The 141,918-nt window shown below is 39.1% G+C and overlaps 10 protein-coding genes and 1 pseudogene across 27 annotated transcripts in view; 2 read left to right on the forward strand and 9 right to left on the reverse strand.

The window, feature by feature from the left end:
- LOC143889185 (uncharacterized) overlaps window positions 1-12,117 on the reverse strand; it is a 20,014-nt gene extending 7,897 nt beyond the window's left edge. For all 3 annotated transcript variants that reach the window (XR_013254779.1, XR_013254778.1, XM_077393382.1), the window contains exon 1: window positions 11,498-12,117. Coding sequence is in view for 1 of the 3 variants with exons in the window: in XM_077393382.1 (XP_077249497.1) it covers window positions 11,498-11,733 (236 nt within the window). In the remaining 2 variants the exon portion in view is untranslated. The remainder of the gene's footprint in view (window positions 1-11,497) is intronic.
- A 7,427-nt stretch (window positions 12,118-19,544) lies between these two features.
- On the reverse strand, window positions 19,545-29,191 carry ARPC2B (actin-related protein C2B). 2 transcript variants are annotated; one of them, XM_077394702.1, is made up of 10 exons: window positions 29,058-29,191; window positions 28,007-28,073; window positions 26,672-26,879; window positions 22,413-22,582; window positions 21,896-21,964; window positions 21,634-21,766; window positions 21,025-21,116; window positions 20,887-20,943; window positions 20,501-20,552; window positions 19,545-20,110 (listed from the first exon to the last, which is right to left on the reverse strand). In XM_077394702.1, the coding sequence occupies exons 1-10, from the start codon at window positions 29,114-29,116 to the stop codon at window positions 19,914-19,916; spliced, it is 1,104 nt and encodes a 367-aa protein (XP_077250817.1). In that variant the 5' UTR covers window positions 29,117-29,191; the 3' UTR covers window positions 19,545-19,913. The 2 variants fall into 2 exon arrangements, with proteins under 2 accessions (XP_077250817.1, XP_077250816.1); XM_077394701.1 differs by having other exon boundaries at window positions 21,896-21,973.
- Window positions 29,192-32,194: 3,003 nt separating this feature from the next.
- On the forward strand, window positions 32,195-35,030 carry PGR5 (proton gradient regulation 5). The gene is made up of 2 exons (XM_077393383.1): window positions 32,195-32,560; window positions 34,821-35,030. The coding sequence occupies exons 1-2, from the start codon at window positions 32,294-32,296 to the stop codon at window positions 34,923-34,925; spliced, it is 372 nt and encodes a 123-aa protein (XP_077249498.1). The 5' UTR covers window positions 32,195-32,293; the 3' UTR covers window positions 34,926-35,030.
- A 1,972-nt stretch (window positions 35,031-37,002) lies between these two features.
- Window positions 37,003-55,205, reverse strand: LSP1 (Eukaryotic initiation factor 4E protein). Its single transcript, XM_077394704.1, has 5 exons — window positions 54,947-55,205; window positions 53,161-53,329; window positions 52,923-53,048; window positions 37,310-37,375; window positions 37,003-37,222 (listed from the first exon to the last, which is right to left on the reverse strand). The coding sequence occupies exons 1-5, from the start codon at window positions 55,147-55,149 to the stop codon at window positions 37,175-37,177; spliced, it is 612 nt and encodes a 203-aa protein (XP_077250819.1). The 5' UTR covers window positions 55,150-55,205; the 3' UTR covers window positions 37,003-37,174.
- A 1,405-nt stretch (window positions 55,206-56,610) lies between these two features.
- Window positions 56,611-68,394, forward strand: LOC143890141 (cytochrome c1-2, heme protein, mitochondrial). 2 transcript variants are annotated; one of them, XM_077394706.1, is made up of 7 exons: window positions 56,611-56,770; window positions 65,468-65,655; window positions 66,223-66,502; window positions 66,584-66,655; window positions 67,435-67,551; window positions 67,667-67,732; window positions 67,842-68,394. In XM_077394706.1, exons 1-7 carry the CDS (start codon window positions 56,708-56,710, stop codon window positions 67,956-67,958), a joined length of 903 nt encoding a protein of 300 aa, XP_077250821.1. In that variant the 5' UTR covers window positions 56,611-56,707; the 3' UTR covers window positions 67,959-68,394. The 2 variants fall into 2 exon arrangements, with proteins under 2 accessions (XP_077250821.1, XP_077250820.1); XM_077394705.1 differs by having other exon boundaries at window positions 56,613-56,770; window positions 65,432-65,655.
- A 1,063-nt stretch (window positions 68,395-69,457) lies between these two features.
- Window positions 69,458-85,182, reverse strand: LOC143890142 (protein PHOSPHATE STARVATION RESPONSE 1-like). Of its 3 annotated transcripts, none has more exons than XM_077394708.1 (9): window positions 85,001-85,182; window positions 80,040-80,136; window positions 79,163-79,835; window positions 78,543-78,753; window positions 78,223-78,299; window positions 78,090-78,129; window positions 77,855-77,912; window positions 70,927-70,996; window positions 69,458-70,204 (listed from the first exon to the last, which is right to left on the reverse strand). In XM_077394708.1, the coding sequence occupies exons 3-9, from the start codon at window positions 79,772-79,774 to the stop codon at window positions 69,821-69,823; spliced, it is 1,452 nt and encodes a 483-aa protein (XP_077250823.1). In that variant the 5' UTR covers window positions 79,775-79,835; window positions 80,040-80,136; window positions 85,001-85,182; the 3' UTR covers window positions 69,458-69,820. The 3 variants fall into 3 exon arrangements, with proteins under 3 accessions (XP_077250823.1, XP_077250824.1, XP_077250822.1); XM_077394709.1 differs by having other exon boundaries at window positions 80,040-80,235; XM_077394707.1 differs by lacking the exon at window positions 80,040-80,136.
- A 1,502-nt stretch (window positions 85,183-86,684) lies between these two features.
- Window positions 86,685-92,611, reverse strand: LOC143890143 (Ribosomal protein L14p/L23e family protein). Its single transcript, XM_077394710.1, has 4 exons — window positions 92,454-92,611; window positions 91,758-92,042; window positions 87,383-87,424; window positions 86,685-86,980 (listed from the first exon to the last, which is right to left on the reverse strand). Exons 1-4 carry the CDS (start codon window positions 92,464-92,466, stop codon window positions 86,898-86,900), a joined length of 423 nt encoding a protein of 140 aa, XP_077250825.1. The 5' UTR covers window positions 92,467-92,611; the 3' UTR covers window positions 86,685-86,897.
- Window positions 92,612-96,633: 4,022 nt separating this feature from the next.
- RD20 (Caleosin-related family protein) lies at window positions 96,634-100,158 on the reverse strand. The gene is made up of 6 exons (XM_077394711.1): window positions 100,002-100,158; window positions 97,947-98,096; window positions 97,756-97,841; window positions 97,234-97,328; window positions 96,992-97,117; window positions 96,634-96,926 (listed from the first exon to the last, which is right to left on the reverse strand). The coding sequence occupies exons 1-6, from the start codon at window positions 100,114-100,116 to the stop codon at window positions 96,776-96,778; spliced, it is 723 nt and encodes a 240-aa protein (XP_077250826.1). The 5' UTR covers window positions 100,117-100,158; the 3' UTR covers window positions 96,634-96,775.
- Window positions 100,159-102,054: 1,896 nt separating this feature from the next.
- On the reverse strand, window positions 102,055-116,829 carry LOC143890145 (putative inactive histone-lysine N-methyltransferase SUVR2). 3 transcript variants are annotated; one of them, XM_077394713.1, is made up of 11 exons: window positions 116,520-116,829; window positions 116,114-116,189; window positions 112,255-112,503; window positions 112,088-112,129; window positions 111,453-111,993; window positions 109,258-110,531; window positions 108,672-108,937; window positions 108,150-108,216; window positions 107,978-108,028; window positions 102,674-102,770; window positions 102,055-102,430 (listed from the first exon to the last, which is right to left on the reverse strand). In XM_077394713.1, the coding sequence occupies exons 3-11, from the start codon at window positions 112,432-112,434 to the stop codon at window positions 102,399-102,401; spliced, it is 2,550 nt and encodes an 849-aa protein (XP_077250828.1). In that variant the 5' UTR covers window positions 112,435-112,503; window positions 116,114-116,189; window positions 116,520-116,829; the 3' UTR covers window positions 102,055-102,398. The 3 variants fall into 3 exon arrangements, with proteins under 3 accessions (XP_077250828.1, XP_077250829.1, XP_077250827.1); XM_077394714.1 differs by lacking the exon at window positions 116,520-116,829 and adding an exon at window positions 116,306-116,507 and having other exon boundaries at window positions 111,453-111,990; XM_077394712.1 differs by lacking the exon at window positions 116,520-116,829 and adding an exon at window positions 116,306-116,507.
- A 3,150-nt stretch (window positions 116,830-119,979) lies between these two features.
- LOC143890146 (cadherin EGF LAG seven-pass G-type receptor, putative (DUF3527)) lies at window positions 119,980-128,295 on the reverse strand. 10 transcript variants are annotated; one of them, XM_077394718.1, is made up of 8 exons: window positions 128,006-128,295; window positions 124,042-125,900; window positions 123,051-123,200; window positions 122,548-122,632; window positions 122,285-122,407; window positions 120,718-120,777; window positions 120,290-120,344; window positions 119,980-120,176 (listed from the first exon to the last, which is right to left on the reverse strand). In XM_077394718.1, the coding sequence occupies exons 2-5, from the start codon at window positions 125,818-125,820 to the stop codon at window positions 122,364-122,366; spliced, it is 2,058 nt and encodes a 685-aa protein (XP_077250833.1). In that variant the 5' UTR covers window positions 125,821-125,900; window positions 128,006-128,295; the 3' UTR covers window positions 119,980-120,176; window positions 120,290-120,344; window positions 120,718-120,777; window positions 122,285-122,363. The 10 variants fall into 10 exon arrangements, with proteins under 10 accessions (XP_077250833.1, XP_077250831.1, XP_077250832.1 ...); XM_077394716.1 differs by having other exon boundaries at window positions 120,290-120,449; XM_077394717.1 differs by having other exon boundaries at window positions 119,980-120,045; window positions 120,122-120,176; window positions 120,290-120,777.
- Window positions 128,296-138,403: 10,108 nt separating this feature from the next.
- Window positions 138,404-140,993, reverse strand: LOC143890147 (uncharacterized; annotated as a pseudogene).
- Between the last annotated feature and the right edge of the window lie 925 nt (window positions 140,994-141,918).

Genomic DNA, 141,918 nt, shown 5'->3' on the forward strand with positions numbered 1-141,918 from the left:
AACTTCTGCACCCTCAATTGAGGCAATAAACCCAAGAAATATATCTTGATTAGTGAAGAACGTGCATTTCTTCAGGTTTACGTATAGTTTCTCTCTTGAGTGTCTCAAATACTTGTCGAAGATGAGACAAGTGGGCAGTTTTGATTTTACTATAAATTAAGATATCATCAAAGTAAACAACCAAAAACTTGCCAATGAATGGTCTAAGCACTTGTGTCATTATTCTCATGAATGTGCTTGGTGCATTTGTTAAGCCAAAGGCATAACTAACCATTCATATAAACCATCATTTGTCTTAAAGGCGGTCTTCCACTCGTCACCAACTCGAACTCTAATTTGGTGATACCCACTTTTAAGATCTATCTTTGAAAAGATGGCAGAGCCAGCCATCATGTCAAGCATATCATCAAGTCTAGGAATTGGAAATCGATACTTGACAGTGATCTTATTTATGGCTCGACTATCGACGCACATGTGCCAACTTCCATCCTTTTTTGGCGTAAGCAATGCGGGTACCGCACATGGACTCATGCTTTCTCGAATCAAGCCTTTGCTCAAAAGTTCATCTATTTCCCTCTTTAACTCGGCATGTTCTTTGGGGTTCATGCGATAGTGGGGCAAGTTCGGCAAAGAGGATCCAAGAACTAGATCAATGGCATGCTGAATGTCTCGCATAGGAGGTAGTTCATCTGGTAGTTCCTCAGAAAATAATTCCTCATTCTTTCATTAACGGTTTCACCTTAGGAGGAATTTCAATAACGGCCTCATTCTGGAGGCCATAATCCTCTTTTGCCACTAGAGCGTAAATCTTTTCAGACTCTTTACACTCTCTTTCAAAATCCTTTTGATTAAGAATACCTAAGGATTTCTTGGAGTTGCTGGTGGAAGCAATGTCCTTCTTTTTAGCCACCTTGAATGGTTGCGATGGGCATGGCTGTAAGGTAATTTTCTTCCCTTTTATGCTCAAACGAATATGTGTTGGATTTCCCATAGTGCACAACATCTCTGTCATACAACCACGGTCGTCCTAGTAAAATGTGAGCAACATTCATCTCAAAGACATCGCACCAAATTGTGTCGGTGTATGATAAAAATAGAGGAGGCACAAGACATCTCTGGGTAACCGGAATGGTTGACTGATCAACCCAGGCAGCTTTATAGGGATTTGGATGTGGCTCGGGTTTAAGTCCCATTCGGCTAACTCCACTGGGAGAAACCACATTCATGCAACTTCCACTATCAATAATAACGCGGCAGTTCTTGCCTTGATGTTTAGTGAAAGTGAAAAAAATGCTGTTCCTTCTCCAGTCTTCATCTACTTTCGGTTGCGCGATCATACATCTCATCACGCTAAACTTGTTTGGATTTTCTTCCTCCTCTAATTCTTCTTCCTCAGTAATATAGCCATCAGCCACATAATTTTCCTCATCATTCTTGACTTCATTGCCTTGATCATCATAGTCCTCTCCTTCATCTTGTCGGAGCTCTACAAATGCAACACGGTTCGGACAATCACGTGCATAATGTCCATAACCCTTACATTTAAAGCACTGCCCTTTCTTAGGACCTTCTCCCAAAACTCAGTTACCCTTAAAGTCCTTTGGAGGTTGGTAGTTGTTGTTGGACTTAGGATAATTGGGATTTGATTGTTCAAGTTTCTTGTAAGAAGCCTCCCCAGCTTGGTTGCTAAACTTTTTGGGGAAGAACATCTTTTGGTGCTTCTCAATTTCGCTAGCCTCTTGAAAAGCTTGATCAACATCACCCAAAAGATGCGCTCTCATTTCCCTTCTGATTTCTGGTTTAAGTCCATCCAAGAATCTGGTGAGAGTTTGCTCAGGTTCTTCTCGGACTCCGCTACGTATTTTGGCCTCATCGAATTGATTCATGTATTCGCCAACAGATAAGTTGTTTTGTTTAAGCCTATGCATGTGGCTTATCAACTATTGTTTATAGGTGATTGGCAAATACTTTTCTTTAAGCTTGGCCTTCATCTCATCCCATGTCTGGATGCTATCCTCACCTCTCCTAGTAAGTTGATGTTCAAAATCAATCCAATAAGTTCGAGCTGGACCTGTCAACTTTATTTTAGCAAACCTAACTCTTCGGGATTGGGACATGTTATACCAATCGAAATATTGTTCGATGGCCACTCGCCAATCAGAAAATACTTGAGGGTTGTATTTTCCATCAAAGTCTGGAACATCAATTTTAACCTTCTTGATAATGTCTCCAGCATAATCGGGTCCATCAATCTCAGGATCATACTCTTGATCATCATCATAATCGTCGCCATGCTGCTGGCGATAGGGAGCCCTATATCCCTGATGACCCCCTCGGGATTTTCCTCGGCCACCTCGAGCATTCCAGTTCCCAATCCTATAATGACCAAATTGCCGGTCATTCTCGAAGTTGTCCCTTATACTATTCCGATCCTGGCCACCTTGATTTTGATTGACTGCAATTTCAGGATTAGGTGGTGGATTCTAGAATCCTTGATTCCCTTGCCTAGGCTGATTATTCTGGACAGTTGGTTGTTCAGGATAAGTTTGCCTAAGGCCTTCTAACGCAGCAAGCCTTACTTGCACAGCTTGGATTTGAGTGCTAATGGCTTGTAATTCCTGACTGCGAGCTTCACGGTCCACTTTACTAAGCCGTATCTCTTCACGGTTGTCTTTAACAAGTTGGGCCAACTCCTCATTTGACATTTGACCACCGGATGTCATTGTGTGGTAATCCTTACCACTCCTTGTGGGCATGCAAAGAGGAACTAAACACAAATTTGGACTCGTAACACCCTAAAAGGTTTCCTACGACTAACTCTAGGCTCTGATACCAAGTTGATGCAGGACAATACCTAATTTAGGGAAAATCCTACACTCCTAATGGGATTAAGGATTTAGGACAATTTAGGGCTTACGCGGAAAATTAAAAAGAACACTTAACAACTTACCTAGGGCCGACTTAACTCCTAATTAATCTATGGGCAGCAGCAATAATGAAACTTAAATAACATAAATAATTGTAAAGATTGTAACTAAGCATGAACTAAACCTTATACAAATCAATCAAAGCGATAAAGACTCGTTACATGAATTGATAATAGAAAGATTAGTCTGAAACTAACCCTACGCCAATTAAAAGAACTAAAAGCTAATGCAAGTACCAATGAAATAGATGTCACACAAGCATGGAAATAATAATATCCAATGAAGAAAACCAGAAAAAATGTCCAGCAGCAGTAAAAAGCTCAAAACGGTCCAATTTTGGGTTGTAGGGGTATTTTGGTAATTTTGCAGATCTGGAATTTTGGTTTAATACTGTTGTCCAAATCTTAGGTTAAGGTTTAGAAGTTAAAAGAAAGGTAAATCTAGGGTTTAGGCTCTGATTTGATGGTATGTTTAGGCTGTAGATCTTTAAAAAGGGTTTTCGGGCTTGAAAAGGGTGCGAATTTTCAATTGGCTGCAAAAGGAATTTAAAGCTATGGTTCTTGGGTATTTAGGCTGAGGTTTAATCATAAAAACAATCCTTCAAAGTCTTGAAATGAGATCTTGAAGAACAAGAGAGATCTATGGATTTTGGATTTTTGTATTTTAGGGTTCAAGAACAAAGAAAAAAAACAAAATTTGATTTACTAACATTCTTTGTGCTGATTTGATTGAAGAAATAGAAGATAATAGAGGAGAAGAGATGAGAGAAGATGGTTTCAAACCACCTAGAAGAGAAGAGAAGAAGAAGTCCAAGCCACAATAACTCTCAGTCTCTCACAAAAGAAAATCTCAATTCTATTCAATATTCAAAAGTCCCTTACATTGTTTTCATAAGATATATATATATAAGAAAAGAAACCCTAGAAGATAACATAAAGTTAAGAACTGATCTCAACCATTTATCTTATCTAAAGCAAAGCTAAATAAAGATATAAACTTACCAAAAATAGTAATCTTGTAATTGACCTATACCCCTTCCTAAAAATACTCATAACTTGCTCAAATCACATCAAAATCATGTGATCTTGGGCCCATTAGATAGGTAATTGAAAAACCTTTCTAATAATACTAAAAACACACCAAGCGGGTGAGATTTGATGCCTAAAAAGTAGGCTACAAATAAAATGACGAAAATAGAAAGTAAATAAAAAAAACGGCAATGTCCGTGGCCCATGCTAGAGTCTACACCATAATTCTCGTCCACATCTGCGCTTGTAAACTTTGAATCCACGCCCGTTGTTGATGTCCCCATCAGAGAGGCATCAGAATCAACCTCGAGCATCTTCTCAAAGTTCAGCAAAGCAAGCACTAGAGCGGTGGACAACTTGTCTTTTACAAGTTGAAAACACTTTTCGGCCTCCATTGTCCTCTTGAATCCATCTTTCTTCATGCAATCCGTCAAGGGGGCTGATATAGTGCTGAAATTTCTTATGAATCAGCGATAGAATGAACCCAGTCCATGGAAATTACCCACTTCTTGCAAGCTTTTTGGTATAGGTCATTCTTGGAGAACTTTGGTCCTCTTATCATCCACTTCAATCCTTGTGGAAGTCAGCACAAAGCCTAGGAAAGCTAGGCTAGTTATCATGAAAGAATATTTGTTGAGGTTTATACAGAGATTTTCACCTCTCAAAGTGGTTAGAACAACCCTCAAATGATCTACTTGCTTACATTTATCATGACTATAAACAAGAATATCATCAAAATAAACAACAACAAACTTTCCAATGAAAGGATGAAGGACTTGATTCATTACCCTTATGAAGGTACTTGGAGCACTGGTGAGGCTAAATGGCATAACAAGTCACTCATGCAAGCCTTCACAAGTCTTGAAAGCAGTCTTCCATTCATCATCCAGCTTTATTCGAATTCAATGGTTGCCACTTCTAAGATCAATTTTGAAAAACATCTTTACACCGGCAATCATGTCAAATATATGATCAATTTTTGGAATGGGAAACAACATTTGATAGTGATCCGGTTAATGGCACGACTGTCACACACATATGCTATGTTCCATCTGTCATTGGAGTTAATTAGGCTAGCACCACACAAGAGCGCATGCTTTCTTTGATGTTACCTTTCTTCAACAACTCCATGACTTGCCTATTCAAATCTCCATATTCTTTAGGGCCCATACAGTCGTGTGCTTTGTTAGGAAGATAAGAACTAGGATCAAATCAATTTAATATTGAATGTCTCTTAGAGGAGGAAGTCCACTGGGTAACTAATCGGGTGTGACATCCTTGAATTCCTCTAAGAGAGGTTCTAACTCACTAGGTTCTAATCCTTCAGCAAGTAGCATGCACACAATTACCACCACTCTCACTTTCTTTTGCAAACTTTGAGGAAGTGAGAAAATTGCTACCCTCCTCTTGTAATGATTAGAGTGTCTTTTCCTCTTTACTTGGCAAAAGAACAATTTCTGATTTTCTCATTCTAAAAGTGTACATATTTTTACGGCCATCATAGGGACATGTGTATCATATTGTCGTGGCCTTGGCCGAAATCTGAAATTTTAGCTGAAATGTTTCAGTTTAGTTTCTTCGTAATTCATACTTTGATGAATTATGTTGGTCCACATTATGATGACACTAACGGAGTGATGTGATGGATCATGATTAAACTATTATACTTTGTACTTTGAACTAATGGGGATCCAATATCTAACTAGTTCTTAATCAATTTTATTCTTAGATCATAGAATTGTAGAAGTGCCTCGATGCTCACCAAAGTAAATCATATTAGGAGACTTTCAATATATTGAGGTTATCTCAAAAATATATATATTGAGGTTATGAAAAAATAAATAGAAGCAGAAAAGTTACATAATTCAAAGGATTCTCATGTAAGAATAAAGCTGTCAGGACTTTGCCTTTTGTCAAGACAATTAAATATATAATACAGGTGTTATTTATTAGCTTCATTGTCAATTATTCTTATTTTCAATTATTTTATATTTCTTCTGATTTTTCATGGGCATATCAGAGGTGTGTGTGGACCCCGATCCCGAAGACGAATGGCGAGGGACACAAGATCCCACGCCGATCCTCTAAGATCTCCACAATGTGAAGGAGAGCTCTACCAAAGAACTCTCAAAATGGTGCCACTCACAGCATGGGTGGCGATATAAATGAGATACCTCACGATTCAAGGACTAGCCCGGAACTAAGATGTACCTATAACAAAGAAGAGTCGCCATCCAAGGAAGTAGGCCCTGGATCCTATGAAATACTCTGTTACAACGAATAACCAGAGATACAAAAGTCCGTGCCTGATGACGAATGGGGAAGGTGTTAAGCGCCCCCAATTCGCCCAAGTGCAAGCACCTGGTCTCTTATGCCATTTTTAATTAATTTTGAAGAGTTTTGGGCTAAAATCATGTGAAATGGGAACGAGTATCCCCGAGAAAACGTCTATCTAAGCATGCATAACCCAGGGATGGGCAAAAGAAAATAAACATCCAAATCCTAACTCACCGCATCTAATCCTAACCCATGACATCTAGGAAAGCAGCAACATCCGCACGCACAGCTATAGCTAAGCAGATAATCAAGATAAGATGAATAAATGATACAACTAAGCAAGTGAGAGGACAGATAAGCACAACAGTAAACTACCAAAGCAATAGAATAGACACACTAGCATGCGAGCCTATGTAAGAGATAATGCTAAGAAAATAATAATCAATCTCATGCTAGGAAAGTAAGCAAGCTAACAGTAGCACATAAGAAGTCAAAGATAAACACACAATGAGCTAAAAGATACAGGGAAAGAAATGAATCAGAAAATCAACGGTACATGAGGACCAAGAATGCCAGGGAAAAGAAAAGGGAGCGTACGATAGGCTCAGGGAGCGATTCTAATGAATCAAGCTCAGCGATCCTGATCCGCTAAAGATCGGATAAGTCTCACGATCGTCATAGCCTATCGTTGGGCTCAGCGAGGACAATCCCTGTGAAGGGGCCACGCTACGTCGTCGCCCGTCTCAAAACCCGATAAAACGTTGAAAAACCACGATCAAAATCGGAAATGAAATGAAAGGAAGGCTCTGAGTGACCTGGTAATCATTCATCCTTGCCCAATTTGCTTTTTGGTGTGAAAGGTTTAAAAGATTTTTTAGAAAATGTTTGAATGATTTTTTGAAGGGTTTAAATGATTTTATTGAAAAGTTTGAATGATTTTTTGAAGGGTTTAAATGATTTTATTGAAAAGTTTGAATGATTTTTTGAAGGGTTTAAATAATTTTATTGAAAAGTTTGACTGAACTTGGGACGAGAATCCCAAGCTGCCTACGTACCCTGTGAAAAGGGATCAAGCCAACGTAGTTCGAAACAGCTTTTCGAAAAACGCTTTTGTTGCTTTTTTATGTTTTTGTTGTTTTTGGATTTTTATGTATTTTTTATCCCTTTTGATTGAAAGGGGGTTTTGACTCAAGAGGTTGCCGTCCGTCATCGCCTACCCCGACGAAACGTTCCCATGATCAATGGAATCTCGAAACACAAAGAGTATCCCAGGGAACGTAAGGAGAATGACTCTGAATGGAGAAGAAACCCAAGGAAATGTTCCTATAATCGAAGGAATCCCGAAGCCCGAGTAGGATCCCTAAGAACGTGAGGAGAGTGAACCCGAAGAAGAAGAAACCCCGAACCCTGTAAGCAATAATGATCGCGGAGAAGAGGGAATCCCTAAGCCCTATGAGAAGTGACAAGATAAGAAAGGAGACATGAAGGGCAAAGGGGTGGCTCAAGAAACATTCCGTCATCGCCCGAAAGTCTCATATCTATGCAATCCCTAGAGTAGATGAGAGTTCCGAAAATGCGAAAAGAATAATCTCAAAATTGAAGTAGATCACAAGAGAAGGGAAATTTCGAAAGATTGATAGAGATCACAAATGTATATAAGGACTCCGAAACCCTATTTGAACCCCCAAAAAAAAAAAATGTCATCATTTCCCAAGAAGCATTTGGAAAGGAGTCAATTCATGGGTGAAGTTGAGATATTTAAACCATACAGCTCATGAGTGAAGACAAGGTTGAAATGGAATGGTCTTTTGGAGGCTTGGTCTTGTATAGAAAGATACTAGAGTTATTACTCATAAGACACCCGGAATGAATTGAACATACTAGGTTAAATATGTCCTTTACTTGTCTGTCCATCTGATTAATTAGGGATTCCCTATTTAAGCAACCTTAATTCCCTTTTGAATGGCAGAAAAAGAGGATCAAATGGCACTGAACACCCATGAATTTAAAATATAAACATCTTTTCCATAACCAACTAAAGTCAATGTTTTGGGAATTCAACTAGCAAATACACAGGGTTGGGTTAACAAGCATGCAAATGAGGTAGGGAGCATTTCTAAAGTGACTTATGGAGTTTTAATAAGTCCCATTAGTCGTTCAAACTTTATTTACACCCAAACAGCACCCCTATAAGGTAAACTGTCTGAACATGCCTTCAAGCAGATTTCTCCTTGTCATGTACATGCATGACTTAGCAAGGCTCTCATTTCCAAATTAGAGCATATAAGGAATCACAGACAACACCCAAAATGATTTCAATCATAAACCCAAATACTTCTTAACTCATCTACCATACATGCCCAAGAGTATAACCAAAAGCAAGGTTATACTACTTTCAGACCGAGGTAAACAAAGAGATTGCAGATTTGCAAGCCCAAAACATGCAACTAAATATTGAAGACCAGCTGAGATTATACATTGACCAAACATAGTTGTACTGATAATATTCTCAAGAGAATGATGGAAAATAATAAAGGGTATCCCTAACCATGAAATCCTTTAACACATAGCAATTCCACATACCTGTGCTGGATGAAATCGCAATCACCAAACGCTCATTGGAGTATCGGTGCCGGTACCCGAAATGCCGGAAGAGAAGCTGATGGTGAAGCTTGAATTAAGAGGTCGGAGATGAAAGCTGAAATAATGGGAATTGAAATGGGTTTTGATGGGGTATTTGATGTGGGTATTAACGAGGCCAAAATGGGACCAATTGGGATCAAGAAATTGAAATTGAAGAGGGGAATTAGTGGGATAGAGGTGATGGCCGGAAATGGTGGCGTGACACAGCCGGATTCCGGCAAGATTGCCGGAATCAATAGTGTTAGAAATGGGGATGGGTTTTGGGTTTTGGGTTTTGGTAGATGAAGGGAGGAGTGGCTGCAAATGGAAGAAAACCCAAGTGGGTTTGATGGGTAAAAGAAAATGGTGGTAGGGTCGGTGGCCGGAGCAAATGGTCGGCAAGAACGAGGTCGGAGAAGACGACCCCAAACCTCTCTCTCTCTCTCTCTCTCTCTCTCTCTCTCTCTCTCTCTCTCTCTCTCTCTCTTTTCTTTTTTCAAAAATGGGGATAGTGGTGGTGGAGGGAGTGATGGATGGTTGGAGGTTGAAGAAGATGATGGGGGTTTGTAAATAAAAAAACAAAAATGGGTTTGATGGTGGTTGGATGGAGGAGAAGAGATGGTGGCGGCAATGGAGGGGTCGGCTGGAGGAGGAGTGACCGGAGAAGAGGGGTTGGTCGGAGATGGTGGACGGAGGTGGAGAATCTAGATGGGTTTTGAAGAAGGGTTTGGGGTGGATTTGATCGGAGGTTGCAGATGTGGGTTATGGGTTGTGGCTGTGAAGGAAGGGATAGAAATGGGGATGGTGGCCGATGGAGTGGTAGGTGGCCGGCCGGAGCTGAGTTTCAATGGGGTTAAGAGAACAGGGGTTTGGAGGTAGAAGAAGGTGGCTGTGGAAGAGGGTTTTTAATAAAATCTGCAAAAGGGGTGAGAAGGATAGTGAATAGAGGCGATGGTGGTGGTGGTTGTCGGAGTTGCAGAGGTGGTGGTGGGATGGTAGTTGGTGGCCGTGGAATGGGTGGAGAAGGAGGTTGGAGTGAGTGATGGAGATGGTGAAGGATGGTGGTGGTGGAGTTCGTTTGGCCAGTCTCTTTCTCCCTCTTTCTCAGTTTTGCCCCTTTTTCTCTTCCTCCCTCTCTCTCTGTTACTCTTCTCCTATACCCACGAGACTCCTTGAGATTTTATAGCTAGGGTTGAAGCCCTCATGCTAATCTCAGCCATCCATTTCATTCCCTTCTTGATCCTATGGCCCTTGCTTCGCTATGCCTCTTGCCCTAATTCTATCCTAGAAACCCTAAAAACCTAGAGTGTCTAGCTGATCTAAGACCTACACCTCACCTCCTTAATCCAATGGCCCATGCATGTTGCTTGAAAAGAAAATAATGTCCATTTTACTAAATATCCCAAGGAGAAGGCAATTTTACCCTCTTGCCACTATACCCTATTTGGCTTTTCATCTCTTAAAGGGAATGGTATATTATTCCCTCTCTCTTCTCCAAGCAGCCCCAAGCTGGCTAATTCACTCCCCTCCTGCTTAACATGGGAAAGTGATTTAACACACGCACGCTTTGATAAATGCACTCCTAGCGATATTAGCAGCCTCTTAGGAATTTTGCACTGCAGTGGGTGGGTACCATTTTGAGTTTTCTCTGCACTTGGGGCCCACCTCTTCAGGAATTTCGGGGGAATTTACTCGATTTCATAAATTTATTCGATTTTGGGAAAAATGGTCCGGTCAAAATGGGGTGTCTACAGTGTGTGTCGGGTGTATCAGTGAGACACAGCACATATCAGCAATACATTTTGGTTTTGAAGCAACTGAGACAATTTCAATACCTAAAACATTGAACAATGGTTTCTGCAGCATCAATGGCAGCTGAAATGAAAAGCCTACGTGGTTAATATGAAGAAGCACATAAAGAAATATAGCAAAAGAAATTGCAGCAATGAACTCTTACACAGAGGACAAGACTTTACTCACTCTTTTTAAGGGTTATAGCCATTTGACACCATCACATTATAATTATTTTGACCTTTATTCTTTCAAGACTTCAATCAAGTTAACCACACTATCTCAAACCGTTCAACATGTGAATGCTTTCAATATGCATCCTGCTTTAGTAATCAGTTTTAAGGACCTCTTTGGATGCCATCATAATCAGTCCTTATTTGCAAATAAGATTATCCTAAGTTAATCTTATTTGCGAATGGGACATTAAAACCTCTGTGGAAGCCATTAAATATATCATTTACCAAACCATTTTAGCCATTATTTTGCAAATAACCATATTTAACTTCAAACCCATGTCTATATAATAAGATAATATGCAAATAATTTCCAAGGCATCCAAAGCGTCCCCAAATCCTAGATTCGAAAAGGGTGAAACCCATTTTCCACATTGTTTAGCTGTTCAACCAAATGCTTTCTTCAATGCCAAAGAATGAAATCCACATTAAACCATTAAAATAGGGGGGAAAATGATAATCTTCAGACTTAAAACCAACAAACTGAGCAAACTAGCAGGAATCCAATGCGAGAAAAAGCAGAAACATCAAAATTCCAAAACCTAACCTTAGGCATTCAAATAGATGAAAAGTTGTAAAGAAAAACAAGCCATTGAATTAAATTAAACATAAAGATTACCTAGGTTGGAATTCCAAAACTTCCACGAGCCTGTTACCATTCTTATCATTCCACTGTACTTTCCGTCGTGAATTGCTCGGCCTTTTCGCAATTTCGCCATTTTGAAACAATAACAGAGAATTCAACTCCTCTTCTTCTTCTCTATCAACACCTAATTCCTCATTTGGAGGAATAATGTCAACATCCTCATCGTGGATGCAATTATTAGGGTTAGGGTTAGTAATGTCTGAATCCATTTATAGCTAAAAATCAGACGGTTCAGAACCTATTCGATCCATCAAAACGAGTTAAAATCTAATCGAACAGCTAAATTTGTAAGATAATTCATCAAGAAATGCATCCCCTTCATTATACAGCTTCTCGAAAGGGGATTGGAAATTTTGAAACCCTAACCCTAAATCCAATTTAGGACCCAATTAATGGGCTTAGGTCCTTCTTTTACGACGATAAATCCAATCCGAGCACTGGTAGGAAAACGGGATTCAATCATTAGAGCCACGTCCACTAAAAGACAAATGGAGAAGATCAAATCCGATTAAAGCATAATCTACTGTCATTTCAGTCCCGTTTTTATTTTCCAAACGGATTCCTGTTTTCAAAGTGTTTTCCAATCCAATATAAGGATGGGTCATCCTTTTATAATTAAAGGAGCTCGCTCTTGCTAAAGTGCGCTGTAAGTTTCCGTTAGTCTTAGGAGAGCAGGCGGAAGTACGATCTCGAGATTCTGATCCAACGGCTGAAAAATTGGCAGGTTCTGCAGCGACTCTTTTACCAGTTTTTATAGTCTAGAAAAACGGTGGGGCTCTTTTATTTAATGGAAATTTGATCCCTCCAAATAAAAGGGCTCGTAAAACAATATTTTCTCTCAAGCAAGTCAACCTCGAACTGCCTTTCCGTGAAATTTCCTGGCAACTCACATGTCTTATCTTATGCATGTAAAATTGCTACTTTAGGTACCTGTATCTGTATCTGTTGGAAAGAAAAAGCAGTAACCAGTTTGCTTCAAGGCGCGAAATCGCTTTCCTTAAGACAGATTTCGCCCCCACTAGAAGTGTGCAAAGGGGATCCGCGAACTGCCTCCAAGATACAATGAAGCCAGTAGGAATGTCCTACTAATTTGACGACGCTATGCACAAGCGGAGTCAAATCCGAAATGCCCTTAGAATCTTACAAGCCTGAGAGAATCAGTCTAATTTCTGTTACTGCAGTATAACAGTAATTAGATAAACAATAAGAAAATAGTTTAGTAAAACGAATTTTGGTGGGAGCAAGAAAGAGAGTATAATGCACTAGAAGTCTTAAGAATTTATCCAGAAATGGGTAAATTCGATTGTCCTTTGAAATGGTTGGGTTCTGCAACTTTTATAGAGCCTCTGGTGTCTTTTCAGTGTGAAAAGCACGGCGTGCGAAGTGCAAAGTGCGCCTAAAAAAGCGCCAATAAAGCGCCACTATGCGCCCTATAGCCCATTGCCCACGCCGCGCGTGCGCGTGCGCGAACGGTGCGTTGCACCGTCCCGCGGGTCCAACCATGAGTTCAACCCAATGTGCAATCAAACAAGTAATAGAAAAGTGTAGTGCTTTATAAGCCCTTCTCTTTCTTTTCTCTCATCCGATTTGGGACTATCTTTTCAACTACATTACACTATTCTCTTTCTCTTGCAAAAAGCAACTATTTCCAAAGAAAAGTTTTTCTTTTTCCAAAACACACTTAAAGAAAATATTTTCCAAAAATTGTTTTGACCAAAAACACTTGATTTTGAAAAATCTTTAACAAATTTCTTTAGAAAGCTGCTTGGCAGAGGTAATAGGAGTGCAAACTAGGTCGGGTCGGGTCAGGTTTAGCGTTTGCTAAAAAATGAATAGGAATCAATCCGAACCCGACCCAATTTTAAGGTAAAAGCTCAACTCGAATTCCCAAAAATCGACCCGAGTTGCACCCCTAGTAGGTAAGCTCGTTTGAACCTTTGGAGAACAGAGTATTAACCAACTGAGCTAGAGACTTGGCCTCTTTTGTTCCTAGGTAAGCTGGGATCGAACATTATATTCTCTAGGCGGAGAGACTATTGGTGGGATTCGATCACTGTGGGACTCTAGGGACGGTGGCATTTGCTTGAAAATCCAACCTTTAAACAAGGGTATTTTTATAATTATCAACATCATTTTAATTAGAGAAATGATATCAACACTGCAATGTTTTTATAAGATTCTTGTCGGGTAGCATTTAAAGGGCTGTTAGAAGAATATTACAGCTCTTAAAAAGCTCTTACAACCCCTCTAAGTCAGAAGAATATTACAGTTCTTAAAAAACTCCTACAAGCCCTCTAAAATTCTAAATGCTATACGACAAGATCTATATTCTTATGAAAACAGTGGAGTGCTGAAATCATTTCCCTTTATTTATGGGACTCCCCTTCAGGAGTGTTATTCATTTCTCCGGGCTATTAATATTGGCACTACTATCTTTTGACAATGGGTTGGACTCATCCTTGTGGTTCCCTTTTTAATTAGCCGTTGAGAGCTTTTTGGGGAATTGTATTAGCTTTTGATAGCTTGTTAAATAATAAAAGACAAGGTAAGTTTAACCCATTATCAAAACACGGTGCAAATACCAGTAACCTTTCTTTAGGGCGATGATATTTTCACCCCCAACATTACGCATGCGCTCCCCCTTAATGTAGGGGGGTGAAAATATCATCGTCCTTTCTTTATTGATGTGAATAAAGAAGAATGCCAAATTGAAGGGCACCCTTGGCAAAATTCGGCTGCAAGGGCACCACCTACTCTAGATCCACATCTCTAATTTTGTATTTTTCACCTCTAGAAGAATGCGCGAAAATCAGCCATCAGAATTTTGTTAAGGACTGAGATTAAAAAACGTGTTTTAAGATAGATTAATCTCAGCCCTTCACTGTGAAAGGCTGATTTTCGGGCGTCGCACTTTAGCCGCGACTGAGGCTTGAAAGCATCTTCTCCTCATAACATGTTAATAACGACTCCTAATTTTTAATTAAATAAAAAAGGGAGACAATAAATTCACATCCCCTGTTGGATAAATTCGCACCACTTGTAACGTGAAAGGCGCGAATTAGCCTACAGCGGGCGCGAATTTATCATTATCGAATAAAAAAACGTGGACTTCTTCTTCCACCTTCTCAGTCTGCAATTCAACATCCCCTCCTCAAAATTTCTCACCCCAATCTCAAATTCCCCCAAAACATTTCAATCCCATCTCCCTCAAACCTGCATTTGAATCCCCCCAAACATGGGATCATTAGCAACCCATTTCTCAGCTTTTCTCTTTCTTCTCCCAATTGGAATCCATCGCCTCATCTCCTCCTTCTCTCTCTATCTCAACTCCCCATCTCTCTATAGATCCAAAACATGGTATCTATCAGAACCCAAATGGAAAAACCTTGATCTCTACATCCTCCTAATAGCCCTCCCAATTGCCTCATTCTCTGAATTTTTCTGGTACTTAACTTTCTCAGGCCACCCCACTTATCAATTCGCCTTCTTTCAACAATCAGCAATCATTTTTCTCTTCTGGGTCGTTATCATTTTAGTAGTAATCCGAGAGAATTTCGATTTTTTCATCATTCATGAAAATCTCATGTTCATGTTTGCTGGAATTGCATTTCTAATGGAGTTTTCTGTTATGGGCGAGGGAATTACGGGGCTCGGAGGGCGAATGTATGAATTGTTAGGTGTTTTAACACTAATTTGTGTTGGGTCTTGTCTTATTCTCTCAATCAAGCCAATGGCGTTTTTCGCTGATGTGGTATTATCTTTGGGGATTATTTTTAAAGGTACTTGGATTTTGCAAATTGGGTTGTCATTGTTCTCGAATTCGTTTTCGCCTAAAGGGTGTCATAAGATTGATTATGAGAAGAGTGATGTACAATGTGAACTTGAGGAGGATAAAATGAGGGGCTTGGCTTTGATTGATCTTTTGTTTGTTTTGCACGCGGTTGGGATATTAGTTCTGAATTTTGTGTTGTTTGGGGGTTTGTCTCATAATCGGAATGTGAGATGTGGTAGTGGAATTGGTTCGTCGATGTCTGAGATTGAATCAGAGCTAATGCACCCGCTTCCGGATTTTGAGATTGAGTGAGAATTTTTTGTCTGTTATGGAAGTTTTTGAATGGGATGATTGATTCAATGTGAAAGGATTTGCATTTTTTGACAGGTAGTCTTGCACTTTCCTTTAGTTAATGTTGATTACAAAATGTTTGGCTTGTATGTTTTGTGATGATGTAGTAATATGGATTTTAAGTTTGCAGTTCAGTTAACTGGACTGGTTGAATTTGCTGACCTTACTTTCAAGAATATTATCGAAGCAAACAAAGTAGATATAGTACTATTGCATTTTTACTCTTTGGGTGATCTTAATTAATCGTGTATTAGAACCCTCAAAAAAAATTTGTCTGACATAAAATTATATAATTTGTAGATACACCTAATGCGGGAAACTTTAACAAATTTGATGGAAACAATTCTGCAACTTACCTATATTGTTTGAAATTAGCTGTAGTCAGACTCAGATCTTATTACATGCCCACATTTGCTACTTGAAAGTTGAAAGTTTGTAATGCTACTATAATGCTTGCATTGTAACACACTCCCTATCATGCTAAGTGCCTGAAACAGCTAAGCGTTTCCCCATTACCTCCAGGGTGATGCCCTTCTATTTTTTTAAAGCTCGTCTCTATTGCAAGAGTTTCATCATGAAAATTTTCTAAAGGATTCATTAGCCGACCCCAACTGGTTTGGGACAAAGGCTTAGTTGAGTTGAGTTGAGTTGAGTTGAGTATCTCTATTGCAAGAGGGTTGCTGACTTCACATAGTTCACAGAATTTAAAAGTTTTCCCTTCAGCTTATCTGTAATTGTGATTTCTATTACTCATTTCCTCATCTTCTGATGCACTATGAGGCATCCTTTTCATAATGCACTCTAACAGATTATCTGTGTCTCTTACCTCTTTAAGAGATTCCTTCTCAGAAATCAAAGCCTAACCCTGTTATTGTGGTTTGGGTGTGTAAACTAAAACTTCTATATTTTGTGGATAAAGACATTTTTGGAATTTAGTGTGACATGCATAATTTATGTTTTCTCTGACTAATTTTATCCACTGTGCTCAGCTTGGAGCATTTATGATGGGTATGTATTCTGTTTTAGTGCGACATGCGCATAATTTATGTTTGCTTAGACTGGTTGTATCCATTTTTGACATGGCCACTACTTTTGGCTACAAAGGTAAAAATTAGAAAGTGTCCCAAGAATCCAATAAGTACATGTAGTGGGTATAAATAGAGTTTCTTTATTTAGTTATTTGTTTCCTTCTAGCTATTAGGTAGTTTTAGACGAATATGGCTTGTTGCCTTTTCTTATAATTTGAGTCTATGTAGATTTAGAAATTTAGTCATTTAGGAATAGAAGTTAAATCTAACTTAGGAATTGGCTTCAAATAATTTTATAAAGTAGAGATTTACTTGGAGAAGAAGTTAGTGATTTTATAAAAGCCTATGTGCAAGGGTTGTTGCACAGTTCATATTTGTTTTTGAAATCAAGAAATTTTCTTCTTTCTTGTTAGAGAAAGTTGTTTATCTTGTTCTTCGTGGATTCGAAGAATAGCTCTTCGTAAATTCGACGAGCGCCCTTCGTGGATTCGACGAGCGCCCTTCGTGGATTCAAAGGTTTATTCCGATCGGTGTTGATATTAATCAACCTCGACTCGTTCTTCGCGCTTCCGGCTACGCCAATTTTGCTCAGCTAGGAGCATTTATGGGTATATACTCTTATTTGTGCTTCTGTAACCTTTTAGACCATGGGCATCGTTGTTTACAAACTATAGATTGATTCAGATGAATCCACATGAGCCGAGTTATGGCAGACTACAAATCATATATATGGAATATGGGTGGCATCATTTAGACTGATAACATGGGAAACATGTTGGTGGGGATCATCCTAAGGCCCATATTCTAATTTTTAAATGTCCCATAGGTGTCTTTTAAGTCTCTTTTGTTATGGAGGGGTACGACTGTCTTTTCCCACCAATATCATTTGGTTTCTTTATATTATAGTTGTTTAAAATGGGGCCTACATATTTATTACGAAAATCTTTATAAATAAGAGAATTTAATTCATTTGTAATTGATCATTAAAGTTGTTAAGTGACCATAAGGGCTCACAAAGCAACATAAGACAGTCCTTGTATTTGTGGGGATTGATGTGGGTTAGTTTTCATGATGGGTTTGAAGTGTCCTAATTATTTATAGTAGGATTAGATAGAGTCCGTGTAATGGGAGTCCTTAAATCATTAGAAGTTGACTAAGTCATTTGAAACTTCTATTGGGAGAAAATAGTCCTTACTGTTACAGTGTTAAGAATTTATTTTAAGAAGAAAAGTCCACGAAAAAAGAGTCTTAAGTTGATATGAGTCCTAGTAGAGTTAGGAATTGGGATTTACAACTTATTTTAGGCAAGATTTAGGAGTCCTAATCCTCCCCTAATCATGAGTTTCGTGGAGTTAAAGTATCTATAAATCATAAAGGTCTATGGTATTAGATGTGATGACATGATTGAATCAAATTGATTTTATATGTGGGTTTCCAACCATATCTCTCTCTCTCTCTCCTCTTTAATGGAGCATCAGTCCTCCCTCATTCCATTTCTTTCCTTCTGCGCTCTTTCTTTCTCTTCCCAGAAAAGTAATATATGAACCCTGGATTCACATCACATGTACAAATATATAAACTGTACTACATTAAGTCAACAAGTTAACGTTGACTATAATTATACCAAGGGAGCTGAAAATTGTGTGAGAATCCTCTGTTACAATGGGATACATCCTCAAGGACCCCAACCTATTTATGTCTGCAGACCCACACCATAAACCTGAGCTTCCGTGAAAAGATGAGAGAACCTTAGAAGCCAGATCCTGTCACTAACATGTGTTTCCTTGTCCGTTGTTAACAATGAAATTGTTGAAAACTACCTGCTATTCTGCTATACTCTTGCTAGCATGCCCGCTCCCGACTCGGTTTCTTGTTTTTAAGGAGATGACACATCTCTTGATTTCCAATAGATTCTCTATTCCTAATTGCTGTGGTATGGAAAATACCGGAACGGAAAGAATGGACAAGGAATAAAAATCTCACCTCTGATCCATTTGTAATATGTGAATGGGAGAAAAATCCGAATCAAACATCTTACCAGTTCCTCACAACTTAATTTGCATGCTGACTTGGAGACCGTCTCTTTGTGATGATTGATGATGGAGGACTTGCTATAGCCTAAGTTCTAGGTGCTTCATTTCATCTCTTAACTCATGGCAATCTTTTGATAAAATTAGTGAGAAACAGATCTTTTTCAACTATTACTACTAGATGTTCTGGCAATTAGATTATATCTCGACTTAAAGATTTTTGGCAATATGAGAAATAGAAATTGCATCTTTTTTCTTCTTTTGCAGTTGTATGGATATCAAGCTATAGGGGTTGCTTATTTAGCCCTCTATTGCAAAGGGTTGAGTCCTGAACTCCAAATGAAGGTGTTTTATCCATTCTTAATGTTATATCTTTGGAAAGATGTGTAAGGATGCTAAAAAAATCTGTGTTTTCAATAAAGAGAATCAAACCCAAACACCATCTGTGCTACCACAACAATGATCTTGCAATGAACCTATGAAACAAACAAGGGGATTAATTTTCTGGGCCCTTCATTGGTTTGAAGAATTCCTGCCTTACTTACACAAGTTCATCATTGTGTCATGATGAATCTGCTTAGCAAGTCATCCACTGTATGACTCGGAATTCAGATTTTGATTGGGTTATTTTAAATTATAAAATAGAGAACTGACATAACAAAAGAAATGGGGAATAAGATTGTTTGTGGTCAACTTAAAGAAGTCAAGAGCCAATCAACGAGGAATATAATTGACTGGGATTGACTAGGATGACTCATTAGTCAATTTGCTGCCTTTTACTCTCTTACATTATTTCTATTAATTTCCTTAAGAAAAAATTTAAATAGTGTAGATCCAGCTCAACAACAAAAAATTTGCATTATTACATTAAAACGATGCAAGCATCAAAATCCTGAAGCAATTAATGCGAAAAGCATCAAAATCAGATTCAGATGAATGGAAAAGAAAATAAAATCTATAGCCAGAACCAAATTCAAGATGGGCATCATGGAAGAAAGATGGAGGACCGTTGTAATTCCCCTTAATTTGTCCATTTTAAATAATTCAATATGGTAGCAATCAGTGGAACCATATGATCTCTGTTTTGTGAAATGATATGACAAAGTGTAGTGTGGTACATACCTTGAGAGCATTTTCCTAGCTATTACTCCCTAAATTCTATAACAAAAACCAAAGTTAGTTATTTCCTGTGACAAATAGAGAAGATATTAATCCAATTTGGTATATCTTCTCAAGGATGTTAACTTAGGAATTCTCAACCATTTTCGACGGAATCGATCATATCCCCGAATTTTAATTCGTGACCGAATTGTCAGCATCTTCTTGGTGAAGGCTCCACATTTTCTTGTAAGGATCTTGCACTTTGAGAAGGTTGGCAGTCTCATCACACAACTGGATCTACTGTCTGCATCAAAACATGAATCTTTGAATGAAAAGTAAGCCTATGACAACCAATCTCTTTTAAAAACTTAATGTGCTTGTTGTTAGTGCTTAATTTACACTAAAATCACTATGTCACAAACCTTGGCTGGAAAGGAAACCAAAATACTCATTTTATGACCTTCCTTGCGGTTAAGTTTAAAAGCACAGTTACCTGCTGTGGCTGAAATGCCACCAGTTCCCTTAGATTGAGCGTGATAAATGGTGGTGTTCAACTAAGGTCATTCCTCACCTACCCATAATTCAAACTAAGGGATATATGTGTGCTGCACATTTACTTGTGGGTGTTTTGTATGTAATTTTGGATATTTTTCCTAGTTTCTGGCTCTAAATTTCCCCGTATTCAAGTACCCACCTTGGACTTTTTTGTTATCTTCATCTCCCTTTATCTTCGCCTCTTGCAGCACCTGCAATTGTGAAATGGGATGTTAGTATTTTGATTCAGATACAGATCCTCTTTGTGGGTGTCAAAGGGGTTTTTTTTTTTTTGAATGGTAGTTGGTGTCAAAGGTCTTGTCCTGTCTTTTTTCTCCAAGACCTAAAATGTGATATTAATATGGTACAAGATGACACGATAGCCATAATCTTCCATTATGCTAGGATATTCTTACAACAGCATGATGCATATGCTGGTTACAACTGGATCTATGGCCTATTACCCTCCTAGTGCTTCGCGTGGCCTCTTTGAGTAATGTGAACTGGTCTAGTTCTAGGCAAACTTAGTGTGGAAAAGATCATCACCTCAGCCAGACTTTCCAAACGCTTTCTCATCCTCCTTTGAATAAAACCTCTGGTACACTGTTCACATAACCTTGTCAGCCTATAGATCCATGAATTAACATTAGTTCTAGGCTCACAAGATCCACAAAGAAAACAAACCTTCACGTGATACTTTACATAGGCATAGAAGTTCAATAAACTCCAGACAGTGTTGTCCAACTTTGCTCCTTCAACATGGCGCGAAAAAATATCTGTATTTATGCAATTTTAAAATGCATTAGACCAATAGACCAGCTCCAAACATTTCTTTTGGCAAAGTTTTGCAGCTTCAACATGCCACAAACTAGTTGTAAAATTGCGACAGAAATGCAGGAGATGGCAGATGTATTTTTTCTTGATACAACCTATTGTTTTAACTTTTAACTCAGAAATGCAGTGTATGTAATCTTGTAATTACATTCCTTTCTTTCATGTATGGCCAATATGTTGCATCCTTTTCTGTGTTTTCTTGCATGTAACTATGAAAGCACTAAGTGTGGGTGGGTTGGGTTTGTGAGTTCCCTTTTGATGGCCCAAATATCAATTTTTTCAACCATGGGCAAAATCTAAAGGATTCATTTAGCCGACCCCAACTATTTTGGGACAAAGGCTTTATTGAGTTGAGTAGATGGGCAAAATCTAAACGTCTATTTAAGGCTTAAGGTAATGAACAACTATAATTTTGTCCAAACCAGACAAAGAAGCAGGAATTGCAAGCTGAGTGTGCACCAAAAGATACAAATCCTCCGTTGGTACTCAAATCGTTAAAATGCTCTCCTCTCAACTCTGGAGGAGGGATGGGTGACCAGGTGCAAATAGGTGCTTTGGCCATAGCTGCTGAACATCCAGCATCCACGAGTTCCTGTAGGATAAATCCATTATCTTTGTTTTTAAGAGAGATACAAGTGGAGTCTTATATTATCCCATCAATATTAACAGTCAGTAGAAAATATATTGCTTTTTAATCAGTGTTGGAATGTCAGAAACCAACCTGAAAGAAGGCTGTTGCAAGAATCACATCTGAATCTTCTTTAAAGCGCATGGGAAATATTGCAGTGATCTTTTCTGGCTAAAAGACATATATAAATCATTTTCATCTAGTCAATTAGGTTTACATTTGCAAAATCATTCTTTATATTCATTCTCAAAGTCAAATGTTAAATTTCCCTTATTTATCAGGAAGCTGTATAGGTATCCTGAACTTCCAAAGTCAACTAAGACGGGAATGCTTTATGGAACTGACCAAAGTACTCTAATACACTTGTGTCCATATGCCGTCTGGTACATGGGTTTAGGAGTGGTTACCCGATTTGGACCCAAAGAATGAACTACAAGCTTCAAGCATCAGCTCAGGCTACTGTGATTAATTCAACATTTTAGGACCTATGATGTAAAAAATGAAAAGTCATAGTAATTGGTGTTCCTCAAAATAAGGGTGTTTGTTCCCAGTTATCATTGATCATTGTCTTATAAATCTGACAAAATAAGAATCATGCTTGAAAAAATACCATTCTGATAACAAAGAAAGGCTCTCTCGGATGGTAGACAAGTTTGATGGGTCTGTACATTTCATGCGAGGTATCCTGGGAACCAAGATCCCATAACATCTCTTTCAACTGTGAACTCAGTATCACGGCTTGCAGTGAAGAAATGTTTGTTATCACCTTGATGCGATCTTCTGAAATTACACACACAAAAAAATCTGATTTCATATGTAAATCAATACAGCATATACTCACATGCTTTGACATACGCGTAATTGTGGCATGTATCAACAACTATCAGCCATAAGTTTCTAAAAAAAGTATATGTAGCCTTAATATTCAAGGATTCTTGTATGAAAAGCAAAAGTTCTTCTCTTATGCATTCTCCAAAACATAGAGTAATAGAGATTGTTTGGTCTCTTCAAACATTGATGTCTTCATATGCTCAGCAACTGCTCTCATGAATTTCAGAAGTCAGACATTAAGGGGCCGTTTGGATACGCGGATTTTAGAATCCAGGTTTTTAGTTTGAAAACAGTGTAAAAGAGGGTTCATGATCAGGCTGTTGTGTGCTGTCCTGGCAGCGTTTCTTGGATTTTAAGCAAGAAAATCAGGTTTTAAAAATCTCTCCTGCAACCTGAGATTTCTAAAACCTGGAAAATGGGAGGATCTTCTACTCTCTTGCTGATGGAAAGAAGGGAGAGAAGTAAAAAATGAGTCAAAAACGACGGCTGGTCCTCTCCTTCTCTTGTCTCTAACCCTCTTTTACACTGTTTTCAAACTAAAAACCTGGAGTCTAAAATCTGCGTATCCAAACGGCCCCTAAATACGCGGATTTTAGAATCCAGGTTTTTAGTTTGAAAACAGTGTAAAAGAGGGTTCATGATCAAGCTGCTGCCGCTGTCCTAGCAGCGTTTCTTGGATTTTAAGTAAGAAAACCAGGTTTTAGAAATCTCTCCTGCATCCTGAGATTTCTAAAACCTGGAAAAATTGGAGGATCTGCTACTCTCTTGCTGTCGGAAAGAAGGACGAGAAGTAAAAAACGAGTAAAAAACGATGGCTGGTCCGCTTCTTCTCTTGTCTCTTAGCTACAATTTTGAAGAAATCCCGGATTCTAAAATCCGCATATCCAAACGGCCCCTAAATGACACAAAGTGTGAAGAACCCCTGAGAACTTAATATTGTGAATAACCTAATGGTGAATTGGTGATATTCAAACCTGTGAAAATCAGGCAAGTAACTTTTTTATGTAAATTTTTTTAATTGCAATTAAAATTACAGATTTTGTTTTAGTTCCAGATAAACATGTAATATGCTAGGATTGACATTTTCTGGATATTGAAGAGGTAAATATCTGAAAGTAGCTGACATTGATTTTAAAGGGTTAATTTAATGATTTTATTTCTATAAAAAGAAAGCACCTTTTGTAACTGCACAGTTATTAAATCTGTTATGACTGTTCTATTGTGAGCTCTGTATGGAAAATAGATTTTGAGAAGCACATACAAGCACTTTTGGAAAGAGAAAAAAATTTGTTATAATTCATACCATTGATCTCCACTGGGCTTCTTTACTACCATACACTTGGACGTTTTCACTCATGTTCAGTGCCGGCTGGTGACTTGTGTAAAAACAAGAGAAAATGAGACAGTGGGGAGGAATAGAAGAAGAGGAGAACATGAGAGAGAAAATAAGAGAGGAAAATCGTGGAATGAGGGTGTGTCCCTTTCGTGGGCATAACCTATTTTATTCACTTTAGTGATATATTACACAATGATATAAATACTCTTATGATTTGAATAAAATAAATAAGTGACAAAAACACCATATAACAAAAGTCACAATAAACAAAAACATGTAACTTATGCTGCCCCCCCCCCCCCCCCCCCCCCCCCCGACCCACGCACCCCGCAGTTGATGCATAAATGTCGAGCATGTCCTGCTTGCAAAGAATATCCTAAAAGATGACTTCCAGAACAACTTTGGGGGAAAATGTCAGTGAGCTGATATTCTGATCTGACATAAGGAACAGTAATAACCTTGGCCTCCATCTTTTCTCTTAGAAAGTGAGACTCAATCTCTATAGAGATTCATAGGTCCATCAACCATCACTCTCATCTCTCCAAGAAGTGTTTGGAGCCACATAAGTTCAAACTCCACATGAGCATTGGCCATGTATTCAGCATCAGTATCAGATCTAGCAACCATATTCAAGCTCTTTCGAATGACTAGATTATCCCCAAGAAATATGCAATAGTCACTTGTAGATCGACAATCAATATATAACGCAGCTCAATCTAAAAACTAGTACACTTTCACGATCAAAATGTACTTGAAAATTTGCTTCCAGCACATTCAATATTGATCAAAACAGATCCAAACAACTTTCAAGCAATCACCATAAAAAAATAAAAATGACCTTGTGACACTGTAGACCCTTTCGAAATTTCCTTTCATGAAGAGATGATCTGTCCCCTTGAAATTTATAAACATCCATAATATCTCTTCAAAACAGACCAAAAATTAGGAAAAAATACTTGAAATACCTTGTAAATGATCAACATCAACCAATCATCATGTATGTCAAATCTGTCCATGAATGTGTGGTACGACAGATGAGGTCAGTCGTACTGCCTAGGAAAGATAGAGTTTGTCCTCGTCACTCCAAGATAACTGCTCTTTTACTTCTTGATGTTGATTGAAGGAGAAGAGGAATTAGATCTGGGAGTCTTTGGATCTAATCTTGCTCTGAAACCATGTAGAAATGAGAGAAGATGAGAAAGTAGGGAGGTGAAGAAGAGTAGGAGAAAAGGAGAAAGAGAGGGAAATTTTGGAATGAGGGGTGTAATCCTTCTTGTGGCGTACCTTATTTTCTTTATTTAAGTAATATATTACAGAATGGTATAAATATCCTTATAACTTAAATGACATAAATGAGTGACAAAAAATATTGTATAACATACATCACAGTCACACTAAACTAAAGCATTAACTAATGTCTCATTCAACTACTGTATAGAGGAGTAATAGACTCTTCAAGATTCTCATTAAAGGTTTATAGTTCTACTGGATGTAATAGTAAATTGGGGTATAATCTCCCTACCAATGAAAAGGTATTGGTGTCCTAAGTCCAAACTGTAGGTGACGTACCAGAGAAAAGGAAAAGATTCTTTCAGTAAAAGAGTTACCAGAAAACTGAAAGAATCGTTTTCTTTTCGTATTTAATTACTTAATATGGTATAGAAAGTAGATGCATCTATTTTTCAAACAGGGTAAACTACTAAACTCATATCACTAAAGAGCTTAAGGAATGCTGACTCCATGAAGGAAAAGTGGCAATGATCAGCATCTGCTCCAAGAGGAGCTGAAAAAGGATTTTGTCCTGTTTCACCCTTTGTTACAATCCCCTTGAGTAATATCTTGAAATATGTTTTTATTCCAAGCTTGTATGAATCAATTGCAGAATTCATTCTCTGGATTCTATTTGTCACACAGTCAAGGTATCTCCTATTCTGTTCGCATATACATCGTCCCAAATGAAGCCTAATCCAATCATTGACTCACTAATCCAAAGTCATTCATCAAATTTCACGGATAATGTGTAGGTCCATTGCTCTTCCAATATAGGTAAACCTGTTCGATGAATGGTTTATTGCAGATTGTGCGATATGGGTTGTTGTTGACTTGCAGATATTGTGTTTTGAATTGGTTTGTAAGGTTCATCCAAGATCAACTACTCTCCAGAAAGTAAAACAGGAGAGTAGCATACTGGTGTTTTCGTTAATGTATATAAAATTGCAAAAGGCTACATTCAATAGTATGGGGGTCATGATGTTAATTTCATTCTGATAATCAAGATGACAGGAATTGAACTACACATTGCAGCCTTTATAAGGGGAAATGGAAATGTTTCAAGTTTATGTTCAGAATTGCTTAATTCATAGGGATGGACTAGTTCAAATATCCTCTTGAGAATATTGATGATTTGAATGTACAAGTTAGATATAATTTCATTGGATAAGAAACACAAAAGATCCTATCGGGTGTCCAAAGAACATACGCAATTATTCCAAGCTAAGATCTTTTAAATTTAATTATAGATGACAGTTAGGCGTGCACATCTTTATTGCAATTTCCTTTATGTTTTCACATCTAATATATTTGTAAGCAAACCAACTTACCTGACGGTGAAAACATAACTTTTAGTCGGTGTTCAGATACTAGAACATACATCCTGGAACTAACCATTCATAAATCAATGAAGGGCATGAGTTTATCTAAACCTTCGGCTTGTGGAAGTTTGTTGAAGTCAAATCTTAGTGTTAGTAGAAACCCTTCTCTTGGTGGCTCAATAACCTCCACAATATCAGAATAAACTCTTTTTACAGTCTGTGAGGTACTATTCGCAAGGCCATTGGAAAGCAGAACTTCTGGAGACAATGGCGGGGTTGATACGGACAAGTAGATTCTTCCGGGGTCTGATGCAGAAGCCTGTGAAACATTATCCAGAATATTAGAGCTAATTTGTGAGAGGGGATTATGTACTTATCTAATTGCAGTCATATGTTCTCCATGCTATAATAGAACTGTTTTCCTCTATGATTTGGCCGACACTTCGAATCTGTTGTTGATACACGTGTCGTGTCCGACACGACACCCGTGTTCACACGTGTTGACACTCTTTTAGACACTTTTAGATGTATTGCTAGAAGTGTTAGCAACTTTATATGTAAGTGTATGAGTGTGACACTATTTCTAGTATTTTAGGGGTTTCCATGTCATATACCTCGTATCCGTGTCGAAACTTGGTCGAAACTCGGCACACGAATCCGTGTCCACAAATCATGAGTATATGTACTCTCTATTTTAGCCGTGCCCCCGTTTCTAAATTTTGGGAGTTTTCCGTTTTCGACACCCTGTGTCCGTTGATACGTGCCTAAATGGGTCCCATTTAGAATGGAATAAATTACTTTCTTATTTTAGAGAATAAGATCAGATCTAGTAAGATCTGATATATTTAGTAGCTTGATAGGTTACAATACTAATTTAGATTAGTATAATCTTTATTTAGTTATTTTTATATTTATCATAAGATCTTTCTATGTTTATCTTAGAGTGTTTTACATAAGCACATGCTATTGTAATGGAAATCAATGAATTAAGAAAATATCTTAGAAATTGTGTCTTTTTGCACAAAGGAGGACTGATCCTTCCCTTGAAGTGGATCAAGAGGCCGATCTTCCCTCTAAGAAGATCAATCACGTTACGAATTGATTCGGGTTTGTAACATCCGTGGCCACAAATCATAGGTTTTCCTATTTCCATGTCAATTAAATATACTTTCTGCAGATTTGACACTGAAATCAATTGATAAAATGCCAATGTGAATTCAGAATGACCATTGAGAGTGTCGATGAAACAGAAGACAGATTTCACAGTGCTATTATTAATTTCTACTGTAGTAGTAGCAGTAGCAGTAGCAGTAGCAGTAGTAGCGTGTGTGTGTGTGTTATGTGATTCTGTTTTATTTGTTTTATTATATATATTTCAATACACGATTGAAATGCAACAGATTTAAGTTTTTTCGATAAAATAAATATGGGTTGTTGTGTGAGTACCCGAATATGATATTGAACAGACCCAAATTCATATAAATGGTGATCGATGTCCGTTGGTTTCTCGACACTGTCACATAGAAAACATTGAACATATGCATTAGAATTGTCTCATGTAAGGAACTCATGCACAGGGCTTTGGCAATTAGATCATCATATATTGTTAAAGAATGTCTGGACGAAAGAAGACCATGTGGATCAATGCAGAAAAATGTATTATAGTCTAATAATAGATTCAAAACTTGAATTTATATAACTATGTGTAATATTCAACAACTATTAATCAACACTGATATGATGCAAAAATACAAGATCTAGATGGCTTTTTCAGCAGTCCCAATAGCCCAAAAATTGCATTGCTCTGAATGATCCTAACCCATCAAACTATATGGACTTTGTCATCCAATGAGAATATTGTCCATTTTGCTTTGCTCTTGCAGGCATTTTTTTATATGCTTACAAGTGAAAATCTTACAAATCTCTTTGCTTTCTTCTTCCTTTGCTCTTTTTTAGAGATCTAACTTCGATATCGTAATCCTTTTCATTCCATTAGAACTCCGGTCTGATTGCAACGATCTTGAAAATTTAATTATAACCAAAAAGTTATGGAAAAATGTTTCCATTTGGAATACCATGTAACAAATGGGAAATTGTAGTTGTTTTTTTTTTCTTGTGGAATAGCACATTGTGGTTATTCCACGTCTTATTCACAAATAAGGTTATTCTAAGTTAATCTTATTTGCAATTGGGATAATAAGGCATCCATAAAAGCCATCAACTCTATAACTTGAAGAGATATAAAGCTCTTATAACCATTATTTGCATGTAAGCTTATATGCAAATATTTTTCTGAGGTATCCAGAGAGGCCTATAGAGATACAGACATCTATTGTGACCAACTATACAGACATCTATTGTGACTAACTACACAAAATCTTGCCTTACTTATTTTCCCCTCTGCTTTTGTCACTCTAGAATATAATATATAGTGGGTTTGTTAGCATTGAATTAGTGATAATAAAAACATTTGAATCAAGTAAAGGAGTATTCCTACCTGTGCAATTTGAGCAAGATCTCCCTAAGTGCTGGTGATACCCTTTGCAAGCAAGCCATCCTTGAAGATAGGAAAGAAGTTAGTTCAAAACCAGAGAGGTTTTTACCTGAAGAAAAATGGAGGGGACTCCTTACATTACAACATATATATAGATTGCATGAGAAAAGGGGATATTAAGAGTTGTTGGAATCACTTAAGATACAAAACACAATTTACTGTATTAATCATGTAACGAGATACTGAAGCAATCAAATTTGAGTAAAAGACACGTCCTGTACGGCAATAATTTCACATGGAACCAAAAGGTAAGTTTCAAAGGCACGCCAAAATGATATTTGGCACGTCAAGACAGAGACATGTTTGCTTCTTTCAGATAGATTTTCTTAGGAGAAGTAAAGGTAACATACATGGGTCCCATCATGGGCACCAATGACCACGTGAGTACTGTGCAAGGCTCTTCTCTTGCCAAGTTTGCTAGCAAATTAGCCATCCCCTTTGAGGTACATATTAGAGAAGTTAGTTTGCATGTGGTGGGTGGGGTGGGGGGGGGGGGGGGGGGGGGGGTCCTCTTTAGGGAGTCAATGATGATGGTTGTGACTTGTGATTATTTGGTGGAAATGAAGGTGCCCCGTTGGATCGCCCAATTAGATTATTCTGATTCTTCATCCGACGGATGTTCAACTTTTGGATGGTGTGAAAATCGCTTTGCCCGGACATTTCCAGCCATTCGATCATAAGACTTGAATGTGGATAATGGTTCACTTTTTATCGGCCCTCCATTTGTTGGCCATAGATTGGGCATATCCAGTCATCTCCATAGTAGGGCCCAAATATAGAGAGGCATGATCGTGGTGATGTCATGTGGGCACGAATCAAGCTTCTCATATTTCTCATTGCATAAGCATGTTGTGGAAATGTGCTGTGGTTCTAAGTTGGGGCCTGCCTAAAAATGGGACTAGGTGGTGAGACCTGACCTGGGGCTTAATCTAATGTGTTTTGGTTAATCAGCTCTAGGGCTTTTGGCATATTGGTTAGCTGGGTACCTAACATTCGGTATGTGAGCAGCCATCATATCACATGTTCGAGTCACGGAATGGACGGCACAGTGAAGGGGCAATAAGCTTCTCATTGTAGGAAACATTATTTTTTTGTGAAAAAGTGTAACTTGTTTGCTGATCCGATTAGATACAGCTAGCCTGGCCAATTGTCGCTGAGAACATCGTGATCGAATGATTCTAGACCATTGTTCCAGGAAACCTCATTTAGGGTTCAGGAAAGAAAAGCTAAACAATTGATTTTGTAATCCTTCATCTTACGGATGAGATTTGCATTGGGCATGGGACCAACACAATAACACCATCTGGTCATCTCACGATGTTCTACAAGATCTAAGAGGCTGCGTTGCACGTACATATCCATTTGTGAGACCGATAAATCTAAGTGTAATGAAGATAATAGAAAGAGGGTGGAGCTACAAAATAAGGAGTAAGGGTGTCAATGGAACCTGACAGTCCGATGGACCGTCTGCATCCAAATTTAAATGGACAGGATCAAAACACATTACCAATTAAGATCCTTGGGCACATTTTGGATCCCTGTCATAGGATCCGAAGGGAAAAGTAGCAAAACCCCCGGTTTCAAGCTCATTTTATTGTACGATTTTATGGAAAATATCCTTTAATTTTTTAAAGTATTATTTTAGGCCCTAAGATTATCTCAATTGATTGAGAGTGCCAAACTGATTACTAGACTCAAAATCATGTTTAAATTTAAGTCCAATAATCGGTTTAGCACTCACAATCTGTTGACATAATCTTAAACCAACAAGGCCTTGTGATATTTTAATAAAAACAAGCCATTGCATCCCCCCCCCCCCCCTCCCCCCGAATGATTCTTACTTGCTGATGCCACTCACCCTCAGCTCACTCTCTTCTTAGAATTTTAACTGTGTACAATGTTAGTAGGAGTGATGCAGACGGAAATCACCAGGAATAGTTCGGTTCGTTGGCGTGGAACAAGTTTCTTATTTTTTTAATTTGTATTTTCATCATTTTATTTGTAGTAATTTTTTTAAGGCATCAAATCTTGTTCTATTGGCTTGATTTTGGTGTTTTTAGAAAGGTTTTTCGATTACATATCTAAAGAGCTCAAGATTAAGCGATTTGGACTTGATTTGTCAAGGTCATAGGCAGTTTTAGGATATTGTAAGTGTCTATTACGGGATTTCTATGTTAGGTAAGTTTTAGTCAAGTTTTAAGTTTTATTTATGTTATTTTAGATGGACGGCTATGATTAGTTGCTTAGGTATTAAATTAGTTTAGGGTTTCTTTTCTTATAGATATATGTTATGTAAGCATTCTAATGGACTTTGATTATTGAATAAAATTTGCCTTTAGACTTTTGAGTTCTTTTGAGAACTTTTGGTTGCTTAGATTAGCACCAGCAAGAGTATTTTCTAGTTTCGCTCTGAGAAACTCGACTTCGACGGGATCGAAGTAAATCTCATCCCTTTCGACGGTGATCGAAGTATCCTATTCCCTACGACGGTATTCGAAAGGCCCCTTTTTCATTAATTTTAGATGAATCTTGCATCCCAGATTTTTGGACTGCATCAATGAGCTACTAGGACACTCCAATGGATTGTCCGATTTGAAACGATCATGTCCAAGTCGGGGTAAGTAGGATTTGAAGAAATCTCTGAATCTGATCCAATCGAGAATGGATTGTGGAAATCCATTAAGGATGGGCTTAGCACCATCATCACCCTTCAAGTGGAACGACAATCTGATAATCTGGACCGTCTGTCCAACGAATCCTAGCGGGCCCACCTCAGCTCTTCCCACATGACCAGAAGCTAGTTCCTCTATCCATCCCAGATCTCAAGCAGCTTCTAGGATACATTTTTTCCTCCCAGGACCATACCATTTTCTAAAACTAATCAAACCCAAAAGGGTAATCTAGTAATTCCAAGTCAGCTGACTTAGAACATTCCAGTTTCCAACCCAATCAAAGCACGGCTCTAAAGACCCCACACCCACGTCCACCCGAATACATTTCAAACCCGAACCTTCAAACGTGTGGCTTTCATTCTCCAAACTCACCTTCCCCACCAATCCTCAAACCAAAGGCTCTCAATTAAAACACTAGAAAAACCCAAACCCAACTCTCTCTCTCTCTCTCTTCCCTTTTCCACCTCCTAAATAACCATAAGAGAAGACACTTAGCATATTTCTCTAATGGCAACTTCCATTTCAGCAGCAGGGCTCTCTTCCTCCTTTCATGGAGCATGGGGCTCTAACTTTACTGGTGAAGACCGAGTCATGCTGGCTAAGTCTGTACCAACATGGGTTCGAGTCGCTAAGCCCACTCGGTCGAACCCAGTGATGAAAAATGTGAATGAAGGGAAAGGCCTCTTTGCGCCTTTAGTAGTTATCACACGTAATGTAATTGGAAAGAAGCGATTCAATCAGCTGAGAGGGAAAGCTATTGCCTTACACTCACAGGTACTAAATCTTCAAACTTTCTTTAAGATCAGTTCTTTCTTTCTAAATTTAGGGACCTCCCTGACAGGCGTGTCTTCTAAGCGGATTTCTTTATCTTATGTTTTGTTAAATTTTGGAGAGAAGATTTCACTGATCTTGAATATCTTAGATTAATTTACAAAGATAATTGATGGTGCTTATAAAGAGCACTTACATGATAAACATAGAAATAAATCAAGACAACTATGGAAAGAGATAAATATAAAATTCCTACCTACTAAGATTGGCCTAATTGCTAATTTAATTAAGCTACCTAATCTAGCTAGCTTTCCCATTCAACCCACTTGCCTAATCTACATCAAGATAATCCAACGGTCTGATCTAACAAATCTTAACGCGCCCCTTCAAACGTATATTGATTGAAAATCAATAAACGTTTGCTTACAAAAAAAATTGATTGCAATAAAATGTCCCCAACACACTTAGCGGTGCAATGCATACCAAGCTGATGAAGAAGGTCTTGATTGATGCTTCTTGCCAAATGTACACCAAAGTATCCTCGTCTTGCCTTCGTCCAACAAATAGCAATTGTAGAACAAAAATCCTTGTCTTGCCTTCATCCAACGTATCCCTCTTCCCCTATTTTCTGCCATTTTATTTTTGCTTCCTCCACTCACACTGAAACAACAAGAAGATTAAAAGTTGAAGAAGGTTTATCTTTTGATGCTGCCCAACTCATCTTATGCAAAAAAAAAAGGGTGTATCCCCAATGTGATATTTGCACCCTTTCCTCTTGTTCAAAGTGAAATCACCCCCAATATTTGATATCCGCCTCATCATTTTCCTTCCATCGGAACAATTGTTAATGTCATTTTTGTTCTACAATTGCTATTCGCTATCAAAAGCCGCTAGTTGTCGCTTCTCTTTATCTTGTCTTCATTTTCATTCTCTTTATCTTTCAACTTCTATTTCAATCTTTGATTAGTTGAGGTGCCTTTCTTCGAGGTGCGTGCCTAAAATAGTCACTCTACTCAGTTGAGGGGCCTCAATTCCTTGAGGGTCGTGTCTGAGAGAGTCAATTTCCATGAGTATTGGTACTTGCCGACTTATGATATCTTGCCCATCGAGGCATCATTTTGCCTATCGAGGCCTTGGTCAATTGTGACTCATTTCCAGAAGGTTCGGTATTCAAAACCGGCCTAAAGACTGGCCCATTTCGGCTTGAGTCCAATTCAGTTTTTTGAGGCTCTGTGTGCCTCATCTTTCATGCGACACATTCTTCAACAACAGGCGGCAATTCATCTTCAGCAATATCAACAACAGGCGGACATCAATCGTAACAGTGTGCATAAAAAAATTTTACATTTCTTTTTTGGGAGATCTATTGTAATCAAACGTATATCAATTTCCAATCCATATATGTTTGATGGGGCATATTAGAGAATAAAATCAAATCGTAGATTGATTGGGGTGGATTTTAGATTGATTGGGTTGGATTTTAGATTGATTTGATTAGGTGGTAGATTAAGGAAGAAGGCTAGATTAAGTAACAAGATTAGGTTAGGATTATCTCCCCAAATCATGTCATATCTCTTTCTATGTTTATCTTCTTGAGTGTTCTCTATATAAACACTCATTGGGCTTGATTGTAATGCATCCAAGAATAATAGAAAATCTTCTCTTCAAAATTTAACATGTTTGAAGAACAAGAATGATTTTCTGTATGGGTGCAACTTGGGCCGGGCTGAACCAGACTTCCGTTTGGTTTGGGTTGCCATTTCTTAGGGTTGGGTTAGGTTAGGCTTGGGAAAAGCCAACCTAATTTGAGTCGACTTAGGGTTGGTTTAGGGCTGAAGCCTAGGGCAACCCAAGCCAAATCCTCGTCCGCCTAATTTTATTGTGATTCTATTTGTAAAATCAGGTTAGATGAGTTGGATTAGGGTTGAGAGACTTAGAGCCGAGTTGGGTTAGGATAGACTCTCCAAGACCTCAAGCTCCGTTTGGATTGGATTTGGGTTGGGTTGGGTTGGGTTGGGTTGGATTGGATTGGATTAGGATTGGACTAGGGTTGAGGTAACCCTAGCCCAACCTGGCCAGCCTACACCCCTACTCTTGTGTGGAATGATCTTGTGTGTGCCACTACATGTATTTGCTGCCTTTTTGTGATGGCAGCAAGGGCCGTTTATGGCCATACGAGATTGCATTGTGTCTAGAAACAGAAGATTTGTTAACAAACCGCGGTTTGTTTCTTGATGAAAGCATCTTCTATGTATTTTTGCAGGTGATTACTGAATTCTGTAAATCCATAGGCGCAGATGGGAAACAACGACAAGGTTTGATTCGCTTGGCGAAAAAGAATGGAGAAAGGCTCGGATTTCTCGCGTGATCAAAACCATCAAATTTGTATAGTTTTTGTGGAATTATTAGTGGAAAAGTGTTTCTTTTCTTCACAATTGCAGTTCGTTTAGAAGTTTCTTTGAAAGCATGATAATCAGTTTAATTTTGAGTAAAATAATTAGTTTCGGACTCAAAAAATCAATTCTCAAAATCCAAAATGAACAGGGCTAACGTGATTATGTGAACAATGTGACTGCAGAGAAATGAATTATTCGGATCAAATCTCTAATTCAGACAGAATATAGGCTCGGCTTGTACTATTAGAGATGGCATCCTTGTAACCAAAGTAAAATATTACTAATACGTCCCTTCTGGGTCTCTTCTCCATGGGATGGCAAGTTCCCTTCTGGGCCTTTCCCAATGAGATAGGGAGTCCTTGTTTATAGTAAACAGAGGACGAGATAATTTCAAAGATAAACTTATCCAAGCAGTATAACAAATCACAGGAACAGCTTATTCAAGGACCAATGTGATTAACATCCCTTTTTAGGTTGTAGCCCTCTGAAGATGACCTAAACTCAAAGTTCCCATGTGGAAGATGATTACTTAGGCCCTGCTCGTTTAAGATTGTTGCAAGCAATTATGACTCCAATTCCCAAACACAATCGGTTGCAACAATCATAAACGAACCGGGCCTTAATTTCCTTTTTTCGTGTCCCTACCTACCCCTTTCAATTCACAACTAGTAAACCACTTTTTAAAAAAATCTCTACTGCTTACAAGTTTCATGGAAATGAATCTCTGAAGGGTCAGTTTGGTTGCACATAGTTGCCTCGTAGAGTACCGGTGAATTAGAACTGAAGTAGTCAACAGGTGTAATAATAGTAATCTTCTTATAAAGTAGTAGTGGTAAGTAGTGTTTGGTTGTCAACTGAAGTAATTTCCTAGTGTCTGAGTGTTATTAGCTAAAAAAGAGGACAGTAGGGGTGTCATTACCAATACAGATAGAGTGACAAGAGAGAGAAAAAGAGAAGAGTGCTACATCCTAAGAGTACTAGGAAAAAACCTTTTCTTTCAAGTAATTTGGTGGGGACAAAAGTCATGCCACATGAGCAGACGAGGGAGAAAGAGCAAAGTAGTCTCCTAGTAGTTCAAATCAAAACATATAACCAAACACCACCAAACACCACTAGTAGATGACGTGGAACTCCAAAACCAACCAAAACACCTAGTAAACACGAGAAATTGTGCAACCAAACAGACGGTGGTTTTAAGAATAGTAGTGTCTTTGGGCCTTTCTGTTATTGGGTTACTGGGGGGGAAATGATATCAAAAGTTTTCGGTCACACCCGCACACTTTTTCACGTATTATGTTCTACAATTTAAGGAGGATGCTTTCCTTCTTATTTGCAAAAAGATGAAGTTAAAAATAGTAAGAGGAATGATAGATGCAAGGGCCCTCTTTATGCAAGGGCTAAAGAAGGGCCCTTGAATAGATCCACGTCATTTTGACTTTAAAAATGACGTGGGTCTATTCAAGGGCCCTTCTTTAGCCCTTGCATAAAGAGGGCCCTTGCATCTATCATTCCTCAACGAAGTAATATTTCAAGTATAATAACCATATCTAGAGCGCATAGCTGAAATTTCCTCAAGAATTTACAATAACCGGTGACATCGTTGGTATATGAAATTAGTTTTCCAATGACTAAAAGAATAAGAAATAAGAGATTAGAGATGAAATAAGTTTCCTACAACTATGAAGGAAAAGAGGTAGAGACTAGCAATATGATCCCCATCTTGATAAACGAAAATGGCCATCACACGGTATCCACATGGCATATGTGCTTGATGATTGGGACCATTGAACTGATGGACCATTATTGGGGACCCACTATTGAGAATGGAGATCCCATTCACAAGATTGAATCATGCAAAGAATCAACGGCTTAAAGCCATCTTTTAAAGGACTTTTTTCATCAAGCTCGACCAAAGATCTAGAATCATCCGACGAGGATGGGACCTAAGGGCAGCGAACCCAACTTGTGATGGCTAACAACATTCATAGATCTGATCACCATGCATGTCGCAGTGGGTCCACACCCATCCATATCATTATCATACCATGATTATTTTCAAAAAGTTTTTTCTTAAGAAGAATATAAGTATCATATCAAGTCGATAATTGTTGAATGCAAAAAACATATATTGCTTTTAGGACACCCCAAAAGAAACAGAAATCAAATCCGATTACCGGTTTTTCAATTCTCTAGTTTCTAATAACTTGATCCACAGGGCGGCTCACACGTTGTATCGACCTCTAGCTGACTTTTCCCTTCTTGAGTCATCCTGCAATATACATACAAGAACTTCAAGATAGGATAATATGAAGAGGTAATTGAGGAGGACTTAATATGAGACTCCTGAAAGACTTACATGAAAGCTGTATTGAATCTTATCAGTAACGTCGATGATCTCCTTCCATTTCCGTCCTATGCTCGTCTGTATAATGCAACATGAAAAATAATGCATGTAACAAAAAGCTTCAGATTGCTGATAGCTATGCAGGAGATGATCAATCTAGCTCAATTCGTGAAATAACTCAATAATTTGTGACTATTGAATGAAGTACCTTTGCTTCTAGTCAACAATTTGGGTAAGACATTTTGAAAAAAAATAATAACTTTTACAAAAAGAGATCAGAACAATTGAACTTTTTGACGTCAGGGTAACCTATCAATGCATGTCTCACCCAAGATGTAAAGGCATGAAACAAGACAATATCAGATAGCTTGAGAAAGCAAATTATAGAAGTGTAGTAAGACCAGAGTTTGGCTTGCAACAACTTGTCTGTTTAAGAGTATCACATCAGATGAATGGACTCAATCCTGGTTTGTCAACTTTGAGGATGGAAAACAGTTCAGGGAATAGCTATAGATTGAGGATCTCGGCAGGGGGTCAACCAAGTCTTATGAGCAACATTACTCATCTTGGAACTTGAAAATCATGGACAATAAAGAAAGGGAAATGATACCAGCACAACCATGTCTTGATATTTTCACTAATGCATCTTGTCTTTTTTAGTACTTAATGAGTTGTCAAAAGGTTATTACAGTTCCCAAAAAGCTCTCACAAGCCAATTAAAAAAGAAGAGACAAGCAGAAGCTGGGTCCGTGCAATTATTAAAACATGGTTGTGCTGATATCATTTCCCTAAAGAAAAAACCAAAACAAAGTAATGGCAATATTGCAAAGGGAAGTGATATATTCGTCCCCTTTTGCTTCGCCGGGCCACCCCCTTTAGTGTATCTATGACTACTCTTTTACACTAGAAGGGGCTGGCCTAGGGAATAAAAGGGGCGAATGTATCATTTCCCTATTGCAAAGTGTGAAACTAGCAATAGAAAAACCTGCTAGCTTCAAAGAAGTACTAGAAAGTGATCAACGACACGGAATAACATGCTGGATAGAAGCATACCTGCGAAGCAAAAGGGAATGGAAGACTTGATGGCTAGGAACATAGCAGAGAACATATGACCTTGGATAGGAGAGAATGGAAGAAAATGATCCATGTAGACGAACCCAACTAGTGTCTTTAGACTTAGTCGATTTGAGCTGGGTAGATTCTTTCACCTTCTTCATGAAAATTTAATAAAGGATTCAATAGCCGACCCCAACTAGTTTGGGACAAAGGCTTAGTTGAGTTGAGATAGAAGCCTACCTGAAGTAGGCTAACTTTGAACTTACAACTCTTTTATCGTTTCATGAATGAACTTAGTGAATACCTTTTTGTTGTGTGAAACGTAGTGATAGTGAGTAATCTTTTTGAAAAGTAGTCATAATAATTCGTAAATTCTAAATCACAGCCTTGGTTTTTATTTCACGAATAAACTAGGCATCAGTTCCTTTCCCAACAAAGGCTCGTTTACCTCTTACATCTTCCACTGCTAAGTGCTAACCCAATCCATCTTAGATTTACTTACAATCCCCACCAACCAAACGGAACTAGTGCCCGAGGTTTTAAAACAATTACGGTGGAAGAGACACATTCAGCTCTCCCAAGAAGTGAGGTGTGAAGCAAAAGCCTGAGTTTTATTCTTTTTACTTAAAAACGAGAAAATTTAGGGAAAATATTAACCTTGATGGTTCTATTTATTGATGATGAAATAAAAATAAATTTGAGAAAATGGAGAATAATAAGGAAAGTAGCAGAAAAGTAGGAAGGGTTTAGGGGAAAAACAAGCGCTACATTTGCAGTACAAAAACCACCAGCCGATGTTATTATAGACAATTAAATAGTGCAAATGGTACTCAACTCAACTCAACTAAGCCTTTGTCCCAAACTAGTTGGGGTCAGCTACATTTTCAGTTTTAGCCAACAGAACATTTTCAGTTGCCATACACATTAGTAACACAAGTAAACATCAACAACTCAAGGTAGAAAATGAAGCAATGAGATCTCCACATCTCAAAAGGTCTAATAAGAGTAACAAAAGTTGACAATTATATCAGGTCAACAAATTGAACTTTAAGTGGGTTTTTCTACTTTCGACTCTTACAAAAAAACAAGTTTTTTTTTTTGATTGGTCCCAACAAAACAAGTTCAACAAAAGAAACTCAAAACTCAAGAAAAAAGTTTATAATGATAAGAGAAACCATAGTCCTCATCCTCTAAGAAGTTTACATAAAAGTGCTAGAGATTCTTTAATTGTCATTTCCATAGTTTAAAAACTTCCCGAGTGACTCAAGTCAATTCGGTTTTGGTCCTACTGAGTAAATCAAAACTCCTTTGACTAGCCCGAGTTTATGAAAAATTAATCATGTCAACATTTCTATAGATGAAAAACTCACCACGTCAAGCATTGACTTCACTTGGATCTACACAGCTTTAACTTGGCCGAGTTCCTATCCGAGTACGAGTTTCTAAATACTGGTTTTTTTTGTGTTACTTCAAGATTTGAAAAGTTTGGCAAAGACTAGTGTTTGTTGAGAAGGTGTGCAATTTGGTCTTTACATATCAAACCCAGGGTCTTCACTTGGATCTACACTTTTTTACACTAAGGGCAATTTGGTCTTTACATATATACCTCACTTACATGAATAAAAGAGGGTATGGAGGACCACGTGGGGGGTCCCCACTCCACAACTTCTTTGCTCCGTTTCTTCTCCTCTATTTGACTATTTCTATCTTCTATTCTTCAATTTCTATAGATTTCTACATTGTAGCAAAACGATCTAGATCTGAGGGTACCCAGATACATGGTCATTGCAGTCAAACAACATCAAAGAGTGCCGAACAAGTTTTATGGACTAAATTGAAGAGGTCCCTCACTTTCAAGGCCATAAGGCTGACTTCATAGGTCGTTCGTACGACACATCTCCTACCTAATTTGAAGGAGATGATTGGTTTTCCATATAGCCTATCTAAGAGGCATTTATGGTGATTTAACCAACTTTTTTTCACTGATAAAGGCTACGAAATTCAAGACGACGGATCTAAAGTTTTTCGATCTGCTCTCTCTAAAAACATCTTTTTTGTGTGTGTGTGTGTGTGGGTGGGTGAGTTGAGTTGTGTATGTGGGTTTGCGTGTGTGTGTGGGGGGGGGGCGGGGGGGGGGGGGGGGGGATCGATTGCAACCCAATATTTTATTTGTGGTTGCTTGCACTGGAAAAGATTTGTTGCCGGTCATATCTGTTTTGAATATGCTGGAAGCACATCTTTGGAGGTTTTGATCAAAGGTCAACAAGTCAAGGTGTCTTGATAAAAAGCTGCTTCAAAAGTTGATCATGTTTGAAGACATGTCATCTAGCAATTCCGTGCCAAATTCAGGCATATCAAACCCAGGGAAGTAGTCAAATGGACTGTCCTAGAATCCAAGTCACAACTGCCAGACTGGGCGGATAGAAATATATTGAACATTCACCGTATCTGAAGATGTTTATTGGCAGCAATACTAAGTTGTGGCATATTAATGGTTGCATCAAAGAACCAAAGGAAATCAGGTTCACCAAAAACAAGCATATTTTAATATTTACGAAATTTCGGTAATTTTGGCAGAAATTTCAGAAAAATAATCATTTTTTATATAAAAAAAATTGGATTTCCCAAAATTTATGTTTCGGTCCTATAATGAGAGAAAGGAAGAGCAGGGACTTGAATCATATAAAATGCATCAAAGACAAGAATCAAAGATTGTTAGTAAAAGAAAACGAGGTTAAAGAGAGATGGAGAAGTTAATTCGACAAGTTGTTCAATGGAGAACCTGTAGTGAATTTGGGAGAACTTGATAACGCTTTTGATGATACAAATCGAAGGTTTGTTCGTAGGATCCGAACATTCGAGGTAAGAATAGCTATAAAAAATATGAAATTAGGTAAGGCTAAGGGGCCTGACGATATTCCTATTGAGACTTGGAGATGCTTGGGTGATGTGGGTTTGGTTTGGTTAACTAGATTATATAACAATATTTTGAAGACTAAGAAGATGCCTGATGAGTGGGCAAAGAGTACATTAGTATCTATTTATAAGAATAAAGGAGATATTAAGAGTTTGCACCAATTACTGGGGAATTAAGCTAATGAGTCACACCATGAAGCTTTAGGAGAGGGTAATTGAGCATAGACTAACAAAAGAGACTAAGGTGTCAGAGAATCAGTTTGGCTTCATGCCCGGACGATCGACTATGGAAGCTATCTTCTTGATTAGGCGGTTAATGGAGAGATTTAGAGAAAATTAAAAGGACCTTCATATGGTTTTCATTGATTTGAAGAAAGCTTATGATAGGGTTCCCAGGAGTGTTATGTGGTGGGTCCTTGAAAGGAAAAAAAAAGTGCCAACTAAATATGTTCATGAGGAACTTTCAAAATTCAAATTTCAAACCCCTCCGTCAAGAGCATTTAAGGCAATCTCGAGACAAGATATTATTTCTATATCTCGAAAGGAAGATCTAAATGATAACTCTGGGCGTGGAATGACAAATTTACCCTCTCGTTCGGCAATCTTGCAGGATAAGGTGGCCAGGGCTTTGCGTATTCTAAAGCAAGGAATGAAAAAATCAGGAGCAACGAGAAAATTCAAAAAAAGAGGGAATAGACAGGGTAGTAACCAGACGATCGCAGCAAAAGTGACTAACAAATCTCAGGAGGCGGCAATCCATGACAAAGACACTGGGAGAGAGACTTTATTCGGGTCTGGAGAGGTAGCTGCTACCCCTTTGGGTGGCCTTCAGCGGGAATTTTAGCCTAATAGGCTGGACCTGGTGGCTGTCTTTGAATCTAAATTAATGGGGGTAGAAGATTCGATCATTAATAAATCTTGGGGTCGGAATCAAAGGGAATGGGTGGCGAAGGATGCGGTTGGCACAACAGAAGGTATTATAGTCATTTGGAGAGAAGGGCGTTTCAATCAGGAAGCTGTTTCTACGAGGCGTTTCTCGGTTTCGATCATATTCTCTTCAGCGGATCTGGATGATAGATGGATGCTTACAGCTATCTATGGGCCTTCTAGAGCTTCGGATAGAAGTGAATTATGGTTTGAATTGAAATTGATCAGAGACAATTGGGCAGGGCCCGTGGATTATTGGTGGGGATTTGAACGCTATTCGGTTTCCATCGAAAAAGAGCATTCACACAAGAATCACTACTAGCATGAGGAATTTCTCTGCTTTTATTCAAGAACAGGAGCTGATTGATCTCCCCCTTCATGGTGCCAGGTTCAAGTGGTCCAATAATCAAGATCGACAGGTTATGACTAGAATTGACAGGGTGCTTCTTTCTCAGGAATGGGAGGAACGTTTCCCCATAATTCTACAAAGGGTGATCCCAAGAACGGTGTCGGACCACAATGCTCTGATTGTGGACCTTTCTAATTATTCTGGGGTCCTCGGCCGTATAGATTTGATTTGGATCTCATGGAGATCCCAGGATTTGATGACAAAATCAAGCAATGGTGGGCAGAGATTGAAATTACTGGGTGGAAAGGTTACATTCTATGCCAGAAACTTAAGGGGTTAAAGGTCAGAATTAAAGAATGGCAGAAGCCTGTGGATGAGGAAACCAAGCATAGGAAGGAGGAAATCTCTAATCATTTAATATTGTTAGAAAGCATAGAGGAGGGTGGGCCGCTATCAGCAGAAGAGTCTCTATCCCGTCTCAAACTGCTGGAAGAGCATGAATTGATTCTTCGTAGAGAAGAAATCCAATGGAGACAAAAATCACGGGCATTTGGCTTCAAGCTGGAGATAAAAATTCAAAATTCTTTCACAAGGCTGCAAATGCAAGAAGAAGAATTAATTCAATAAACTGTCTTAAGGATGGGGATTTGAACACTATTCGGTTTCCATCGAAAAAGAGCATTCACACAAGAATCACTACTAGCATGAGGAATTTCTCTGCTTTTATTCAAGAACAGGAGCTGATTGATCTCCCCCTTCATGGTGCCAGGTTCACATGGTCCAATAATCAAGATCGACGGGTTATGACTAGAATTGACAGGGTGCTTCTTTCTTAGGAATGGGAGGAACGTTTCCCCATAATTATACAAAGGGTGATCCCAAGAACGGTGTCGGACCACAATGCTCTGATTGTGGACCTTTCTAATTATTCTGGGGTCCTCGGCCGTATAGATTTGATTTGGATCTCATGGAGATCCCAGGATTTGATGACAAAATCAAGCAATGGTGGGCAGAGATTGAAATTACTGGGTGGAAAGGTTACATTCTATGCAAGAAACTTAAGGGGTTAAAGGTCAGAATTAAAGGATGGAAGAAGTCTGTGGATGAGGAAACCAAGCATAGGAAGGAGGAAATCTCTAATCATCTAATATTGTTAGAAAGCATAGAGGAGGGTGGGCCGATATCAGCAGAAGAGGCCCTATCCCGTCTCAAACTGCTGGAAGAGCATGAATTGATTCTTCGTAGAGAAGAAATCCGATGGAGACAAAAATCACGGGCATTGTGGCTTCAAGCTAGAGATAAAAATTCAAAATTCTTTCACAGGGCTGCAAATGCGAGAAGAAGAATTAATTTAATAAACTGTCTTAAGGATGGGGATACCACAATTGAAGATTTAGCTGCCATTAAATCATCTATTGTGGAGTTTTACTCGAGATTGTACGCTTCAAATTCGGCTTGGGGCCCTAAGCTGGTCGAGATCCAGTTTAAGACTATTTCACTGGCTCAAAAACAGTTATTGGATCGGGATTTCTTAGAGGAGGAAGTTGTACAAACCATTCTTTCAATAGCTGGGGATAAAGCTCCTGGACCGGATGGTTTCCCTGTGACTTTTTATCAGCGGTATTGGGATGTGATAAAAGGGGATTTAATGGCTTTCGTTCAAGAATTTCAGCAAAGGGCCATTATCAGTGAAGCAGCTAAGGCGACCTTTATTGCTCTAATTCCGAAGAAAGAAGGGGCGATTGGGGTTAAGGATTTTCGACCGATTAGTCTAATGCATAGCGTGGCAAAAATTATAGCGAAATTATTGGCGAGAAGACTGCAAAATGTAATGGGTGGAATCATATCCCACTTCCAAGGGGCTTTTGTTGAATCAAGAAAGATTTTGGATGGAGTCCTTATTGCCGATGAAATTATTGATTCAGTAAAAAGGAGTGGCAGAAAAGGTCTTCTACTGAAGATTGATATCGAGAAAGTACATGATCATGTTGATTGGGACTTTCTTGACTCTATTCAGGAAAGGATGGACTTTGGGCCAAATTGGAGAAAATGGGTGCGAGCGCTTATATCTTTTAATTCATTTTCAATACTTATCAATGGTGCAGCGGAAGGGTATTTCAAGGCATCAAGAGGTATTCGTCAGGGGGATCCTCTAACCCCTTACCTCTTCATCATGGTGGTCGAGGCCCTTAGCCTAATGTTAACCAAGGTGTCCAATTCGGGTCTCATTCGGGGACTGCAAACCGGGCCTTCGGCGGAGGAGATTACTCACCTTCAATTTGCGGATGACACATTAGTATTTCTGCAGAATTGTCCCCAAGCTATTACTAATATTCTAGAGATATTCAAATGGTTTGGGGTTATCTCAGGGCTTAAGGTCAACTTCAACAAAAGTATGCGGTTAGGAATTAATATGGACCCTCCAGAGATCCAGCGGCTTGCAAGGACAATAGGGTGTATTGCGGGATCTTTTCCGGTCTCATATTAGGGCCTTCCATTGGGATTTGGAATCCCATCGGCTGCTCAATGGGACCCGGTTATTGAGCGCATCGAAAGGAAGCTGGCGACTTGGAAGAAGAGGTACATTTCTTTTGGGGGCAAAATTACTCTGATCAAGGCAGCGCTATCCAATATGTCGGTGTACTTTATGTCCTTAGATAAGCTCCCGGTAAAGGTAGCTCTGCGAATTGAACAAATCCAGAGGAATTTCCATTGGGATGGCCAAGGTGAGGCAAAGAAGTTGAGACATCTAATCAAATGGGATAAGGTTACTCAATCAAAAAGAAGTGGAGGAATTGTGATTGGTAAACTAAGACTAAGGAATAAATCTCTGTTGGGGAAATGGTTGTGGAGATATGGGCAGGAAAAATAGGCCTCGTGGCACCAAGTTGTTGGGTCAAAGTATGGCTCTGAATGGGGTGATTGGGGTTCTAAAAAACCAACAGCGGGGAAAGGGTCTGGAGCATGGAAATCCATCAGTTCTGTCAAGGAGGATTTTGATCGTGAGATCAGATACAAAGTGGGCTTAGGCACTAACGTTCGATTTTGGCATGATCTCTGGTGTGGTGAATTACTATTAAGCGTTGAATTCCCGAGAATTTTCAGAATCGCGGTCAATCCAAAAGCAACAATTTCAGAATACCTAGTGCGTGAAGACCAGATGGGCAGGGGATTCTGGGATATAAGGTTGAGACGGAACCTAAAGGAGGATGAGCTTGTTGATTTCCAGAGACTACTTTCAATGTTAGAGCTGAAATACTGCTCCCAATTCAAGGATGATGAGAGAATATGGATGCCGACACCAAATGTTGAGTTTACTGCTACGTCTTTTTTCGCAAAATTGAATGAACATTCACCATCAGTAATTGGCCGTATTTGGAAGTCGCTGGCACCTCCAAGGGTGGTTGCTTTTGGATGGACGGTTGTCCACCGGAAGTTAAACACTTGTGATCGGCTAAAGAGGAGAAACTTTAGTTTGGCTAGTATGTGTGTCCTCTGTAAGCAAGAGGAGGAATCCTTAGACCATCTACTTTTACATTGCCCCTACACATACCGGTTATGGGTAAGCACGTTGGGGGCTTTTGGTATGTCCTGGGTATTTCCAAGGTCAATCTGCTCTTTGATGCTGGGATGGCAAGCTGGGCCTTTTGGAAATACGGGTAAGTCTCTTTGGCAAACACTTCCTTATGCTATAACTTGGAATGTATGGTAGGAAAGAAATAGAAGGATATTTTCAGATCAATGTCGAGTACCCAACCGTCTAGCAGCGGATATTAAAATTGAATTAATCTCTTGGACAAAAGCCAAAAAACAGCTTACTTATGGGATTGGTGATCTAGTAAGGAACTGGTGGTTTGTTATCTGGGACAGAGCTATAAGATCAAAGCCCCCACCAAAATGGGTACCTCCACCTTCGGGGTGGCTAAAATTCAATTTTGATGGATGCTCCTTGGGCAATCTAGGGAAAGGAGGCATAGGAGGAGTATTCAGGAACTCTTCTTCGTCGATAATTGCAATTTTTTGGGGACTAGCAGGCATTTGTGATGCTAATGAGGCGGAAATTAGAGCTTTGCTTTTCGGACTGCAATGCGTAGGGGTGTAAACGGATCGAGTTCAGATCGGATATGGCTATATCCGAATCTGAATTCGATTATAATTTGTACTATTCGAATTCGAATTCCAATTCGGTGGATACTTAATATCTACTACTGAATTCGAATTCTGCGGATATTATTCGAATTCGAATATTATCCGTATCCGTTTATCCGGCGGATATTATTCGAATTCAAATATTATCTGTATTCGAAGGTATCCGGTTATTCGAATCCGGCGGATATTATTCGTATCCGTTTATCCGTTTAATAACCGAATGTCCAAATTCAAATCCAAACACCCTAAGAATCAGAAAGCTGTGTCATTGCTAGGGTTTCGATTAGGGTTTATTCCAGTGTTCGAATCTGAATAAACAACCAAGAGAGAAAAAAATCGCTTTGATGTAGGAGAAACAAGAAAAAGAGAAGATTCGAACCTGAATGGAGAAATCAGCTCCTTTGATGAAACTATAGGCTTATAATATCGAGGTTTTTTTGTCTCTGAAGATGAAGCTCTGCTTACTAACGCCCTAAGAATCAGAAAGCTGCGTCCTTGCTAGGGTTTCGATTAGGAATCTGAGGTTTATTCCAGTGTTCCTTCCTTCCTTGAGTGGCTGAGTGCTCTCCTTTCGGCGAAGACGAGATGCAAATGTGGGTTTTGATTTCCTCTTGGGCCTTTATGCAACCCTAAGTCTTATGTGATCTAAGCCATCCGTTTTTTATTAGGACGGCTCAGATAAGTCCTTTCATTTGCTCCTTTTTCTTCCCGTACTAAAAAGTAAAAGCAAAGGAAACCCTCTTCTCATGTATACGTGCCCCCTCCTTTTTTGCCCAATGTCGCCCCATTGTAACTTGTATTTATATCTCGCTTGCTTTACACAACCCTATGCAACTATGCTCTTAGAAACTGATCTCAACCGCCCATTTTGAAGCCTTTGTCTTGGTGGCCCAAATACACCCCATAATGCAAGCTCTTTTAATGATGGAGAGTTAGAATAATCCAATGGATAAGATTTTCTAGGCATACCCTATGGAAATGATTTTTCGGGCACAACCTATTTATGTTGTGACCCCATAAATGAACGGTTTGGATCATCCAATGAAGTGGGCCGTACAGTACTTTTTGAAAAATAATGGTTCATACAGCCATTCATCGTATAAAGTGGTGGCCACCATTTTCTTCTTTACTCAGTATTTGAGAGTATTTGGAAAATGAAATACCCTTTAAAAATTCTTTTCAAAATAATAAAATGAATCCGGATATATGAATTCGAATGTGAAATCGGATATCTCGTATCCGCATCCGTATCTGGATATCCGAGTTTGAATGAGAATTCGGATATACGGATGCAGATATTCGGAATAAACGGATGTACTTGTCGGATTCGGATAATATCCCCTTGAAGAGGATTCGGATAATATTCGCTTTATACAGATTCGGATGCGGACGGTAATCAAATTTTCGAATTTCCATTTACACCCCTAGCAATGGGCAATGGCGAATGATAAAAAACCGTTAATTATCGAAGGTGAATCGACCAATGCAGTGTGCTGGGCATCGGGTGGTTCTGAGGGACCCTGGAGATTACAGGATGTGGTGGCAGAAATACTTGATCTGATGAGAATGCTTGATCCAAAGATTGAGCATCGGAGGAGGTCAGCGAATGAGTTGGCTGACAAATTGGCCAAGGAAGGAGCTCAACGAGAAGTAATGGAAGTACGAATGTTTATGTAATCAATTTCCAATTAGGAGAAAGGATCAGGAAATTTGGTTTTGGTTTTGTAATATTTTGTAACCGGACGAGGTGTGGTTGGGTCCTGGGTATGTCCGAGCCCGATATTAAGTTGTAACAGCAGGCTGTGACTACTGGTCCCGAATGCCCCTTTTTTTTTATTACTAATGAATTTATGTCGCATTTCAAAAAAAAATATGTTGATGTGATTAAGGATATGTACGATGGAGCAGTAACTAGTGTCAGAACCACGGATGGCACGACAAGTGAATTTCCAATTACAATAGGACTGCAACAAGGATCAGCTCTAAGCCTTTATCTTTTTACACTAGTTATTGATGAGCTTACGGAGGGTATCCAGGATGAGATGCCGTGGTGTATGTTATTTGCAGATGACATAGTATTAATCGACAAAACCAAAGCAGGAGTAAATGCTAAGTTAGAGTTATGGATAACTACTTTGGAATCCAAAGGTTTTAGACTGAGTAGGACTAAGACAGAGTTTATGGAGTGCAACTTTAGTAATGTAAGGAGGCGGGACAAAGAAGTACTAAATATGACTGAACAGGAGGTAACTAAGGGGGATATCTTTCACTATCTTGGTTCAACAAGGAGAGATTGAAGAGGATGTTAACCATAGAATAAGAGCAGACTGGTTGAAGTGGAAGCTTGCCTCAGGAGTTCTGTGCGACCGTAAAATCCCTAACAAGTTGAAGGGAAAGTTTTATAAGACAGTTGTGAGGCCAGCCATGCTGTACGGCTTAGAATGTTGGGCCACCAAGAAGCACCATGTGCATAAGATGAGTGTAGTGGAGATGTGAATGCTTAGATGGATGTGCGGCCACTCAAGGTTAGATAGAATTAAAAATGAAAACGTTCGTAAAAAGGTGGGGGTGGCACCAATTGAGGAGAAGATGAGAGAGCACTACTTAAGATGGTTTGGACATATCCAACGTAGGCCTTTGGATGCTCCAGTGAGAAGAGGCGACTCGTGCCAAGTTGATGGAGTAAAAAGAGGTAGGGGATGGAGTAAAAAGAGGTAGGGGCAGACAGAAAAAAACTTGGGTAGAAACTGTGAGGAAAGACTTGATAGCTAGGAACATAACAGAGAACATGACCTTGAATATGATAGAATGGGAGAAAATGATCCACGTAGAAGAACCCAACTAGAGCCAGGATTAGAGCCGGGTAGATTCCTTTCGCCTTCTTCATGAAATTTTTCTAAAGGATTCATTTAGCCGACCCCAACTAGTTTGGGACAAAGGCTGTGTTGAGTTGAGTTGAGTTGAGTCTGTTTCGGTCCCAACCGAAATCCAAAATTTTCGGATTTTGGACGAAATTTATAACCATGGTTGTAGCTACATTATGGAGAATGCCCTTATCTGAATAACCTTGACCTAGAAATACTTAGTCAAAACTTATTCTTCATTGGGATGCAAAAAGAATTGGAGTACATCCGTACATATTCACATGAAAGCGAGAAATAGATTGACCTCATTGAAGCTGGAGAAACATGTTCTATGCACTATGAGGTGTATGCCAATAATATAAAGACGATATTTGTTGATGACTAATATTGCAATTAACCTAGACTGTATTTCTCTAAGGAAAACCTCTCAGAGCCCTGGTTAGTAGGGAAAAAAAGATCCAGTTTTGAATAGGCACAGACAGATAGATTAGAAAGTGAAGAAAGATAATGACAGGAATAACAATAAAAGCAAGCACACATATATGAGAGTCGCACAACTAAGTAGAGAAAGGAATATATGAAAGTGCACAACTAAGTAGAGAAAGGAATAGAAATGAAAGAACTAATTAAACAAGAGGAGCCTCAATTTCGACGAGTTGTTAATAGATAACCATCATCAACAGCTCAGATTGAGAACTCACTTGGTGAAAACGTTGGTAGCGGTGACGCAGCCACTGGTCTTATGGGTGAGGGAGAACTTGAGCATGAGTAAGAGATCATTGGAGATGGGCACCATGGGGAAGTAGATTATGGTGATAGACGTCTAAGACTAGAAGATGATTCGGTGTGAAGCACTACGAATGGCAATTTTAATAAGAATGAATATCATGAAATACCCATTCATGGTAGTGGTGGTGGTGGATCTAATGGTGATGTGATCCCAACCGTTCGGAACTTTCAACATCCATGAGTTTAATTATAATAGTCTGGGGTTTACCAGCTTGGGGACTTCAGAGTTCAAACTGGGCAACATAGGCTGCAAGCAACCAAGACATTCAACTATGGTAGGCCCAAATGTTTGTGGCCAACACCAGGCCCAATATTTGATGATACTTACAATTACCTCTTCCTGTCATACTCATAAGATGGATAGGTCATTATGCAAGATATTTGCACAAAATAGAGATGAAGATAATGATGATGACACCCCCATAAAGTGAAGTTTCCTGATCCTGACCTCTTTCATGCGGTGACTGATTGGGAATGCTTGGCCAAAGATGTTTTCCAAAGAAGTGGTCTAGGTGTAAGCTAGAACATTCAATTTCGCAGGAATTCTTTGATAGAGGAGTCTATTTTTTTGGAGCTCTCAGAATCGACATCCATCAAGAGGCATGGTGAGGAAAAAAGGATTTGCGCTATGAAATCAGATAGTGCTTTCCTCATTCATTCATTCTACTAGTACCTAACGTCAGCTTTGCCGCCTTCAACGCCAAACAAAGTATGGAGAACTTCAGCCCCTCCTAGAGTTTGTGCCTTCGCCTAGACAGCGTGCCTCAATAAAATCCTAACAGTTGACCATTTGCAAAATCGGAGGATGATCATTATCGATCATCGTGGCTTCTGCCTCGAGGCGAGAGAATCCGTCAATCATATATGTATTCATTATAGGTATGCATGGAAATTTGGTCCTTAGTGTTTCGAGTTCCAACTGCTTGATATTGTCAAGATTCAACCAGCTCACAATGAGGACCTCTTTGAGATTTGGTTTTTCACCCCTACCATTACTTCCCTATCATGGCCTTAACCTCTACTCTGTCATGACACACACATGTCCGTTTTTCCCTCCACTTTTGGATGGGTTAGGATGATCCTATGGCTATGGATCTGGTTTTTGGTACACACCCTATCTATGGAAGGGCCTTGCAAATGAATGCTTTGGATCACCCTAAAAAGATGGGCCCACATGAGTTAGGTGCACTTGAGCGCATATAAACTATATGCGCTCGAGCGCACAAACAGCTCTCTCTCTCTCTCTCTCTCTCTCTCTCTCTCTCTCTCTCTCTCTATACACACACACACACAATTTCTTACACCTTACATCCCAGGCTTAGATAAACACTGCAGAAAAAAACCTCAGTTCTCAACCATACCCCAAGGCCATACCATAACCAAATATGACCCCAACCCTAAACCTACATCCCTTGTTAACCTCATCTACTATTTAATATATTGAATGCGCCACATACCCGCATATTTATTTCCGAACTACCTCACAAAGCAACCCGAAATCTTCACACCATTTTGCCACTGCCACTCTTTCAAAGAGCCTCCTTTTCATCCCAAGGCCTATATGCATGTTTATTCGAGGGTTTTATTTCTCTCTCAAATTCCTATCCTTCCATTTCTCTTAGATTTGTGCCCCATTCGCCAATCAAATAAGAAGAAGTACAGAACTAATGGTCCACTCCTCTCTCTCTCCCCAAAGGAAATCCATCTAAATCCTCTCCAACCTATTTGTTACCATCGTTGGATCTTAAGAAAGACATAAACCATATGGAGAAATTTGAGAAATTGGCTTAATAAGAGCAATCTAACCCCTCAACCACGAGTATTTTCTGTTAAGCATATCAACTTCTCTCTGCCCTCTAGATAATAGGGGACCCAAAGGCAATCCTTTGTATGAGATTAGTAAGGAATTACATTACATTCAACTCCATACTTCAGCAAACTCGTGTTACCAATGCCGATGTTACTAGTCATCATCATTACCAAGAAGACAGCTCTCAACTTTCCTTTTTAAGATAGAAGCGGACTCTCAAGTTTTGCTTTCAGCTATAGCTTTTGTATCAATAACAGCTTTAGGCTCCCTTGAAGTTATTGCCACTAACTTGCCAAGGGCAATTTTTTTTTTTTTTTTGAATGGCAACTTGACAAGGACAATATTAATCACACTTCTTTTGAAGGTTGGATGAATTCCTTTTTTTTTTTTTAATGGAAAGGTTGGATGAATTCTTGTTCAATACATGGTAATAACCAAGCATAAATAAACAGAATTCTGCTTAGGACTCAAAATAAACCAAGCAATATGTGCTTGGTAATGTTCAAACTTCAAAATAGATATATCAAGACATTGAAATGATTTTAATTCTGTTCCACATAAATATCTGATATGCTTATAGTCAAGGTTCCTTTATGACTTTAATCTTGAAATAACAACACAGTACATGCTTCTCAAAAATGCTACCCTGTGATAAGCTAATCATTAAATATCCACTCTTACACACTAATACATTTGTATATGAAATTACCCGAAAAGCCAAAATGAATTTCAATTTTCATCAATAATTAAGAAAGAAATAAAAACCTGAACAGCTTCGTTGGTAGCTGTCTTAGTCCAAAGTGCAAGCTTATCCTGCCTTTGACGCACGCTCGCAACAACGCCACAGATCTCATCACTTTCATCAAATTGCTCTCCGATCAGAGCCATCAACTACAAGCAACCATCTCAAGTAGATCATAAATCAAGTATCAGAAAAAAGAAAACCCATACACACTCCAAGCTAATAATTAGTAAATAGATAAAAGAAAATGTTTGAATTCACCGTTTCGAGCCACATGGTATCAAGGTTAGCCTTTCTGCTGCTTGTCACAGACCACTTGCCCCCATTTGCGCATTCCGGATCTTCCCATTTGGGTTCAATCCCCGCTTTGAAACAGTGAAAATCAGCATTGCCTACCAACTTGCTAGGCCGAAAAATCTGATCATATAAACTGCAAAACAAAAAGTAAAAGGAAATAAGTAAATGGAGAAGAAAAACACATCAGGAAGGTTTCGAAAACTGCCTAAAACATGGATATTACTTGAAAACAAAGAATATACAACAAACACTAAAAAAAAGATTGCTTCATGTCCCAAATCAATCAAAGAATTTGACGATGTTATGAGATAGTGATATAAAAGAGGTCTAATTTCTGCAAATAAAAAATCATTGATATCATTTCTCTAGCGAAGAGATTGAAATGTTGCATGGCCTTCTGAGTTGTAGTGTGGAACGGTTTCCAACATCATATCTTGGCCTGCCATTGGGAACGGGTTGGACGTAGGAAAAGAAAGTGGGACTAGAGTGGGTGGTGAAGCGATTGGATACTTTGAAGCGGAACTTGGTTCTTTGGGAGGAAGAATCACTCTTATTAAGGTGATGCTCATTATATCAGCTATTCATTTTCAAGTGTCCCATCCCATGAACGTGATAAGGCGAATCGAGCAGATCCAAAGAAGATTCCTTAGGGGGAGGGCGGAGGGGTCGGATGCAAAGCAGAAAATGCACTTAGTTTGTTAGGAGGAGGTATGTGAGCTAATTAAGGCCGGGGGTCTACGTATCAGAAGAATTAAAGGCGTGAACAAAGAACTCCTAGGGAAGTGGATTTAGAGATTTGAAGAAGAGAATCAACATCGACGGGTAAGGGTCAATAAAGGCAAATATGAAGCATCACCGGTCCAATGAATCTCTGACGATGGGTTTAGTCATGGGAGAGCCAGAGGCATATGTTCAATGAAGGGATAAGATTTAGAGTCTAATCTAGGGAGAGGAAAAATTCTATTCCCGTAAGTGGTGTGGAGAGGCTCCTTTGAAGGAAGTCTTTCCTGACCTGTTTGTAGTGGTTGTGGATAAGGAGGCAATTGTAACGGATAGCTTTGAGAGGAAGGAGAATAGTATATCTTGGAAGAATAATTTTAGAAGGAATTTCTTTGATAGGGAGTTGGATCAGGTGGAAGACTATTAGACGTGTTAGAAACCTGCTATATCAAGAAGTCTGATGAAGATAAAAGGGTTTGGATCTGGTGCTCTTTCTGGGTTTTTAGCATCAAATCATTATACCATCATCTTCCATCTAGCCCTGCAGCTTTGCTTTTGGCCAGAGTGTGGAGCATACTGCCTGTGCCCAGGGTATTTGCTTGGTATGTGCTTTTGTTCTAGACCAAATCCTCATGGTGGTCCACATGCACAACCGTCACATGCTGATCAATGATCATTGTGATTTACATGTGGAGGTAGAATTCTTAGTAGATTCAGCACGACATGGGTGTTCCCATCCAGGCTCTATCTATTTCTTTCGATTTTTTTTTTACTTTCTTGAATTAATCTTAATCATCGTATCAATCATCTCGGCCTCAGGGCTTCATATTAATACAATTCTTTAAAAAAAAAATCAACCAAAGCTGGTGCCAATCCAAAATCAATCAAAGAAAAAAAAAACAAGATAAAAATCAAGAAAAGAAGAAAAAGAAGAGAGGTATGATACCCAAATCGAGAAAAGAAAACAGCAAAAGGATTGGATTAGATTTGGGAGGGGGGGGGGGGGGGTTGTTGTTTATTAGATACTGACCACCAGAACTCCTCGACGGTGTCAAAGGTGTGGGCCTTCCGAAGGGATGAGCCCCAGGCAGCCCCTTGCTTAGGTTTTGACTGGTTGTCGAACCAAAACGTCCACTTTCGCTCTAGTCGATGGGGCTGCTTCGACTCTTCCACCATCTCTCCACCACCCATCGATTCCAACCCTCCACCTCCTGCTACTTCTTCCTCCGCCATCTTTGCCAAAAAAAATACCGATCCTATGAGAGAGAGAGAGAGAGAGAGAGAGAGAGAGCCGTCTCCTTTTGGGAGACTTTATACGGAAGGAGTGAGGGAGACCAGTTTTGAGTCGGTGTGCAAACTTGTGTTGGTATCGGCTAGGGTTGCAACTTGAGTCAGGCTCGACCCCAACCCTGACGGGTTCAACCCGATTTCGGCTCAGGTTTGGTTGGTATTTCCACAGGTTGGGTTGGGTTAGGGTTGAGGCTTTCAGTAACCTGACCTGATCCAAATCCAACCTCTAGTTTTATCTTGATTTTTCAAAATCTTAAGGTTGTGTTTTAGTTTTGTTTTTTCTATTTTTTTTTTCCCTAGCTCAACCCGACTTGATTTTGATAAAAAAAAAAAAAAAAAAAAAAGGGGGGGGGGGGGGGGGGGGTGGAATACACTTGACCCCCTGTGGTTTCTGACACACATTCAACTTAACCCCTAATGTTTAAAAAGTTACAAGTTGACCCCCTGTGGTTTCAATTTGTGTAAGGTAGGCCCCCTCTTTTGAAACACTATCAATGCTAACGAAAACCCCAAACACCCTTCCAAACCCCATACCCGAATCCAAACACTACCAAAAACACAGTGGGTCCACATTGTTTGGGCGATCCAAATCGTTCATTTGATGGGCCCTGACATAAATAGGGTGTGCCCAAAAAATTAGCTTCATAGGATCATACTAACCCTTCAATATGTTGACGAACCATAAACTGAGGGGGTCTATCTTACACAAATTGAAACCACAGGAGGTCTGCTTGTAACTTTTTAAACATTAGGGATTAAGTTGAATGTGTCAGAAAGCGCAGGGGTCTAAGTGTATTTTTCCCAAGATAGAAAGGGTTGGATGGGTTGGGTTAGAGATGGGAGATTTAGACGTAGGTTGAGTTAGGGTTGTCCATCCTTGACCAGAGGCTTGGGTTGGGTTAGGGATGACAAAATGCTAACCCAACCCGGGCGAGTTGCACCCATATGTCTGACAAAATGCTATTACGGTTTGGGTTGGAAACTTGGATACCTCAACCGCCTTGGGGAATGATAAACTGAAGGGCACCCTTACAAAAACAGGGCACATATACTGCACCTTTAATTCTATCTTTGTCTCATTTTCGCAGTTTTCAATGCCTTATAAATGCATTTTATTGCGATGGACCAATGGGGCGTCCTTGTATCTAGTTTTTGCTAGTTCGCCCTTCAATTTATGATTTCTTGAAAAACTTTTTCTCAAATACCCTGCTTTTGTATTGTTCGGATCCACGGCTAAGATCATCTGATCATGGTAGGATTGGCACAGATAGATTGGATCATGGTATGATCAGATCAACGGGCACGATCATCTTCCCGATATTTTAATGAAATGACGAAAATATCCTCTCCTTGACCGTTCCCCATCATCTCGGCGAATTTCGGTTTAGGTTCCCCCTTCTCTTTTTTGTCTTTTCTCCAACCAGGGTTTTTTTTTTTTTCTCTCTCTCTCTTTTTGTTTCTTTTTACGCAGTGTAATTGTTTTGCTAAGGATCCGACTCAAATGGCTTCCGGAAGAGCAATTCAACAGCTTCTAAAGAGGAGGTTCCAATCTCAATTTTCTACTGTAAGATTTTCATTTATCCCTTTGCTTTCGATCTTTCTCATTTATTTCAGTTTCCTGTTTTCTAGGGCATTGTCTTATGTAAAGATATGCTTGCCCGATTCTGGTCACAAGATTTTCCACCAAACACTATTATCAGATGATATGATAGAACACCGTTCTATCAGAAAAGAAAATAGGGAAGAAGATGATAGAAAAAAGGGAAAGAATGAGTTAATTAGAGGCCTCCAATATGCTAATTGCACTAATTGTGATTATTCCTTGCTGAATAGCCATACGGCATCTACATTATATAGAAATTAGAGGAAGCAGAATAAGGAAATAGAAATTAAGGAAACCTAATATAAGATAGCAATAACATGAAGAGAAAAGCATTCCTGTGCTGCGGAGCTTAACTGCGCTTTAGTTGTTTATAAAGCCTCATATTGGTGCGTATAGTGGGTCCCCCTTTGAAACGTATAGCAGGTCCACAAGAAGGAACCAATGGGAGGCTTTATAAGCAACTTAAGCGCAATTAAAGCTCCTGCGCTGCAGTGCAGGAACACTTTTCTCTAACATAAATAAGGAAAGCATCTAAGTAAGAAAATTTATTTCTAACATCAGATTTCATATCGTTCTTGAAAACCCTAGAATTCATTTAGAAGGAAATCACCCTTCTGTTGCAAATCTTGAAATTTGCATTTTGAGATTTTTTTTTTTTGAAATGGTAGAATGATTTCGTTAGAAAAGGGAGCGGGCCGAGGAGGACCACTCCCGAAAGTACAAGAGAAACAATAAAAATAAAGATACAAAAAAACTCTCAAGGAGGGAGGAAGTCAAACCGCTCCAATGTCATACGACTAACCTCACCCCTAGCCAAAGAATCTGCCTCCCCATTGACAGATCTCCGCACATGATTGAAAACAATAGCAGAGCCCGAGGTTAAATCATCTATTTCATCAAAGATAGACGAAAATCTCCAAGGAGGCAACACCGCCCCCTTCAACCATCGAATTACATTGAGTGAATCACCCTCCACAATAATGTGATCCATGCTCTCTCTATCAAGTCTTTTAATACCATGATATACCGCCTTTACCTCGGCCTCGGAGGCATCACATACCCCAAGAGGACCAGAATAAGCCCACACAACTTCGCTACAATCATCTCGACATAACCCGCCTACGCCGGCTGGGCCCGGGTTCCCAAAACTCGACCCATCGAAGTTAATTTTGAACATCCCAATGGGAGGAACCACCCGCTGCTGAGCAACCTGAGACCTAGCCTCCCTACTAAAGCAAACTTCTCTCCACCCCTCCCATAAGTCAAATGCCGAAACGAATCAAAATGCTGAAAGACATCTTGCTCACGATATAGAGAGGGCAATAATTTTCATATATAGCTAGTAAGGAGATTTAGCAACCCCCTCAAAAACTCTAGAAATTCTCTCTTTCCAAATCACCCACCATGCTGCAAGCAAACAAATTTTCCACAACAATTTTCCTTTCTTTCTCCACGGCACAAACTCCCATTAATGCATCAAATCCGGAATAGATAAAGGAAAAACCCAAGCTATGCCAAACCTCAGAAATATATAGCTCCATATCTGACGAGAAAATGAACAATGCATGAAGAGATGACCCACAGATTCACCATCATCCAAGCATAGGGGGCAATGGTCCACAAGCAACATACCTCGCTTCCTAAGGAAGTTAATCGTTTGAATCCGATTGCGACAAACCGCCCATCAGAAGATACAAACTTTAGATGGACAATGAAATTCTCATACCTTGGCTGAGATAGAGGATACATCGCAAGGCATCAAGAATAAATAAAAAGATTTGACAGTGAAGAAACCAGAAGATTCCGCAGTCCATACTCTTTTATCCAAACCGGTCATCTTAATATAGTACCCATCTAGAAGCTTAAGAAATTGGGATACCGACTCTAACTCCCTATCAAAGGAATTCCTCCTGAAGATCGGAGACCAAACTAAACTAACCCTATCGCGGACAAAACAATCACAAACAAAAGCCTCTTTATCGGAAGCTACACTATATAGATCCGGGAATACAACCATAGGAGGATCATCCCCACACCACACATCACTCCAAAATTTAATCCTATCCCCCAAATAAACTCTAAACCTAACACACTTGTTAAAAGCATGTGAAATTTTCAAAATGTCACGCCACACGGTCAATCCTTTTTTCTTGAAGCGATTATCAGAATCTCACCATCCCGGCAAGCATCCATATTTGCTCCCAATGACCCTAACCCACAATTGAGATTGTTCCTCTCCAAACCTCCATAGCCACTTTCCCAACAGTGCATGATTAACTTCTTTAACTCTTCTAATACCCAAACCACCTTTCTTAACAGGGAGGCACACCTTTTTCCAGTTTACCAAGGGAATACCCTTATTCTCATCCTTACCTCCCCATAAAAACCTACGTTGAATTTGTTCAATCCGCAAAACTACACTAACCGGGCATTTGAACAATGACAAGAAATATCTGGGGATATTAGCCAACACCGACTTGACCAACACAAGTCTTCCCCCTCTAAAAACAAGATTCCTCTTCCACGTCTCCAACCTCCTATCAATTCATTCAATAACAAGTTTCCACAAAGCTTTATTAGTTCTATCAAGCCCCAGAGGAAGACCCAAATAGGTAGAAGGCAAATGATCTAACTGACACCCCAAAATTTTAGCCAGATCAAGGGCCTCTTCCTGCGGGATGTTTAAAGAATACAACCTAGACTTGTGAAAATTGGATCTCTGACCCGTAATAAGCTCATAACATCTAAGGGAAGATTTCAAATTGAGCACTTGATTCATTTCCGGTTCGCAAAATAGGAGAGTATCATCTGCAAATTGAAGATGAGACACCTCAACTTTCTCACTTCCTATTTTAAAACCGTTGAAAAGACCCATCCCACTCCCTTTATACATCAATCGACTAAGGGTCTCTGCCACAATGACAAACAGAAAAGGGGACAAGGGATCTCCCTGCCGAAGACCTCGTGATGACTTAAAGAAACCTTTGGGAGACCCATTAATCAGCACGGAGAACCACGCCGAAGAGACACAAGCCCTGATCCATTGTCTCCACCTACTTCCAAATCCCATCATCCCTAGCAAATAATCCAAGCAATCCCATTCTACCCTATCATATGCCTTTTCCATATCCAATTTGCACAAAATACCTCCCACTCCGAGTTTACGATAAGAGTCGATGGCCTCGTTAGCTACTAAAGAGCAATCTAAGATCTGCCTATTAGCAACAAAAGCACTTTGGCAATCAGATATGATAGATGGGAGCACCACCTTTAGGCGATCCGCTAACACTTTTGCCAACACTTTGTATAAACATCCCACCAGGCTTATAGGACGAAACCCGGTAATTTTAGAAGCACCCGCAACTTTTGGAATAAGGGTAATGAAAGTGGCCCCAGTGCCTTTGTCCAGCACCATGCCATCGAAGAATTCGTCAAAAAATTTCATGATATCCCCTTTCAGATACAGCCAACAAGATTGAAAAAAGGCTAAACAAAAGCCATCGGGACCGGGGGCCTTGTCCCTGCTAAAGGAAAAAACTCCTTTTTCGATCTCCTCCTCCTCAAAAGGTTTCTCCAATGTACTTCTCTGGGCTATACTAAGCTCACAAAACTCCAAGGCCTCCGGAGATGGTCTAGTAATACAATCAGACGAATACAAAGATGTATAAAAGTCCAATATTACACTAGTAACATCTCCCTTCCCCGACACTCTAACTCCGTTGTCAACCAGAGACTCAATCCTATTTCTCCTTCTTCGAGCACTGGCCATTGCATGGAAATAAGCCGTATTTTTTTCCCCTTCCTTTAACCACCTCACTCTCGACTTCTGTCTCCAGGTTATTTCCTCATGAAGCAACAATCCTTTATGCTCCTCTTTTACTCTCCTCAATTCCTCCCTCAAGATTACATTCCCTAACCCAGATTCTTCCAACAAAGATAACTGTCCAATTCTCTTTTCCAACCAAATCCTTCTACTCGAGTCAGATAATCTCCTTTCCGCCACCCATTCCTTTAACTTTTTCTTAACATGTCTAAGTTTCCGCCCAATGACCACATCCGCTGGACCTACAGACTTATGAGATTCCCACCATTTTCCCAATTTGTCCTCCATGTGGGGGATTTGAAGCCACGCAACCTCAAATCTAAACGGAGGAGGACCCCAGGATTCCAATCTTGGATCCAGGAAAAGGGGACGGTGATCAGATACCGAATGTATGAGACCCTTTTGATGAACCTCAGGAACCAGGTTTCTCCAACCACGACAAATGAGGAACCGATCAATCCTACTATAACTATCTCCTCGGTTCCAAGTGAATCTAGCTTCTGTCAGTGGAAGGTCAATTAGATCATGCTCTGAAATGAAGTCACCAAAGGCAGCCATGTTTTGATTAGCTCTCCGACATCCAGATCTTTCACATACATACCTAATTTAATTAAAGTCACCCCCAATGCACCATGGATAGGACCATCTTTCCCTAACTCCATTTAATTCTTCCCATAATAAACCCTTGTCTGCCCATAAGGAAGGATCATAAACTCCAGAGAACAACAACAGAGACGCATCTTCCACCCTACGAAGGACTATGGAAGCTGAAAATCTTCCCTTCCATTCCTCAGACCGCACCAAACAAGATTCGTCCCATGCTACTAATATGCCCCCCGAGGCACCAATAGCTTCAACAAAAGAGAATTCCCATGCCGAACTCATGCCAAGACTTTTTAATATAATCCTATCAATTACTTCCAGCTTAGTTTCTTGAATACAAATAAGATCCGGTTTAAATTTTTTAACTAACCCTTTTACTTGAGCCCTTTTTGCCAAAGTTCCCAATCCATTAATATTCCAAGATAGAATCTTCATAAGGAAACAAATTTGACTGATTTCCTCCCCTTCCTCGCACTCTTTTTCCTACCAGAAATAGAACTAATTGACTCCTTCTTGACTACCATCTCGCCGTAATTCACTTCAGATTTCAACCTAGCAAGCTCCCTCAATTTTTTCCTAGAAGACTCAGAAGAATCACTCATCATATTACCCGCCACATCAGCCTCCCTGATCTCCGCAGACCTGATCATATCTTTAAACTTTTCCATCGGACCCGGGAAGATCAGTCCAAGCATTTGGCTAATCCCAACCTATGGTTTACTGATTTTTCTATATCGACATTCCTAACTATCTCCCCCTCTGGATTAGAGATCACAATCTCAGCGATAGGATCATCGAATCCAATGAAGCCAGAGTTTTCCTCCAAAATCAATCGCTCTAAATCGTTTGCTACACCATGAGATAACGATTCATGAACAGGGAGTATGGACCAGGAGGAATTTGAGTGTCAATCGAACTTATAGAATCTTTATAGCCTAGTAATGAATCCTGCATATCAACACAAGAACAGAGAGATGCATTGCCCATAGCATAATTGAAATAATTCATACCTTCTTTTGGCATGTCGCAGGCGTCGCTAACCCCCAACTCCAGATGAGGGATGTTGCCATAGTCCATAATTGGATAATCCCCTTCTGCAAGATATGATAAATTGTGGTTCACTCTCCTCGAGAACATTTTTCCCCATCATACAGCATCGGAAGCCATAGCCCTAACATCCCAAAGACACTTATCCTTTGTAGATCCCTCATAAATACTTACTTTTGATGAACCAAATCCACCCCATCCCTGATCATCTCTGAAAAAACCCCCCTCCGCAACCATCAGCTTCTCGCTAGAATAAGAGGGCTTCGGTTGTACGTCCAGACCATACAAACCAGTTGGCGATGAAAGAGAGGCCTCACTTGAATTTTTCAACAAATCTCTACTACTCCTTACAGAAAGAACAGACAAAGATTGAGGACTTCCAAACTTCGAAGAATCAGATTTCCTGTGTGTGCCTCCGCTTTCGCTTCGAGATCCATATGGTAACTCCACAACCTCCGATGAATCGAAGTTCAAGGTGGTAGCAACCTCTGACAAGTTGAAACCCTTCTAGATCCAAGACATCTGCTTACTCAAAGACGAATGTCTAACACTCATCAATCCACCGGATGGGATCCTCTAAAACGTAATCTCCCACTCATCAACAGAACACAAACTCCCCTCTCCCAATAGGTCCATCGGAGATAAAAAAGCCCTTCCCAAATCTTCACACCGATCAGAACTTAATCCCAGAGGTGTATTAAGACCATTGGGCCCAGATATGTCTCTAGGGTGCAGCCCAGTCCCATTAATGCTCCTAGGGCTCACCTGGCCCATATTAGGGGAATTTTTGTCTATCTACGGATGTGACACAGTTCGCTGCGATTGAGGTGAAATCGCCTCAATAATATCCATAAAGCTATTAATACTAGCCGTGGGGCCCTCACAAGATAAGGACGAGTTTCCAATGCCACATACACTCCTCCAACGCATGACAGCTGGTGAGCATGCATTTTGAATTTCGAAAGAGCCGCCCAACAAGATAGAGTGCGCCTCCACCGGTTCACCATAGCAATCCCTGCTATCGTCAACCGGGTCGTCTTCTCCTCCATACTTAAGACAATCTTCCAAGCTCCGCTTCTCCTCTGCCGATCGAGATTCCATAGCCCCACTAGACTCTTCATCGAAACTGTTATCGGCTTTATCCGATTCACTTTCCGAGCAAAGAACATCTTCAACAGGTTCCTTTAGCACTCGAACCCACCTAACTGACCCATCCATTGAGACTTGGATGGAAAGCTCATTACCAACTTCACCTGGTGTGGAAATTAACAATCTGGCCCAGGAATACCATTCTCCAGCTTGACAAGATGGATCATATTCCACAATTTTTCAGATCTTTTCTCCAATTCTCCTGAAATTGCCCTCACACCAAGCCTCAGGAGGCACCGCTGAAATACGTCACCATAGATTCTTCCCTTCTTTCGGAAATTTGTTGACCCACAATTGAAGAACAGTGAATGGAGAGTTTTTGACTGATTTCCAAGATGACATGAGATGAAATCTATTGATCCCCATTTGAGTGGAGATTAACACTTCCAGCTCAGCAATTTTAAACACCACAATTTCGCACTGAACACCACTCTTTCGAACAAGCCAGCTCTCCATAGCAGCAAGATCTCCAGACCATCCCTGTTTTATTTTCCCCCATACTCCGATATCCGCATTGCTGATTGATTTTATGGGCACCGATTCGATGTTGACGGAAACTACTTCCGAAATCCGCTGCAAAACCAGTCCTGGTCTGGGGATCACAAACTCCGCCTCCAAGCTTTCCACCACCACCGGACAACTAAGGCTCAACACAGTGGGGGTAGGAAAATTAAAGTCCAAACTCGACCAAATCTTTTTGCAGCTCCACCATTCCACTCTTCTTCAGAAATTCCTAATTCCACAACGGCAACATCTCCAATCCCCAGAGGATCCTTCCCTTCTTCTTCTACTAATTCTTTCTATTTCTTTCTTCCTCTTTGCAAGGGTCCACTGATTTCCTTCCAAATTAGCTCTCAAACCTGCCTGAAAAGAACTAGCTCTCGTTCCAACCGGCACCAGATTCACACCAGTAGCCACCGCCAGATTCGCACCAGCTCTCCTTCCAACCGGCACCAAATTCGCACCAGTAGCCACCGTATAAAAACACATGTTAGACATCACCAAGATACAGTCAATTTTCTAAGCCAAAAGCTGATACCTCATCTGCATAGAGAGTGAACCCACCTAAAAAAGCCCAAATCCCTCAGATATCCAATGGTAATATGGAGGCCTCCCAACAACAGCAGCAGAAGAAACTCAGCATCATCCCCCTCTCTGCCCAAAACACAGTCAATTTTGAGATGTTATTAGCTGAATTGGTGATTCGAATCATATTTGTTTTTGAGCTTTTGTTTTGATTATATCATTTATGTAACTGCCTCACCATTGTCCCTCTCATAAGCTTATTTTGGTATGAATCTATTATAACTCTATCGACGAGAGCTAAGGCATACGTGGAGAAACATAATGATGGTTACGGGAAAAAAAATAAAATTTTATGAACCAAATCTGACATCATATTCGAGCTCACCTTAGTTCGAGCAACATGTTAGAAACATAGATTTTTAGGGTCCAGACACATGAATGGATCTGCAATGCAAATGGGCTTCTTCTGCACAGTCCTATCATATGTTAGCAAATCTATGTTTTTAGACTTATGTTTGATAAGATGCTTGATTTCAGAGGCTTTGTCCGTCATCAAATTCTTGAATTGGGTTCTGAAAATGGAAAAAAAATGAAAGAGAATGAAAAAACTGACTTAATTGAAGCAAAGGGAATAAAATCTCAAACTTACGTTGTTATATTGGCCAAATCCACCTTTATCTCTCTCTTTTTTTTTGTTCTCCTTTGAAAGCTTTGTCAAAGAGAGAATTCTAAATTACCCTTTGCCTTCTATTGTGAAATTCTAACATAAGAGCATGCAGGTAAGTCTGTCAGACTACCAAACCCCTCATGTTTTTTTTAAAGGTACCAGACCCCTCATGTTAACCTCATCTACTTACCACAGCTGATTTTATGCACCCTGACTTTATATAACAGTATATATTAGTATTTGATTCTAAATTCACTGATTTTAAGTAATGTTACTAGTAGTTCATTATTGCTTCCTGGCGATGCAGGCCCCACCAATGGTGTCATCTTTTATGTTGAAGCAGGATGAAGATGGATTTGGATCTGGTCGTGGCACAAAGTCTCTAAGAGCATTGGCACTCCTCGGTGCCAGTGTTTCGGGTCTTTTGGGTTTCACCACCATAGCATCCGCTGATGAAGCAGAGCATGGCTTAGAGTGTCCAAACTACCCTTGGCCTCACAAAGGCATTCTCAGTTCCTATGACCATGCATCGTGAGTGAGTGTATCAAACAACTGTTATTTGTCAAGAAAAAGGAATACTAGTATTATTTACCCAAGGTGAGAAGGACCATCTTCTGTGCCTTTTGGTTGGTCAAGGCAATGGGACCCATACCTGACATCTGGACGACTTTGATCTCTCAGGTATGGTCCCATCCCATGCACCAATCGGGGGTCTGACGATGGCGAATGACATCATCAATCTTCGTTTAGAAATAATCTGATTTCTACATACTTTTTTTATTTAAATTTACTCGCCTAGTTATTTTTACGGATATAGTACACTGTTATGGACGCTACTGATATTGGCACCACTATGTTTTGATAATGGACCAAACTCACCTTATCGTTTATTTTTTAATTGGCTGCTGAGGGCTTTTTGGGAATTGTAATAACTTTTTAAAGCTGATTAACTAATAAAAGGCAAGGTAAGTTCCGCCCAATAAAAAATAGTAGTGCCAATATCAGTATCCTTATGGAACCTTCAAAATTTTAAAATGACTGCAGTAGCATGATAGTGACCTTGTTTAACGCTTTCTAGTCCACACATGACATGAGCAGGATTCGGCGTGGTCACCAAGTTTACCAACAAGTCTGTGCATCGTGCCATTCAATGTCCCTAATTTCATATCGAGATCTTGTGGGTGTGGCCTATACGGAGGAGGAGACAAAGGCTATGGCAGCTGAGATTGAGGTGGTTGATGGGCCTAATGATGAAGGTGAGATGTTTACTCGTCCTGGTAAGTTAAGTGATCGTTTCCCTCAGCCATATCCTAATGAACAGGCAGCAAGGTTTGCGAATGGAGGGGCATATCCTCCAGATTTAAGCCTCATCACTAAGGTAATACCTAGTCTTATAAATATTTGCTTTCTTTGATGGGTTTATGTTGTTTTGAAATACACATCTATTTGGTGCTTTCAGGCACGACACAATGGTCAGAACTATGTGTTTGCGCTACTCACTGGCTACCATGATCCTCCTGCTGGTGTTTCGGTAACTATCTGCTTCTTTGATTAGCATTTTAGATACAGAAATTTCATTTTCTACCTCTTAATGTGGTATCTTCTTGGATCGTTTGGTTTCTACAAAATCTAGATGTCTCTGGCTGTGATGTTGATTTAAAGATGTTTTGTCGCTGCCCCAACTCCCAAAGACAGAGCTCATCTAACCATACTCTTAGAGCTTGGGATTCTCTAAACTTGAGCCATCGAAATTTAGCTTTAAGAATGACAAAGGGGTCAAGTTCAAGTCCATCTAGGATGCGATCGCTCCTCTCTAATACAACCAAATCGAATCTCCTCCCAACACCTATGGAAGAAGACACCAAAATACCACTAAACATTGGAAAGGACATTGCCCATCCAGCAAACATTATAGAAATTTTGTTGGTGAATACTGAGGGCACTCTTAGATGCCCCCTTACAATCCCTTCTTCTGTTTCTTTCCTTTAAAACCAGCCAAAGCGTAGCAGTATAAAACTATGAGATACGAAATGTTCCCGCTATCAGGCCACATGGCAAAAGCCCGATACTCGAAATAATCATCCATATGTCGAAGGAAGAACCCAATTTACATTGAAAAAACTATGAGATACGAAATCTTGTGAGTTAAGTCGCGGTGTAAAAAGATTGTCAACCAACTCTCCATCCGCCAGGCATAGAACACAATTAAGCATCCATATAGGAATCTATTTATGCATATTCTTCTTATTGCCATGATGTCTGTTCAGTTGCTATTTTGTTTACGTGACCTACCTTGGAACTGGAATCTAGATTCGAGAAGGGTTGCACTATAATCCCTACTTCCCTGGCGGTGCAATAGCTATGCCCAAAATGCTTATTGACGGTGCTATCGAGTATGAAGATGGTACTCCTGCGACCGAATCCCAGGTATTCTTTCCAAACTTGCTCTTTTCAAGAAGCGCCCTAATTTCAACATGTATTTTCATTCCATATTTCACTTAGATTTGGAAGCTCATGTTCATTGTTGCAACTGTTACTATAGATGGGGAAAGATGTTGTGTCATTTTTGTCGTGGGCAGCAGAACCTGAGATGGAAGAGAGGAAACTGGTAAGATCAGCCTATGACCTTCTGTCCTCACACTCCTCATCCCTAATTTTCATCAGTCATCATTTCTTCAAGGTTGTTTTAATTGATGGTGGGAATTTCTCATATGCAGATGGGTTTCAAATGGATATTTGTTTTGTCGCTTGCACTTCTCCAAGCTGCTTATTACCGACGTTTGAGGTGGTCCGTTCTCAAGTCACGCAAACTAGTCGTCGATGTTGTCAACTGACATTCTACTTCTCTTTAATTTGTGTGGGAGTATTTTGATTGGAATAATGAGGGTACATGTTACATTGTCTAGGAAGGCAATGGCAGATACAAAGAGGTGGTCCCATCTCATCTGTTTTTTGAGAGAGATAATCTTCTCAGATAATTTATTTCCCAGCTTTCAAATATTCCTGGGAACATTTTACTGAACTATTGGATCGGTACATTGTATCATTTTAAGGGGACATCCATGTTTGTGTTAAAGTCTAAGCTTGCAAAAACCATATTTTAAAGAGGGAACTGGTGTTTGACACCCTTGACTTCCACCAATTTTCACCGTGGGTGTCATTAAGGGTGGCTATACCGCATCAGCTGGTAAACAGGCCTATGATGTGTATAGATTATGTTAAATTTTGTTGTGTTTCTATCTGAACAAGATAGCTGTTATTTTTGTGCTAGATTATGGTAAATGCCTGCTATTTCATTACAATAAGAGAGTATGAATGATGCTAAAGTAAAAAAGAACAAAGAAAAAAAAAACATCTGACAGCCTATTGGTTGAAAATAGAGAGATGGACTGTGAGCTTTATTGTTGATATTTCCGCTAATGCGAAAACAGGAAAACCATCCATATCAGAGGACTTGTACATCCATGAATGGCAAATGTTGTTTATTGTTTTAGGGAAATGATATCAGCACTACCATGTTTTGAAATTTCCGCTAAAGCATCTTGTCTTTTAGTATTTAAAGAGCTGTCAAAAGTTTATTCCAGTTCCCAAAAGCTCAAACAAGCAACATTTCCCTTGTTTTAGATCAATGGTTGTGCTGATATCATTTCCCTTGTTTTGACGGCTTATTGTTTTAACTATTTACTCCCTCTGGATGATCTCTAGCCGTGTCTGTGCTAAGTAATTTTCCTGCTATGGCCATCTTTGTGGGAATCAACTAGGTGAGCTATGTTTTGTATTTTGATTTTTGTTTTGATAGATTCGAATGCTATGATCTGAAAAGACTAGCTGCTTGTGTAAGAACTAAGAAGCCTTTGCCTCATGGTTTCTAAAGCTTATCTGGTCCCATTGGGACACTTATATAACATTGATTTGATGGGATACCACGTGCATCTCATGAACTTCACCAGTGAAATGTAGTTAAATATACAGGAATAACAAACGGTCAAACTGTCAACTGAAACAAATGATAAGTTTCAACTTTCAAACCAGTCTACTGATATCGGCACAACCATGTTCTGATAATGAGGCCAAAGCCACTTGTCTTGTACGCTTTAAGCAGCTGGTTACAATTTCTAGAAAATTCGCATCAAACTTTGACAGCTGCTTAAAGTATCTAAGACAATGTGACTTTGGCTCATTATTATAACATGCTTTAAAAAAATGAACACATTTCCTGTCCGAATTTCTTCAAACATGCCCATGTGCCACAATATAATAAACCAAAATTTCTATTTCAAAAGGCCAATTTCAATCAAACTCCATGAGATTTTCAACACATGCAATGAATGAATGACCAGAAAAATCATTAGATTTCTCCCAATGACAGTAAAAGTCTAACAATGGAGTCCATAAAAATTTCATAAACTGATACTTCTCTTCACAAGCATACATCATTTAGGCCTCAAACTGTATTTCCTAAATAAACCTTCGCCCTAAGACGATGAGCATAATACCACAATTCAAGTAGCTAATTTATTTACTACAAAGCAAGAGAAAACATGTCATTGGTCATGAATGTTTACTCAAAAGAGCAAGCCCATCACTGGTTCTTCTTCAACCTTCCTCAGTGTCTTCCCTCAACATCATGTACAAAGCTTCTCATTACACTGATCAATGCCATCTTGAGAAGCTGCGATGTCATGAGTCGACGTTATCAGTCATCAGCTGACTTGTCAGATGGAGTTTCTATGTCAATCACTCTGGCACGCTTAGCAAGTGGATAACATGACTCGCCTTCGGTATCTGGTTTTATATCATCAGAGATTTCAATTTCAGGCATCTTCAGCTTGCTTCCCAACTTTTGGGAGCTTTCCTCTGTTCGTTTTACATCGGGTGCATCATTTTCTGTTTCAACTTGATTATTTTCCAAAGTTTCAGCTTTGGCAGACGAATGAGGTAAGTCTGAGGATTGGGCAGATGGGTCATTCAGAGAGGAGGGTGCCTTGAGCTTGTCACCACCTGGCATGCATTGCTTCTCAAACATCATCTGTAGGTACTTACCTTGTTCTTCTATACGCAACTGGAGATTTCTCTGAATCTGCGAGAAGATAGAGGATGACAATCAGTGTTGACATAATAGTTGCCTGAGGCATGTGTATATGATTTCCTTAGAAAAATATTGGCAGGCAAAACTACAAGTGAGAGCCACTTGCTCAACGATCCAAAATCTGCTAGACCTTGCTAGGGATGGGCCATGCCCAGAAAATCTCCCCCATCAGACTATCCCAATCCTTTACTTTTGGAGGCTTTACTGATGAATGTAGACAACTATTTTTTAATTTCAATCCATCTATTTAAAGGTCACAGATTGGAGGAATAGAATCACCTAATGGGGTAGATATTGAGGAGGCATGTCCCATTGATAACAAGGCCTAGCAGATAAATTACTGTCAGCATAAATTATGACATCACAGTTTCTGTGGAAAGGAACCATGGACTGGTGAATAATGATACCAGTACATTGGTGTGCTGGTCATATTTATTGCTGCATCCATATATTTTTTAATTATTTGTCCTGCTTTATCAATCTAGAGCCTGTCCAAAGCAACAGTCTATTATTGATTTTCAAAAGGGGAGAGCTTTTGGCTTATAATGGATGACACTTTTCCTTATGCATATTTTTCTAGCTGAAAAAAAAGACTTTGCTGATGTATAATTTCCCAGAGATGAGTAGTATACCAGATCTGGCAAGAAGCACACAATAAACTAATGCAGACATGCAATAGACTACTGGAGACATGTATGATTGTAAATTCATACCTCAAGTTGTTCATGTAGCCGTTTCTGGACTTCCATTTGTAGTCGCAATGCTTCGGTAATTTCAATACCCCTGCTTACCAAAATAGTGCTTAGGAGTTAGAGAATCAACCGAGTTCAACATGACAATTTAGAGAATAATTAATAATAGTAATTATTTGTGTAGATTTATAACGAGTCATGGTTTTAAATTTCCACTGAAACCGACACAGAGCGACCGAAATGTTTCTGTTTCCATCCCCACCAAAACAAAATCTCAATGGATTAGTTCCACTTCATTATTTCGGTCAAAATTTTGAAATTCGACTGAAATTGTCAAAATGACAAAAAATAGACAGATGTTCTGATTTACGTCTAAAAAACAAAATTCCTACCCTAATCTGTTGTGAATAAAAAAAAACCCTACAAATCAAAGAATACAGTTTTCCTTCTTTTCTGTAGAATTTTTTCTGGAAAAAAATTGCTTTGGAAAACACTAAAAAGTTTGATATTTTTCTAGAAAACCCCAAAAAGTTTGGAATTTTTCCTTAAACGTGTTTCTTAGATTTGTTTTAACTAAGGCCCTATTTTTCAATTTAGAACTTTTCCAGTTTTTATTAAGGCCTTATTTTTCAACCTTTGATTTGTTGCATTTCTAGATAAAGTGCCACTTGGATGTAAATGGTTTAAATAGTTGTGCCCGTACTAATTGCAAAGGTAGAAAAAAATTTATATTTTTTATCTTAGTCAACATGCTTTGTGTGCCATTATCAAAAGATGGTAATGGGAATATTAGTAGCCTAAATTTTTTATTCTTAAAAAATAAAACAAAAAAAAATATTTTTTCAAAGAATGGAAGGAAAATATGTTAACATTTATGAAGTGGCAAATTGATTGCCATTTCATAAATGGCAAAGTGAATCACGTTGAACCAGACTATGAGAGGGTGCAGGTCGCTACAATATTTACAGAACATGCTACTTATATGTCAGGGCGATAGGGTGATGATTGCCCCAACTTGATCCCCACTTATAGGCCTAAAGGTGGCTAAAACCAATCACGGAAAAAAAGACAGCATTTGAGAATTCTAGAGTTGTGTAAGGACTCTTAAAATACATGGAAGTGTGAAGATATTTTTCAACATTTTTAAGAGTATCTAGAGTACCCCTGAGGTTTGAACCTCAGAACTTTAGGCTTTGTAAGCTTTCCATAATGTAATACAAGCTTTCTTTCCCTTCCTCAATAGTGCTTCCTCACTTGAGTGTCTAAGCATCCTTCTTGCATTAGTTTTCACTAGGCCAGGTAACTTAGGCGACTCAGAGTAAAGTCAAGTCATTGCATGAGTGTCTCACGTGTATGAGGCTAAGGCTAAGGCTCGTGACAATTGGAATCAGAGCAGGCTTACTAAAATTATAAGCTAAGGAGTGCTCATTCGTAGGATTCAGAAGCACAATAACGACTTCACAGGTCACTGCAATGGATCAGGCCAGTAGCATGGGAGGTGTGCCTCCAAAGTTCAGGACGGACAAGTCCTTAGAGCAGGATCAATCCATGGACCTCATGCCACATGAGAAGCATGTGGGCAAGGTGGAGCTTGCCTTGAGACACCTAGAAACAAAGGTGGATTCCATGGATTATTGAGAAAGACATGTGGAGTGCATTAAACATCTTCAAGGAAGAAATAAAGAACATATGAAGACAGAAATTCACAATTGCATTAAGAACACAATGAATGCATAGGAAACTCCTTGGAGGAGGTCAACGAGTTGAAGACCACGGTAATGATCGTTGAGAAGTAGCAAAAAAGGTAATGATTTTTGAGAAGCAAGTATCCAATGGATGGATGATCGTCAAGAAGGAATCAGCTAAAAGGTAATGATTCTTGAGAAGGAAGTATCCAATGGAAATATCGGAAGTAATATAACTTGGAATGCCATGCAAACATACCACTTCGTTGAAAAATAAAGTAGGCATGATGCATCCAAAGACTAACAACAAGCAATGAAATTGGTCATTTTTGAGAATCGATCTACTACGACAAAGATGAATCATTAGAAGCATCCAAAGTCTTACGACAATCAATGAAGAGTCGTTTTCAAGAATCATTCTACCATGATAAAGATTGAATAATTACTTAACTGAGTCTGTGGGAGACCCAACAAAAATCCATAGATAGATGCTTCCAAGACGAAGAAGGAATAGGAAGAAGCGTGCACAACCTTGATTTTTTCCGATTGGCCCTTTGCAGGTTGGCGAATACCACAATTTTTGTCAAAGTGATCTACTTCTTTCCATAACTTTGGCCAATAATACCAATCTTCGGCCAAGGCAATGGTCTTGCCATGGCCAAAATGTCCTCCCAAACTAACTCCACACAATTCTTTAATGAATTGTTCCTTCAAAGATCCTTGAGGAATACATAATTGGCTGCCATGAAAGATGTCATACATCGATTATCGCTTTGCGCTTTTTGGCTTTGGGCATCACACTTGTCTAAGAACCGCTCCAACTCTTGTGTGAAGTATTGCAGTCCACCTAAGATACCTTTGCAAAGTTGGAATGCGCGAGTATAGGTGTATCGGTCATCCGTCTGTCTTAGATCAAATAAAAGGTTCCTTCTTCATGCACTCACAGGAGCAATGATGGTGATGAAATTGCCAAGTAATCAGCGATAAAATATTGCAAAATTGGCCCATTAAAACTGCATACTTCAGCCACAATAGTAGGTCTAGACCACTCCACAATTGCTCTCACCATTTCTTGAACAACCTTCACCCCATTGAATAACACCACATAGCTAGTTCCCTGAATGTACACTTTTTCAAGTTGAATTTTTTCCTTTCAAAGAACCTCCATCACTTGATGAAGATGATTAATATGTTCTCTGTACTTTGATTATAAGTTTATAACCATAAATATTATCAAAATAAACCACAACAAATTACCAATAAGAGGGCGAAGTACCTGGTCATCATTCTCATGAATGTACTTGGCGCATTTGATAGCCAGAATGGCATGATAAGCCACTCATACAATCCGTCCTTCATCTTGAATGTTGTCTTCCATTCATCTCCTAGATTGAGGCGTATATGATGATCCCCACTTCTCAAGCCGATTTTGGCTAAGTTTCTAAAGCCAAATAGAATATCCAACATATCATCCGAATGAGGAATTGGAAATCTGTATTGATGGTTATCATGTTAATAGCACGACTATCCACACATATGCGCCATGAATAGACCTTCACAGTAAAAAGTGTTGGAACTGCACATCAGCTGAAACCTTTTTTTGGGCATGGACATGGGCTGAAACTTTTACGAATTAATTCCTTGTACAGCAACTTGTCAATCAATCTCCTTAACTCTCTGTGTTCTGCTTGGCTCACTTGGTAGGCTACTTGTTAGACAATGTTGCAATGGTTACAAGATCAATATTATGTTATATATCTCTCATAGGAGGCAGCTCATTAGGCATTCCTCTATAATAATATCTTCAAACTAATGTAGCAGTACTAGGATCTCTAATGTAGCAGTACTAGGATCTCTTGTGGAAGCTCTTCTCACATTGATTCTCCTTCAATTACAACCTTGCCAACAAGCATTGATTTGTCCGGTCTATTGAGTTTCCTCGATTAGTTGACGAGTAGTTAAGATATTAGAAACCTATGCCCTCTTAGATTAAGGACAAACAGTTTCTTTCAATGGATTCAACGTGAAATTTTTTCTATCCTTCAAAGTGTAAGAATTCGGTTCTCCGTGGTGGATGATTCACCGATCGACTATCCATGTTCCACCCAAGAGTATATGACATGTGTCCTGGGTACCACATCACACCATGTCGAAACTTATAATCCTTTGCCAATAGGGAAATTTTTTTTTAAAAAAATTGACAATTTCATTGATACTATGAAGATTACATTAGGGGACCAGGGGTCCCTACTTGCATTACATAGAATCAATTAAGGGAGGCCAGGAGCATACTCCTAGGCCAGTAAAAACCAAAAGAAGTGATTTGCCAATAGGGAAATTAACTAGGCAATGTATATCATAAGGACTTCATTACCTTTCTTAAACCTTGCCACTTTTGATGGTCAGGGGTGCTTCTCCACCTTCAAATTAAGCTTCCTCATCATCTCCAAGGACATCATTTTCTTGCTTGAGTCCCATCAATGATCATAGTGCATAGTTTGTCTCTACAAAGCACCTATGTTCGAAATATGTTATTTCGACACCAATCCTCATCTAGCTCTTGCTTAGGTAAGGTCATCACTCTTTGGATCACAAGTGAATAGCCACTTTTTGGATCTAAATTAACAGCCACATCTTCATAAGCCTTTCTTCTGGTACAAATGAGGTTTGCTCATCATATAGGAAACTTAAAGACAAATGCCCAACTCCTTCAAACTTAGTTCTATTAGGGCCCGTTTGGATAACTCATATTTTGTATTTGGATTTGGAATTGAGTTTTGAATACAAAATGAATAGATCTGGCAGCTCATGTTGAGGGGGAGAGAGAGGGAAGGGGGTACTTCCTATTGGAGGGGAGACGTTGAGGGGCAAATAGGGTGAAGGAAACTGCCAGATCTTTGGATTCCAATTTCTTATTTGCACAGCATATTTGGAAATCTGACTTTTTTCACTGTCAGTTGGGGCCTGTTTGGATGCCGAGAAGATTTTGATTTGGAATTCTCACATTTGCAGCCCTTTTTGCATTGACATTTGGATCCCGATCAAATCCTTGAATTTCCAATTCAACAGCTGACAGTGAAAAAAATCAGATTTCCAAATAAGCTGTGGAAATAAGAAATTGGAAATCCACAGATCTGGCAGCTTCCTTCACCCTCTTGGCTCCTCAACCTCTCCCCTGCAGCAGGAATTACCCCCTTCCCTCTCTGTCTCCCTCAACATGAGCTGGCAGATCTATTCATTTTGTACTGAAAACTCAATTTCAAATCCAAATACTAAATCTGAGGTATCCAAACGGGCCCTTGCTGAATTGTAAATCCAAGAATTTGATCCGGATCCACATTACAATGCAAAAAGGGCTGCAAATGTGAGAAATCCAAATCAAAATCTTCTCTGCATCCAAATGGGCCCTTAGGGATTGTCAGTATATATTAGAAGAAACTACTCGTACGGAGGAACCTATCCCTACTTGAGGGTTTGGTTTGAAAAATCATATGGGTTATCGTTGTGGTAAAGCGATCACTTTTAGAGCTTCGAAAGGCTCTAGAATCCTTCGTCCATTAGTGACAGGTGCTCTGATGCACTGGTTTCCAAGTTGTTTGAGCTTTTCTTCGAATTTAAGAGCTAATTGATAACCTTCTTCAACCATCCAAATTTGTCGGGTCACAAGCTCATCCTGAATTTGAATTTGAAGGACACCAACATAAAAGGCGGTAAGCTGCTATTCTGTTTCAACTAAACTAGCCCTTGTTGCTAGTTCGAAATTATACTCTTCCACGCTCTCTCTCATTGTTACAAATTATGGTACTGATAAAAGAGAGCATGGAAATAGTCAACCGATAGAAACCTTTCCCGAAACTTCTCTTTCATCTGTTCCTTTTGTTGAATTTTGGGCAGTCCCTGCCTCTCCCTTGACTCTTGTATTCGTTGCCACCAAATTGATGCAGCTACCTTAAGTTTAGACTTCCGCTCTTCAGTCATCACACCAATCGAAGAAATTCTACACTCATGAGCAAATCAAGGAAAGTTTTTTTCTTTATGACGCTTTCCATGAAAATCAACCATATCAATCTCAACACCCCTATCTCCTCCATCTCGGAAGAATCAATCTTTCAAGCCACCATGCTGTCCCAAGAAGTCATCTCTGCTAGCATGTTGGTTGAGTTCGAGTTCTTCGTCATCAAAGGTGTTGTATTCTTATTCGGCTTGATGAGTTTGGTTTCCCAAAATTCCTCCATGATGATTTCCACCAAAACAAACCTCGTTTTCACCTCCTGATTGAGTTGAGACTTGAGTTTCGATTAGGACACTTTCAGTTGATTGGTAAAATTTTCTAGAGGATTGTCGGCCTCTATCTATGATGCCCCAAATCCAAATAAATTCTTGATGCAAGAGTTGAAGGTCATGCATAACTCAATCCATCTCGTCAAAGTATATACTAGTCTTAGTAGGCTAATAACAATTTCAAAACACTAATTAATATTCCCTCGGTCTCTCCCGAATTTTCTACAAGCACGATTTTTTGCTTCCATATTTCCAAATACAAGTCCTAAGATCGAACGTGCTCTGATATACCAATCACGGCGCAACAAAATAGAATAAAAAAACAAGTCTTACACTCAAATCCAAACCAAAGATAAAGAAATCACATACCTCAAAAAAATACGAGAGAAGAATATATTACTGCCTCAAAGAGAAAACAGTAGAGAAAAGAGTAAAAGTCATTGCATAAACTTCAATTTTCATAATGCATAATAAACCAATCCAAAAACCCTTTATATAGACTGTATATTTGCCCTATTATGACTCCAAAACACTTTTCAACTCAAACAGTCCCAAAAGGCTTCTATTTTGACTTGGATTCCAACTGCACTTAAAAACAGAAACTCCCAACCTAAAACCAGTCCCCAAATAAATCAAATTGAGACTTTCCAAAACCCATATAAAATCCATCAAAAAATTAAAAAAATATCCTCATTTACGCTGACATCAACAAGGTGTTGCACTGACATTTACAGTAATAATGGTCAAGGTCAATACTTCATCTTTCCCTTTATTTGGGCTGAGACCTCCACTCCTTGGGTATTATGTTGGACTGCATCAATATGCCCACTACATAATGCAGTTTGGTGGACAGTAAAAATGTTCATACAATGAAATAACACATAGGTCCAGATATCTGTTCATACAAATAACACGGTTCTAGAAATTTTCTAAACAAATAGTTCTAGAAATTTTTTTAAATAAGCATAAAAACAGTAACTTACGTTTTTAGGTCCAGAGATGACATTTGTTCAAATGGAGTCATCCTTCTCTCTGAACTCTCTGTGTGAGACAGAAGAAACAAGAACAGTTTCAGAGATAAATGACATATACCATAAAGTGACTACCAGACAAAAAGGTTAACAGGTAATAATACAATATGATAACAAAAGCAAGGACATGGCCAAAGAGCAGGAAAACATATGTAAACAATGAATCTTGAAGATGTAAGCAACTTACCTTCAGATGGGTCTGGTCTGTACCTGGCTGTTCTATATTTCTGCAACTCAAGGAGCAGGAAATCCAATAAAAAACAAGGGAATACAAGGTTTTTCGATGAAAGTAATCTTCAGATCAGAAACTACATACAGACCTGCAGGTGGCTTTTTACATGGTAGATAGTCAAGCTATCAACTTTCATGAGCTTCAGTACACCTTTAGGAGTCGCTCCTGTAAGTCAAAAATTACAGATCAGTCCACATTCAGCAGAAACATAATTGGCTATCCACTTTTTGATTCTCCTCCCCCGTGATTATCTGCTCAGTTATTCTTCTATTTTTGTTTTGTGTTTCTTTCTCTGTATTGACCATCTCAATCTCTTTCCTTTAATAAATTTCACTACCGTTTTATTTTTTTTAAAAAAAAGGCAGAAACAAGATCCAGAATTGCAGTGTGTTATAGTTGGCTACCCACTTTCGCTACCGCCAAGCTGATTGACAGCTTCTACAAAGCGCTCGTGGAGTTCCGGAGTCCAACGCATGCGTGGCTTGGTTGGGGCTCCATTGGCAGGTGATGAGGGACTAGCAATAGGGCATACTTCTCCAGAATGAATGGAAATCTGCTGATGATTTTGCATCTGGTTGGCCATGATATTAAAAGATGGCATGGACACCTGGTCTATGGTCTACAATAAACAAACAGAAACATAAGTCAAATTTGTGCAAGTAATTTAATTTAACAATGGAACCACGACATCTGTACAAGACTAGTATGTCTGCATGTAGACTTAATTAGCATCTCTGTTGCTGATGTCATCCGGCCGTTGGATCTTGCTTTTCTATTTGATAGCTTGATTTTTTTGTCTTATTTGAGGACATATGGTAGGAAAACAAAGGAAGAAAAGAAATATGGGATGGGTAGTGTGTGCATGAATGAGGCCCTAGATGATGTGGACATCCCCAACATCTAGGCTCAAAATACTACTAAAAATAACCATATGTCCTCAAATAAGATAAAAATAATAAAGCTATCAAATGGAAACGCAAGATCCAAAGGCCGGATCACATCAGTTGCCTTGGATAGGAGTAGCCTACCTTGGGTTCCGGATCAGCGACATTTGCATCAACAAGAATGTCACTCCAATTGGAGGCCAAAAGGTCATCATCAGTGATCAGCTGATCTGCCCACTCTTGCCAATCATTTCTCTTTGTATGGTCCTCAGACGATACACCACCACTATTATGGAGCCCACTTTGCTGGATGCGTATATTATCAGGGAAATCAAGAAATCCCGGCAGCGGATTGGTACACCATTCATTCTCTTCGTTGGTAAAACTACTTGAGGTTGTAGATTGAAATAATCCAGAATGAGAAGAAATTGTTGAAGGTAAAGTAGTTCTGCTGTTTGAAGATTGAGAAAGGAATGGAACACTTCGCAAATGCCGCTCATGAGGTGAAACGGAAGAAATGTGAAGATCTGAAGAGAATCCTGACGCTGATGAAAATAAGTGTCCAACAACTGCACTGTTTGAGCCCCCAAGTAAGGACACAGGATTTGTTCTCAGTTCTCTTTCCGAGGAAACCTGCTGAGAATCTGGCAATTTAGGATACTTCTCTTCCAAACGGGTGGACGGAACTGGTAATGATGATGACATAGCTCCAGATATTCCCAGTTTAATGAACTGTTTTGGGTCTGATCTCAACATTGAAAAAATAGGTTGTGCCTCCCGTTCCTTTCCATATATAAAGATTGTCCCTGTGTGTCAGCTGTTTATCCAATTAACAGAAAGTCAGTGTGTGTGTCCACTTCATTAAACCTAGTTTTTATTTTTTTGAAAGATAACAGAACTTGATTTCCAAAGATAGGAAATACAATCCATGCTACGAGGACAAGGCATCCCAAGAGTGGCAATGTAAAAAAAAACAGACATGAAAAAACCCAAAAACAAAGAAAACAGCCACAATCCTTACCCAAAAATCAACCATCTAGATCCTACCACTCCACCACTTCTTTAGCCAAATTAGCCAGACGCCAACTCGTTTGTCGATCTTGGCTCAGGAAGAATTTCTGGATCAAGACAGAGACAAAGATCTAGTATTTCCACAACGGCTGATTTCCATTAACGCACAGCTTTTCTAATCTCCATGAGTACATTTGATGAGTCGCCTTCAATAATTAAATTAGCGAGGAAGAAAAATTATCAATACGCTAAAAAGAGCTCTTGTTTTTACCTCATTTTTTTTAAGGTTGTTTGTGCCTCATTTGAATCTCACACTCCCGTTGGGCCAGAATACGCCAATAATAATTGACCTTGGCCATCCGAATTTTGAAAGGCATCACCTATGCCCAACCAACCTAGCTTGCTCTAAGGCTTGCCCTTAGAGCATGTGCGTGTTGCTCGAAGGCTTGATCCAATCATGTGTGTGTATGTGTGGGTTTTTTTTTCTTTTTTGGTTGAGGGGGGGGGGGGCTAGTTGGGGACTTTGGAAGAGCTTTAAGTTTCCAGCCCTTTTCCCAAGCAACGTTCTTCCAATTCTTAAGAATTTCACATTTTTTTTTGCATATTGTTCCATTCAATATTCATTTGACAAATTCAGAAAGAGAGAGCACATGACCTAATGATGCCACACCAAAACATATGAGAGAACAAACAATGCACCAATAGATGATCGAAAGATTCCCCATCTTTCTTGTGGAGAATGCACCAACTAGCAATACAAATTCTTCTTTTCCTGAGCCAATCGCAAGTACTGATCTCTTTTGTCGCCATGGTCCAAGCAAAGGAGGACACCCGTGGAGGAGCCATAAATTTCAGAGTCTAGCAAAATGAATATTCAGCCCTTTTGAATTAGCCAAGCATTGGAAGGAGCGAACGTAGAACGAGCCTTGAGTATCCAGTGTCCAAATTCTCTTCTCAGGGTTACGAATAGAAGTGAAGACTGAACAAGGAGTCCTGGAAGGGATGGAAGAGTAACTATTTCACCATATCCTTAAAGTTATGTCTAATGACACACTCTAAATACACATCCATGTGGTCAAAACTCTCGCCCTTCAATCGATTGCTAAAAAGATAAAGGTCCAGAAAATCATAGAGTAACAAGGACTCACCTAATCATAAATCCTCCAGAACCTGATATCCTCTCTCACCCTTCAATCGATTGCTAAAAGATATAGCTTCAAAAAAAAAAAAATGGAGTAATAAGGACACATAACCATAAATCTTCCACAACCCTTCCCCCTCCCTTCTTCGCACCCTATATCTAAAGTGAGACTTGTAAAGGGGCTTAGGACCCCCATATAGAACGCCATACACTTGAACATTTAAGTACAAATGGGTTCCTGCTCTCCCAATCCCCAACCCTCCCATACTTACCCATAATTATTTTATGCCTTCGTATTTCTTTTTCCTTAGCATATCTCCATAACCATTTGCCAAGTGCAGCTTTATTTTTGCAATCTAAACTTTTCGATTCCAATGTCACTGATTCTTTAATTTGCACACATTCTTCCATTTCATAAGGTGCTTGCTTCTCTTGTTAGATTCACTTCCTTCCCAAAGGAAGTTCCTCTGTATTCTTTCAACTTCTTCTAGTGCATGGACATGAAGTACACCAGGAGATTACCAAAATGTCTCCATATTGAATGTGATTCTACCCCCAAAGGATAGTTATTTCTTCTTCCAAGATGGTGATTTTATTTCCATTCTTTCCATTGTTGGAACTCACTGAGTAGGGGATACAACACCAAAGCCTAAGGGGAGTCCAAGTTGTGTAACGGGTAGTTCCTCTATTCTGCAACACAAGATCTGGACATGTGACAACACTTCCTCATGTTTCATATTGATCCCCAATAATTGAACGCTTAAGATTAATCTTAAACCCCAAAATCACTACAAACTATCTAAACATTCTTTTTAAGTTCCTTATTTTCTCAACATCATTATTTAAAAAGATAATGATGTCAACTACTAACTGAAGAGCCTAAACGAAGTATCCATGTCTTGAAGTGAGACGAGTGTATCAGAATTCCGTCCCCATAGAGAAGTGTCTCTGCTTGGGAAACTGGATTAGGATTTTCCCTATTAGAAGTCCTTAGAACTTTATTTTCGGTATTTTCTGGATTAGTAGAATCACTAAGGTTTCTTGCAACACCATCATCTGTATAAGAAGTCCAAAATTCAATTCTAGGGGTAATCGACCGATTTCCGTCGCTTGGGAATGGATTTCAGGCGATAGAAAAGAAGAGGGAAACACCACTTCTTCCTTGACCTATAATGCCTTTTAAAACAAAAGGACTTGATGCGATGTCAAAGCAATGGCTATTAATGTCAATACATGTGAATCGTAAACAACACGTCGACACATGCACAATGTGAACGACTTAAACGTTGATGCGCGCAAAACGGAGATCGACAGGTGTCTGATTAACCTCTTAACAAAACAACACAAACATACGCCAGGGTGAGAGAGATAGAGAATTAAAGAGAAATCCTGACCTGAGATGATGAATCCATTTCGTCGGATCTTCAATTCTTCGATAGGAACTACAGCTAATGAAAAGTAAAAAGTAGAGTGTGGAAAAGTAAGTAAGAGTAAAGATAAGCTAAGACATACTTGATGTTTGGTTCTTGGACCAATATCTCTGATCAAAGAATGCGCACAAATACATACTTAGAAACCATCACATAAGCAACAAAACCGTTCATAATGGCTTAATCGCATGGAACACCTAGTGACATGAGTTGCCGCGCATGTCTAGAACAATATAGTCAATAAAAAAGTAGTTGTAATCATGGTTTTAAATTTAAATTTCGACCGAAATCCGAAATTTCGGACCGAAATGACCGAAACCGGTATTTGGCGAAATTAGAAATTTCGCCATTGAAAATGCATTTTTTATTTTATTTTTAAAAAAACGTTACAAAATTTCGTCCAAAATTTCGAAATTTCGAAATTTTTGTCCGGAATTTCGAACGAGTACCAAATTTCGACCAAAATTTCGGTTTTTCGGAAGTCCAAAACCGGTACCGAAATCGAAATTTTAAACCTTGGTTGTAATGAACTAAAAGTACAATGACTTGTCTCTCCTCTAAGGACCCCATCTCTATGTCAATAGCACATAGAGTTAAGAGGTGTTATTGGTCCCATGCCAATATGACATCTCATGCAGAAGATACATTAACTTTGTTGTGCAGTTCAATGATGTTTTTCCAAATATCATTCTCTACATTAATGAAATAAATAAAATGCAAATTATAACAACTTTACATTATTATTTTTTGTTTCGAGTTCCAGCCATTTCGGTCGAATTTTGGGGAAATAATGACATGAAAGGAAATTATGTAGATTCCATTTCAGTGGAGATGGAAATGGAAACATATCGGTTGTTTCAGGGAAATTTAAAACCATGCCTTTGATGCAGTTGTTCCATTTTACAGCTTTCATCTGTAACATCATCTGTAACAGCTCACCAATCCACTGCCCCACGTCCTTGAGATGGAACTTTTTTTTGGTAGGTAAGCTGGGATTGAACCTAGGACCTCAAGGTTGAGAAACAAAGCCTCAACCATTGAGCTACAGGCCCAACCCCTCTTGAGAGAGAACTTGCTGTAACTGTCCACTTTCGTTTTGAATTGTACACCCCCATTCGTTTGAGAATAACTGCTGCCTCCATCCTCTGGAAAAATGACAGCTGTCATAAAACTACTTTGACCCCGAAGGACAAATGATCAATTGCTGGCTCGGTCTCATGTGACCGATTTCAAATTCGAAAATGAGTGTAAACACTCTGTATCACCATGCCCTATTGTAAGCACGTGGTGTTTAAACAACTCTTTTAAGACAAACTAAAACACCCTCAGTGAACGACTCACTCTAAGGCCAAACTCACATTGCTCTTATTATACTATAAGCTGAATTATTCCCTTCACTTTGAATGAGGAAAGCACATCCAACTCATTGTTTTATCAGGACCACATCTACATATACACCTACACTTACCTTTATTGTTATTTTGATAACTTATTCACTGTATCAGACATTTGCTTCACGGCCCTCTCCTGCACTGATAACAGATTACACTAGTCACCCCAAGTTAGGCTCTAACTACTTCATTTCTTGAAAATCACGAAGTCCGCTAGGACAGCCAGAAGGAAGTCACTTCACCTTTGCACACCCGTCTCTTGACTCGCCAAACAAATAAGCTCATTGTAACAGTCAATAAAATTTGCTGCCTCATCAACCTCGCCACTTGACAAACGGATCAAGCTCGCAGAAACAGGTCAGTACCTTGAATTTAAGAGCTTGCCCACATTAGTGCCCCAATCCCATTCACAAGTCGCCCAATCTAGATACTAGAACTCGATCAATGCCTCAACTTAAGATTAACTAAAACTTAATCCAAATTCAACTATCAGACCCCAATTCAAGCCTCAAAATCTTCTCTTCAATTAAATTCGAATTTTAAGCTCACCTCCTGTTAGTAATTCTAAATTCAAAAGTTTAAAATCTTTGAACTTTAGTAATTTCACCTATCCAATTACAAAACGTAAATCCACGAAAGGGGGAAATATCCATCACCCTTAAACAAAGCCCATATTCAAATTGCATCCTAATAAAATTTTCTTATCTTCCTAAAAAAACAAAGAAAACCCCATCTACAAATTCGAATTTCAACACCTTCCAAACAAGCAATAGACCAAAAAAAAAAAAAATGCATCCACCCCATAAGACAAACAAACAGGTAATCATCGGTTCTTCATTAAGCAAAATAAAATAAGGCAAAACCCACAAAAAAAAAAAAAAACAAATCAAATAGATATCAAGACAGCAAAAGGCTAAGTACCACGAAAAGGGTTTTTCAGGGTCTATCGAATTCTAGAGATTCTGCTAAAAAAACCCATCAAATCGAAATGGGTTTTTCAGTTTCTTACCTCGAACAGAGTAAAAGCTGACAAAATCTCAGAATAGAACCCTAGAATTTCCGAAAAATGATCGAAGTCGGTTGCTTTTAGGCAAAAAAGGAGAACCCAAGAAAATATTCGCACACGGGTAAGGTTCCGAGCTCCATCTCAGAACGATGAAATTGTACGCCTCTTTTGCCTAATGCTTCGGTTGTGGGGCCCAATTGCTATCTTTGAGAACGATATTTTCAAAGTAGGAAACAAACACCTTTTTCCGGATAAATATTATGTCTGGAAAAACATTTCATGGTTACCAAACATGATAAGCAAAAATCTACTAGGTATGATGGTAATCAACGGTTGGAATCATTATATCTAGTCAAGTGTGTGGGGCCTCTAATGGACAAGTGGTATGCAAGAAACATGCATCATATGGGGAATTATAACTGTCTGATAAATCGTGCAGGTCTTATTTGGGTTGTAGGAAATTTCTGGAAATGTTTGGAAAGGAAAAAAAATTTCTAAAAGTTCTTTTACTTCTAGGGAAGCGATATCTGCACAACCATATTTTGATAATTGCACTAAATCAGGTTGTCTTTTCTTTTTTAATTGACTTGTCAGCAACCTGTTAATGAGATATAAGACATCAGGAGCAGCTATCAAATATCAAGGGTGGGTCTTCGGGCATACCACCTTTCACGTGTTTTAAATCCCTTTCACTGTATACTAATCAAATCATAAAAACAAGACTAATGTATTAATCAAAGGGGAAGAAGGTTGCGTTACACCACCTTGTTTGACATCTCAAAAAACCAAGAGATTTTAACTGCTGTAGGATAAAATATCAAGGATGGGATGGTGAGTACGAGTTTGTAGGACATTTCATCATATAATTTCTCTTCAAGAGGGTAGAGATTCAAGGACATCAATTCTAACACTACTTTTCTTTGTGCACTAATCAAATTATTAATCACCAAAGGGAAATAAGGTTGCGTTACACCACCTTGTTTGACATCTCAAGAAACCAAGACATTTTAGGTCCTCTATGACTCTCAAAGGGTAAATTTATCATCTCAAGAGTAATAACAAACAGCAGACGACAGAAGTTAATCTGTATATGTTTTCGAAATTATTTTCTAAAGTTCTGAACTTTGTTTCATAGAGAGAGAGAGAGAGAGAGAGAGAGAGAGCAGTCAATGCTGGTGATGAGATGAAAGTCTATGAATGGGTACTAAAGGAAGCTTCGTGAATCCAATGGCAGCAGCGAGTTCTTAGGCCAGGTTTGCTTTGGATTTTGAGAACCAGAGTCCGAAACACAGACTTTTGCACTCAAAAGTAAACATAAACGTGAGTCCAATAATCAGTTTCAGAATCACAATCGGTAATCAAAATCTAAACCGACCAGGGCCATGGGGTGTGTTTGGCTACGCTTCTCATTCTTACAGGCCAAAATTGAAGATTCAAAATCCAAGGAACCACATTAGCTTCAAAAATTGAGCGGAAATAAGATCCCCCCTCTCCAAAAACAGTCTTTTGGGGGGATCTAGCCTTGCAGGTCATGTTAAAAGGCAGCAAAACCAACAATGGATAAAAAAAAAATAGCCTTTCTCCAGAAATCTGCACCACCAAAACACACATGGCCATCAATCGGTACAGCACTTCCTATTTTTACTGATATGCTTGGAAGTGAAATTCAATCTATACGCAACTAATATGGAACATAACAACACCAGCTACTTATAGTTTCAAGAAGTCTAATATCTGCTACCAAATGTCAAAAACACAACATACCAATCCAAAACCAAATGCAAAGTTTATCAAGCTATAACACATTAACACCAACAATTCCTTTAGTTTCAGGAACTCAGTAAGAAATCAAAGCTTTCAACAAAAGGAAGCGTAAATAGAGAAATTGGGGCAGGAACTGTTAAACGATTGCATTAGCGGCACTTGCAATTCTCGGCCACAAATCCGCACATTCCTTTCCAATCGGCCCTGTAATTGCAGACCCTGAAACCCCCACAAAAGCAAAAGCAAATTAAATATTTAATGCCACCATATGTTATTGCAAGGTATATGCACCAAACACTGAATAAATTAATCACTGAGAGCAACAAGAGTGCTCAAGTTACAAATACTATATGCTTGGATTTTACAAGATGCAGAAAATAATTAGTTCATGAGTGGTGTCAGCTGACCAAATTGGTCTCAAAATGTTGAGAACACACTCAAAATATTAATGACATGCTTCGAAGTAACACACCCCAACTAATTTGGGACAAAGGCTTTGTTGAGTTGAGTTGAATTGAGTATGCTTCGAAGTAACACGAGGTTGCACTTTAAATGCAAAAGTTCAGGATACTGTTATCAGCAAATATAGATTTATTATTTTGTATAAAGAATATTTATTACCTTTCATTTCTCCTTTTGGATTTACTATCACGCCAGCATTATCTGCAGATTCAATAAACAAAACAAAAGATTAGAAATTCAGCAGTCTTTAAGGCCAAGTTTGGCAGCCATGAAAGTGTTTTCAATGGAATATTAGTTTACCTATTGGTGACTGTGAGAGAGAGGTTGGGGGTGGGAGAGGGAGAGGGAGAGGGAGAGGGAGAGGCTTGAGAGGGCATCTGAGAGGGTGAGAAGCAGCTGAAAACAGTTTTAATTTAATTTTAAAAAAAAAACTCTACAAAAAATTAATTTTTGCCCCATGTTTTTCAACCGCAGATCATCCTCTCCACATTCATGCCCACTCAAGCCTCTCCCTCTCCCACCCTCCCTGTCACTCTCTCATCACCTGGTAAACCAATATTCCATGGAGAAAATTTTCACAGTTCAAGGTGAAAACAATTGACAAACAAAGGAAGAGAAAAGGAACATGGAGCGAATAGCCTTCATATTACAGAGACCAATTTATACATGCATTGGTTGAATTTATTAATTCCATCCTTCAATTGATAATATACATACAATTGATAACCCAACAACTACTTTATATACTTTAAAAGTTCATAACATCTAATGGCTTAAAAAAAGTGCCAGGTAGGAACATAATTTCCACAGAAGATAATTAAAATGTCCAAGTGAGATTGTTTATAATGTTCCCTACCATATGATGCTTGGTGTGGGTGCTTGAAATACTTTCTTATTGGATGTTCATTAACATGTTGATCTTCATTGAGCTTATGAAGCATGATATGTACTGTGCATTGTGAGAGCCAACCACAAGGTTTTAAGAGATTGTTGGAGTCGCAACCTGCACCCCTCATGCATGCTTGTGGCAGGCGGGGGGTTGGCGCCGGTGGGGGGGGGGGGGGTGCGCTTGGCTTGTTTTCAACATAGAAGGTGAAATTTCGACGACGATGTAAAATGCAGAAAAAAAGATAAACACATATAGAAAAGAAGAGGTTTGAAAACCGCGCCCATCTTCTCACCGATGAGAAGAATATGGGTCTCAACTTGTGACTGACAGCAACTGAATGTGGGCAATAGCCAATAGATCATCGAAAGGATTCTCATTAGTAAATTCCTAGAATAATTTTGACAATTTTAACTTGTGAACTTGAAAACTAGCGGGAGGATACCAACATGCGATAACATATCTCCACTAGACACAAGTGAAAATGAGAGGTAAAGGCATGACTACCAAATTACACTCCAGAAAACAGCGAAGAGAGAGAAATAGGGTACCTATGATCTTCTTCATTGTTGGATTCATCAGGAGGGCCCTTCATTAATTTGAGTGCAAGCTAGTAGTAGTGACAGGGTGATATTTAGTTGGAGGTGGAGTGAGTGGCAATAACACTTGGGTTTTGTTTGGTTGTAAGTACTTGCCTCAGAGAGTATTGTTGAATTAAAACCTAAGTGGTCAAGAGCGAGGAGTCGAGCCAAGTAATCTCCTCGCAGTTACCTCGTTTAGTGGTAGTAGAAAGTAGTGTTTGGTTATTGGTTGGGGGTGACATTACCAACATAGATTAGAGAGAGAGAGAGAGGGAGCATCAATCCCAAGAAAATCCAAGCAAAAAATCATGTCACCAGACAAGCAGGAGACAACCAGAAGGTATCCTAAGGAGCCTTCTAGAATTTCAAAACTCTATAGGCAACCAACAATGGTTTTTCCAACAAAGCCTTGGGGAATTTTTCTAGTTTTTACTTGGCACTTGGAGGAATTTTGTTGGCAGGCATAAGGTTGAGCAAAAAAAAAAATCATGTCACCAGACAAGCAGGAGACAACCATAAGGTATCCCAAGGAGTCTTCTAGGATTTCAAAACTCTATAGGCAACCAACAATGGTTTTTCCAACAAAGCCTCGGGGAATTTTTCTAGTTTTTACTAGGCACTTGGAGGAATTTTGTTAGCAGGCATAAGGTTGAGCAAAAATTAGAAGTTTCTTGGGGAAGTGGGTGTTTCAATTTTTTAATGGATTTATAGAGAAAACTTACACTTCAAGGATTTAAACTTGGGAGTGGTGGAATCATTCCAAAAAAAAAAAACTTGGGAGTGGTGGCACAACCCTATTGGTTAAGTACATAGGCATTTTTAACATTCTCACAAAAGTCATGGATTGCATTTAATGCAAAAGCTCTCTCCTTCTTGTCTCCTTCTTGTCTGGTGACGTGGCATGCCAAGAAACTCTCAACAAAATCCAAGCAAAAAACCCACAATGTGGTTTTTTACTAGGATTTCTTGGGTATTGTGCTCTCTTTCTCTCTCTCTCTCTCTCTCTCTCTCTCTCTACACACACACACACACACACATATTAGTAATGACGCCCCTGCCACTACTCTACTGACAACCAAAACGAGCACAAGTACTACCACAATGCTCCATGTTGCAATGCTTGCCTCACACTCTATCTCTCTACTAGCTTGATGTTCAACAAGTAAAGAAAACCCCTCCATACAAATCAAATGGAACAAAAGATCAACGGAACTTTCCCCCCTATTAGTCTATTACTAACATATTGACCCAAGAGGATTTAAAATTTCTTGCAAATGTATTAGTTCATTGCATACATGTATAAATCATAAAATAACCGGACAAAGTTTTAATGTACTGAGTATCCTAGTTGCATAGACTTCCTAGGAGACAGCCAAAACATGAAAGCACAAGAACACCATCCAGTTTAATACTGGAATTTTATATATACAAGCCACTTAAGTAAAGAAACAACTAATAGAAAGATAAAATATAATAACATACCCCCCACCCACCCACACACACAAGGAATGAATACCATAGTCATGAATCTTGATCTTTGGAAATTCTACGTACAGATGGCTCGTAGTACATGTTAAATTATTTTGGGTTTTCTTTTCAAGTAGATAATTCTGAGGAGATAAAATATAGAGATATACATACATTAGAAAAAAAATCTAAGAAAATGACCAATTAATAAATAAAGATAAAATACGAAATTTATGAAACAAAAAAAGGATATACCATTAAAAAAAAGAGGATATGAAGTATGACATTTGGCTATTGCTATTATTATACTTTTTATATTTAATTAGATTATTTTTCAAAAAATATTTAAAATGGCAGGAAGATCTTGTAATACTTTCTTAAAAGAAAGTTGAGTGTTTGCATGATCTTCAAAATCCAGATTTTTTTTAATGGTAATCTTCAAAATCCTGGTATTCTCAATATTCTCTCATTCATTAAAAATTTCACTATTAAAAAAAAGAGGATATGAAGTTTGACATTTGGCTATTGCTATTATTATACTTTTTTTATTTAATTAGATTATTTTTCAAAAAATATTTAAAATGGCAGGAAGATCTTGTAATACTTTCTTAAATGAAAGTTGAGTGTTTGCATGATCTTCAAAATCCAGATTTTTTTTAATGGTAATCTTCAAAATCTTGGTATTCTCAATATTCTCTCATTCATTAAAAATCTCACTATGTTTTGGCATGTTTGCAGAAACAAATGGGATAATTGTGCAGCTAATGTATAGTATAGCTAGTTTAAGATGTAACGAATAGCGCGGGATTTGGAATAAAAAACACAATGCTACTCCCATTGCATTATTCCCGAGTAGCTAGTGCTAAACTGTTAATAATATAAAGCAAGCATGTATAATGCAGTTGATAAGAAAAGATGAATTCCATGTATGTCTACAGCATGGTTTCAAATTTCGGTCCTCACTGAAACCGAAATTTTGGCCGAAATCAAATAACGGCTATTTTATCTCGTACAGAATTTTGGCCGAAATTACAGACGGGCGACGGCAGAAATAAACTACCGTTTCGGCGAAATCCCTTATATTTCGGACGAAATTTTGGGATAAACAAATTTTTGATCGAAATTTAAAACAATGGTCTAAAGTTGGTAGCACTAATCCTTCATTAAAATCAAATATCAAGAAATCAAAAAATAAGGCAATAAGATACATTTACTCAGGTCCATCAAGATGTTCATCATTACAATTCAGAAATAAATCATACAAACACAAAAATAATAAAAAGAATTACCCTCAAAGTACATGTATACACCATTAGTTCGGCGACACGGATATTAAAAAATCAAAAATTAGTGCAACAAGATACATTTAGTCAGATGCAACAAGAAGTTCAGCATTACCATTCAACAAATAAATCACACAAACCCATAAATAATAAGAACTGCCCTCAAAATACATGCATACACCATCCTTTCGGGGGCACGGATATTAAGAAATCAAAAAGATAGTGCAACAAGATATATTTAGTCAGACCCATCAACAAGTCTATAATCACAATTCAAGAAAAAAAAATGAAAACCCAGAAATAATAAGACAAATTACCCTCAAAGTACATGAATACGCCGTCCTTTCGGCGCCATGGCTTGCGTTGCCGAACAATGACTGCAGGCATGACCTTCTTCCTCAGATCGGGCTTTCCTTTCTTGACGGTGGCCATCACCATGTCACCAACACACGCCGAAGGCAACCGATTCAGACGACCCTTAATCCCCTTCACAGAGATGATGTACAGATTCTTCGCACCCGTGTTATCGGCACAGTTCACGGTTGCCGCTACGGGTAACCCGAGGGACATCCGGAACTTGTTTCCGGCAGATCCTCCACGACCTATAGATTCCAACAAAATGAAAAGGACAATCAGAGAGAATAAAAACAAGATCCCTAAAAATTTTAAACAAATGCATATAAGTAATCATCCGAAGTTTCTGCTTTCTCTACTAGATGTTTGAATCTGAAATCCTACAAGGAAAACCATTTCTAGAAATCCCCTATAAGAAAGAAGGTGCGAAGAATAACTTTCAATTTTGAGATTGACGTTCTAAAACCCTAACCATCTCTAGGAACACCGTAAGAAAGAAGGTGCAGAGAATTATTTCAATTTTGAGCACGAAGTTCTAAAACCCTAACCATGCTAGATGTTTGAATCTGAAATCCTACAATGGAAGCATTTCAATTTTGAGATTGAAGTTCTAAAACCCTAACCCTAACCCTAATAATGGATTGGGAAGAAGAAAGTACCTCGCTTCGACATTTCGACTGTGTTGGATAGCCGCTAGGGTTTGGTTTAGGTTTTCGCCGTTTTATAAAAGGTCCTGGCTAGGGTTTCGTCGACTATGAAATGTTATGCGTTAAATTACCGAAAACTCCTTATCTTTTGTAAAATTGGCAGAAACGTCCGGAGTTTCGGAAACGATGAAAATGCTCAACATGGTCCACGGGTCGGGCCGGATTCCTTCATACTAATGTACCAACCATACCGGCTTTTATCTAGGCTGCTGATATTGGCAGTACCATGTTTTGATAACTGTACTATCTCACCTTGTCTTGTCTTTTTAAATTGGCTTCTAACTGCTTTTCCGGAAATTGTAATAACCTTTGAGGGGTAGTTAAATACTAAAAGACAAGGTGAGTTAGTTTAAGTATCATGGTAGTGTGAAGATCAGTATAGTTTATCTATCTAAATTTCACTCTCAAGTTACAACATTAGCCTAGCTTCCTTGAGAGTTTTGTTACAGTGGGGCCCACTTCATAGGATGATCCAACTACAACCCACAATTTAAATAGGGAAGTGATATGTCCGCCCCTGCACTGGTCATTGAGGGGGCCATGGCTGCTAAACTAGCTAAGTATGCATGTAGGGCCATGCACCATAAAAGAAATTTTGCAAGTCCTTGCGCGGGGGGAGGGGCCACGGCCCCCCTCATGCTATATGTGCCTCCACCCCTGATCCTATGGAATGGGCCTCAGGGTAGACCCCATGACATCGAAATTATTGTGATATCGAAACATGAAATCACCTTATATTAATATAGGGATGTGGTACGGACCACCGACCATCAGAGAGGGCATTCCGCGGACTGGCTGTTGCATGAGAAAGCGGCCACATAGGCTCAAATTTTGTCGCATTCATTTAATTCATCTGAGATGACTGCTCTCTCATGCAACAGCCTGTCCGCAAAATGCCTTCTAATAAGAATCATTGAAAGAGAGGCCAAAATTACATTACACCACTTTTTCCAAAATATAAAGCAACTAATCAAATCTTTCACCTACTTATATTTTTCATTGGCCATTCACCACATAAAGTGAGATATGTGAGATATGCTCCTATCTTTATCCATTCATGAGCCCAAAAGGCAGAGAGAGAGAGAGAGATCTTCACATTTCTATAAAGAGGGAACAGAGAACTCTCTACTAAGACGGGAGATTGGTTCCACATCATTGGTGGTGGCGGCATCTGTGTCAAAGATGCTCTCTCCCCACTAGTGATGTAACATCATCAGAGTGAAGTTCTCTTCTATCCTCTTTACCCAAACGGATGATGGTGAGTGAAGAGACATTGGGGGCCAGAAAAATATTCAATGGAGACTCAAGTGAGGGAGTAAAGTACAGCTAATGTGCCAAATGGTGAAAATGACATGTGGGGGTGGTCTTTGTTGCGAATGAGGCATTATAAACAATCCTCTTGACAGTGGTACACAACTTAGATGAGAGGTGAAGAGCTCAAGATGGGAATTTCGATATCAGGGAGTTTGAAACGGACACAAACCATGGCTTGGGGAAAGAGAATCAGGAGTAGAGAGAGTGGTGTGTGTAACGACCCGACCCCTGTAGATATTGTCCGTTCAAGGCCACTGGCCCGCCCGGTTTTAAAACGCGTCTACAAGTGATCCAAGCACATTACATATAAAGCCCCAAATCTTCCCACCCGTTCCGATGTGGGATCTCACAATCCACCCCCCTTGGGGACCCAGCGTCCTCGCTGGCACACCGGGGTACGGCGTGGTCGGCTCTGATACCAAATTGTAACGACCCAACCCCTGTAGATATTGTCCGTTCAAGGCCACTGGCCCGCCCGGTTTTAAAACGCGTCTACAAGTGATCCAAGCACGTTACATATAAAGCCCCAAATCTTCCCACCCGTTCCGATGTGGGATCTCACAGTGTGACCTTTGTTAGAGTTCAACAAAGAGTGAAGATGGGTTGGTGGCATGGATCAATGGGTTTGAGGCAGTTGATGTCTAGGTTCAAATCTCAGTGGAGGCAAGCGATGAGATCGAAGAAGAACAGGGCGCGATTCAGCTATGATCCTCGAAGTTATTCTCAAAACTTTGATCATGATTTTTTACATGACCATCTTTCCCCGTGTATGTCTTTGTAATCCCACTAAGCTTCACCTTTAGACATTTGTTGGGTCGTTCACTTGTGTCATTAAGGTAAGCCATTTTGAGGCAAAATGGTACAATTGTATGGGGTGTTTGTATCAGAAAACTTAAGAGCATAGAAGCCTAGAAGGTGATTACAGACTGCGATTTTGCTCATAAGAGATTAAGAGAAGCATTAGTGCTTGGTTTTTGCATGAACCCTTGTTGGAAATTCAAAGTGTAATAGATCTTTGCCAAAGCTTCGTAGGTTTAATAGGAAGGCTGTTGTAGTAACATAAACAGGCTTGGGATGGAGCCCCATGATTCTCTCCACTATGAGGCACTAAATATTCTGTAAAAAAAAGTGGTGTTTGTGAGAAATTAGTTTTGTGGGGATTATATTAGTTATTGCTTTGATTTTCCTTTCGGGTGTGTTTGGTTGCACAAACGCCGGAATTGCTTGGGGGTTTTGCTTGTATTTGGGCACCACATTAGCAAAACCCCTTGTTTGGTTGCTAATATAACATTGACATCCCCGAAGACTCCTAAGGATGTCTCCTGGCTAATAAGGGCAAGTCTGGTTGTGTGCCACCATTGTCCCCTCCCTATGATATCCAAGCCAAAATCCATAAAAAGCTAGAATTTTGCTTAGATTTCGAATGATGCTCTCTCCCTATATATATATATATATATATATATATATATATATATATATATATATATATATATATATATATATATATATATATATATATATATATAGAGAGAGAGAGAGAGAGAGAGAGAGAGAGAGAGTTAAGTGAAACTACACATACGTGTAGCTAACTTAGCTACACCGACGGCTTAAAATACAGTGGGCCCACATTGTTTGGGTGATCGAAACCATTCATTTGATACGCCCTCACATTGATAGGGTGTGCCCAAAAAATCAGCTCCATTGGATGATCCCAACCGTTCAAACTGTGGGGGCAAAAATGGACAGATTTGTGAAGGTTATTACACGTCCATTTTTGCCTCAACAAATCGTAGGGTTGGGATGATCCTATGGAGCTAATTTTTTGGGCACACCCTATCTATGTGAGGGCCCATCAAATGAATGGTTTACAACACAGAAACAATGTGGGGTCCACTGTATTCTAAGGCGTCGGTGTAGCTAAGTTAGCTACGCGTATGTGTAGCTACACTTTTCTCATATATATATATTGGCACTACTTTACTATGTTGACAACCAAACACTACATACTACTATTCTCTGGGGTAAGTTCCAATGCTTGTCTCCTCCCTGTTGACTACTTATTCCAATCAATCAATTCCTTTTATTTCTCTCAGTTTTTCTCAACCAATTGCCTAAAATTATCTCTTGTACATTAGTTGATTCAAACTATTGACAGACTAGGCCAGATGCTAGATATATACAAGAAGAGATGTCCAGTCTCAAATCCAACTAAGAACTTTTTAGGCCTGGAAAGGACTGGAATATCATATCTCTCTGCCCCTTAGTATTTGTGAATCCATGGGCATGACATTCCTACTCTGCTACCCTAGGACAACATGTCTTCGATATAAAAATCACATTACACATTCCATTAATTTACCCAATAGATGCCATGAAATCAATTAATTAGTACAGAATTATTACATAAATACTGGCTTTCAAGGCTTATATATACTACTCACATGATTCCATTGTGCTTCTAATGTCCAAAATTACAAACTAAAGGAACTAAGAAACTACGAAAAGATAACTAATGCATTGTTGTGACGGTCGGGGACCTCCATTCATAGCAGTTATCCATGATAGTTGCATCGGACAGTTACCTCATTTTGAAAGAGATCTGGTAACAAATGTTGTAAACCATCATTTTGAATTTTGAATTTATCATCGAGAGTAACCACCATCATCCCTATCTTCAAGGGAGTAAATAATTTGTTGGGAGATGTCTCATAAATTCGGGTTAAGCCCTATGAATGACATTTCAAACAACACAGGTGCAAACAAGATGAAAAGTGATTGAAGGTGAATATGACTAACTAAAGTTAATAAATGGAAGAGAGATCCAAATCAGCTATTATTATAAGATAACTATTATGAGATAAAAACATAAACCCCCAATACGAGACAAATACAGAACCCATATGGACATAAGACTTCTATTTTCATTATTTATCAAGGAGGGAACAAAGAAGACACCCTTCTTAGCCCATATAGCCAGCGGCAGCTTGTTGCTCAGCACAGAATTCGAACAAGCTCCCATCGAAACAACGCCTAACTGCTTCTTTAGATAGAAATCCCTCTTCATCTCTTGCAAGAATGTATAGAAGTCCCCACTCTGCCTTGCTTGCAATCCTGCAAGACCAAAAATTTAGAAGGGAAACTACATGGACACAAAAAAAAATAACAGTAGAACTCACCACCCAAAAAGGTCAAAGGCAACACTATTTCCTTCAGTCATTTGCCAAATCTCACTAAATGTGAGCTTATCCAGTACTGTAAGTGCGTACTTACTGAACAAGTTCTCAAAGTGCACTGGCATAAATCTGGAATCCATCAAATGAAAAATCAATAAGAGAGATTGTGTCCATCCAAACAAATATATTGCACAAAAACGGAAGTTTTGCTGGAAAGTTTACGTAGCAAGGAAAAAACACCATACCTTCCTTCAGTATCGTAAGTTCCGGAGTCACTTCCATGCTTAGATCTATGTATGTTGTGTACATATATTGGTAAGAGTGGAGAAGGCATCCATCCCTGTAAATCATCACAAGACCCAACTCAAAACATTCGTCTTTGTGAGATTCCACTTTCCATTATCAAATATTACACGAAATGCAGTAGAAACCATGGTGCACTTTGAAACAACCAACTACTAAAAAGCTTAAGCTCTTAGAATTGGTGTTACTTAATCATTTATACTTCAACACTCGCCCTCACATGCAGCACCAATCTCTTTCTGGCCTTCTGGGTTGCCCTTACACTGACACATGTGGCCCCTTTTTTGGATTAGCCATACACATGAATTTTTAATATCAAGGAGTTGTTGGGTTTAGATCCGAAGGACGCCGTGAGGCATACCCTAGGAAACAACCTGTTAGTGCAAAAGCTTAAGTTGCTAGAGCTGGTGTGATTTAGTCACTGATACTTCAACATGCAGGGTAAAGGAAAATTAGAACCTTACAGGTAGAGTAGTGTAACTCAAGGCTCCATTAATAAGAACGGCGATAATTGCAGATGCGAAGAAATTGAACCCAATTGCCCGGAGTCCTAGAACAATGCAAGTGTAGTAAAAGAAAATTGGGTCAAAATTTAGAAAAGACAAATAAAAGGGGGTGGAAGTATCATAATTTCCTGGTGTATAAATATATGTACCTGTATAAGTCTCCCAAGGGTAGACAATTCCATTGTCATCTTGGTCGAAGAAGGCCACATGTTGTTGAAGAACACTCATATGGTAGTGTCTATGACCAACAGTGCCCAGAATGTGATCCGTATCGGGTGCAACTAAAGCTCTAGCCAGGTCTAGAAAAGAAAATGAAATTCTATGTTAGTATGTGCCATCCATCTATCTATAATCTATCTACCTATTCTAAAATTTAATTGGAAAACTGTTTTCATGAAAAAATTTCCTATGTTAGATTTTTTTAACACCTCATGCATCATCACAAGGATGTTACCCGTCATTTTACAACACATGTTTTGATAAGGTGAGGCCAATCAATTTACACATCATTTTACACGATGGATGGGGCCCACCATTTTACACCTCATATTTTGTTATGACCGGGCCCACCATCACTACCCACTCTACTTAGACCCGTGCATATGGTGGGGCCCACCATTTTAAACCAATAAGTGGTCCCACCATTTTACAGCAAGGAGTGGGTCCACCATATCTACTCAAATCCATGCACAGGGTGGGGCCCACTATTTTACACCATGTTTTGATAATTGATATTATAAGGCCCATCATATCTACCCAAACCCATGCATATGGTGGGCCCACTTCTTCATCAAAATCCAGGCATAGGATGTGACTCACCAATATAAGCTACTTTCTGATAGGGCGGGTCCAACCAAAACTACTCAAGCCATCCATGAGTGGGACCCCCCAATTTTCCTAATATTTTGATGGGGTGGGTTCCACAATCTCCATCCAAGCCATGCGTTAGGAGGAGGTCCACCATTTTACACCTCATATTAGGATGCAGTGGGTCCCACTAACTCCACTAAAACCCTTGCATGAGTGGGATCCACCATATTTTGTTGGGGTGGGTCCCCCAATTTCCATCCTAGCCATGCATAGGGTGTGACCCATTATTTCACACCAATGCATGGCCAAGAATGCTAGAGTCTATTAAATTGACAGGGGCAGTAGGCCACGTCAGCTTCACAGTAGAGAGAGTCATTATAGGGGTGCAACTTGGCCGGTTTGGATAGCGTTGAGGGGGCGGAGCCAGGAATATGCTTTAGGGGGCGGAAAATGGTTGTTGTAGCATGTTAGGGTCCACCATTTTGCACTTCCAGATGGGCCCACCATCTCCCCGTAACCCACACTTAAGGTAGAGACAACAATTCTACCCCTCATATTTTATTATAGATCAGAGGGTTAGGATCATCCTATGGAGATGATTTACGCGATGCATCCTATTTTTGTTACGACCTAACAAATGAACAGTTTGGATCATCCTATGAAGTGGGCCCGCAGTACTTTTTGAAGAATACTTCCACGAAACGTATAAAATCTCATAGTACATATCTACCTAAGGTGACATTATCTTAGCCGTTTATTTAGATTTTTAGTGAGAGAGAGAGAGAAATGGCTCGTTGGGACTTGGGAGGGTTAATTCCTATAATTTTAGGGTTACACTTCACAAAAAATTGCAAACCAACCTATTGACTCGGAAAAAATCCCCAATTTCAAGGGGCACCTTTCAGAAAAATCCATAAATAACCTATCGACTAGGAAAAAAATCAGAATTTTAGGGGGGCAACTGCCCCCCCTCGACACCCCTTAGATCCGCCTGGCCAACCCTAACCCGACCCGAGGCTCGGGTTGAGGATGGTCAACCCCAACCCGCCTCTAAATTTCTCAACCCTAGCCCAACCCATCAAACCCGCCTCTAAATTTCTTAACCCTAACCCAACCCATCAAAGCCGAAATCGGGTCGGGTTAGTTCGGGTTCACCTTGGGCCAAACAGAAAAATACAATTACCGAAAGGAAAATCAAGATAAAATTAGAGGACGGAGGTCGGGTTGCCAAGGCCTCAAGCTGAACCCAATCCGTAATTAAATCGGGTTGGGACATTTCCCAACCCGAGCCAAAATCAAGTTGAACCCGTAGGGCTCGGGCTGAGCCCAACCCAAGTTGCACCCAAGAGAGAGAGAGAGAGAGAGGGAGAGAGAGTGAGTGAGAGAGTAGTTACAAGGCTTGGGAAGGAACTTCTCCAAGTCGTCTCGGACCCTACGCTCCATTGTGATAGGCGCTTGAAGTGCCACTGTTGCCATTGCATCTTCCGTGCTCTTCAAAGCTTCTGCCATTTTCTTCTCTCCTCTTTTTCCTTTCTTCCTCTGAAAACTCCCCAAAGAACCCTTAATATATGGGGTGAGATACGTTACAGACAAGGCTTTCTATCTCATCATACGTGGGTTCTCTCCTTCATGCGTGGCGCACATAGTGCGACACCTTTTGGAGATTTTCTCTACACTTTGCATTAGAAGCCATGGAAGAAACAGTCGACATCTCCGTAAATAAGGAAAAGTGTAAGAAAAAATTGAACAAGTTGCATAGATCATGCATGTGGTGGACACGTTCATTTAGAAGGATAGCTGGGATCTGAAAATCTGTCAAGTTTTAGATTTGGTTCATTTGAGAAATGATTTACTTGATGGGTTGTTTTAAAAGTAATTTATTTAACCTGGTGGCATTAGCATGGTCCAAACCATTCATCCACACCATATGCATGGCAATTTGGAGTTCACTCCATCAAGAATTCAGAACGACTTGATCTGAACACTTGAATGTAGACCATTACTATTTCTTTTTCGCAGGACCATTCTCAAAATAATTTCACCATTGATATGAACAATCAACCCATATATGATGCGGTTGTGTCTAACTAGTCTGTTTTAATTGCACAATATCCTGGACTTTCTAGGGGTTTTGGGTGATTTTTAGCAGTCCGGTCCGCAAAATACCCTACCTGGTTGCAAGGTTTAAAATTTCAGTTTCGGTACCGGTTTCAGTTTCGGTACCGGTTTCGGAGATTTCGGTTGAAATCGGGTACAAAAAAAAAAAAAAAATATTTTATTCATTATTAAATTTCTGCAGAAATTTTAGTGAAATATTAAATTAATATTAAAAAAAACAGATTTTTTGTGTCAAATTTCGGAAAAACCGAATTTCAGCCGAAATAAATGACCATTTTGGTTTTGTGTGGTTTCGGTGTCGGTCTCCACCGAAATCCGAAATTTAAAACCATGCCTTGTTGCATGTAAAATTTCAAACTACGGGGAAACCATTTGTGGTCCACAAACTATCACCAACATTCAAGAAAAAAGAACAAAAAATACAGTTTTTCTTTTCTAGTAAAGTCGTGGGATTTATACATTTAACGCTCTTGCACTCTCTTTTCTCTGTACATATTACCAATGACACGCCCTACCTTCTCTACGAGGTTGACAACCAAGCACTACTTACCACTACACTCCAAGGTAACTACGAGGAGACTACTTGGCTTATCTCCTCCCCACTGACTATTTAAGCTCTAATTCCACAACTCCTGTACGAGGTTACTACATGAAACCAAATTTAGGCAACGGCCTGATCGCAACACATGCTGAACTCGTAGAGAAGGTAGGGTGTGTCACTGGAATGCCCAGAGAGTGAAAAGAAAAAGGAATGCCCATAGAGTTTTTCTACAAACTAGACCAAGGGGATCCAATGGCATGTCACCCCTACAATATTCAAAACGCCCAAAGTAGCAAGGTTTGCAAGATGATCAGATGCTTCATTGCCTTCACTAAATGCATGAAAAGCTTTCAATTCTTAAATGCCAACAGCAATAGCAATGCAGCCTTGCACCATGGTATTCACTACAAAATGGAGGCATATCATTTCACATTTTACATATCACATTTAAAACGTCAATAGAATCACCCTTTTATCTAGAACTAGGGATAGAAAAACAGGCAGGAGTAGATTATATTTCTTTTGAGTGGATTTCCCCTGATATTGAGACAAACATCCTCAAACCACCAAGTAGGGCTCGCACTTGCGCTTCCTTTGAATCACATTCTTGACACAACCCAACACAACCGGAGAAAGCCTTCAACAATCCCATGGTAATTAAGAAAAATGCCTCTCATTCTAAAGAATGCCTATAGAGCAATCCCATGGTAATTTTGAAAAATGCCTCCTATTCTGGACAATGCCTTGTACAACAATCACATGGTAATTAAGAAAAACACCCCCGACTATGGTTCGAACCCAAAATTAGCATATAGAGAGCAGATGGGAAATTTATCACATACAAGGAACTTGCAATTTAGTGTTAAGGGAGGAACGAGGTAGGCTATCAATTAGGCACAAATCAGGCCCATTACAAACCCCAAAAAGCATATACAAAAGCAGTGAAAACATGCCTAATATCTACAAGCAAAGATCCCAAATATAATCCCTGTGAATCAAAGCCAAAATGGTGCTCCCTTTCACTGTTGTTTTCTCCAAAAAAAATAAAGGACCATAATTTACCTCAAAAACTAAATAGTTTCTTCTTAATCACCAAACTGCAGTTCTGTTCATGTCATGCATCCTCATCGGTTTATCTCAAAACTAAAGAGCGCTGTTTAGTTCCTGAACAAAGAAATAATAAAAGTTAGCACAATTGAAAGTGGAGAAACATGAAAAGTAACTACAGAAGAACCGTGGAATGACACGGAAATAGCAAATGTATGGATCCATTTAAGAAATGGCAGAATTTCCCTTTAAAATCAGATAATTTGGGGAACATCGATGTCAATGTTAGGAAACATGATAAAGTTTGGCATAAGTGTTTTCCACCACAGTTTACAAGTTTAGAAGGCAAGATATACTAACTGCCTGGATGCTTCATATCTCGGCAGAATTTGCTTCCACAACAACAACGAAATGCCTTGACAGGATGATTGTGATCATTAAAATCGATCCCATAATCCTGCAATTGGATACACATGCATAAGATTGATGCTAAAAATGGTACCAGTAAATTGCTTTAATCAAACCAAATATTCATTTCAACTGAACTGTATGATTAAAAAGGACATCAGAATTATGATACATGTATGGGGTATTTATTTATTTATTTTGAATGGCAAATTGAGGTATTATTTATTACTTGAAAAAACTGTTGTTCAGGTCCCAGAGCAGGTCTTGAGGACCAGTTTTGAAGACACATGAAATAATCACCATAATCATGAAGACACTGCAGTAAATAATTGAATTAGGTTCCGGAACACCAACTGTAACCTCAGGATGAGCACATGTAATTATCATCCCAAGACCAATGCTAAGGCCCTGTTCGATAAGATTATGACAACCGATTGTGAGTGCCAAACCTATTATTGGACTCGATTTTACCATTAAAATCGAGTCCAATAATAGGATTGGCACTCACAATTAGTTGTGATAATCTTAAATGAACAGGGCCTAAAGAATTAGTTGAATAACTTCTAAACTCAACTGAGTCAAATTAGTTTGGCTGGACTCAGAGAACCCGTGTCCAATATCCAATCATTTTATAAAATCATTTAGTCATAAATTAAAAGATAACTTCTAAGTCCAAGTTTTTGGACAATGCGACACACCAGAGGATTACCTAAGAATGAATGAATATCCCCGGCCTAATGATGCGACTGAGGCACCATTTCCTCCTTGCAAGATGGCAATAGAGATAGAGGTGATTTGAAGACCCCTTCAAGCATAGGATTTATAAGATCTACAAATCAGCACACACCTAAAGGCCGGCTGACCCCCACCTAGAGAATTGAAGAGGACCTAACCAATAGGTCCAATACCCTATTATTCTTGCCCATCCTCATCCCAATCACCTCTCACAACTGATACAGATCTTGAGTGGAATAACCCCCCAAAAATCTATTTCCTGATGATGACCCAAGAGCATCGAAGCATTTTACCTCTTTGATCAGACCAGTCCATGCGGACTGCCTGCTGTCGAATGTTCTTCCATAGCACTCTTGCCACTGCAAACAGAGATAGCAGAGATGGCATAGAAAGAATTCATCTTTTCCCTAATATGACGATGACGCCAACTCTTAGGCATCTCCCTAGATGATGACAGTAATACTCAATAAATACTGAGCACCGAGAAGATGTAACACCACATCCTCCTTGCAAAATCACAATGGAGAAAGAGGTGGTTTGAAACATGGTTTTAAATTTCCACCGAAACCAACACGAAACAGCCAAAATGTGTCTGTTTCCATCCACACCAAAACCGACACTAAATGACCAAAATTTATTTTATTTATATAAATTGCATGTGAATGTGGTGCATGTATTATATATAAATATTGATGTGAATTAAATGTGAACCATGCATATCACTAGGTGTTCGATGTTCTTAAACCATTATGGATGGTCGTCTTGCTTATGTGATGGTTTCTAAGTGTGTATTTGAGCAATTCTATGATTTCAGCAGAACCAAGTTTTGATACATGCACTCACCTTGCTTGTCGTACAGTATTTTACTGGCTTGAAAGTGCTTTTTGGGAATCGTAATAACCTTTTCATAGCTCTTTAAATACTAAAAGACAAGCACATGAGCGTATGTATCAAAATATGTTTGTGCTGAAATCATTTCCCCTGAAATTTCATTGTTAAATTTTATCATTTGCATATGTTTCCATATGCTTCCATGATTTTACAGGATTTCCAATGAAATTTCCAACCGAAACCGAAACAGTTCCGTTTCCATGGATTCCGAAATCAAAATTTAAAACCTTGGTTTGAAGACTCCTCCTTCAGGCACGGAAGGCATATAATTCCCAAGTTAAAACCCAAATGTTAAGCAACACCACACCCACCTTGCAAAATGGCAATGGACAAGGAGGTGGTTTGAAGACTCTCCTCTCTCAAGCATAGAACAACTATGTCTCCCAAGTTGAAACTCAAATTTTGAGCAATTCAAGGGAGATATTTGGTGCACTGCCATCCAACACGAACCTTGGACCTTCGGCTGCACATTAGATCTACAAATCTGCATCAACCTAAAGTTTTGTTGACCCCATCCTAGACAATGAAAAAAGGACCTATGTGACACCCTCTAGTCCTTCCTTGTTTTTTTTAAACTAAATTTTATTAGATAGCACTATGGCCAGTTTACTTCTATGGGGACAAGTTGTCCCACCAACGCAATAAAAAACACCCACCCCTGCATATACGTCTACTATATGTGTCCCCATTCCAAGCATCCGATCTCAGACAACAGCCATAGGTGGCAAAACCGAACTATAGATTTCAAAACAGAACCACAGAACAGTAAATGCAGGCACCAAAGTAACCAACAAAACTCGCCGTTCGCTCTCAAAAATGCATCAAGTTGGAAGCTGCATAAGTATGACCCAGTTAAGGATGATCTCTCAGCAGCAGAAACACAACTAGCCATTCGCCATCCGATCTTTAGTTCCAACATTTAGATCAATTCCTGATTTGTAATCACAGTCTTCCCTTCCACTTACTGTGACTTCTACTCCCACCATATCCACCCCCGTCTTTTGCCAATTTGTCTGGGCTTTCCAATCTCCTCATAAGTTGAATTTGAGGATCAATAATCCTAATGAGATGCCGAATTTCAGCAGTGACAGTGGCTAGCTTCCAACGGTCTTTCGCCTAGTTGGTTGCCCAAGATAGTCAGGGGTTGAGTCACCTTCAATTACTAGGGGCCAAGATGAGCGCTCACGTACCAATTGAGGCCCCATAATAGGGCTTTCACTTCGGCCTCATTTGAGTCACATAATCACACAATTGCCAAATAAGACATTAACATCTTACAATTTGAGCCACGAATTATTCCTCCAATGCCTGCCGGTTTTCCTTTTGAGCTCTTGTCAAAATTAAATTTCAGCCACAGAGTTGGTGGCGGCTGGCATTTTGGGGCAATGATTCTCCTTGCTCCATTCTCATCCACAATCATCTGTGATGCAGGACAATGGAGGAGGATATCATTTTGCACCCACATCATCAGTCTTAAGAGTTCCTCTTTTATAGCCCAAGTTTGGTCCTACAGGTTAGTGGAATCTTTAAGTTCTAAATTTTGAAAAAAAGTAGCCACTTATTCGGTAACCGGAACCCCACTTCAACTCGCCAAGGAGAACCCTACTTATTGTAGGAGTCAAATATAGAGAAACAGAAATGTATTCGCTATGTAGCAGATCATCGAACTTCACAGTCTACTTGGCCAGCTTGCCTCTCCTTGGTGAGCTTGCCTCCTCCCCGGAGAATCCAAAATTCAATCAAGTCGAAAAAAAAAAAAGAAAAAAAAGAAGAAGGAATGCCATCTCCCCAATGGAAGCCCTCAGGTGCACCGATGTTCGTGGGCTTTGAAGAAAGGTTCACTCCTCAAAAAAAATGGAAGATTACTCTCTTGTGATCCTTCCTTTATGAGGCCTATCCGATCAACCGTTCGATGCTATCAATTCATTTCACCAGCCATTTTCTGCGAAGAGAGGGGACAGAGCAGGATCTAATTCCTAATTCCCAGAAGGAAAATCGTTATTGATATGTTGCCACACATGCAATCGGAAAGGTGTGATTAGTTCTTTTTTTTAAATAAAAGGAAATTTGTGTCCTCAGCTCGAGGAAAATCTCTCAAACACACATAAAGATCACCCGAGAGACCTCCGCAATCAGGCAAAAAGAGTCAAAAGACAAAAACAGGTAGACCTCATTACGTAAATTCGCTAGCCGAAAGGAATACAGACCTCTTAAGTGCATCTCTTTTCCTGGTTGCAGCCATCTGGGTCTTTGAGATTGTGGTTGTTTTTTAGATTGAGTTTAAAGAAACTTTAAGCATCCGACTATTTTTTAAAACTTATTAATTTTGTGCCAAGGATTATTCTCATCCTATCATGAAACTTGAATTTTTGGATTTTAATAGCTGCTGCAGTTGTTTTTGAGTCATTTGGAATGCATATGCTATAAATGCATTTATTTTATGGCCTATTCTCATCCTGTCAGGGCAATTGAATTTATAGATTTTAGTTTGCTATTGTAGTTGTTTTTGAGCCATTTAGAACATATAATTTTTGTGATTTTAACGATTGGGTTTTCGTCTGTGCTAATCGATATCTACTAATCTATATCTATGCTGAAATGTATGTATCCATGAGATTTAAACTTCAGTAGTATTTCACATATTCCCATGCTTACTTGAAAATTCAGCAACAACACGCACACCAGTTGCGAGACAAAAAGGCTAGATAAACTGGCTATTTGACAAAACTGTTTTATCTTTACTAAGTTCTCTATCCAAGTGAGCATGTTTTACAGTAAAGATCAATTGCAAGAATTACTGAAGGATTTCCAGTCATCGTGAGATACAAAAGAAATGGATGCATGCATTCATTCATGGTATGCCAAAGACATGGATTCTTACATTTATATTGTTAAAGTCTTTTATTTTAACAAGTCAAACATAATTACACAGATATTTGACCTCTCTTTGTAGTCTAATAAAGCATAAAATACACCTTGCTTTATAGTCCAGTTGCGTACATGATATTGGTCCTGACCTTAAGACTTATAGGAAAGAAGAGGATGTAGATAAACCTAAATTGCCATTATTTCTTACTATCAACCTTAAAAAGATATATGTTTGTTTCCATGAGACTGACTTTTAGACTGTTTAGATTTATATCTTCGTATACAATGGGATGACCAGAATCTAGGCTCAGCATCTCCATGAATAAGCACATTTACAGCAAGACAAGCAGCAACATTCAAGATTTTTGGAAACCAGAAATAGATGCATGTACTATTAGGCGGAAATGTGGAAATTGGATGATGTCCCAGAATATGTCGAAATAACATTCACCTTGCTTTGTCTATTTACTTTTCTTTGACACAACCAATTTGTTGCGTGAAGATCATCCACTCCTAAATGGATACAATCTTAAAATTATGCAAAATTAGCTGTGGATATGAAAATCCCAAGAACACCTGATTTTTCGATCGCATGTGCATCTGAACCGCACATGCATTTCTACTAGTACATAAAAAGGTGTAAATGGGTCAATGTTAAACACACGAATGGGTGAAAATAGTAGATGAAAATGAACCTCACATAAAATGACTGGAATTTTAAAATACAATACAGTTACAGAACACATGCGTCGGGCTACTTACCCAAGTAAGCTCCTCCAATGCTTCTACCTTCTTGGTTGTGAAGAATGCAAGCTGCATAAGAGAACATTTGGACATTATGTGATATTCATTCCATCGGGCATCAGATTCAGTAGCATTGCTACGAAGGTCAATAAAGAAAATGTGTGCAAATGGAGCAAGTCAGATTGCATACATGATAATAGTGATGATCCGGGGTCTCCACTTCAACTGGGATCTCAACCAAGTTGGCGTCAGAGCACCTAGCGCAGTCATAGGATTAGGAGCAGGACACAATGCTTTTCTTTTAATTTCTAACCATGCGAAAAAATGCTTACTTCTAGAAAAACTGAAAATGAAAAGGAAAGGCCACATGTAGAAAGCTTTCAGCTACACATGGGGTTCAAGCTTCACTAGACATAATGCTATTCTGTTATGAGGAAATAATGAAATATGCCAACTGCATTGTACATTTCATCAGGGTAATAAAAGACAGCAACATAGTTATGTCACCCAGTTGTTGATTCTATTTCGCTTGCCAATTCTTTTTGGTCAGTGGAACAGAATGTTTCGTTGTTTAAGCTGTTTCGACCAAAATATAAAACCATGGCCTCACCAGACGGGTAAGGTATGTATGTTTTGGTCAGTGGAATACATGGCCTCACCAGACGGGTAAGGTAAACATGATGAAATGACAATATAAAATACCACAACTTACCTATGATTAATAAACCTTGCCACATTTCCATAAAATGTTGCGTCTAAACAAAGGGCCTCTTCATCCTTCAAGACTCCTTCAGAACCCCAATCAGCATCTAGTAGCACTGGATATGTATGTTTCTCATTACCTGTACTTTGTATATTTCGATCATACAGCTCCATGTTGGTCAATACTTCCCCAACATATTCACATACAAAAGCACCTCTAGGCAATTCCTCGAGTGTTCGGACACCCCACCCCTTTCCTTCCTGTGTGAAAAACACCTGAAATATGCAAGATAGTGAGAGGCTGCAAATCATTTACATAAGGCCTAACCTAACCAAAGAACATAAAAAGCTTGGCTCTGAACTACATTCTGATAAATGAAATGTACATCCTATAAGTTTTTTTTTTTTTTTTCTTTTTTTTTTCTTTTTTGAATGGTAATCCTACAAGTTAACAATGAGAAACACTTGGAAAATCTTCAAAAGGATACATTTAGGAGCTCTAAAATCTAAAAGTTTTTAGCTTCAGAATAATATGATGCACTTCAATATCAACTAGTACGTGAAATTTTAATGCACACATTCGGGTGATAACTAACCTGCAGATTGCATGTTATGCCTCGCTGGACCACTCGATTTCCGCATTGTTTATTGCAGCCACACTTGCTCCAGCACTCTTTGATAAATTTCCTTACTAAATGGCCCTTGCAAGAATCAGGTACAACCTCATTTTTAGATCTTTCAAGGGGGCAATCTTTACAATAAAAGAGACGGTCCTTTTTTTGCGGATCACAATTCATAGAAATACAATCATTCAAAAACTCTTCCTTAACCAGGCCATCTAATGTATATGCATACTCGCCCCCAGTTTCGCGAGCACACGCACAAGGTATTGACAATGATAAACAATCACCAAAACAGTCTGCACAACAATCTTCATCCCCAATCCGTGCAAGTGAAAAATTAACATACGCGTTTTGGTAAACTATGTTTTGTGGTATGTAGTAAAAAGACGGGGGATATTGCACACTACTGGATTCATTTACCAAGGAAATTCTCACTCTTTCTTCACCTTTAGATATGTCATTGACATCATGGAGTGGCTTTACATCATCAAGGAAGAACTGGCATTGCTGACCGGCCACTAAACTACGTGAATTAAGCTTTTGAAATTCTGAATCTTCTCGTTCTTTTTGCTTCTTTTTCCTTTCATTCTTTAAATTCTCTGAAGTTTCCCCTTTAGAATGCATACTGCGGTGAAGACCATTTAGAGCTAGAAGCTTTGGAACCACCTCGGAAGAGGTGTGAGAGTCAGGAGAACCATTTGAAGAACTTCCTGGAAAGTTGAATTTTCCATGTAGCTGGTCGCTTTTTGCACCCCAAACATCTTCAATATTAGATTTTTTCAAGAAATCAAGGGTCGGAGTTATATTTACATATCTTCTCTGTCTATCATCACTAGAATCAGTGCCCAGTTCCACAGCACACTGGCATACATCTTCCATCAGCTTCATTAACGAAAAACTGGGTTCCAAAATTTTGTATGATCTGAGGCATTTATCCTCAACCAGTTTCAGAACAGCGTCTAGGCTTGGCATATGAAAATCTGACCGACCAAGTGCCGAGTTACAGGTCAGAGAAAGTTTAACCTCACCAGTGGTTGAGGATGCAATCTCAATATTTGAATGAGCTGCCTCTGGAACAGTTACGATCTCAAGCCGTGTTCCACTATTGAATTCCTTGTCTATAACACCATCACCTGTCCCATCCCCCTTATCCACGTTTTCTGATGCCAAGGATTGCGGGGCATCTGCTTGTCCAGTAGAATCATTTCCAGCAGCAACGCTTTCTTCACATACAGGATCAGGATGAGCTAAACAACAGAAAAGTAGCTAGTTAGAAGTTCGAACTGCATAACTGATATTATTTACTCAATCAAATAGAAAGAACAATAGACCAATTCATTTATTACGGGCCTTAGATGAAGAGGATGTTTTGAAATTCTTAGTGTCCAGTGAAATGAGATAAGAAAGGCTTCCGTCTCCTAAATATACGTATGGATAGGGCTTTGCTGGGAAATTTCGCAGAAAGTCATTTATTTCATGGCTCACTTTTGCAGGAGAGAACAGCCACATCAGATGAATTAAACGGATAAGACAAAATCTGCTAAAAAGTGAACCTATGTGGCTGTTCTCTCCTGCAAAAGTGAGACACAAAATGGCTTTTCGCGAAATTGTTTAGTAAATCTTATATGTGTGTATACATACACACACACACAGATATATATATATATATATATAGGAGTTAAGTGAAGCTACACATACGTGTAGCTAACTTAGCTACACCGATGGCTTAAAATACAGTGGGCCCACATTATTTGGGTGATCCAAACCATTCATTTGATAGGCCCTCACATTGATAGGGTGTGCCCAAAAAATCAGCTCCATAGGATCATCTCAACCCTTCAAACTGTGAAGGCAAAAATTGATAGATTTGTGAAGGTTTTTACACGTCCAACTTTGCCTCCACAAATCGTAGGGTTGGGATGATTCTATGGAGCTGATTTTTTGGGCACACCCTATCTATGTGAGGGCCCATCAAATGAATGGTTTGCATCACCCAAACAATGTGGGGCCCACTGTATTTTAAGCCGTTGGTGTAGCTAAGTTAGCTACACGTATGTGTAGCTACACTTCTCTCTCTCTCTCTCTCTCTCTCTCTCTCTCTCTCTCTATATATATATATATATATATATATATATATATATATATATATATATATATTATACGCATACCTTCATCTCTATGGGGACTCATGACAGGAGGATGGATTACAGCAATTGGTATCTCAAACTCTGGAAAGTCACCAGTGAATGGCTCGCTTTTGGGCTTAATTAAAGCATTATAATGACCACGAGTAGGCACATTTTGTTTTGGTAAAAGATCAATCCCGGGTTCAATTTTTGGCTCCTTAAAGCAGCTTGTGTTGGAAATTCTTTCAGACACCACTCTTTTCTCCCTAGCAGCAACTTGGGGTGAAAGTGCCTCGGTTACTTTCTCTTTAAGATATGCCTGAGGTGAAACAGGATTAGTTCTTTTCTCTTGAACATATATCTGAGGCGAAACCAGCTCTGCTTGTTCATGTCTCGGACAGATTTGAGGTGAAACAGCCTCGTCATATTTTGGCCTTTTCGATGACATTTCGCCAAACGCCGTGGTAGAAGTACGCAAAGAACCAGAAGACTGGCCATCTTCTTGTCTTAACCGCGATCTTGTCCTTGGAGGTTCAGGTTCATTGTACATCGAAGTCTCTTTCTTCTTATCTTCCACTATCTGCTACAAGAGAACCAAGGGGAGACTTCTTTAGCAAATAATTAAAAGGAATAAATAGAAGCCAAACCACATCAACTACAAAGAATGGATTCCATACATCGATTTTCTTTGATTCCTTTTTCCTAGCTTCCTCTTCCCGCTAAAGGCGATGGATAAGAATACAGAAATATCACGAGTAAGAAAGAAAATAACAGCTAACACGGCTCAAAAGATCAAGAATTTACTCTTGGATAATGAATATTGAACAAATTAAAAAGAATGTACCTTTGAGTCCTCGGAGTCAAATATTGCGTCCGCGAGGAGTCTATAATTTTCTGCTTCAATTATTTCCCAATTTTTGTCAAACACTTGTAAAAGGTTCTTTAACACGGGCTTCACTATCTGTGGGGGGATTTCTATGGCCTTCATTGCTTCAAAGGCCAAGGAAGCTCTTGAACGTGACATTGTTGAATCCAAAAGTTACAGAAATCCTCTCCAAAAGCGCGCCTCTCAGCACCTCTATGCTTCCTTCTCCTGGTAAAGGTCACAGACACCAAGCCAGTAACTACACTTTCCTAGACCAGTAAGAGAACAAGAAGATTATTTCTCATATTCTGACATGTTTTTCTCTTTTCTTGAATGGTAAATATTCTCTAAGCATATGCTTACATGTATAACTTTCATTAATAACATGATGAGTAGATATCCCACACACACAAAACATGATTTTGACCCTAAGGAGCTATGCAAAAGTAAAATTAAGCACTTCTAAGCAAGGTTTTAAATTTCGGTTGCGGTACCTATTTCAGACCCCGCCGAAATCCAAAATTTCGTGCTGAAATTTGGTAAAAATTATAAAAAAATATTTAATTCATTTCGAAATTTCAGACGGAAATTCCGAAATTTGGTAAAAAGTCCGAAATTCCGGATTTCGCCAAATTTCGGTTTCGGTCTCCACCGAAATCCGAAATTTAAAACCATGATTCTAAGTATGATAGAAGTTGCACCTCAACAAAAAATGCATCTAAAATACTCAAGTTCAGAAAAAATAAAACGACCATACATGACACCTCAAGTAATTAAAAGTAAACAATCGACCTTGAAAGAAACAAGATCATCAATCCAAATAAAAACAAAGAAAGATAACTGAAGAGGAGTATAGCGAAGAAAAAAACCCAACAAAAGAAGACTTCATCTAACACATCAATTTCAAGTTAGATCAAAACGGGCCAAGTAGAATGAAAATTTACAGGGTATAGGCTCTGTTACATCAAGGGTACGTTACCGAGGTACATCAAGGGTGTGGTATTTAGACATTATTTTTAAGGGTCAGGTAATACAGGTCAAATTATTATGCAGGAAATATGAGAAGAGCGGTTCAGGTCACCAGCGACGTGAAAACTGATGAACATTGGTAGAAACAAAAGTTACAAAACAGCCAATGAACGTGCAATTTCAACAAAAATGCTCAACACTCGCTTGGAAGTTCACATGAACATTATAATTTACAATTACAATTCCACTGGGACAGCTGCCAACAGCCATAGAACCTATAAAAACATAAATGCAACCATAAGCAACACAATCATTGACCAAAAATAGTAAATATTCTATGAACATTATATTTTATGTAAAAGCAATTACAATTCCACTGGGACAGCTGCCAACAGCCATAGAACCTATAAAACATAAATACAACCATAAGCAACACAATCATTGACCAATAAGAGTAAATATTTTGAGTTAATATAATCAATAAATGTTGAGTTAAGATAATCAATACATGACATTCTAAAAAAAAGGACAATCAATACATGAAATTTCCAGGCAAAAAAATTCACTTATCTGATACTAATTAAATAATCCATAAAAAAATAGACAACTTGGTAAAAATAAAAGATTCAATAAAAACCTCAAAACATACATTTCCAACTTACATTCCCCAAATCTCAAATATAATCAAACTGAAAGCAAGAATCTCCACGCCATGAAGCGATAGATACTGATGATTTCCCTTGACATACTGTAATGAGAACAGAACTTGTCTACATAACACCTTGGAGGAACTTCCTCCGTAATGACGATGTGGCCAAGTAAAGGACTGCCACATGGCGATTCACTCAACTATATTGCTAATCCATTAAAGCTGATTTAAATCCAGCAATGATACAATGTTCCCACGGTAAGGTTGCTCCATTGTGACATGGTGGTCATGTGTTCGAGTCACGGAAACAGCCTCTCTGCAGAGGGGTAAGGCTGAATACATCTAGCCCTCCCCAGACCCCGCAATGGCGGGAGCCTCGTGCACTGGGCCGCCCTTCTTTTTTTTAATGATGCAATGTTCCCATCTTCGCTGCACAGGTGGGTCCACCTATGAGCAATCAATTTGGACCGTTCACTTAGATTTCCAAAGGCCCCAAAAATATTTCAATAGGGTAATCTAATTTTCCGATCCAAGGGTTGAAGATGGTTAGGATTGTCCCGATCAATTGATTTCCAATTCACATGAGATCTAGTTGTTAGGGTTGAAGATGTATTCACTTCAATATACTATAATGAGGGACATAGCTAATTTGATTATTCACCATCCAGCAGTGATGGATTTATCTTACCCGTTGATCAGAAAAGACTTTTTTAATAGTTTCTAGAAAATTACTTGACCATTGATTTTTTAAGCAAAGAGAAAATTATGTAACTTTTAATTGGAGGCCCTATTAGGGAAATCGAATCATGAGCTTTTATTTCTACAATCTAAGGTTCTTACGTGTGGATTTAAATCAGCTTCAATGAATTAGCAATATAGTTGAGTGAATAGCCATATGACATCTTTTACTCGGCCATGTCGTGATTATGGAGGAAGTTCCTCCAAGCCGTTAAGGGGCCAAGTTTTGTCTCTGTAATGAAGTGTAGAATCTTCAAAAGCCACTGAAGAAAGAAAATATCCCGAAATGAAAATTATAATGCTTCGTTTGGTTGCACAAAAGCTCGGCAGCTGTCGGAATTTGGTATGGATTTGGCATGCCATTCCATGTTTGGTTGCCAAAATAGCATTGGACTCCCTTGGATGTGTCCCATGTAATAATTACTTGTGTGATGATGTGGATTTCTTGTCCCCTCTAAAAGAAAATCCTTTAGAAACTAAAGAATTTTGTTTCCCTCTATCCCTATATTGGTAATGACACCGGTATTTATTCTCTTACTTTCCGATGATATGCCGTGCAACCAAACACTGCTTCACTATTTTCTGAGGTAATTCTAGACAAATCAAAATGCTTGTCTCCTCCCTTTTGACTTCTTTTGACTTCCTATTCCACTACTTTCCGAGCCATCCCGAGCAACCAAACGGAGCATAAGGGGCCGTTTGGATACGCGGAATTTAGAATCTTGGATTTCCTCCAAATCGTAGTTGAAAGATGAGAGAGAAGGAGACTAACCCTCGTTTGTTTTCTCGCCCTTCTTTCCATCGGCAAGAGAGCAGGAGATCATCCCATCCTTCCGGGTTTTAGAAATCTCAGGAAGTGGGAGAGATTTCTAAAGCCTGGACTTTTTACTTAAAATTCAAGATTCTAAAAAGAAATAACGCAGTCGGCCTCCTCTCGTCTCCCAACTACAATTTTGAGGAAATCCAAGATTCTAAAATCTGCCTATCCAAACGGCCCCTAAGTCTCATTGAAATACTTTATGAGTTCAAAAAAATTTCATGGGGAAAAAGGGAATTCATACATTCTACAGAGAAAACATCAAAAGAAAAGGGATTTGCTAGCGATAGAACGCTTAAGCCTAGGGATATAAAGCTTAAGTCTAGGGAAACAAGCAAAATCAACAATAAAGCAAAGAAAGCACTGCAATCACAACAAATAACGAGCAAACATTGAGAAAAAAAAAAGCCGAATTAATGTACGGTAGAACATAGACATAGTCACTTACAATATCTGAACAAAAAATTACAGGGAAACGCATTATCACATATTCGGCAAAGCAAAAAAGAAGAAAAAAGTACAAACTTTGACAGATACGGAATTTCCAAAAGAAATGAAGGCACATTCAACATCATGCAAGACAAACTAAATCTAGAACATTAAAAACTTAAAGAAGATACTTTTCATTAAAAAAAACAAACTTACGAAGAAATCTAACTACTTACCAGATCAAACCACAAGATCACTGAAAATAATGTTCTAACCTCGAAGAGGAAGAGATTTATTTCCACCAAAAAACACCTAAAAAACGCAATTAAAGAGAGATTTAGCAAGCATTTAGTTCATTCGACCGATTTCACGCCATTAAGAACACAAACACCAAAAAAAAAAACTAGGTTTTTCGAAGTAGATTCAACCTGAAAACCTTAAAATGAACTGAAAATCGGCTCAGATGCTGGAGAGGAATCAGTCATTGCAGGCTTTTGGAATGGGATTTACGAACTATTTAGGGTTTGGAAAATTAGGGCTAAAAAAGGAAAACTACCGAGAAAATGCCTTTTTAGAGCTCTTTTCCCAAACTGAACTTGAGGCTAGTCAGGATTCAGGAAGAGCAAATGAAATGAAACGTACTGTTCTTTGATTGGGCCCTTCGTTGTAGACTATGACACGTTACACGTGCCGAAGCCAAAGATCGGGATATGAGTCATATAACACGGGGCTCCACTAACATGCGCCGCCGTTCTCTCGCACACAGCGGTACTGTTATCATGACTGCGGTCCTTCAAGAGATGACCGTTTGCTGTCAGGTTGTCTCCCCCACACGTTCGTGATATCAGCACAACTATATTTCGTTAAACGAATTATGTGTTGTCTTTTGTTGTCCGACCATCAAAATAACAAGGGCGGAGAAAGAGAACCCCTCCTGGCCTCCACCAAGGGCGGAGTTTCTCTCTCTCTCTGCCTTTTTTTTAACGGTCGGGCATCATATAATTTCTCTTGTTAAAGATGCTCATGTATATTGTCTTTTAGGGGCTGTTTGGATACGCGGATTTTAGAATGCAGATTTTAGTTTGAAAATAGTGTAAGAGAGGGTTAATGATCAAGATGTTGTATGATGTGCTGATAGTGTTTCTTGGATTTTAATTAAGCAATTCCGGGTTTAGAAATCTCTCCCGCATCCTAAGATTTCTAAAACGTGGAAACATGGGATGATCTGGTACTCCCTTGCTGACGGAAAGAAGGGCGAGAAATAAAAAAACGACGGCTGGTCCGCTTCTTCTCTTGTCTTTCATCTATAATTTTGAAGAAATTCTAGATCCTAAAGTCCGCGCATATTTAAATGGCTTGTAAGAGCTTTTTGGGAAATGTAACGACCTTTTAACAGCTCTTTAAATATTAAAAGACAAGAATAATGAGCGTCTATTACAAAACATGGTTGTGCTTAAATCATTTCCCTTTTAGGAATGGAATTTATAGGTTTGGAAAGGAAAAACTTTTTCAAAAACTTCCTGATTTTCAACTGTATGTCACATGTGGCAACTCCTAAATGGGATAACAAGTATGTCTTTATATTTGGAGGGACCTTCAATTTGCAAAGATAGCCTCTAAATAAACCACAACCATATCACGTTTCCTCTAAATCATGGAAAGGAAAAAATTTCCAAAGAGAAACTCTTTCCCCATAAATAACTTTCTTGCAATCCAAATAGGAATCGAAGTGGCGTGGCATGCTACTAGGCATGAGCCGCATGACTAAAGGACGGCCTAGTGCATGAGGCACCCGCTATTGCGGGGTCTGAGGAGGGCTAGATGTACGCAGCCTTACCCCTGCTTTGCAGAGAGGCTGTTTCCGTGACTCGAACCCATAACCACCAGGTCACAAATGGAGCAACCTTACCATTGCGCCAAGGCTCGTCCTCTGCTAGTAGGCATGACTGTGAGTCATTATTTCTCTCTCTATTTTCCAGATTCCAGCGGCACAATAGTCAACAATCTAGTGAAATCTAAGCCCCTTATTGTTCTTTCTCTCATCTTATAATCCTTAATCTCTTCTACAACTCAACCTCAATCGTCAATTACGCCTTCACCGGCTTCGATCATTCGAACATCATCATCTACGGGTGACACTATTCTCTAATCCAATTTCCCAACTCTCATCAACAATTTTCAGGTATTCTGTTGCCTAATCTAATATTTGAGGAGTTGAAAGCAACAACACCACACAAAACTTGAAGTCTCCACTTTAGCCTTGAATCAGGATGCACGCAATAGAGATATAAATGGATGGAAATATAGATTCCCATTTCTTTAATTTGCTTTTTCTCTTGATTTAAGAGGAAAGTCAAACAGCACAAAGTGGGTTGCATTTGGAAATTTTCAGGCCAACAAGGACTGGAATGTGAATAGCAAATTTCTAGCTAACAGTGCTTGGAAATGAAAACTGTGTCCTACTTAGATTTTCCTTTTTTGTGTGACCAAACGTACATATCATACTCATGGCCACGTGTATGAGGGGTCCATAATACCGCTGGCCATCACGCAATTGGATGATTCTGGACCCTTGATCACGGATGATGGAAAATGTCCTTAAATATGCCTTTTGTGGATAGAGATATTTCATTGGATTTTTGTGAAAAAAGGGAGGTGACATCAGCATTACTTTGGAAGTCTCCCATGTAATTTTCTAGGAAATTGTGCTCTTTCTTCCTCTCTCTTCACTCATAATGACACTCTCGTCTAATAAATGCTTGTCCCTTCCTTGTCTCCTCCCTTTTTCTACAAAAATCCAATGGAATTTTTTTTTACTAGCAACCAAACAAAGCAGCAGTTGATTTTTGCACACCTCAATGCAAATGAGATATTTGTTTGGCATTAGACTTGGACCCATTAGGTCACCCGGTGATGGACTATCAGATCAGTAGTCCCGCTCACCAAGCACATATGCTACATATGCATTGAATATGGCTCGTTTGCTAGTTGATCTCTTTTGCAGAGTCCCTTGTAAATTGCTTAAAATACACCTTAGTCTTGGTTGAATGGTGCCTATTAGGACCAACCTCCCCACTATATTAGCCTACTTTCTCCCATAAGACTACAGTTTAGGGTGGCAGCGGCTTAGGAGATGCAAAACATAATGGTTTGAGTAAAGCTATTAGCAAGCCCCGTATTGATATGTTATATCTTGTGTTTCCTGAGCAGATGAATGGCTTCCATCTTCTTCCTAAATTACCTATTGACATTTCACACATAGATCCCCTCTGGATTCTCAGCAGCTAGTTGGCTTCAATTTCATCCTCCTTATGGCATAGAGGGTGACGGGCTGCGGTTTGGAGTTAAAACACTTGAAAAAAAGAAATTGTTGTACATACCCATCTTGGACGCATCACAGTGCATCTAGAAGGGAAGCTCGAAAATCAGGAAGGACAAGCACAGGTATCGAACACAACTTGCGCTATATCTCAAGGGAGCGAGCGGTACATTCACTGGAATGAGCAGTAGTAGGATCTTGGAAAAGCTCAGCTCACGTCCGAACAGCCGCCCCTACTAATCAAAGGCTTCTTTAAAGGAAGCCCATCGCTACACTCGATAACACACTCACTAAACGAAATACAGCACGCATATAAAGTACACTCATGCATACGGGACTATAGGCACCTCGTAGTCTTGATAGCTCCCTATGAATGCTATGTATGGATCAATCAGCTGAGACCACATGATGAGAAGCAAAGCAGTTTATCTGAGAGAGAGAAATATAGAGAATCAAATTGGGAACCAGGATGAAGACCTCATCAGCCCGAGACTGAAGGGAGGCGAGTCTCACATCGAAACAGGATTACGTTCCATATTATGAATGGCATGCTTTAGAGTCCTGCACTTTTTCTGTGGAATGTCTCGCCCCTTGATGATATGATCATAACTCATTCTGACTACATCCCCTTTGTGGGTCTGGTGGGGCTCCACACTCCAGAATAGTAAGATGTCCTGCCTCTAATAGCTGTTTCAAGATCGAGCTTAGAGAGATTTCCAAAGGAGAAAAACAAACATACATGGAGCACATTTGCTGCTATGGAGATTGTGATGGGGACTGCTGTTGAATACTTAATGCCAATGGAAGTTGCAGTCTTACTGAGTTCGAAGAAGTTTACATTCTGCAATGCTGACGCCAAACATCCGCAACTGATTAGTACTAACTTCTAGGAGAAATAAGACCATACAAACTCATAATTACAAACCCAGATAACATTCAGCTGCTCTGCACCTTCCAGTCGGCCTTTCCAGAGTGAGCACCTAAAATGGAAATGCATTATATCAATGAACTGGTCTGCTACAGTACAATATTTAGCACGTTTAGAGATGAATTCTGTTCGTAGAAATGTTGATGGAACTAAAAATATGTTTACCCCATTTTACTTCTTGGGTGTGACTTCAAGCTTCGTGCGAAATCCTCCAGAATGCCTGTGGGATCATTTGGCTTAGATACTAACTCTTAAAGACATGTTGGCTCCATGAAAACATTCTTTGGATCATTTCATACATCCTCAGAAATAGCAATCCCCTGACCTATCATCTCACCAGCAAAAATGCAGAAACTTGAAGTAGCTAGATTGTTAATGGCAGTCCAGCTAAATATTGACAAGTTTATCAAAAAGGACAAAGTTGGAACCGTTAAATTCAGATCTAAAATTGCATTCTTGTCCAGCCTGATCATCACAGGCATGATTGGAAGTTTTTTTTTTTTTTGGTACTTAGTATTAGATTATGAAGCCAATTGCTTATCTGTGGAAAGAAGAATATGGAAACAGTAGGGTTATCGGGAACTGAAATTTACCATTCAAAAAAAGCAGGAACAGAAATCCACGCCAAGGCAAAAGGATGAGAGATCACAATCCTGGAAAAAATAACAAATAAAGATGAGATAAATGATTCAAGCAAGACTGGCTGAGCATGCTGAACTTTGAGGTTCGAACACTTAAACAGAGAGAACTCCCTACAAATTAAAATCATGTAAAATGTCAAGGACTATATAGGAGGTGCTTATTAATCAATGTCTTTAGTGCTGCAGGGCCAATAACAGACGTTCCATTAGCCAAATCTTACACAGCATAGGCAATTCAGTTGGACCTGTTTACTGTCATGGATAAGGTCATAGCTCGGCAATCTTAAAAAATATCCCAGAATTTTTTCAAGCACATGAATATGAGGGGGTCTAGACTCACAAGTCACAAGAGCCCTTGCAAAAAAGAGAGCAAAGGGTGCCCACATTGGTCAAATACTATTTAAGATGGCACAAAATTTTAAGATCATAAATGTCTCTAGTGGAATTTGACAGATAGGGGCACCCTTTGCTCCTTTTTTGCAAGGGCGCCTGTGAATCTAGCATTCGGCATTCCTCCTTGAATATAAAGGAAAAAAAAAGACAAAATAATGTCATCTCATGATAACTTTTGAGATTGTTAATATTATTTTTATTTTTATATTAATTTTTTAAAGATTCTCATATTATGTTTATTGCATACTGATAACAATGCACAGCAGAATATTTAACAATCTATAAATGATTAGTTGCAGATCTAAAACATAATAACCTGGAATTCTTTTCAAGATCTTTAACATGAAGGAAAAAAGATACAAAAAATCTCATCTCATGATAACTTTCAGATTGTTCATATTATGTTTATTGAATACTAATAATATTGCACGGTAGAATATTTAACAATCTACACATGGTTAGCTGCAGCCAAGGGAATATTTTTCTCTCCACGCAACAACATTTCATTGTCCAAGCCTCCAAGGATTAGCTGGGTGGCTAGCATCTCAACCAGATAGTGGATTAAGAAAAAGAGAGATTTTATTATATTGCCTTAGTTTTTTATGCAATTTACAGATTTTATATGAGGAATTTATATGGTCTACATGCATACTTTTCCAAAGAAAATGACTGAGGGTAAAAGTACAATTGGGTTAGTGACCCAAAACATCTATCTACTAGGCCATACAATGGATGACTCAGAGACCAAAAATCGATCGCATTAGACAGTCCTAACCCTCCAGTTTTAAGAGATTTTTGATACCATCCATTTTATACCCTACAATATAATGGTTAGGATCACCTACTGGAGAAGATTTGGGGGCATGACCTCTATAATAGGGACCTATATATAAATGATTTGGACAATTGAAAATGTGGCCCCGACCAGTACTTTTACCTTCCCTTGCTTTTCTTTGGAAAAATAGGGCCAGAAACCGTGAAATTCCTCACCTCATGTATTGATATATACCTCAAGACATATTTACACATGTTGCATTTTATGGAAATTATATACCCACACGCATTTATATCTAAAGAATATAACTGTATATACAACAAATAGAATTTCAGAGCTGCCGCTTCTTACCCTGATGTCCACATCTGACACTAAACACACATCCTTATCCGAGTCACAAGTCTTCAGCTCCTTGTGCTTAAGGGCAAACTCAAGGGATTCCGTGTTTCAGCTCTTCACTCATGACAGAGAAGCCTGCCATCACAGCAACACAACACTTGCAGCTTCAAAGGTGAAGCATCAAAGCCTCAGTCACATCATTTCCTGCTATGATGGTATGAAATGCTGTAAGACGATATATCAATCTAAAAGCTTACGCCAATTTTAAGGCCAACCTTTGTCTCTGTACTCCCAAACTGAATGAGTGGTCATATATATACATACATATCGCTTCTTTCCTAACCCTTGAATTCCAACAGACTGTCATAAAAACCAGTAACAACCAAAAATTTACCAAATTATTACTGCCTATAGAATCTCCAACTCAAATATTTTCTTTCTTTTCAATCTTGAATTAAAATGCTCTGTCATCAGCTTGTGAATCCCAAATGAGCGACGTCCAAGTGAATGACGGAATAAATAAGTTCCCCCAAGTATCAGCAATGCAACATTAACATAAGAAACCGATCTGCCTATAAATGAGAATGAGTAATGATACACATCTTGTTTTCTGCATAAATATTTAATCTTCTTGTCTCATGAATAAAAAGAGACAGCTACAATAAACCCATCCCTTTTCTGTATAAATATTTAATTTTCTTGTCTCATGTACAAAAAGAGACAACTACAAAGTACAATAAACCAATCCCTGAAACTAGCTGTATCAACTTCAGTATACCTTTGGGCAGAGAGCAGGGCTCTGAGCATGGATAACCGCCACTGCTATCGAGAAAGATTGCAAAGCTGACAGACTTGATTGGAAGTAAACAATATGCAGGCCTTCATGTATATTCACCATTTTCAGGGTGGGTACATATTCCTTTGAACCCTGCAAATTTCAAGTTGCTCAACAATCAACTTAGAGATACTTTTGTATGTGTGTGTGTGTGCGCGTGCGCCCGCGCGCTCGCACGTGTGTGTTTGGGGCGAGGGGTGTGAAAGTTATAATTTATGCAATAATTAACTGGAATTTAGGCAAAAAATTATTCCTAAATTTAATTTAATCAAACCAGACAGTTATATTTGCAACGACCTAAATGATAAATCCCATAACCTGAATAAGTGGCGAGAATTCAAGTAGGATTGTTTTAGGAAAACCGCTCAAAAAAAAAAAGCACGACAAAGGCTAAATCTATGAGGAAAGATTGACAAGAAAATGAAACCTATTAGTAAAGGTCAGGGTTTTCGTATGTCCCCAGAAGACAAAATAACAAATAGGTTTCAGTCCGTTAACCTGGCTGGACAGACTGGTACAAACAAAAAAAAAAGAAAAAAACTAATGGTTGCAGAAAAATAATCAGGTCATTCAAAGCAACAAAGATAATAATCATTTGTTCAAAACTGAAACATCATAGTTTCACTGATATTTGACATACTATCTGATCTGAGAAGATGGCATCACAACATGACCTCAAAAAACTGTGAGTTCATTTTCATATAAAATATGAAGATAATTTACAAGAACTACCATTCAAATAATAATAATAATAATAATAATCTACAGGAACTATATGGTCATTCTCCATCTCATAAAATATTAAAAAAAAAAAATTCTCCATACAGCATATTCTACTTATACAAGATATTTTTTGTAGATTCCCCTAATAACAGTCATCAGTTTTCATGCCCACAGGTCAAATAAAACTGCTAGAAAGAAATGAGAGACAAACCTCTAGGAATAGAGAAAATGAGTTGCAGTCTTCTTGTACACCATCTTGAGGCAAGATTTTGGGATTGCTTGAGCTGTTGTTGAGAACCGTGAGAGGGCAGCCACTATCCCACCCACCACAGTCACACTGTCCACCCAACCTCCACCTCTCAGTAAGACTTGACGGGCCTCCATTTTTGGTTTTTGGGCCACCATGAAAGCCTGCTGGGATGAGAACATTAACACACCTAACAGACTCGCTTTTGTTTCGCAAACAACTTTCGCCACAATTTTCAGGATAAGTATCATGACGCTCAGTGGTGACTTTTTCAAGAAATTTCAAGCCCCAACCTCCAACTGATACATCCTGACTGTTTCCATGGTGAAAATCTTTCACCACGATGGCTGCCAGCTCAAGGTTGGTTGGGAGATGATATTTGAGGATCTTCTCTTTATCCAATTTATCAAGCTTACCCAAGATATTTAAACAGGGTTTCTGAGAAAAATCCTCAAACTTGAAGCCTGGATCACCAAATTGTGGGGTAGATTTGTGCTTAGCTGAATAGTTTCGCCTAAAGATATCCACCACCTTCTTTGGGAACCCCTTATTTTTCCTAGAAGTAGGAGTGGAACTTTGCATATCCCCAACATGGTATTCATTACCAAACAAGATGAACTCAGTTTCCATGAGTTTTAAACTGTTTGAATTGAGAGTTAGAGAACTTGATACCTTCATTTTACCAACAAGATCTGACAAACAATTACCACCACTCCCTCGTTCTTTTTTACAATCAGTTCTTGAATGGAAGAAGTACATATAGTCCGGGGCCTTAGCACTCGAAGACTCTACCTTCCATGGGTTGGCTACATATACCTCCCCTTGATCATCCACAGAAAAGACAAAATTGGGGATTCCATTCTTCCAAGTACAGCGAAGCAATCCCTTTGAAGGAGCAGTGCAACTGGATGAAGTGGACTGACTTGATGATGTTGAGTTTGTACTTGAACAAGAAAAAAGAGTTTTATCTGAAGCGTCGGATTCGTATCTTTGTTTTCCTGGAGTCATAGTAACCACCACTGGCTTCTGCGGCGAAGAAATACATATCCTAGAGGGGGAGTTAACTAACTCAGAGAATTTTGAATCATTAAGACCAACTGACATCGCTCTTTTTAAACTTTTTTTAGTATCCACAGCACCTAAATGACAAGATAATGGGCTACCCAACAGACGCCTTTTGTCATTCCTTTCGATTGTATTGGAAATCCAGTGTCCAACAGGACTAATAATCACACGCGCTGGACCAGTTGCCGACATACATCCAGTGACAAATTTGCCCAAATCATTCGTACTTTGTGTTCTCCTTCTACGGGCTTTCAAGCTGTCAAAAAGAAACTCCCTCTTTAATGGCATGGCATTCACAGGAATATTGACCAGGGATGTGGTTCTACAAATTAGGCTAAGAGAGCTAGATGCTCTAACTTCTGCCAAATCCAAGCATCCTTGCGCAGGACACTCATGGAGACTTACAAGACTCAAATACGTTGGGATCCTAAGTTCTCTACCACACTGATTTGGAACAAATGATTCCTCACTGCAACTTCGATGAGTACTACATTGCATGATATCTGAGGTTAATGGTTGCTCTTGTCTTACACTCTCTAGGACCCTGGGGAGTTTTGGCACAGAAAAGACAAAGCCATTGTAGTCTCCTAATTCTATGTCCTTGACAATGCTAAGTGTTAAATCTTCCTTGTTTGGGAGATCTTCTTTCACGCCCACAGCTTTCTTTTCCATCTCCATGTTCCCACTGAGTAAGGCACATTTAATAGCAGTTTGCAAATGCTAAACACTGCCACCTTCGGCCAAATCACATATTGAATCTGAACAATTAATGAAAAGTTAGAATCCACTCACAATAATTAAAAAAGAAGAAGAAGACGACGACGAAGAAGAAGAAGAAGAAGAAGAAGAAGAAGAAGAAGTCACACATCTCATAAGTCGAGAAACATAAATACTGCATTTCAAAATTCAATAAAGTTCACTAGCAAGAAGCAAACATAACACGAGGAACTCATAGAAGATCGTCAATGAGGAATGTGGAGAGCGATTGTTAACTAAGAATAAACAACCACGAGTTGACCTTTCTGCTCAAAAGTAACTCTGTAACAAAATGAGAATCAAAAGCACTAGCAAGGACCAACAATCCACCAGCATAGAAACTCAAATAGCAACTCCACCAAAAGTCAGTACAGTGAAAACTACGATGAATATCAATGCAGTACTACACTGCATAAATACAATTGCTCAATGCCTCAGTCATCCAAAGCCGTCAACCATATCACTGGTGTTCCTATTTGAGATTATTGTCATTTGTAATTATTAATTATCCAATAGTTATATAGGCAGTTGGTGCTCATCGTGTTGAACAGCTTTAGAATCATATAATTACCAATGCTACCATTTTAAAAAATCATATAATTACCAAACGATTTTGGTTTAAGACCATTCATTGCCCTAGAAACATTTGTATTTGCTGATGCTGTTCAAAATAAACTGGTCAATCATAAAACATTTACAAGCTGGATAGATGTGATGAAGGATAATTGTAATATATGCACACGAGTACAAGAATTAGAAACAGATTTGATAGACCTCAGTCTCCAATGTTAACATTAACCCAGTAACTTCTTTTCTTAAAAAAAAGGTTCATTTATAACCTAGTACAACAGGAGTTAACAGAAGTTCAAACAGAGAAAAAAAGAGGGGGATGAAGAATAGCACTCTAGAAGATAACAAGAAACCGTCAGCAGCTTACTTGTTCTTAGTGTTTTCACACCAAGATGAAAGGGGATGCAAAGAGGTTGATGAGTCAAAAATTCATTGTCCAAAATCTTGCTTATCCACTCCAAAGCTTGCTGCGTCGGCTCAGTCTGGTCAGGGAAGGCTCTGATTTTATATCGCTTGGGTTATTTTTACCTAAACACTGTTTTGAATTTACTTGGACAAATCAAATGAAAATTTTCAAAGAGTCCCAAGTTTTTAAACATTATTGAGTCCCAAGATTCTATGGAACCTGCTTTTGCTAGCTACCCTCTGGGTTCTATGAAAGGAGAGAAACATGCGCACCTTAAATAATGTCATCAAAGCCCACTCTCCCTGTATCCGAAAGATCATATCTCATGTGATTTTCTGGGCGAAGATCTTGCCGTGTTTTCATTTCATCTCTTCCATGGATCCCAAGCGGTGTTGGAAAGAGATTTGCATTAGTGCGGAGAGAAGGGCAACCCCAGCACCCCTTGGCACTGGTATGGTGAAACTCAATTTTGACGGCTTAAGTCTTGGGAATCCAGTCTCGGCCGGTATAGGAAGGCGTCCTTAGAGACAAGTATATCCATACTAAGTGGTCTTTCTCTGACCCGATTGGAATGAAGGACTAATTAAGTTAAGGTCAGCAAGGCGCTGCAGGGGAACAGTTTAGTAGAAAGAGATGATTTGTCCCTGTTGATAGTAGAAGGGTACTCCCTCAACGTCATTAGGTGGCTTCAGGAAGAACTCACTATCCTTGGAGATTTACGAATTTTATAGAGGAGATCCATGACAGGAATGATGGTTCCTTGGTTCTTTTTCAATTTCCATTAAAGAAAATAAAAACTACCAAACAAGGATAGATCAATTTCCCTGCTTTTACCTTCTATAATCGAAAGATTATAGCTTTCGATTATAGAGAATATTATGCAAAAAACAAGACATAGAATTTGAAATAATTAACTACTCAAGTAGACTGTCCCCCTTTCGATTATAAGGGGGGCGAATGCGTACTGCAGGGGTGGTGAAAATATCATCTCCCTATAGAAATTAACTAAACAAAAAGAAAAACAACAATCATTGAGTACAAAATCCAACTTTATCAAACAAAAACCTAATTAAATCCAACAAAAGTTAAATTACAAAATAAAAATAAAAATGTATAGTTCAATTTCCTCACCTCAATAACCAAATCCAGCAAAGAAAACCACTAACAATCTCTGATTCTCTTACAAAACCTTCTTCTGTAACCCTAAATAGTTTCCCGATTCTCTTCACCTCAAAGAAAGAATAGTAAGAGCCAAAAGAGAGCGCACGTTTATGCTAGGAAGAGGGAAAATGTTAACGGTTCTTCTAATGTGCGCCTGTGGATATATAAAGACCTTTGAATCTCAAGCACATTTTTGAGAGAGAGGGAAAGAAAAGTGTCGCGTAAAGAGGAAAGGAAAAGCGATCGTCAGCCACGTGGAGGAGGTTTCTCTACCCAACTCCAAATCACGATCGACAAAAATGACGCTCTCCCACTTCTCCAAGAAAACGCGGATTTTGGGGTGGTGGGGAGAGAAGTGGGGCCCTCCATTTCTTCTATCATTGTCCTCGTATAGTCCCGTATTTTTTAAAAAATTGTATGGACCACACTATAGGATGATCCAAACCGTCCATGTGATGGGCCCAAAAAAATCATTTCTATAGACTGATCCTAACCCTCCGATCTATAGAGGATCATCCTGTGGAAATGATTATTGTGGAAACCTCTATGGATCGGAGGGCTAGGATCATCCTGTGGAAATGATATACGTGGAACAACTTATTTTCCGTTGTATTCCATCACATGGACGGTTTGGATCATCCTATGAATTGGTCCTTTTTGAAAAATACGGGACTCTTTCTAAGTTGAAAATAAAGTTTACCAACGGTCCAATACCAACATCATCATCCTTGACGAATGAATCCCACCACTAGAGGGTTTGCTAGGGACCATCGCAAAAGGCATTTCACGGACATGCTGTTGCATTAGAGAGCGGCCACATCGGATGACTCAGGTCCTAACAAATCCCAGTTTATCAATCTCGCGAGTAAATGAAAAAAATGCTAATTTTTCATTCATCCTCCCTAGTGCCCAAATGGCATTCGGGTGATGAAATAAGAAAATGCCAAAGAGAAGGATGTTAGCTCTTTACTAATAGCCAGCTGTTGGACCCCGCAAAAATGGTGGACGTGATCGAATCTATTAATAATTAGGAAATTTTGCCAATTAGTCCCTCCTATGCAAAATTATTGCTCAACGATCCATAAGAATTTCATTTGAGGAATGATAGAATCAAGGGCGCCTTTGCAGAAAATTTAGCTTCAGGGGTGCTCTTATTGGTTGATTTCTACAATGCTAGGTTCCACTTTTTTAGGCATTGACTTGGCAGAAATTAACCAATAGGGGCGCCCCCGAAGTTGATTTTTGCAAGGGCGACGGTCATTCTATCATTCCTCAGTTCATATTTGCCATTACTTTTAGGAAATAATTGATGTGACATCCCAAGGCCAAACTCCCGTTTGAAAGTTTGAAAATTTGAAACTGACAAAATTACCCATCTCTCTCTCTCTCTCTCTAGGCTCACTTATGCCTTGGTGGTGATCAATACCTTGATTGTGTGATCATAAGCCGATAGACATACATAGGGCCACTCAGATGCCATGGACAACACCTTGATTGGATGATGATAAGCCCATTATCCATCGAGCCTCATTTTGGTGTCCTCCAAGAAAAAGCTAAACCATTGGTTTTTAAACTTACACATGGGATTGCCATTTGAGATGGAGCCAAAGACTAATTAACAAACATTCCCATTGAGACCCAAAAAATTGCCAGAACTAGAACAGGCCCTTACTAATAGGGGGCGCCAATTTGATCGCTTATACAGACCTTGAATCCCTCCTAGAATCATTTGTTACTTTAATTTATTCCTTGCCGTTTATTTTCTTCCTTGCCTATTATCTAATAGAATTCGATTCTATTAGGTACAATAGAATAAAAAACTATTGATTCCGAGTAACTCCTCAACCCGGAGTTCCACCGGAGGAAGCAGGAGCTGCTGTAGCTGCCGAATCTTCTACTGGTACATGGACAACTGTGTGGACCGATGGACTTACCAGCCTTGATCGGATCGTACGGATTTTATGAAACCATGTGCTACGAGGGGAGCTATTGTGAAGCCTAGAGAGGCGGCAGCTTTCAGTCGGCAGCGGTAGACTTTGAATTTACCCAGAGCGGGAATAAGCGGTAGTGAAAGGTAACCTAGAATATGGCGCCCTTGTGGCAATCTATTTGATTGTATCGAAAGGCCCAATGAATTGGAATTTTCTCTTTCTTAGCGCTCCGCCCCGCGGAGAACTCTGGTTGCGCTTTGGTTGGCTTTTCACCATTCGTAAGGAAGTGGCTTTCTCATTTGATAAAGCTTTCGTGATTATAAAAAAAGGTCAATATCTCTTTAAGCTTAAATGCTCTCAGGTGGTCAGCATTGGTTAAATCAATGAAAGATTCCAATACAGAGAAGAAAGTGACCGAGATTCATGGAACAACCACCCCTCCAAAATTCAATTTCAAAACCTGAGCTCAACATGGAGTGGCCCACAGACTATCTTTCAAAACCATAAAGTCTATGTTTCCCACGAGAAATAGTGAGAAGAACGTGTGGAACAGTACTTGGCTGCCTAACTACCTCAAACCAATCACATGCTGACACCTCATTAATTGTTTAGAATAAAAAAATAAGTCTTACTTAAAATCCTAAGTGGGTCCCACTCTCTCTTTTCACTCTGATGAAGTGTCAGCATGTGATTGGATGAGCCAGGAAGTTCCTACCTCACGTTAGGCAGCCAAGTATCGACAGTCTAGCAAAAGTAAATTGGCACGAGAAGTGCCACATTATATGCATTATAAAATAAATAAGACAAATTCCACTACAATGTAAGCTCTTTTTTCTTGCAAAAGGGGGCAACAAATTGATGTGGGAAATTGCTTAGACATCCCCTGATTGTAGAAATCATGGTGGGAAATTGCTTAGACATCCCCTAATTGTAGAAATCATGGTGGGAAATTGCTTAGACATCCCTTAATTGTAGAAATCATGTGGCATTTTCTGCACTTATATTTTAATAAAGTCAAAGATCACTTTTGCTTTTGTTGATTACTTTTTAGAGAAAAGGGTTGTGAAAATCAACATATCAAATTTATAAAGAAAGAATTTCCCCATTTTCAGAGAGAGACCCATTATTTATGGAGAACACTTAGGCAAAAATCAATTTCACAATCAATGGGAAAAGGGTAATTTTTTGGACCAGCATCGTGACATGAATGTAAAATCAAGACTGTTCTTGTAGAAAGTGATCCATATAGCCTTGGCCTTGTCTTCAGCAGATATCCATGTGAAACAACCTCGTAGAGTGTTTTCTCATATGCTGCGACTAAGTGCATCGATTAAAGTCTAACAGAAACATCGTATTTTTAATATCAGCAATTCGCGGGAAATTAAATGAATGAGCTTATTTCAGGGTTAGGGTATGTTGGAATAGTGATATAAAATCACTTGGTAATATTTTCTTTTGGAGAGGCATTCTTGGAATGTGTTTATTATGCCTACTAAAGAGGGTTTTATCTTTAGTTGGGTCATTCTTCTAAAAATGGATTTTGGGGCTTTTCTCTACAAGGAAAGGGTTTTCTCTTTCCAAGGGTTTTTTCATCTTCTTCCTTTTGCAAGAACTTGATCCAAGGTTATTGGGGTTCCTTTTATGGTGTTTTTGGGTTGTGAAGACATTCTAAAGAGAGAGTTGGGTTTTTGCTTGAGTTGCAAGAAGAGGGTGTTGGTGGGGTTTTCACCATTGTTAGAGAGGTAAGGGTTTTAACCCTTGTTTGTAATTTCTCATTGTTGATAGTGAAGTTTACTTGCCAGATTGCACGTGGAGTAGGCCAAAGTGCCGAACCACGTAAATCTCTTGTGTCTCTTGCTCTCTTGTTTACTTTATTTATTTTCATACACTATTGATTTGCGCACATACTCGTTTTGGCTAATTCTGTGGGTTGCCGGAGGCTATTTGTTGTTGTTTGGTTCGAGTAGTTTCCGATCACCGGATTATTAGCGGCGGGGTCTTGCCGCAACAAGTGGTATCAAAGCATCCGGGTTTTGCACACAAGGTGTTTGTGGAATTGTTTGTGAAAGACAAAGTTTGAGAAGATGGCAAGTCCTCAGTTTGAGGTGGAGAAGTTTGATGGGAAAAAGAATTTTGAGTTGTGGAAGATGAAAAGTCATGACTTGTTGATTCAAAATGGGCAACATAAGGCATTGCTTGGAAAAGATAAGAAACCGGAAGCTATGTCTAGTGATGATTGGGAGGAATTGGACTTGAAGGCAATGTCCACATAGCGGGAGAAAAGACGGCCGCCGGTTTATGGGCAAAGTTAGAAAGCTTGACCAAAGAAAGTCTCTCACCAATCGTATTTTCTTGAAGAGAGAGTTATACTCTTTGAGAATGAAAGAAGGCACAAACATATCCGAGCATTTGAATACGTTCAACAACATCATTTGCCAACTTGAAAGTGTTGGTGTGAAGACGAATGATGAAGATAAGACAGTTACATTGTTGTGTACATTGCCGGATAGTTATGAAAATTTGGTCACAACTTTGAGTTGTTCCAAGGATGATTCTCTTAGCTTGGATGATGTGTGTAGTGCATTGCTTGCCGATGAACTCCGGAGAAAGGTATCATTGGAGAGTTCGGGTCAAGTTGAAAATGAAGCTCTTATGATAAGAGGGAGATCAAGTGAGCGTAGTAGCTCATCAAAAGGGACTTTAAGAAGCAAGTCTCAGTATCGATCAAAATCAAGAGGCCGATATGACAAAGATGGTTGTTGGAATTGTGGAAAGAAAGGTCATCAAAAGAAAGATTGCCGGTACAAGAAAGGTTTCCAAGAGGGTAAAAAGAAGCAAAATGTTGAAGTCAAGAATGAAACCAATCAAGTTGAAGAGTCTACATCCGGATTCATTGAAGATGAAGTGTTCATGGCTAATAGCAATCCCATTTTTTACCAAAATTGGATCCTTGATAGTGGTGCCACTCACCACATGTGTCCTCATAGGTCATGGTTTGCTACATATGAGCCATGTGACGGTGGTTCAGTTTGATGGGGAATAACTCTACAAGCAAGACGGTGGGAGTTGGTACAGTGCGATTAATGATGTTTGATGGGATGATGAGAACACTTGAGAATGTGAGGCATGTGCCGGAATTGAAGAAAAGTTTGATTTCACTTTTGGACTCAGATTCAAGTGGCTACAAATTTACCGGGCAAGATGGAGTCCTTAAAATTTATATGGGTGCCTTAGTTGTTATGAAAGGCATCCGGGTTGAAAACTTGTACAAGTTGCTTGGAAGCACGGTGGTTGATGATGAACACATGGTGGCGGAAAATGATGAATTTCCGGCTCGGTTATGGCATAGACGGTTGGGTCACATGAGTGAAAGGGGCGTGGAAATTTTGATGAAAAAGGGTCTTATCCCTAAGATTAGCATTGGTGAAAAGGAATTTTGTGAGTATTGTGTCTATGGGAAACAACATAGACGGGTTTTCAAGGCATCAAGTCATACAAGTAAAGGTATTCTTGATTACATACATTCCGATGTATGTGGTCCCTTGGAGGCATCTTATGGTGGTGCCAAGTATTTTGTTACTTTCATTGACGATTTCTCAAGGAAAGTATGGGTCACAATGCTTAAGTCCAAGGGTGATGTGTTTATGGCTTTCAAGAACTTCAAGGTCGAGGTGGAGAAGACAACGTGCAAATGCATCAAGGTATTAAGTTGTTATAATTGTTGATTTGTGGAGTCCGTAACATCTGGATTTCTCTTCTTGTAGTGAAATTTGACCATAGTGGAAGTTACCTTGGGATTGCTGGTTCAGACTTAAGGTTAATATTTTCAATAATCCCCAGAGTAGCTTTCATTTTTTTTTCCATTATTGAATATGATCCGACGACTTTTCAATTCTTGCCACACACACTTTCCTCTGATTGTTGCTTGTGATATGAGTAAATAAATAAATAAATTAATAAAACTATAATGCTTTGTGTAGATTGATCAAACTATCTTGGGTCTTGAACCAAGTTTTTCATTACCCTTGGTTCTTTTGGGCCAACCAGTAGCAGTTTCGCCATTCATAAATCATTATATTTAGGGTGATGATATTTTCCCCCCGCTGCCATAGTTGTCAACCCGTGACCCGACTCGTGACTCGATTTCTTAATTTTATGACTCGTGGCTCGACTCGACTTATAACTCGTAAGAGTTTTTGATGAGAGCATAAATTTAGTTGAAAAAAATATAATTATATATCAAAAGATGAAGCATGTAAAAAATATAACCCACTAGCACATAGATAAAGCTTTAAGCCAAAAATATAAATAACTATATGCTTGTAACTTGCATGCACATAAATAATTAAGTTCTGGTTGGAACTTAATCATGGGTGAAAACCCTTCCTTGCTTTATATTTTTATCCGCCCATGATTTATGGTATGGTTGGAAGGAGATTTGTGGTGGTTCAGGTCAAGAGCCCAAGATTGTCCAAGACTGGGAGCCTCCCGCACATGGCTTTTTGAAGCTTAACTTAGATGGGTCTAGCATGGGGAACCTTGGTCTTGCCAGAATTGAGGGAGTCTTGAGGGATGAATTTAGAGCTATGAAATGGGCTTTTGTGGGTCCCATTGGAGTCGTAGACACTAATGAAGCTGAAGTACCGTGCTATCTACCACTCAAAGAGTTGAGTTGAGTGGTAGAAGGAGACTCGCTAAATTTGATAAGGTGGCTTAGTGGCTCTCATTCATTCCCTTGAGCCTTTTTCTTCGATTAGATCCAAGACAGGGTGGGGGATGCATCGATTTCTTTCCATCATGTTAGGCGGTCAGCTAATGGTGTGGCGGACAATTTAGCTAGAGATGGTGTCCTCAGGGAGAGAGTTGAGAGATTTGACTTCGTTCCTCCTTGACCCTTGCAGTGGGGCTTGTTCTTGTCTTTCTTTTTCCTTTTCTTTTTCTATCTTTTTATTTGTATAGACTTCCTCGTCTTTTTTTTACATTTAATGCAATTTGCCTACCATTCAAAAATAATAATTAAGTTCTAAGTTCCAACTTTCAAGTTTTTAACCATCAAAACAAGAAAACCCAGGCCCAGCAACTCGACTTGAGTCGTAAGAGTCTTACTTTTCTTACTCGACTCGCAGCGACTTGTAAGAGTCACCAAACGACTCGTAAGAGTCTTCGACAGAGGTGAGTCGCCCATGTGACTCGACTCGAGAGTTGACTCGTAAGAGTTTGACAACTATGCCCGCTGCATTACGCATACGCCCCCCTTATAACGTGATTTGACGTAAAAAAGCGTTAAAGCTGCCCACTTTTCATGTCAAATCAAGTTATAAGGGGAGCGCATGCGTAATGCCGGGGGGGGGGGGTTGAAAATATCATCTCCCTATATTTATACCCTCAGTATTGGACTTGCACTCACTTGTGTTCATTGTTGCAGAGTTTACCAATACCCTTAGTATTGGACTTGCACTTACTTGTGTTCATTGTTGCAGAGTTTACCAAGTTGGCAGTGTTAAGGTAGAATAGAATTGCATCAAAACATTCCCAGACTTATCAGGAACAGGTCTCTCTCTCTCTCTCTCTCTCTCTCTCTACAGTTGATCATTTTTTTATCTTTAGGGATTTGCTAGCGTCCATCGCAGAAGGCACATTTCGCGGATGGGCTGTTGCATGTGAGAGCAGCCACACAGACTCACATTTCTGCAGATTTTGTCTTCATTCACGAGGTGGCTGCCCTCACATGCAAAAGCCCATCTGCGAAATGCCTTCTGCGATGGACGCTAGCAAATCCCTTATCTTTAGTTACAATCGAACCATATGAGTGGGTTGCTGACAAGCTATGAGTGCCCTGTTTTCTCGTGTAGGAAAAGTGAATTCTGTGAATTTTGGCCCTGATGCAAAATACATGGCAGTAGGGTCAATGGATAGGAACCTTCGCATATTTGGTATGCCAGGTAGTCCCTCAGAAGAATCATAGAAACCTCAAGAGCCCTCTTTTCCTTGGACCCCAGCAATTTTTAACCTCTGATTCTATTACATAGAAAGGGTAAGCCATGTATAAGAACATTGCTAAATTTTGGTTTAACTTTGTAATTTTTTTTTTACTATGACCCCATCGATGCTGTTCATTAATTTGAATTTCCCATTGCAATTTTGATGATCAAGGAATTTTGTGCCTCTTATCAAAGGTGTTATCATCAGTGGAACTGGCAATAGTGTGAGCCCAATCACCAGATGTTTGGAGATGTGGCAGTGTGCCCTAATCATCCTAATTAATTTAACCATAAACCATCCTAAAATTTGTATTAATCTAAACCACGGAAATTAAAAGGAGTTTTTAAATCCGGTATTCATATATTTCCACTTATCTCTATATATGGTAGATTTTTCCTTTGGTGAAATCAAAGTTGCCCATTTGGCACGCTTTGACTCCAATAATCAGCATTGCACACGTACCATATAGGAGGGCTATAATCCCCTGTTTGGTGGAAAATTTCAGAAAGGAAAATAAATCTAAAATTTCCTTTTTGTTTTTTTGGGACATAAGGAAAGATAACTTGAAACAACCCAATATTCAACTTTTACTCAGGACCTTCTAGTTATGATAATATCCCTCTAAATTAAGCATAATCACGTCATTTCTCTCTCTAAATTGCGGAAAGAATTTTTTTTTCCCAAGAAATCCCATGAATTAAATAAATAAGATAAAATCTGCTAGGAAGGGACCCTAGCAAGAGACGAGCAGAATCTTGGAGGAAATATTGTAGCATGTTATCTCACACATCTATCAATTTAGAAATGGGATCAGAAGGGCCAAAACCATGTGGTTGCCTACAAAGATCAACAATCTAAATTAAACAAACCTGTCCCCATGTGGGACACATGACTTAATCTGGACGGTGACTATCGACCTGGTCCATCTCTTATTTATATCAACAACATGAAACACTGACCTATGTATACAATATAACTGAGAAGGTGAAGAGACTCAACCCATTTACACTTGAAATTCCATCACTTGAGATAATTCAATTGTGTTGAATGGCTTTGGAAAAGGTGGTGCTCGAGCAGAGAACTTTCGAGAGATGTGTTGCATGGTTGGCCGAGTTTGTGGATTTGCATTTACGCACGCGAGTGCCATTGACACTACCAGAAAAACTTCATTTCCAACTTGGTCTTCGGGATTTGGGAGCCGTGGGTCCAACACATCCTTAAGCCGTAGATTTTGGCCAACTTCAGATGATGATGATGATGACAAGGAGGAGATGATATCTCCAGGGTGCCTTCCCATTATGACTTCAAGTGTTAAAACCCCAAAGCTATATACATCACATTTCTCTGTCACTCTCATTGTGTAAGCAAGCTCTGCCAACAAAACATTATCATGGCTGAAGTTACTATGTAAAAAAGAATTCCATGAAAAAAGTTTTCCATCGAAAAAAGACTTCCATATTCCCAAGAAAAAGGAGCAAGAATGATTTTTTCCCAAGTAAATGGGGAAATGTTTTTTTTTTTTCTTCTAAATATCGCTTTGTTTCTTTCGCTGTAAAATGGGCGTCAAATAAATTTATGCCCATTTTAAATTCCAAATCAAAACACTAGAAATTAAGGCACTACATAGTCTAATCAAACATTTTAAAAGTTGAAAAATTTACAAAAATCGCCCTCCCTAGACTAGAGTCTCATAGTAAATATCCAAAATTTTGAATAGTTACTACTTACTAGTCACCAGTCATCTGCTCAAAAATGACTTGAAAAGAAAATTTTCCACCAATTTTAAGGTTGTTTTGGTTGTGCAAGAATTAGGCTCGGCTTGTTTTGGATTTTGAGCACCGATTGTCAGACTAAAACTAGTTATTGGACTAAAATATACGTTTAATTTTAAGTCTAATCAATTTTGGACTCACAATCGGCTCTCAAAATCCACAAAAAATATATCATTCCGGGAGGCTGATCATGATTTGGGGTCTGCTCTTGGTGCTGGTGTTTTTGGGTCTGCTGTTAGCTCTGGTGCTGTTTGTTTTTGTGGTAGCTGTTCGAATTTTGGCAATGTTGTGGCTGTTGTTTTCATTTTGCTGAAGCGTTTAGGTTGTTCTCCTTTGTTTGTCTTTGCCGTTTTGTTGGATGGCCTTTGGCTCCCTTTTGATAGTTTGTTTGCCCTTCTTATGATGTGCGAGGGGCTTGCTTTTCTGTTTTCTTGTAGTATCTTTATTGATCTTTCTTAATATATCTGGTCGGGGTCTGCCTAACCCCAGCTTACCTATTTCAAAAAAAAATCCACAAAAAATAGGACCTTAGGATATTGTATCTCTGAGGTGGGGCCAATCACACCAATGCTCTAAAACACTTTGTCCCTAGGTGAGTGAGCCCAATAACACAAAAGCCAAATAAGAAGTAATTTTCTAAACAATTATGCTGGAACAATAAATTAGGAACAATATATGAGGAACTAACCTGGAGCAACATATCCATAAGTGCCCGCAAGTTCTGTCCAATTGGATGAATCGGGCTTCAGAAGTCTAGCAGTGCCAAAATCAGAGATATGAGCCTCAAATTCTGAATCCAATAAAACTTTTTTCCTGGAGATATCTCGATGAACTATCAGTGGGACGCAATCGTGGTGCATGTATGATAGAGAATGTGCCACAACTTTAATAATATTCACCCTTTTCACCCAATCCAACTCTATTGCCCCTTCCTCACTACTCAGGATGATAGCCAAATTTCCTCTTTCTATATACTCATAAACAAGAAACATACATCGACGATGGGAACAAAACCCGTAGAGCTTGACAATGTTGCGGTGGCGAATTTCTGTTAATGCTCGTACCTCATTTCTGAAACTCTTTTGATCAATTTGTTCACCATCTTCCAATTCGTGAAGTTTCTTTATAGCGACTACTTGCCCATTTGGCAGAGATGCTTTGTAAACTCTCCCATATCCCCCCTCACCAATGCAGTATCTGTCTTGAAAGTCTTCTGTCGCATCGATAATATCTTCATAAGAAATGCATCCATCTCCATTCCATATCGAAAATAGCTCTTCACTCCCATTTCTCTCTCCATCTACATTTCTTGTTCTGTGGAGAAAAATGGAAGAAAAGCCAAAAACTAAAAGTAGAAGGAATGATGCACTTAAAAGTAGAACAAAGATCAATATGATAACTCTGTGTCTCTTTTTCGGTGCATCACTATTTACCGGCGATGAATTTCATGGTTGCAAACCTTGTGCTTTGCCGCATAAACCTTTGTTGCCGACAAATGTCCCTTGTTGGCAGGCTTTGCTATTAGGAAGACTACCCACCAAATCATTGTATGATAAATCAATAGAAGTCAAGCTGAGCATATCTTCTAGAGAAGATGGAATTGAACCCGCAAGATTATTGTGGGAAAGATTTAAGATTTCCAGCATCTGTAATTTTCCCAGTTGGGGAGATATTTCTCCTGTAAGCAAGTTACAACTAAGATCTAGCATATTTTGTAGCTCTGCAAGATTACCAATTTGTGATGGAATGCTCCCAATCAAATGATTTATGCTTAATTTTAAGGAACGCAATTTTAAGCAATCTTCTAGTTGTTCTGGTATTGATCCATTAAGATTGTTTGCTGATAGGTCAAGGATCTCCAAATTGGACAGTTTTCCGATTTCTAATGGTATATGACCAGAAAGTTGGTTATCATTTAAACTCAAGTCAAATAAAGATGTCAAGCTCCCCAATTCCTTCGGAATCTCTCCTACCAAATGGTTTGAAGAAAGGTTGAGTAGTTCTAATCGAATCAATTTTCCAAACTCTTGTGGTATTTTACCAGTAATCACATTCCTAGAGATCTTTAAACTTGTCAAATTTTGACAATTTGCCCAACTTGGAGAGAGTTCACCGGATAAACGGTTGTCACTCAAATCAATGTATGTTAGATTTGGATAAACTCCAAAGTCCTCAGAGATGTTTCCAGTGAGTTGGTTTCCTTCAAGCCTAACTCTTGCTAAGGTCGTGCAGTTTCTCAAGCTTTTCGGGATTGGACCTGTAAATTGGTTGTTGTTCAAGCAAAAGGACGTAAGCGATCTACCTATGCAAATTTGATGTGGCAAGTAGCCTGAGAGGTTGTTGTAACCCACTTCGAGTATGACCAAATTTATTAGACTTGGCATTTCTTGAGGTATTGAACCCGAAAGTTGATTTTGACATAGGCGTAGTTCTCTTAGCATTCTAAGATTACCCAGAGCAGGCGGAATTGGACCCGTGAGAAGGTTAGAGTACATTGCTACATGGACCAAAAATTTCAAATTTCCTATTTCTTTAGGGATGGTGCCAGAGAGATTATTATGAAAGAGGTATAATCTATCTAGGTTGGTCAAGTTTCCTAATGTGGAGGGAATGGAACTTGTTAGAAGGTTGGAAGAAAGGTCTATCACACTCATATTTTTCAAATATCCTATTTCTTTAGGGATGGATCCACTGAGTCTATTATCATAGAGGAACAAGAATGCAAGGTTGGTCAAGTTTCCTAATGTGTAAGGAATGGAACCTGTAAGAAAATTAGAATACATAACAAGTTCGACCGCAGTTTTCAAATCTCCTATTTCTATAGGGATGAATCCAGAGAGCTTATTTGAGAAGAGGTGCAATTTGGCAAGGTTGCTCAATTTTCCTATTGTGGAAGGAATAGTTCCAAAGAGCGTGTTGTTGCTAAGATCAAGAATAGCGAGGTTTGGAAAGGAAGAGAAATTGAAGTTATCAAGCTTACCTTGCAGACCTACATTTGTAAGGTTTATTCCTGTGATGCTTCCTTCATGGTTGCATGCGATTCCCGTCCAATTGCATGGACTTTTATTGGTTGCTTTGTGAAGTGACCATGAATTGAGAGGAGCTTGGTTTGGGAGGCTGGCTTTCCAGATGATGAGAGCCTCTGCTTCTAATGAATTCGCCTTTGTTGAATGGCAAGAAAGCATCACAAAGCAGAAAAGTAGAGAAAAGAGGGAGAGAGATTTCTCCAGGGCCATGTTGTTGTTGGTGTTTTGAGTTTTTCGTGTATGTTAGATGTACATTTATACTGAAATTAAAAATTATTTCATTTTAGGCCGTGTGGGTTGTGGGGAATAATTGTGCACCGCATCTATTCCCGTATCAGATAATCCTAAAATAAAATGAAGGAGCCATTATGTGGCCCACACTTATATTTTTCTATGCGTGTAAAAAAAGTTGTTATTGCCTTTGGCGTGTTCGTTGTGAAGAGATAAGAAGAGAAGAAAAATGTGGGAATGGGTCCACCAAGTATTAAGTTGTTGTGTGTGTCTCCTCTTCATGTTGTTATTATTCATGTGTTTTTCTTCCCATGCCAAGAAGTTAGACCTGGCAAAAAGTGACCCGCACCCGCTGGTCCACCCGGCCCGCCCGCAAATTTGTGGGTGTGGGTCTCTAATTAGTGACCCGTTTGAAGTGGACCCGCGGGTCCACCCGGCCCGTCAAAAATGGGCCGGGCCGGGTAAACCCGCGGGTGCCCGCAGCATAAATTGAAGATTTTTTTTTTTTTTGAATGGCAGCTTTGGTTATTTTCTTCTTCCAACCAAATTTAAATTGAAGTTATTTTAGTTGATTTAGGAGATTGATGGCTTTTAACTAGATTGAAAAGTGGAAGATGTTTTGAAGTATTGGTGATAAATTTCTCTAACAAGATGTTGTAGAAATGTAGAATGCTGGACCCTAGCAAAATAGTGCTTTTTGATCTGCCAAAGAACCATGCAAGTGAGACCTAATTTGCAGTGATCTAGACTGTTCATCTGTGAGCTCTACTTAGATGGAACAGAACCCAAAATCTCATCCATTCTATGATCCTAGCCATCCAATCTGTAAACTTCTGTTGAATGTGGCTACTGGTTCTTCTTCTTTAAAACTGAAACTTTTTTAAGGCCACCGATCAGATGATTAGGATGTCTAAACAGGAGAGGTTTTGGTGGATCTCCCA

This window comes from Tasmannia lanceolata, unplaced genomic scaffold (genome assembly GCF_043159265.1).
Source record: "Tasmannia lanceolata isolate RefF3 unplaced genomic scaffold, GAP_Taslan_0.1 ptg000013l, whole genome shotgun sequence".
NCBI lineage: Eukaryota > Viridiplantae > Streptophyta > Magnoliopsida > Canellales > Winteraceae > Tasmannia > Tasmannia lanceolata.

Bases quoted from the DNA above. Each gene is read 5' to 3' on its own strand.
- ARPC2B (XM_077394701.1), bottom strand. From the start codon at position 29,116: ATGGCTTGCTTGCAAAGGGTATCACCAGCACTTAGGGAGATCTTGCTC. The intron at 21,974-22,412 runs GTATTTTTTCAA...TATGTCTTTTAG, and splicing joins CTTTCTTTGTTATCAGAATG to CCAGAAAAGATCACTGCAAT. The intron at 21,117-21,633 runs GTGCACACTCAG...GCATAAATACAG, and splicing joins CGGAGGATTTGTATCTTTTG to ATATTTTTTCGCGCCATGTT.
- PGR5 (XM_077393383.1), top strand. From the start codon at position 32,294: ATGGCAACTTCCATTTCAGCAGCAGGGCTCTCTTCCTCCTTTCATGGA. The intron at 32,561-34,820 runs GTACTAAATCTT...GTATTTTTGCAG, and splicing joins CTATTGCCTTACACTCACAG to GTGATTACTGAATTCTGTAA.
- LSP1 (XM_077394704.1), bottom strand. From the start codon at position 55,149: ATGGCGGAGGAAGAAGTAGCAGGAGGTGGAGGGTTGGAATCGATGGGT. The intron at 53,330-54,946 runs GTCAGTATCTAA...TTTGTTTTGCAG, and splicing joins ACCGTCGAGGAGTTCTGGTG to TTTATATGATCAGATTTTTC. The intron at 37,376-52,922 runs GTTTTTATTTCT...TGCATTATACAG, and splicing joins CTACCAACGAAGCTGTTCAG to ACGAGCATAGGACGGAAATG.
- LOC143890141 (XM_077394705.1), top strand. From the start codon at position 56,708: ATGGCTTCCGGAAGAGCAATTCAACAGCTTCTAAAGAGGAGGTTCCAA. The intron at 56,771-65,431 runs GTAAGATTTTCA...CTGGCGATGCAG, and splicing joins TCCAATCTCAATTTTCTACT to GCCCCACCAATGGTGTCATC. The intron at 67,733-67,841 runs GTAAGATCAGCC...TCTCATATGCAG, and splicing joins AGATGGAAGAGAGGAAACTG to ATGGGTTTCAAATGGATATT.
- LOC143890142 (XM_077394707.1), bottom strand. From the start codon at position 79,774: ATGTTGAGATCAGACCCAAAACAGTTCATTAAACTGGGAATATCTGGA. The intron at 78,300-78,542 runs GTGGGTAGCCAA...TTTGACTTACAG, and splicing joins TCAGCTTGGCGGTAGCGAAA to GAGCGACTCCTAAAGGTGTA. The intron at 70,205-70,926 runs GTATGAATTTAC...ATCTTCTCGCAG, and splicing joins GGCTACATGAACAACTTGAG to ATTCAGAGAAATCTCCAGTT.
- LOC143890143 (XM_077394710.1), bottom strand. The intron at 87,425-91,757 runs GTAATTTGTCTT...TTGAATCTGCAG, and splicing joins CGTATTCATGTACTTTGAGG to ATAATGCTGGCGTGATAGTA. The intron at 86,981-87,382 runs GTAATAAATATT...TGGGGGTTTCAG, and splicing joins TCCAAAAGGAGAAATGAAAG to GGTCTGCAATTACAGGGCCG.
- RD20 (XM_077394711.1), bottom strand. From the start codon at position 100,116: ATGGCAGAAGCTTTGAAGAGCACGGAAGATGCAATGGCAACAGTGGCA. The intron at 97,329-97,755 runs GTAAGGTTCTAA...GATGATTTACAG, and splicing joins TGAGTTACACTACTCTACCT to GGATGGATGCCTTCTCCACT. The intron at 96,927-96,991 runs GTGAGTTCTACT...TTGGTCTTGCAG, and splicing joins GCCTTTGACCTTTTTGGGTG to GATTGCAAGCAAGGCAGAGT.
- LOC143890145 (XM_077394713.1), bottom strand. From the start codon at position 112,434: ATGTCACGTTCAAGAGCTTCCTTGGCCTTTGAAGCAATGAAGGCCATA. The intron at 110,532-111,452 runs GTATGCGTATAA...TCTGTTGTTTAG, and splicing joins GAGTCCCCATAGAGATGAAG to CTCATCCTGATCCTGTATGT. The intron at 108,029-108,149 runs GTATGCAATCTG...TCTCTTATGCAG, and splicing joins CGGATCATCACTATTATCAT to CTTGCATTCTTCACAACCAA.
- LOC143890146 (XM_077394718.1), bottom strand. From the start codon at position 125,820: ATGGAGATGGAAAAGAAAGCTGTGGGCGTGAAAGAAGATCTCCCAAAC. The intron at 122,633-123,050 runs GTATACTGAAGT...TTTTTATGACAG, and splicing joins GCCCTGCTCTCTGCCCAAAG to TCTGTTGGAATTCAAGGGTT. The intron at 122,408-122,547 runs GTTGGCCTTAAA...CTGTGATGGCAG, and splicing joins TTGGGAGTACAGAGACAAAG to GCTTCTCTGTCATGAGTGAA.